The sequence below is a fragment of the Pagrus major genome, chromosome 8, assembly GCF_040436345.1.
Source record: "Pagrus major chromosome 8, Pma_NU_1.0".
Taxonomy (NCBI): Eukaryota; Metazoa; Chordata; class Actinopteri; order Spariformes; family Sparidae; genus Pagrus; species Pagrus major.
In genome coordinates, this window is record NC_133222.1 from 25,382,330 (window position 1) to 25,508,024 (window position 125,695).

The window sequence follows — 125,695 nt, forward strand, 5'->3', positions numbered from 1 at the left end:
CCTTGCTGAAGCACAATACGAACAAGCTGCTTTATGTTTTCATTATAAATTTTTTTTTTTTTTTTACCTCCAACTCTCACCCATTTTCTTTCCTTCTTCCATTTTTTTTGCTGCAAATCAGCACACCAACTTAGGCTGCTTGTTTCTTATGTCACTTCTTGAGTATTTTCATGGCAAAATGACGTTTGGAGACCAGCTGATTCGTTGGGGATTCCCTCTGGTGAAAAATCTTGTAATGTGTGACCCCATCATTGATCAGTCATGTAGTGTGCAAACCACAACAACTTTAAGATTTCCAATTACAAGACAGAAAGTTATGAACAGTGCAGTGATCTGAGAACTTTGAAAGTCATGTTATGTCAAGTGTGACCAAGGTATTATTCTTTACAAAAGGATCTGAGCACTTATGTATCATTTATTTCCCCTCTCAATAAACTAGCTGACATGTAATGTATCAGTGTGGTTGATTGTTGTAAAAGTTACATCATTCTTGTGTTGAAAGGGCCCTGAGGAGTTACATTGTAAACCAAACATGTTTAGATTCAGTGTCACTCAATAAACCCATGTGTATAACTGAGGTCTAACAAACATGTTGAGTGCATTTCCTTCTTCACAAAACATTTGCAAAGTAAATTTTTTAAGTATTACAAATCTGTCATTGTTTACATCCTTGTATATAAGCTTGTAGTTTTCTTCTTCTCTGTCTTTGTTGGTGTATTTCAGCTTATCTTGGCCTGTTACTGTGGCTCGGTGGAATAGTGTGACACCATTGACAGGATTTTGGAGGACCGCTCATACGTGCATGTGCATCCTTGTGATAAGCAGTTTTACCTCCTCTCATTTTTTCAAACAAAAATGGATACAACTGATCTACAGCAACCTGACCATGACCACGCTCTCCAACCCCCCACTTGTCCCTCCCTCCTTCTCTACTCAGCCCCTGTCTCAGTTCTCCACTTCGTCTCCAATGGAACTGTCTGACATCATGGTGGGAATGAGATGCTCCACCTGTACTCTGGATCCCATCCCATCCACCCTTGCCAAAGACTGTTTCCCAGCCATTTCCTCACTCATCACAAAAATCATCAACTCCTCCTTCAGCTCTGGCTCAGTCCCCCTAACACTCAAACTGGCTGCGGTCAACCCCATCCTCAAGAAACCTGGACTCAACCTGGTAATCATGAGCAATTCCAGACCCATCTCCAATCTGCCCTTTCTGTCAATAACACTGGAACGCGCGTCGCCTCCCAACTCAAAGCCCACCTCACCTCAAATGACCTGTATGAATCATTTCAATCCGGCTTTCTGCTCACAGCACAGTACAGAAACACCCCTCCTTAAAGTCACCAACAACCTCCTCCTCTCTTCAGACTGTGGTCACCTCAACATCCCGTGACCACATCACCCCTGTCCTCCAGAACCTCCACTGGCTCCCTGTCCCACAACGGATCAATTTCGAAGTCCTTCTCCTCACTCACCCCCCATAAACAGGCCCCCTCCTGCCTCACCAACTACCACCACACGCCCTCCCGCAGCCTCCGCTCCTCTGTTGTCAACCTTCTTTCCCCACCATGCACGCCCAAGCGCCGGACCTGGGGCGATAGAACCTTCTCCAAAGCTGCCCCCATCCTCCACCCAAGTCTCTCCCCATACCCCTCTGAGACTGCATTGATCTGCTCAAGTTCAAATCTCAAACTCATTTTTCAGAACTGCTTTTAATGTGTGATTACTGTTGTATGATGTATGTTTCTTTAGATTTGTTTGTAGTGTATTGCTTTGATGTTCACATGTAAAGTATCCGAGTCTCATGAAAAGCACTATACTAACAAAATGTGAGAGACAGCGAGATCCTCCCAGTGGCATTGGCAGGTAGTGGCACCGCAGTGGCAGTCTGCGGCAACCTGTGGCATGTCCATGCCATCTCCTGGCACCAACCTGTGGCATGTCCGTGGCATCTCCTGGCACCAACCTGTGGCATGTCCGTGGCATCTCCTGTGGCTTGTCCATGGCATCTCCTGGCAACCACTCGGCAGTTCAGAAATGCCTCCCTTGACTCGCTGACAATAAGGGCGGGGCCACATTTCCTGGGAAAACCCACTGGTCCATGTTGTTGTTACGACAGTCACTCTGCTTTCAGGTGATTGTTTAGCAGTATGTTCTACTTTTTAGTGCTATTTCTATTTACTTAACCACTTCCACCATGGAGTCTGTAATTAACGCAATTAAATTACAAAAATGTGAATGGGCTCATTGCTCATTACTTTTGTCCTTTGTGATCTGACGTCCCCTGACCTTACTGTGGGATAACACAGGCCAGGTTATGTGGACTTGTCTGTAATGTTTCTAATAAAAACCGAAAGAAACTGGATTAATCAAACATAATCAAGATGTTTTAATCTCACTTTTGGGGAGCTGTCATGTCATCCATCTTTAATATTCAGCCAGTGGTCTTATTCTAACACATTCTACTGTCTTACCAAGACAATATGACATGTAGTGTCACTACGGTGATATGAGTACAGTGATGGATAAAATTTGATAATAGTCTTCTCCATTAATGAATTGTGGGCTCAACTAGAACGCCCTGCCTTGTCTGGCTCTGTAAGGGAAATCCCTTTTGGGCCACAGGGGAATGTTTTGCTGCAATACTGCAAGGGGCCACTGAGCAAAACTGAAAGCAAAGCTGAGCGGTACAGATACATCCAGTTCTAAATAACACATTCATCGTTCTAATTCTGAGGTAAGTCTGGAGAAAAATAGTCCACAACCAAAACAATCCCCTCTTCTGCCAGACCTCCAGGAACCACTGTTTAACACAGACGTGAATTTTATTAGCGAGCATTTTGCCATCCAGTTAACAAGTACAACTTTGAAACCCACCAATAAAATGTATTAGCTTGGTTTCTGTCAGATATGGAACAGAGAACAAGTTAAACTTGTTTTGCATCCTTCAGGCTCCCCAAGGCCAAGGTGGAGCTGTGAGAAATCTGATGTGCAGATCGATGTGCTGAACAGAACAGCTGGCTCTCCGAGGGACCCATCCCATAGAACCACTGGCTAAACCTGGAACTGCTCTACACTGCAGGTTTGATCAATGAGAGCTCTTGTCACATGGAAAGTGGATATTACATTGTTACTGCAATAAAGCAAAACTACTATTAAAACATCATATTCAATCAACAGACTACATCCATTTAGTTCTTTTTTATTATGTATTCTCTGCAGGTAAAAATATGTTTTCAAAGTGCATTTGAACAATGTTGAGTTGGCATACAACAGGTGTCTTCTCTGTCAATTTTTGACAATCTGCACACCAGCAAACACAAATCAGCAACTCACACGTGTTGTTTACCTTAAACAGCTCAGCTCACAATTATTGACGTCAGATGCTCTAACTTACAGCTAGAAAATCATGAAGTCTCCACTGACGTAATGGACACAGTGACATCAACCAGGACTTGGAGGGGGATTTGATACAGTGTTAACTACACTCTAATGTACACTCACAGCATTTTCTGTCATCATTGTAGACATTAAGTCTTCTAAATCTTATAGAATAACCCAAATGGTTTTCTCTTGGTAATTACTGAACAATGCCTAAGAATTCAATATGGAAACCACAGATGGAAAGATATATTTAATTGTATTGATCCTGCATGAGAAATAGTTAGAAACCTTCCCTAACCATCTTTAACTAGACATAAGTCAGCAATTAATTAGTGTCTGAATCTTGAATGTTTTATTCTAGCGATTTGAAGATTGTTTGGGTTATGCTAATATCATTAAAATGTGTCTTGTGATGAATAAATATTATAAATTAGTTAGCGAACATGAACTTTGGAAGCTCAGTGCAAATTACTCTTTTTTTTATGGCTTTGTTAGATGAGACAGTTTAGAGTGATGACAGGAAACAGAATGAGAGAGAGGAGGATGACATGCAGCAAGACGCCTCAGTCCAGATTCGAACTCTGGGCCGCTGCAGCGAGGTCTCTGTGCACGCTGTACCAACTGAGCCAATGGGGCACACCTTAATACACACCTTACTCATTTTATTTTGTGATCATTGATTAAATATCTCAAGATAACATTGTTGGTTTTTCATGATCTAAGTTTGACTTTGTTTTTAATTGTAACTTCCTGAAGGTTATGTCTTATTTTCTTAAGTAAATAGTGGAAAACAATTCTTAATGAGTAACCAAAAGTTTACATTGGTCGAGACAAGAAAAATATTTTGTCTTATAGGTCCCATATTTCACGTTCATACTTTTATTTTGGGTGTCTACGAGAAAATGTTTATGAACTTTAATTTTCAAAAAACACATTATTTTTCTCATACTGTCCACTGCTGCAGCACCTCTATTCCACCTCTGTCTGAATGCTCTGTTTTAGTGCCCGTCTCTTTAAGACCCCCCTCTTCAAAAGCCCGGTCTGTTCTAATTGGTCAGCTCTCACAAGCTTGAGCAGGCACCCCCCACTGTGTTTCCGCATTATATTTGCCAGCGTTTTCGCAAACAAGGCTATGCTATTGGCATTTGCTGAGGGTGGTGACTGTGTGACATCATTGTGACATCACAAACTTACAGAAGACCTAACAGTTTGTTTTGAAGGCCCAGTTTCTGATTATGGGCTGTTTGCATTTCCCTGTGGATTGAGGGTTTTGATACTTTCAGAGGATTTTTATAGCACCCAGACCTGCTTTGTAATCAAAAAAGACATGGAAGTCTTACCTTGCACAACATGGGACCTTTAAAGTAACTGTCTAAATATCTTGTTTTCTTTAAGTGAATGAATAAATGTAAATTTCTCATGAGAAAACAAATCAAATCATCAAAGATCTACTGATATAGCGAGTTAAAGCTCTTGTTTTCTCAGAACTATGGTATAAAGTTCAATTTTCATTAGAAAACAAAAGGTTGTTTTCTTGAGATATTGGGATTAAGGCCATGCTCTTGATATGAGATAAAAATCTCTAAACATCACATTAAACACTGAGATAACACAAAAATGATTGCAAACAAAGCTGCTCTATGCTTCTGCACTGAAGGCCTCTTATGCCCTTGTAAACAAATTTGAATGGCTCAGCCTTTTTAAAATCAGACATTTTTTCAAATACTGTTTTAGAGTATTAACAAGAGACAAAAAAACTTTTTTGAGGAAACAAATCAGTCACGGTTTTTCATCACATTCGAAAATATTAATATAAAAAAATGAACACAAAAATGGCAGGTCCAATACAAAACAGATTAGGGTCAAACCAACAGGTCAAAATCCAATGCTTTTTATATACTGCAGATGTACACAGTTACACAAACATTATTATTTTTTTTATTTGATAACATCTGCAGCTGTGCAAGCTTTCAGATCCACTCATAATTCTTCCTCTCATGTTGTGGAGGACAGTTCATGTCATTCTTTCAGTCAGTCTCATATTGATGATGGCTTTATGATTCCCTTGGCTTTATCATATAATAATGTGCTTCAGTGAATATTTGGCGATTGTCCATCAACCATGAACCTCTCAGAAGTAAAAAAGCTAATACAAACTGGGGCTAGGGGAACATCTGTCCTTGATATCATACATTGTTCATGCAACAGATGGAACACATAACAAGTCTTTTAGACAATTGTTATCTGTGCATTCATATTACATTTACAACTTCCACAGTTCTGAATTGTGACTCATAATTATGAGAGCTTAAAAAATATTGTTCTCCCAGCAGTCTCTCATAAGCTACAGTATTTCACCTGTCATTATGGCGTAGTATTGGTTTCTTTATCTCATTATGGGAAGTCCTACAACTACAACACATAGTATAATAATGAAGAAAACATCACAAAATATCATATGGAAGTCATAACTCTGAGAAAACTCGGAATGAATGCCATTTTTCCAGGAGAGATGAGGCTTCTCCAAAATGTATTAAAAATAAATGGATAAATGGCTTAAGATTCATGACATGAGAAAATGGACAGTGAGGCACATTTTACCTATATGAAGGATGGATTATGGAATGGAACTAGAATTATGGACTGAAAGAAAAAAAAAGATATAAAATCTAATATATTCAAAAATAGCTGAGCATTCAAAATTTCATATGCTGTGAGCAAAAATATAAAATATATTAAAATAAACAATCTAGTATGCCTATGCTCCCATGATTCACAAAAGTCAGCACTGAAAAACAGCTGAAATGTTAATGAAAGCAAACGAAAGCTTAAACAATCCAGTATTTGAGAAATAGTTTTATTTGCTGTTAACCAATTACCAAACCTGGTTTCTGTAACATCTAGAAATCATCTAAATGTCACTTGAGGTCTCCGTATCTGAGGTTTAACTTGAGTGTGCAAGTTCTGTTTAGCTGAACCAGTTCTATATTGTGGCTGAAATAGTCAGATGCTAGATGATACAGCATCAGCCCTTGGGGCTAGCCAGGCAACCGTATGCTGAATCTAAAAAAAAAACAGCCTGTCCAAAAGACTGACCATACAGGGCAACAGTGAACGCAGGTTATTACGACCAATATTTACATTTATCATCAGGTAGTGACCTCTAGTAGCCATAGTAATTATTATGGCATTCAAATGAGAATAAAGAGCACAAAAGTCCACTTGGGAAGGAGGATGGTGTGGATGGTTGCATCAAACAAGTACAGGACTTTGACCCCGCAAACCATTCAGCTATGTAATTAGATAAGCTAAAATTATCCATGTAAAAGATTAACTGCATAGCATTTTCAAATGCACTTAACTGGGTTTCACAGCAAATAAAACATTTCCCAAAATATTTGACTGTGTCTGTGATGAAATGAAAGGCATTAAACAAACAGAAACAGCAGCAACAACCAAAATGCTATTACAGCAACATATAAAGGTCTGCACATACCATCATTGTCAGTCAGGTTCCACATGGTTATACTAAAGTTAATTTGAATTAGCCTGTTGTCTTAACAACATCTCCAGACCTTTCCTCACTATTTGGATTGTATTGAAATGTTTTCTTAAGAAAGCTTCAGTGAAAAAGTGATGTATGATTATTTCCACCAGTACAAACAATCCAAGGTGCAACATGAATTGATTCAGGGTGGGTACAGCTGATTTTGTAATGGGAAGAATGAAGACCTCACTGCTGTTCTGCCTGATGTGATATCTTTGAAATTGTTGATCAAGTTCCTGAAAAGGAATAGTGTGTAATAGGGATGGTTCTTATTACTTCTCAGTGTGAATTGAATGAGGCAGTTTGTTTTAATGTCTGACCTTCTTCTTTAACATCATCACCAAGCAAAGAGGTTGCCATCCAGACAAACAGATTGAATGAACAAGGCCTCTGCTGCCCATAATGTGCACATAGCAGAAAAACACTGAGCTAACATTAACAGACTGACTGATGATGAAAAAATCATCAACTTCATGATTTGACAAAACTGCATAGTAGTACTCTGGCCCTGACCGGGAGCATCAACATACCAGGCCACAGCTGGGGAACTGAAGAGCAATGGAAATACATCTTTCACTCTGTTCAGCTGGCAGGAGCACCTATGTAAAATTCTAATGTGTTTCGGAGATAACGGTTTCCACATAGTTATTTACTTTTGATTTAAGAATGGAATGGAAGAATGGAATTTATGCTTTAAGCCACTGAGGTCAGATCTTTTTCATGGCACACTACTGCAATTGGTTGGGATGGTATTTCACCAGACAGCTGCAGTTTAGGGTTATTCAACTGCAATTTATGTATTGCATATAACACAACAGGGTCATGTATTCATTAAACAATACAAGTGAGAGTTGCTAAAATTTTCCACGTGTGACTGTTTCATGATACACGTCTGGGTTCATTACCTCCGCCGTGTCCATTTCTGTGTTGGCTGTTTTTTATTAGTTAGATTACACAAAAACTGAGTGAATTTCAACAAAACTTGGATGGAGGAAGGGTCTCGGCCGAGAATAGACCCCATTAACTTTTGGCACGGATCCAGGCATTTTCTTTTCACTTTCTTTCTCTCACTTTCACAGTTATGGAGCTATGGGTGGTTTAAGGTGGTTTACAGTTATACAGGGCTATTGAGTTTGATATTGGATAAGGTTTGACCGCTCTACGCTCTAAGTCATTAATCGATTACTAGAAAATGAAAGCAACATCTCAGACATAGTATACACAAATATGCTTTGGTCCTTAAAAGGGCTGTGACTTTTATTTGAAATTTGAATGTTCATTCGACCCTAAGAAAAAGTGCATTAAGTTATACAGGTTGTGTAACATTAACCTGAAAGAATTACCTGTTTGACTTATTGAAATAGTGACAACACTAGTTTTAAATGAGCACTAGACCTGTGTGTGACTACATTCATCTGCAAAGGGACAATAACTGAAATAATCAGATTTTTACATTTTTCAGCCTGAGATTATAAAGGAAAAACAAACAAAACTTAAACCTCAATTAACTAGGCCATCTGTTGAGCTTTCTACCACCTCAGACACATCCCGATTGGTCCAGCTACCCTAGAACCAACTGTAGCTGGACTGACGAGTAGTGTGAAGGAGATTCTGTTGTGGCCCACTTGTAAACCCCGTTAGAGGCCTATGCAAGTACTCATAAAATTGGAGTTACATCCAGGTAACCTCTGTTTATGTTGCTCAACATTTGGAAAAAATGTGAAAAGCCAAACTTTTCACATTCAAACTATCAAAGAAAAATGCAGGAAAGACAAGAGCACTAAGTGGAACAGTTATGATAGAAACAGATCAGTGACTGCTTCAGAGTCAGTTCAGTGAGCTATCGGGCAGTTTAGTCCATTTCTGCTTCTCTCTGAACTGTCGAACAGCAGCACTGATCACCTTGTGAATTCACAGCACCACTGTGATACTATCCAGTCGACCTTCTATTCTACAGTCTGACTCCAAGTGCAAAAACTATTTCCACCAGTTGTGCTTATCCCCTCACACCCCAGAGTCTGTGTACATGCCATTAATCAGGTAGTCCACCTGGGTGTAGTCCTTCCTCCTGTAGCTCTCGTAGGCCTGTGTGATGAACACAGCCACAGTGACCAAGAAGAAGAGCAGGCCAAAGAGCAGGACAGCGAGTAAAGATGCTGTATCCACCAGCTGCCTAGTCAGAGCAGCCCCCGCTACTTCTACCACTGCAACCCTTGTACCCGAGGCAACAGGCTTATTGTGATTGGTAGGATGAGCTATGGTACTGGTAACAGTTATGGTAGCAGACCCTGTGGGTAAAGAGGTGGTCTGAATTGGTGGCACCCCAGTACTTGGGGCATTTGGCTGTTGCGTAGCAGCTGATGATGACGGTGGAGGTGACTTCATTTTATCTGTAGTTGTGGTGATTGCAACAGTTGTAAGTGTAACTGTTGCTTTTACGGTTGTTGCAGGGTGTTGTGGTGCTGCTGCTGTAGATGTTGTTGTTTTGGTTGTTGTAGTAGCAGACACTGGTGTTGTTGTGGTTTTAGTAGTCGGTGGTGTGGTTGTGGTTGTTGTAGTAGTCGGTGGTGTGGTAGTGGTTGTTGTAGTAGACGCTGGTGTGGTTGTGGTTGTTAAAGTAGACGCTGGTGTGGTTGTGGTTGTTAAAGTAGGTGCTGGTGTGGTTGTGGTTGTAGAGTTTACCAGTACAGGGGTTGTGTGTACATCCCCAACAGGCTCTGCAGTTGTGGATGTAATAGTACCAGTGCTGGTAATGGATCCAATATGAGCAGCATGTGTGGGCAAGCCTGTGGCCTGTGTGGTCTCTGGTGATTGAAGCTGATGGCCTAGTGATACTGGCTGCTGATTGGATGGTGAGGCTATGGATGACTGGTTTCCTCCTGCAGATGGGATGGGCTGATTTAGGGATGCTGCAGTGTCATTTAATCTGTGACTGAATGAGTCCAAGTTCTTCTGTGTTGGTAATTGTGCCCCTTGAGTGGCACTGGTCTGTGAGGAATCCTTAACTGCTGCATTTTCACTACTACCATCATCACCTGAGGAAGAAAAAGTTCCATTAATGACTTCACTCAATCAATTATAAAACATGATAAAACAAAGTAAACAAAAATAAATAAACATTCTTATTTACATACTTGCATGTATAAATGTCCTTCTTTAATGGAACAATTAAGCATAATAAATTAAGTCTTATCATTGACTTTGTATGTAATCTAGTCGCACAAATAATTTGTGTTGCGTTTGGTCTGAACACAGCATTAGTCCCTCCCACCGAGGATTCGTGGAGACGCAAGTGCACCATGGGAGGAGAGAGGAGATAAGGAAATATCCAAATCGCATACTTTTTCTTTTTACTTTTAGTATGTACTGCAGCTGCCTTTACAAAGTACATACTGTTGTCTGCAGTATGCATACAATTGGGACCTTCTACTTTGTCATGACAGTGTGCCATAAATTTTGACCCTCTTGCTCCTACATCCAGTACAGTACAAAGAATGTAGTACTGACACTTAAATGTGCTTTCATCAGTCATTGCGGTGTAAGGGAACACTTCAATCACACATCAGATCTTGATGAACGAATGATTCAAGTTGAAAATCTTTACTGATGTACATTGTACAATTTGTTGAAAAAAATTTGAAATAACAACGGACAGTGGAAACCAAAATCATCAACCGATTAAGGGGCTGGATTCAAAAATCACACCAAAAATCTAAGTAAAAAATTGAAATCACAGGCTGATCCAACAACTCATAATGAGACTCAGTAGTGTGTATGGCCCCCACGTGCCTGTATGCACTCCCTACAACATCTGGGCAAGCTCCTGATGTCTCGATGAATGATGTCCTGGGCATCAGTGAGCTCCTGTACAGTCTGTGGCGGTACTTGGCAGCGTCGGATGCACCGATACATAATGTCCCATAGGCGCTCAATTGGATTAGGTCAGGGGAACAAGAGGGCCAGTCAATGGCATCAGTGCCTTCGTCATCCAGGAACTGTCTACAGACCCTGGCCATATGAGGCTGGATATTGTCTTGCACCAGGAGGAACCCAGGGCCAACTGCACCAGCCTAAGGTCTGACAATCACTCTGAGGACTTCATCCCAGTACCTAACAGCAGTCAGGGTACCGTTGGCTATGGTCTGTGCAACCCTCCAAGGATATGCCTCCCCACACCATCAATGACCCACCCACAAAGCGGTCATGCTGGATGATGTTAGAGGCAGCATAACGTTCACCACATAGTCTCCAGACTGTTCCAAGTGTTCAGTGTGAACCTGCTCTCATCTGTGAAGAGAACAGGGTGCCAATGGAAGACCTGCCAATTCTGGTGATGTCTCGCAAATGCCAATCAAGCTGCACGGTGCTGGGCTGTGAGCACCGATCCCACTAGAGCACATCGGGCCCTCATGCCACCCTCATGGAGTCTGTTTCTGACAGTTTGGTCAGTGATCCTCCTGTTCCTCCTCGCACAAAGGAGTAGATACCGGTCTTGCTGCTGGGTTGATGCCCTTCTACTGCCCTGTCCAGCTCTCCTCATGTAACGGCCGGTCTCCTGATATCTCCTCCATGCTCTTGAGACTGTGCTGGGAGACACAGCAAACCCTGCGACCGCACATATGGATGTGCCATCCTGGAGAAGCTGGACTACTTGTGCAACCTGATTGGGCTGCAGGTACTGCCTCATGCTACCAGTAGTGAAAGGAGACTAGCAGATAACAAAACAAGAGAAGAATCAGTCGGGAAGGATAAGGAGAGAGCAATTGTCTGTGGCCACCACATGCAAAACCGTTCCCTTTTGGGGGGTTGTCTTGCTTTTGTCTCTCCATTGCACCTGTTGTCACTTTCATTTGCACCAAAACAGCTGAAACTGATTCACAATAACTTGTACTTCCTAAATGGACAGATTGATATCCCTTAAGTTTAACTGACTTGGTGTTATACTGTGACAATTAAGTGTTCCCTTAATTTTTTTGAGCAGTGTATTTGCGTGACACACCCTGACATATGTAATGGATCTTCCACTGCACAGAGGTTTGTGCAGAAAAGCATGCTGGCTTGCATAATGCAAAATGCCGGATGACTGGATGTAGTAGGACATCCTGATATTTTTGGCATGCTGCTTTTTCCATACTTCATATTTAGACATACCAAATCTTTTTCTGGCATACTAAATAGTATGGTGGCATTAGTATTGGAACACGGGGTACGTTAGGGCCCGAGCACTGCCCCCGAGATCGTATATTTGGCAGCCTGAACATACCCCAAAACTCACCAAACTCGGAACATACATCACATGTGGTGAAAAATTTGATAATTTGACATAATTGGGGGTGGGGGTGGCCAGGGGACTCCATAGCGCCACCTAACGTTGTTTTGTGCATGCAAAAACATTCTCGGATCGTCATGAAATTTACAGGACTCATGGGTGTCAAGGATTTGGCCAGGAATTATTTTTGTCAGAATTTTTGCCGCAACAGGAAGTCAGCCATCTTGAATGGCATGCAGCGATTTTCATTTTTCTGGCACTGTTTTTGGGACTTTAGGATGATCGCAGACTCACCAAATAGCTCAGTAGCACCCCCTAATGCCCCCCTTATGGCTTTTCCCATTTTGTACGTACCCATTTCCTGCCTCGTACTTTCACTAACTCCTCCTACAGATTTAACACCACAGACTTCACATTCAGTAAGTATCATCCTCAGACCTTGAAGATGAAAAGTTATCAAAAGCTTTCGCCTCCGATATACCTGGTGGGTGTGGCGGTGCGGTCAATTTCGCTGCTTTGCCATTGTAAACAGGCATCTCCATGTATGGTGTGGGTTGGACACAAATTGTCCACTAGGTGGCTCTGTTGCATTTTGTGTGACACGCATCCCATTTAGGTAGGAACCTTTCCACAGGTAACGGACAAGCACACATCTGGCCGCATGCCCTCCGACGGCGCAACGGCCTGACGTACGTGGGTTGAGGGCCCGCTCATTGCTGCTTGCAGCTTTAATTCTATTTACTTTCTTTAGAGAGAAAATATCCAGATCCACTGGCAGCAAAACAGCCCCACAGCATAATACTACCAGCACCATGCTTGACAGTAGGTATGGTGTTCTTGGGGTTTAAGGCCTCACCTTCTCTCCTCCAAAAAAATTGCTGCTTATTGTGGCCAAACAACAACACAGAGTGGTCCTGGTCCTCCAGGGGTTTTTTTCTTTGTCCATGTGATCAGCAGCAAACTTCAGTCGAGCATTAAGTTGCTGTGTCTGGAGCAAGGGCTTCCTTCTTGCATGGCAGCCTCTCAGCTCATGTTGGTGTAAAATACACTTGACTGTGGACACTGACACCTGTCTTCCAGCAGCTTCTAATTCATTGCAGACTTGCTTTTTGGTGGTTTTTGGTTGACTCTTGACCGTCCTAACCAGTTTTCTCTCAGCAGCAGGTGATAGTTTGTGTTTTCTTCCTGATGGTGGCAGTGACACAACTGTGCCATGCACTTTATACTTACAAAAAGTAGGTTGTACAGTTGATCTTGGGACCTGTAACTGCTTTGAAATGGCTCCAAGTGACTTTCCTGACTTGTTCAAATAAATAATGTGCTCTCTCAGATCAATGCTGAGCACCTTAGACTTGCCCATTATAGTATTTGTGGCTGAGTCTAATGGGTGTATCAAACCAGCCCTATTAAAATTGGCCCAGAGAAGTCAGTAGCGGTTATCAATCAGAATCACTGCTGTATACATATTTTTGAGCCAGCATATTTTTGACCTAGCATATTTTTGACCTATAATAAATACATTAATAAACCAAACTTCATGAATGTTTTTTGTGACAAAGTAGTATGTGTTCCTCTCGTTCCATCACAGAAAAATGAGAGCTGTAGAAATCATAGAAACTCAAGACTGCCATGATATACATGTTCTTTACAAATGGATGTAAACTTTTGACCACGACTGTGATCTGTGCATCACTACCGTGTTAAAAGCAAACACAAGTATTATAGTGTTTAAAGTGTAATCAGTTAAGCCATTTACGTGATTAAAGTTATAGTGAACATAGTTTAGGTCTACACTTGGAAATTAGACGGTGATGATTTATGGATGGGTTAAAATAAAGATATGATTTCTTTTGCAGTTATCCAGTTATGACTCTGCATAATTTCTCCTGCTGTCTGTCCCCTAGAATATAACCAATCCAGTCCTTTTTACACGTTTAAATATCTTTAAAGCAGACGGCAAACACTTTTGTGGTTTTGATCACTTTTTTTTTCTAAGGCTGCTCTCTGGAGAAACTAACAGCTGGATCTGCATCTGCTTTGCTGTGATTTGATTTTGCAGTTTGTGTGAGTTCAGTTCCTGTTTCATTCTCACAGTTTTATCACACATTAGACATGTCGGATGTGATGTACTGCTGATATCCTGATTATTAATTTTCATGCAAACAAAGCTTCTGTTAAACACAATAAACTTCTTCTGGAATTTTTTGTGAACCCACAACCTTAAAGTTCAAACTGTGCCAGTGATTTTCTGTCTATTACCTGTTTAACAAACAGCTGCACATGAAGAACAAGCTGCAGTCTGTATTCATACTGTGTACTGTGTCTGCTCAGAGGCACAGGAACCATTTAAATGTTTATATGCTTTTGTATATTGATTCATTATTTGCCTCTGTATTCAGTGATACTCTGATTGTGAAATCATCATTTAATAATGCAGAATGTGATTATGGTGTCTTTTGAACACTGGAAACTATGTTTAAACTAAATGTTTCAGGGAAAATTGATGTAACATATCCAACCCGACGCTCAAGAACGTTCAGCCTCACATGTTCAAAACAGACCATGAAAAGAAAAATGTTTCTCATAAATGAAGAAAGTCATTTGTGGTCCTTTTGTTCACCTACAGCCTCCAAAGTTAGAAATTCCAGTATCGTGACAACACTAACAGGTAGCCTACTCATAACCCTCCCCAATGTTGCAGATGTCGTATGATATTACACCAAGTCGACATCCAACTTTCTTTTCCCATTTGGAATCCTGAGCCAGCCAGGCATTATATTTGGGATTGGCAAGCCAAACCCTGGGAAAACATGCATTTACCCATTATGGTCATTCAGTTCACACTACTACACAGAAAGTTAGACAATGTTTCACTGTCAAACAATTCTGCCCAAGGAGGGAGTAAACTAAGTGGTGCTACCTTTACTCAAATTATTTGCTAACTGGCTGTTCGTCTCTCTGCTCTGTGTGTGAGTGTGTGTGTGGTTTAGCCCTGACCTTGGTCACACAGACACACAGACCTGCAGCTCTTTTTACATAACAGACTAAGAGCAGAGAAGACAGATGGAGATAGACCTAGAACCTGTTGCTACGTTTTTATGTCCTGACCTCACATCCTGCGTATTGTTATAAGCTGGAGGCTACACACCAAGTGCCCCAAAACAGACACCTACAAACATCCCCACACAGCAAAATACTGAGAAAATAAGAAAATACAGACAGAGGGAAGGGTGTCTGTAGATAAACACCACCACAGTGGGTCTTTACTGATAATAGAGAAAGATTATTTTTGTATGAGTCTATACACATTTTTTTATGAAAATCCTAATATTTGGTTATTTGTGATCATATGCATGTATGCAATTTAAATAAATTGCCTCATATTCTTTCAAACAAATTTGGTTGCAGATGTCTGGGTTTGGAACGGTTTTAAGGCACTTGGGTCAGAGCTGTTTTAAGGCAGAAGTGTGTGTTCAGTCACATGCCATACTTCTTGCCTTGCTTTCGACAACGTCTAGAACACTCTGACTCATGCTCTCTCACACAGTGATGAACATTTTGGCTGCGCTGGCTGCCTGCTCCAAATAACATGAATAACACTCTCCTTGTATGACCAATTAACATTTAGAAATTCTGAAGTTTATATTTTAGAAAACAGAATAGGGGCAATAGTCTGGGAACAAATATTTTCCATTCCTATAAATTACTAAAATAAAAAATTGCATAGTTTTTCAGACTGCATCAGAACCATGACTCTCCATCCACACCGACACATATATCTACAGCACATACACTCTGTGCCCATTTACAGTTCCAATACAGGAATAATAGGGAGCTCAAAGTCTGTGTGTGGGTGGATGTGAGCAGGGCTGTACACTATTTTTGTGCTTGTTTTCTTGTGCCCGTGTGGTACAATTTGGGATTCCAATTGAGCTGTCCATACTAAGTAAGTGATTCTCTATAAAACTGTCTGGTAGAATAGTAACATTAGTTTTTGTTGTTGTTTGAATGAGCAGCCACCTGATTATTAATAATCTCTGGCATGTTGTCCTTGCCAGGGTTACAAACGAGCATCTGTCTTCCTCATATTAACACATGGTTGCTGGCATCATACTTGTATGTAACCCTGAAGGTTGTCTTCATATGTGTTATACCTGTTTAGTTAAGCCTTCTGATGGCAGCTGGTGAAACTATCAGTGTATTTACATGAACTCAAGAAACCAGTGTGTTTGTGTGTGTGTGTGTGTGTGTGTGTGTGTGTGTGTGTGTGTGTGTGTGTGTGTGTGTGTGTAAGAGACTTGATGATCACATAAGTCATTCCTTTGGCTCCATCTAGTGGCCAATACAAAGAACTCTTATATCCACTCAGGTAAGGATGTTAAGAGTACGATACATTTCCAGCAGTGCCCCACTATGTAGAGTCTTACAGATCAGTTGTTTCCATATGGCATATTCTTTCTCAGTTGAATCAAGGGTCTAAGGACAGAGGATGTCGTTCACTGTACAGATTGTGAAGCCTACTGAGTCAATGTGATTTATTTATTTTGGGCTATATAAATAAAATTGATTTGACTGATTTTAAATGGCACATTAATTAAAGGTACGGGATGATAGAGGAAACCAATGGAACACGAAAGTGATTATAACTAGATAATGTTTTAATCACTCAGGTAAGAACCTTCCAAAGGCAAAGGGTTAACCAAGTAGTGGTTAGGGTAAGTCACCAGAAAATTAATGTAAGTATATGTCATTTCCCTAAAAGCAGCCTCAGTAAGTTTGTGCACGTGTGTGTGTGTGTGTGTGTGTGTGTGTGTGTGTGTGTGTGTTGTTGTTGTTGATCTGTAAAAATACTTATTGCTCTTCATTACTTGTCACTTTATTGTAAACTCTTTTGTCCATGTCTGGATCTGGTAGGAATTCTGGCTCATTTTTTTCAGTGATCTGATTGGTCAGTAAAGAGATTTTGGCAGGTATCTATGCTCTCTTGATTTCTGATCCTCTCAGAAATCCGTTTGTGGTGTCTGATGACACAAAAGTAGTTTTTTGTTTTTTTTAAAACAGAAGGAGTAACAGATTAGGAGAAAAAACATGTTACAGCGTGATCACATATGATACACTCCTTAGTGGAGGCGTCTCAAACCACCGGCCCGCGGGCCATTTCTGGCTCACCCTCCCCCTCCATCCAGCTGGCAACCTGATGTCAAAAATATAATGTAATCCGGCCTGCGGATTAAATAATTTTTTTAACTTAATAATATTTTTTTAGTTGTCTCACACCAATTTAAACAACTCCTTCATATGCACTTGAAATAAAAAACACAACTGTATTTTTAAAAATGAATTTCATGTGACCCAAAATACATAATTGCAAAGGTCACAGGTGACGCACATGTCGGTGCAGCTTTTGATGAGAAGAGAGCCGGCTCAGAGTCGTACTTGTTTGGCTGTGAAAACCAAAGGTGTCTCTTTTCTTCCTGATATGTAAGAAAAAACTCTAAAGTGTTCTAAAGGAATATAATCTCAAGCGTCATTACTCGACTAAACCTAGAGAACAATATGAGAAGTACCAGGGAGAGGAGAGGAAACAACGAGCCACGCTGCTACATAGAGGACTTTTGTCTCAACAAGGTCTTTGCCATAAAGCGAAGAAGGACGCTGATGCTGAATTTGGTGTATGGGGAAAATATGTAAATACATAAAAATGCATAGAAACTGCTGTTTGCATTTTTTTTGTTACATATGAAGAAAATATGAGCAGAAATGCAAATGTGATGAAGTACAAATGTATTCAGGGATGGCATATTTGAGTTCAGTGCAAGGTTTACTTTAAAAAGTTATTTATATGGACAAAAATTTTGAACTAACTGTTAAAAAATAGTATAATATATATACTTATATTAGCATTATTCTGTTAATGATAAAAATAATACAAAAATTTTAGAAATATTGTGCTTTCTTGAAGTACCGGAACACTGAAGTGGCCCTCCTACGAGATAACAATACCAGCAGTGGCACCCAGCTCTATGAGTTTGAGACCCCTGGTGTAGTGTGATGTGAACTGGTGAAACCCCATGCTTAACTGTCAATCAAACACTGCACCTGCACCATGGGTATCTATGGTGGGCCTCCTTACCCTTTGAGTCAAATAAAAATATGGCTTAGATCCTAAATATAACTAGTTTCAAAAAACAGTAGTCTGTCAGTAGTTAATAGCCTTTTTTGCAGGCTTCCCACACTTTTCTTGAGATGATTTTCAAGGACTTTTCCAGGACATTTTCAGTGACGTTCAGTGAGTATATATACTAATATGTAATGTAAATATACTACTATGTTCCTCTCTGGGAAAGTCCAATTTAAAAGATTACAATAAATCATTAAAACCAACTACTAACTGTTTTCCTTTAAAGAAAAATGTACGGTTTTATTATACTTATTACACTACTAATACTATACTGTATAGCAGCCATTCCCAAACTTCAGAACACCAAGGCCCACTTTGAAATGTGAAAAATCTCTGGGGCCCACCCAAACCTTTAATCACAACTGTAATTAACATAAAATAATAATAATAATAATAATACAAGATAGAATCAGTCACCAAACATTTATTCACAACTGTGATCAACATACAATCATAATAATAATAATAATACAAGACTAGAATCAGTCACCAAACCTTTAATCACAACTGTGATCAGCATACAGGACCAGAATCAAACTGTGATCAGCATACAGGACCAGAATCAAACTGTGATCAGCATACAGGACTAAAATTAATCACCAAACCTTTTATCACAACTGTAATCAACATACAGGACTCAATCACCAGTCAGGTACAACTCACCTAGTGGGAGGGGTGATGTTGCTGCATAGCAGCTGTCAGTTTGTGGATGTCTGGCTGAATGGATGTCAGCTTCAGACGGAGATCGGACTGAACATCCAACTTATTCCTGTATTTAGTCTTTATAGCCACAAGTGCTGAAAATCCAGTTTCACACAGATATGTTGTCGCAAAGGGCATAAGAAACATCAATGCCTTCTTAGACAGAGCAGTATATTCTGAGTACACATGCATCCAGAATTGTCCCAGGTGCTTCTGTGTGAAAATCAGTTTCAAAGCAGTATCACAAGACAACTCCACAAGGCTGTCCTGCTCCTTGGAACTCAGACCTGCAACAGCGTCCTCATTATGGGTGACAAAGGGGTTCTGGATCCAGCTGTGCTCCGCGCTCAGCGCAGGGAAGTAGGCTCGGAGCTGCGTTCTCAGGATTTGCAGGTGCGCTCTGATGACACCTGCCACGGTGATCGGGATCTCCCTCTTCTCTGTGTTGAGAAATTCACACAGGTTGTCAAAGGACTCGTAGTTGTTCTGAGCCACTCTTTTGTCCCACAGCGCGAGCTTCTTTATGGTGGCCTCTATTTTGCCGTGGACATGAAACATGGTCACTGCTTTTCCTTGGAGCGATAGATTCAATCCATTTAAGTAGCTGAAAATGTCGGCCAAATACGCTAACTTACACAGCCACTCAAAGTCACAGAATCGGTCTGACAGTTCAAACCGGGAGTCCACAAAAAACGTCCGGACTTCATCACGCAGTTCATAGAGTCGAGTGAGCACTTTGCCGCGTGAAAGCCACCTCACCTCAGTGTGCAGGAGAAGCTGCCGGTGGTCGCTCCCCATCTCCGCACATAATATGGCAAACAAGCGTGACTGTAGTGGGCGACTTTTGATGAAATTTACTGTCCTCACTGCATCATCCAAAACTGTCTTTAAATCTGCCGGCATCGTTTTGGTGGCCAGTGCCTCTCTGTGGATACAGCAGTGGACAGCTGTAACCAGCGGTGCCACGTCTTTTACCCATTTCACGACTCCGGAGAGTTTTCCCACCATGGCCCGAGCTCCGTCGGTGCTGAGTCCTACACACTTTGTCCAGTCTATTTCATTTGAAACCATAAATTCATTCAAAGTTTCAAATATTTTCTCCGCTGTGCACTGTGAAGGTAAAGGTTTGCAAAACAGAAACTCTTCATGTATTTCTCCTTCACGTTGATATCTCACACAAGCAAGCAAATTGGACAAGCTTGCGATGTCTGTGGACTCGTCGATCTGGAGAGCATAACAGCTGCTCACTAGCTGCTTCAACGTGCCTTCGGCCATGTCGTCAATACGCCGTTTCACCGTGTTGTCTGACAAAGAAACTGCATTCAGTTGTTTAGCTGCTTTCTCACCGATCACCACGCCAACCATCTCTTTGGCAGCAGGCAAAATTAAATCTTCCCCAATGGTGTGTGGCTTCCCATTTTTTGCTATCAGTTTTGCAACTCGGTATGACGCCTCCACTGCTTTCATGTTTTCACTCCCAGTGACACAGGTTGATTCAGTTGATTTCCTTCGGCTCAGATACTCTCTTAGTTTGATCTCAAAAAATTCTCGAGGCTTGGATGAATATTGTCCATGTTTAGTTTCCAGATGGCGGCGCAGCTTACACGGTTTCAGGGCCTCGTTTGATAGCACCTCGGAGCATAACACACAGACAGGTTGAGGGTTGTCCTCTGGTCCAACACTTGTGAATCCAAACGATAGGTACTCACTTGAATATTTTCTACGACACCTTTTTTTTGTTTTGGCAGATTCGTTTTGATTATCGGTGTGGGTTTCATTTGCCGCTTCATTTTCTGTTTTCCTTTTGACACCTGTGCCTGTGAGCCACTGCTCCATCTTGCCCGCCACAACACAAGATGAAGTGTTCCACAATTATGATCCCCTGATGACGAGAGATAACGTTCCGATATTAATGTGACGGCGGGTGAACAAAAAAGTGACACCTGTCATATGACAGTAGAATAACACTCAATCGGTTTGTTTTACTACTTCTAAATATTTTTTAAAAATCATGTCATACATATTTTACAGTAATTAAAAACATATTTACAAAATCAAGGATTTAACATATTTATTTGTTTATTTTGAATGACCTCTCGCGGCCCACCTGCAGTACCACCGGGGCCCACCAGGGGGCCGCGGCCCACACTTTGGGAATCACTATCATGCATACAAGCGCTTATTATATACCTATACACTCTGCAGTCTCAATGTCCCACCCACAGCACTAACTGATTGGTGACACTTCACGAGTAATAGCCAATCAACACTGAAGGCTATGTCACAGACAGGCAGGCGGCTCCAATCAGTGAAGAACATTGCTGAACTTACAATAAACATCACAATCTCATGATCTACTTCTGTGATGGAATGTAGGTCTGGTCTCCCAGTAACACCACTGGAAATACCCAGAGTCCTAACCTACAGGATTCCACTCAATGAAGGCGAGAGTGTGTTTTTAAATCAGTCGCTCCGTGTCACACAGTGTTGAGTAAAACCCAGAGTGTATCCATCTCGTCTTTTCACTGCAGCTCTGCATCCACATTTAGGGAATTAATAAAATAAAAGTAACAGAGATAGTTAAACTGTATTTTACCACATGATGGTTAAAAAACTGAAGTTAGACTCTAAAGTCTGAGTCGAGTTTGCTCAGAGTATTAACTGCCACTGACTGTCAGTTTATCAATGCATACAAAAATTGCTGCATCTTTTGTTATGGCTATGATTTTTGTGATGTTGATATGTTTTCTTAGCAGTGAATCCGCTATGGCATGATGTAACCCTAACCCTAACCCTACTGGAACCTAAAGGTGATTGGCTCTTTCATTATGCCAAGCACACTCATAATGGAAGTATTGACACAGATGTTAATTTACATATTTGTAAAGGCATTTTTGATATCAGCTGTAGCATGTAACCACAGCTCCTTTTTAAATGAATCCTGTTCATAATGACATGCAGTGGGGCAGTTAGCTTATGTTGTTCTGAGCTGTGTTAGGGTGCCGGCTGTACCTGGGTCCTTTCTGGGTACTGAGGCGGAGGAGTCAGTGAAGAGCAGCAGCAGGCAGAGGAGGTAAAGACATACCGACGGACTCGGCTGGAGCTTCTTGGGATACAGAGACATGTTGGGCTGGTGGGGCCACACACACACACACACACACACACACACACACACACACACACACACACACACACAAACCTTAAAAAGGACACACTCACATAGGCCAGGATACAATTTACACACACATCAGATGCAGTCAGGGGCACACACACGGAGTTGATGATAAGATGAAATGTGAGACCAGGAGGAAGTGAAGGAAGTATCCAATTCTTGGACCTACACAAGACATAAACACAAACATAAGCAGTTGTCAACGGCAGCCATTAGAGATACTGTTATGTTTTAGATTTACCTGACAGACAGCTAGTGGTTTAATTACATTTTATTGCGTGAAGAAAATCTACTTGAGCGATGTGACCAATGCTTATGACAGATGCATTAAATCAACATATACCCCTTCCACACTGGACGAAAAACCAATTTATACACGCTTACACTGGGCTTTTGACTTAACTGTGAATGTGTACAATTGGCATTTACTCCTGCATCAATTGACTCTGCAGTAGTCCCTGGTGTTTATCGGCTCCGGCTTCAATCAGCTGTGATGAACACCCAGGTGAACACACTAATATTTGCCACTCTTCAGATGCGATGTTATGACATCAGCTGAAGATGTAGTCTGATGATGTATATGATCTGCTGCTTTCTACTGTACCCTGCTCTTCTAGCACATTTGTAATGATGAACGGAAAGAAAATGGAAGGGGAAAACTCATCTCCTAGCAATGTGAAAAAGTCAAAAACCTTTTTTTTTAAAGCAAATTTACCCCATTGATCTTACGAGGGATCCAGAGACAGGGGTGGAGACTAACTTCCGGGTTAGCACCCGTCTCACTTCAATAGGGATAGAACTACTCAATTGTGCCACTGTTCTAAACTCTCTAAATTTTATTGGACCAAATGGCTTAAATTATGACTGCGAAACGAGTCATTTCGTAGGGGTTGCGAAGCTCAATAAAAGTATCCACCATTGTATAGCCGCTTCTTTCACAATGTAAAGGAAAAAAGTCCTTTTGGGCCACAGTACATCATTTGACGCTGTAATTACACAGTTTGGCCACTACGAACATTGTCTTTCAATTTGGTTCTGGGGGCTTGGTTTATCCGCATTTAAAAAACCTGCATATACACCATTTTGGTGTAAAATTTGTAATACAGTCACATTTACTGTTGTGTTAAAGTTATGTTATCATGTATTTATTCATTTAAAAATGCATTAACAAGAGTTGAGCAACCTTTGAAAAAGGCTAGGTCTGGAGTTTTTATACTTTTTTGTTAATATCAAAAACTTGAGGATGTTAGTCCATCTCTCAATACTTTCTAACTTCATTGGTGTGTCTGTGGAATACAGCTCCAAGCCCACTGATCCCTAAAGAAGACAGAAAACTTTTAGAAACACCTCACAAATACGTAGTTTGATAAAAAAAAAAATAAAAAAAATCAGTAATTTCCTTGGTTCACTGAATAAATTATTCCAATCCTTAAAACTGTGTGAAAATGATGTGATAGAAAGTAGGGCTGCACAATGTATAATTTCAGTATCAACACACCAATGTGTGCAAGTGCAATAGTCATGTTGCAAAGACGTGCAATGTCAAGTAAGGCAAATAATGGAGAGGATGGAGAGGGATGAGGACAGGGAAACAGACAGTTGACCCATGGTGTTTGCTCTCAGTTCATATCAATTAATGCTGTGTGCTTTACCTCTGTAAACTACCATTTCATGTTAACATGTTAATTATTGAGTATGTTCTGTTGCTTTTTACCTGCAGACATAGAATGTGCTTTCATTTGTGAACCCCCACCAACCCCCTATGCCACCCTGCCAAAACTGCTTGATCCACCAATTTTCCAGATCCACCACTGACACACACAAAAGTCAAAGTCAGCTTTTGATGGTACAAACCATGTAGACCTGAATTTAACAAAACAAAAACATGAAATGATGCATTTCATATGAAAAGTCACTGGGCTCTTATAATTAGACGATGAGGAATGGTTTCATTCAGCCTCAGAACAACTTTGCATGGCGGCCTGCCCTAAATGTAAACAGACAGTACTCAAAGGTCGGTACACCTGCCTACGTGGAGAGAAGTATGGTAGACACTCTGCCTGAGTCAGCACTCAAGTTTCCATTAAACCGAGAAAGCCTCAAAGAGAAAGCCAAATTTCATTAAAAAGCGAGCACCATGTGGAACCTGTAACGGTCCAGAAACTACGAATGTATTAAGCTAAATAGTGTAGTGGTTCGAGGCGGGCTAACATGACACTGAGCAGAATACCCAAATCTCAGCTGTGAACCAGTCCAACCCAACTGGGCAATGTGTGTGCTGTCTCAATAGGCTAACGAATAACAACAATAGAACACGAAATTATTAATTACTGGCGCTAACGTTGGGCTAAGTAAAAGCTTGCAACTATTGAAGTCCTTAACGCCAACTTACGTTGAGATGGGTAAAACTGTTATCGAAAGTCCCAAAGACCATATTCGACTAATACTAACACAAACATGTAGCCAAACAGCTCAACCTCAAACTGCTAAGATAACACCTTGACCTGCTCAATTAACGGTGAGTGAAACATGTATAAAGTGCCGCAGGTGTCCAGTGTACAGGATGAGGTTAAAGAAGTTAGCTTAACGTTAAATGATGAACATATATCCCCCTAAACAGAGAGAGGCAGTTAGCTAACATCCAAAATGTAACGGTAGGCTAATCAAGCTTTAACAAGCCATTTTCTTATCTGGATAATCAAATGTAACCGTTAACATGCCAACTACAATTGTGATTTCGGAGACTTACCGGCGATATGTTGTAACTTATTTATTAAACAGAACAAGCACACACAAGTGCCCAGTCTGAACTCAACACTTCCTGCTAGCGTGAGGTAAGACTTCGTCTTCTTCTTCTTCTTTTGGTGTTTTATGGCGGTTGGCAAACAACTTTTAGGTGTGCATTACCGCCACCTTCTGAACTGGAGTGTGGATCAGAATGGTATACTACGACTACTGGTAGAGGATCAATAAAAATAAATAAATAAATAATAATAATAATAATAATAATAATAATGAATAAATGAATAAATAACAAGGAAAATAATAATAATAACAATAATAATAATAATAATACCTATATTCTTTTAATAAGTCCAGTCTTTTCTAATAAAATAAATATTGCCTTGTCCCCCACGTGCCCTGTAATATTTCTGTAATACTAAATTTGATTTGCTCCCTACTGAGTCTGTCTTTTAGAATCCTCCTTTGCCACTGATACTTAGGACAATTCATAATTACATGCTCAACTGTTTCTTGATACACATACCAGTTTCATGTTTCCCAATTACTTTCATCGTACTGTTTAGTCCAGTGTGCCCAAATCTCATTTTTGAAATTATATCTTCTTCTTTTTTACTATTACTATTTTCTCTCATCCTTCCTACCTCCCTTTGGATACTGTAGAACACTCTACCTTTATTTTCCTTGTTCCAACCCTCCTGCCACTTCTTTTTCATTTCTACTTTGATTATGCCTTTAACTTCCGCCTTACTATAGTCACATTTACTTCTACTTTTTTTGTTTTTTTTGCTATTTGTCTGCCATTTCATTTCCATCTACACCTATATGGGCTGGAATCCAAGTGAACTTCACATTTACTCCTGCTTTGGTAATTCTATGCACAGTTTGAGCTATTTCCACCAGAATATCCTGTCTTGTTTCTGATTGCATGTTTTTGAGACTGGTTAATGCACTGCTTGAATCTGATCCTATTAGTACTTTGTTTGGTTTATTTCTTTCCACCCACTCAAGTGCTAAAATAATAGCTACCATTTCTCCTGTAAATCAAAAAACCTGATCCAATGCTCAAAAAGGTAAGACTTCTTCTTCTTCTTTCTTGCAGCGTTGACTTATCATTTGCCAATTTCTGCCATCTGCAGCTCAACAAAAGCGATAAACAAAAGCCTGCAGTTTAATAAAAACAACAACAATAATATAAATATTATTATTAAAAATTATTAATAATGATCTTATAACGACTATAGTCAGCAGCTATGGCTAACAATAGACCCTTTTTTTGAATTGTCAAAGGAGGAAAAGCACAGGTGGAATCTATTCCATTAAAGATGGCTGAAGTCGATTAAGATGAGACAGCTCCAGGGCTATGGTGATGTGCATGCTCACTCACCGACACGTCTTACTGGGACACTTAAGAGAATGGAGCCACCATTAACGTTGCTGGTCACACCTGTGCTTTTCCTGCTTTGACAAGTAAAAATGTCTGCCGTGTAAAGGGTCTATTGTCTATTTCAGAATAGATTTTGTAAGGTTATATTACATCACAAACAACTTCATTGTCATTTCAGAGCACAAGTGGCCTACTGTGACAATGAAATGCAGTTTAGCATCTAACCAGAAGGGCCAAAGCAGTAGATTGCAGAGTAATGTACAAATGGTAAAAGCAGTAAGGGATAGATATACATGCAAATATATATTCAGGATTTTTTTTTAGATTACAGACCTGTAAAATGAGGCATTGAAGAAAATGAGGGGGACATGCATAATGAGTAGCTATTTTTATTTATGATACTATAATTACACTTTGATGGTAATATTTATGAAATTTACGCAAGTAAAATGTTGAATGTAGCATCTTGTAATGAATAGTTTTGCTTTGTGGTATATCTACAGTATATTTGATGATGTGTTTTCTTCCAAAAACAAATAGTCTATATAGTAGGGATGTAACCATATACTGAATGTCGCAATGAAAAACTTTTGCAATACTTGCTGTGAGACTGTGATGGCATCTACCATCATATCATGTGGTTATTTTGCTCGTAAAATTCATGGATCTAACAAGGGAAATCAGTATAAATGCATTCTACTATTGCTCCTTGTCATTGCATTGTTCTATTTGAACAGCAGAGGGCGCGATCATACTGCTCAAAAAGACAGACTCTTCTCATAAGACAGCCCTACTCCATCTCTGATTGGTTGGCTTCGCTGGTTGCATTCTCTATGCTTGACTCAAACTTTTAACTTACAAAGTAGCTCAGGTAATGTCTGCTTTCGGTAGAGTTTGAGCTGTAAGTTTTGCGGAGAAACACTCCGACCTCTTCAGCCTCTCCCACCGGTCTTCTGCTGCTCCTGTCAGGGTCACTCATCCTCTGGAGAGAGGAGTGTCTCTGGGCTCATTAGGTGGAGCAGACAGGCCGGTTGTCTGCAGGGCAGGCTGCCTCAGGGATGCTCTACTGCTGCTGCTCCGCCACCTGGCCGGCTTCACCTAACAATCCCGGAGACAACAGTTGCGACAGCCAAAGTGAAGGTGTGTTTACCAGCAGTGAAACTACAGCTCACAATCCACTGCATCAGCTCCACCGCGGGCTGTTTATTTTTCCAACATCAACCCATTAACACCAGACAACCACTGAACATACTGTTAGGAAATAATAATGTGTCAGTTATGCTAACACAGATTTTTGTGGCCCTGGCAGTCTGCGGGACAACAAGAGGGAGGGAGATCGGTGGGATCAGTGGCCAAGTGTGTGTTCTTAGCTGTCCTCCCATGTCACACCACCGTGGGTGCCCTGGTAGTCCCGCTGCACAACCAGAGGGAGGACCAGATTGCTACTGGCTACTGGCTGGTAGCTGATAGTCCAATCGTTGCTACTTTTTGTATGCTTAGGTCATGGCAGGCTACTTGGAAACCCTTCAGAATATGACAGACATTTTGTAATTTAACTCTGAATGTCTTTCAAATATGATTCATTTTAATATTAGGAGGTAAGGCCTCTGGAGAGTTAAGGAGCAGCTGGGTTTCAAACTCAACGTCCCTCATTTTATTGCTGACATTCACTGCCTAAACCTGGAACAAGAAATTAGATATGACATGCAGTTTTGGCATATTTAGAGGATAAAATCAGCATTAACAATTTACAATTTAAGTCTTCTCAGTATCGTAATCCTACCAGCATCAGAAGAGGCTTAGCATCGTCCTCATCAAAATCCTCTAGTTCAAAACTCAAAAAAGGCTTAAAACAGATGAAAAACAGAAACCTTATCTTTCCTGGTCTTCTAGTTTTGGACAGTCTGTATGTCTCAGCAACTCACCTTACTCTCAGTGTACTTTTGCTCTCCTCCAAAATGAAGTTGATCATGTCTTCTCAGGAACTCCATCACCACTGCAATCTAAAAAGCACAAAGGATGTAAGTCATCTTTAAGCATGACAGGTCACTGTTTATATTTTTGCAGAGCTGCAGAGCCCGATCATATTTAGGTGTATCAAACAACACCTTTGTGAGAAATGAGAAAATGTTACTTTCAGTTTTCGTCAGGTTTTCAAAATACATCCAAAAATGTATTGAAACACAACTGAAGCCATGTTTGCCATAATATTGGTTGGAAACTTGCTGGAAATTTACTTGACTGTGCAAAAAGACGCTTATGTCGCTCAGGGAAGCTCAAAGTGGCCTTAAGTTAGTTTTGACCAAAAATTAATTGAAACACAATTGAAACCATGTTTGCCATAATATTTATCCAACTTCAAACATTGCATTTCAGTGAAAAAAAGTTTTTCAAGCAGATTTCCTTCCAAGGAATGTTTAAAATTGGATAAATATTATGGCAAACATGGTTTAAACCAAGTTCCACTTCATGCTTTGTGTAGAAGACAATCATGTCAATTTTAAGCATCGCTCAGCGAAATACGCATCTTTTTGCACAGTATACTACATCAGGCTATATTTCAGTGAAAATAGTTTTTCAAGAAAGTTTCCTTCCACGGAATGTTTAAAGTTGGATAAATATTATGGCAAAAGGCTCTCTCTCCTCCCGAGGTTTACTCACGTCTCTCCCCGAATCTTAGGTGGGCGGAACTAAGGACTCGGAGAGAGACGCATGGATCCATGGAGGTTGCAGGTGATCACAGCTGGATCAGCTGTCACTCTGCTTTAACAGCTGTAGAGACTTCAGATGAATTGATGCCAAAAATGCCATTATCTATATTTAAATTATAACACAGAACTAAAACTTGTCGAGAGATTGGAATAATCAAAGGTAGTCATGATAACCTGATAATAAGTAAAACTGATGTGCCGCGTACGTAATTGTGCACAGCTCTGCTAATGGAGAGACACACTTGTATAGTTTCTTATAGTGCACGTAATGTGATGTTTTCCTCATTAATGAGATGTATTATTTCACCCACCGGCAGCCCACCTGATATTAATCACAGTGTTTAGTTTTATGACCTGGACCACCCAATCCACAGATTTCCCGCACTGTCCATGGATACAGGCCTACCTGTGATCCGTGCATCCTCACCGTGAAAAAATCAAATGTGTGTCTGCAGTTAAAGTGTAATCAGTTCAGACATTTACATGATTAAAGTTATAGTGAACGTAGTTAAGACACTTGGAAATTAGACTGTGATGACCTTGATTCACGGATGTCTTAAAATAAAGATATTATTTATTTTGCAATGGGTACTCTGCATTATTTCAGCCGCTGTCTGTGTCCTATATTATAACCAATCCTGTCCTTTGTACCTGTTTAAATATCTATGAAGCGGACGGCAAACAATTTGGCTGGATGATCACTTTACTTTTTCAAAGGCTGATCTCTAGAAACTCTAACAGCTGGATCTGCATCTGCTTTGCTGTCTGGTTCAACCTTAAAGTTCAAACTGCACCTGTGATTTTCTGTTTTTTACCTGTTTAACAAACAGCTGTACATGAAGAACAAGCTGCAGCCTGTATTCATACTGTGTTCTGTGTATTTATACAGTGTATTCATACTGTGTTCTGTGTATTCATACTGTGTTCTGTGTATTTATACCGTGTTCTGTGTATTCATACCGTGTTCTGTGTATTCATACTGTGTTCTGTGTATTCATACCGTGTTCTGTGTATTCATACTGTGTTCTGTGTATTTATACAGTGTATTCATACTGTGTTCTGTGTATTTATACAGTGTATTCACACTGTGTTCTGTGTTATCATACTGTGTTCTGTGTATTCATACTGTGTTCTGTGAATTCATACTGTGTTCTGTGTATTTATACCGTGTTCTGTGTATTCATACCGTGTTCTGTGTATTCATACTGTGTTCTGTGTATTCATACCGTGTTCTGTGTATTCATACTGTGTTCTGTGTATTTATACAGTGTATTCATACTGTGTTCTGTGTATTTATACAGTGTATTCATACTGTGTTCTGTGTTATCATACTGTGTTCTGTGTATTCATACTGTGATCTGTGTATTCATACTGTGTTCTGTGTATTTATACTGTGTGTTCATACTGTGTTCTGTGTATTCATACTGTGTTCTGTGTATTCATACTGTGTCCTGTATATTTATACAGTGTATTCATACTGTGTTCTGTGTATTTATACAGTGTATTCATACTGTGTTCTGTGTATTCATACTGTGTTCTGTGTATTTATACAGTGTATTCATACTGTGTTCTGTGTATTTATATTGTGTTCTGTGTACTTATACAGTGTATTCATACTGTGATCTGTATATTCATACTGTGTTCTGTGTATTTATAGTGTATTCATACTGTGTTCTGTGTATTTATATTGTGTTCTGTGTATTTATACGGTGTATTCATACTGTGTTCTGTGTATTTATACTGTGTATTCATACTGTGTTCTGTGTATTTATACTGTGTATTCATACTGTGTTCTGTGTATTTATATTGTGTTCTGTGTATTTATACAGTGTATTCATACTGTGATCTGTGTATTCATACTGTGTTCTGTGTATTCATGCAGTGTATTCATACTGTGATCTGTGTATTCATACTGTGTTCTGTGTATTCATGCAGTGTATTCATACTGTGATCTGTGTATTCATACTGTGTTCTGTGTATTCATACTGTTTTCTGTGTATTTATATTGTGTTCTGTGTACTTATACAGTGTATTCATACTGTGATCTGTGTATTCATACTGTGTTCTGTGTATTTAGAGTATTCATACTGCGTCCTGTATATTTATACAGTGTATTCATACTGTGTTCTGTGTATTTATACAGTGTATTCATACTGTGTTCTGCGTATTCATACTGTGTTCTGTGTATTTATATTGTGTTCTGTGTACTTATACAGTGTATTCATACTGTGATCTGTGTATTCATACTGTGTTCTGTGTATTTATAGTGTATTCATACTGTGTTCTGTGTATTTATATTGTGTTCTGTGTATTTATACTGTGTATTCATACTGTGTTCTGTGTATTCATACTGTGTATTCATACTGTGTTCTGTGTATTTATATTGTGTTCTGTGTATTTATACAGTGTATTCATACTGTGATCTGTGTATTCATACTGTGTTCTGTGTATTCATACAGTGTATTCATACTGTGATCTGTGTATTCATACTGTGTTCTGTGTATTCATACTGTTTTCTGTGTATTTATATTGTGTTCTGTGTACTTATACAGTGTATTCATACTGTGATCTGTGTATTCATACTGTGTTCTGTGTATTTATAGTGTATTCATACTGTGTTCTGTGTATTTATACGGTGTATTCATACTGTGTTCTGTGTATTTATACTGTGTATTCATACTGTGTTCTGTGTATTCATACTGTGTTCTGTGTATTCACACTGTTCTGTGTATTTATACAGTGTATTCATACTGTGATCTGTGTATTTATATTGTGTTCTGTGTATTTATGCAGTGTATTCATACTGTGATCTGTGTATTCACACTGTTCTGTGTATTTATACAGTGTATTCATACTGTGATCTGTGTATTTATATTGTGTTCTGTGTATTTATGCAGTGTATTCATACTGTGATCTGTGTATTCATATTGTGTTCTGTGTATTTATACTGTGTATTCATACTGTGTTCTGTGTATTCATACTGTGTTCTGTATATTTATACAGTGTATTCATACTGTGTTCTGTGTATTTATAGTGTATTCATACTGTGTTCTGTGTATTTATAGTGTATTCATACTGTGTTCTGTGTATTTATAGTGTATTCATACTGTGTTCTGTGTATTTATAGTGTATTCATACTGTGTTCTGTGTATTTATATTGGGTTCTGTGTATTTATACAGTGTATTCATACTGTGATCTGTGTATTCATACTGTGTTCAGTGTATTTATACTGTATTCTGTGTATTTATACTGTGTACCGTGTATTTATACTGTGTACCGTGTATTCATACTGTGTACCATGTATTCATACTGTGTACCGTGTATTTCTACTGTGTCCCGTGTATTTCTACTGTGTACCGTGTATTCATACTGTGTTCCGCGTATTCATACTGTGTACCGCATATTCATACTGTGTACCGCGTATTCATACTGTGTACTGTGTATTCATACTGTGTACCGCATATTCATACTGTGTACCGCGTATTTCTACTGTGTACCGCGTATTTCTACTGTATACCGCGTATTCATACTGTGTACCGTGTATTTCTACTGTGTACCGTGTATTCATACTGTGTTCCGCGTATTCATACTGTGTACCGCGTATTCATACTGTGTACCACGTATTTATACTGTGTACCGTGTATTTTTACTGTGAAACGTGTATTCATACTGTGTTCCGCGTATTCATACTGTGTACCGTGTATTCATACTGTGTACCGCGTATTTATACTGTATACCGCGTATTTATACTGTGTACCGCGTATTCATACTGTGTATTCATATGGTGAAAAAGTTAAATTAAAGCTTTTATTTTAAACAATAATCAAAATAATCAATGTAAACAGATAGGGGTTGGAACTGCTGAGGGGGAAAGAAAGGGTTAATGAGCAAATTAAAAACTCTTAAAATCAGTAAGGCGAATGAAATTACTTTATTACAATTATCTTTTAAAAAGGCCTCAATATGAAATTTTAAAAAGAATCGGTGTACTTCTATTAAAATTCAGTCCAACCACAACTATAAAAAAAGTAAAACTAAGCTGAGGCCATATGTGGAGAGGCAGACTACACAGAGGCAGTGACCAGGGGTGCTACCACTACTCACCTTCAGTGCAGCACAGCAATCCTCACAGCAAATGGTGCAGTCAATAGTGTATACCTGTGTGTTTACTCACATACAAAAGTCAAGGGACCTCGCCACGGGTGCCAAGCCTCCCAACAATATGGCACTCTGCTTAGGAAAATAACTAAACAAATGGTCAGAAAAACAACAAGAAATCAAATAAACAAGGTTACAAAATAACAAAAGTAAGGTAACCCAGTTGGTTTTAACAAATTCAACCCCACAGATAACTAAGGAAAATTGACCTAAACAAAGGAAAACAATTCAAACAAACTACAACACTAATGAATTAAAGGGACGGGCAAAATAAATCAAAACTACCATTACTGACAAAACAATTGCAGAATGCAAACTAAAGGCAAAACACAAAACTAAAGTCAAAACAGTGGGCAAAACAGCAGTGTTATTGTGCAGGTGAACCTGAAAAAGGGGAAACTAGAATTAGCTAGGCTCACTGCATGTTAAAATAAACATAGCACAAAAAGTGAGGAAAATTGTGTTTGGTAGATCATTTGCTGTAACAATGTTTCTTGGCAATAAATCTTATACCATAACATGCATTGTGGGATGAGCAGCAGAGCTGAGTATGTGGGTTGCGTCCATGAAAAATTTGCCAAATCTTCTCTGTCAAACAGCTTATTCTGTTATTGACTCTTGTTTGGTGTTTGGTGGATTGGCAATTTAATAATGTATTAATTTAACAAACAGGAGCCTCAGTAGCGTGTGGAAGAACCATACACCAGCCTGGTCACACACTGCTGTGTGATGGATTCCCATTCTTCAACCAGCATTTGTCGCAAGTCAGCCAACGTGGTTGTGTTGGTCACTCTGGCACGAACAGCATGTCCAAGCTGATCCCACCATCCCAAGTGTTCAATGGGGTCGAGGTCAGGACTGCTGGCAGGCCATTCCATCCTCTCCACTCACACATTCTGGAGGTAGTCTCTGAGAAACCCCTCTCTGTATGTGTAATAAATTGTTAAATAATAACATTCCACTGCTTGATAGTAATAGGACTCCTATTACTATCTTAGTGTCTAGATTTGGTAAACCTCAAACCCAATCAGTTTACACATGGTGTGGTTTGATTTCTCAACTGAGGTCTACGTGGCCTTGTTAGCTTTACTGGGATGTTTCACTTAACATCTTATATAGAAGGTAAAATGGTGCAGTTTTTGATAGTAAGATAATACTCTCTAGTTTCATCAAAACTATACTTCTTTCATGGTTCATTAAATTGTTGTTAATATGTTGTTGTCTTTTATTACTCTCAATGCTAGGGGGTTAAGAAATAATGTTAACTATTTAACACTGTTTCAAGAGTCACACCTGGTTACTGATGATGTAAGATTATGGAGATCCCAGTGGGGTTACGATCTATGGCTGGTTCATGGATCCGAACATTCTACCATATCCACAAAGCCAAATTTAGCCACTCGAAACCTCTATTTATAGTTTTTGCAATGGAAAACAAGCAGAACATTGAAACCATTTATGATTTAGAAAATAAGAAAGCTGCAAAAACGTTTTATTTGTGCTTCTTTTTAAAATATATTTATTTGAGAACTCCCCCTGGCTCTGTTCTTAACTTGTCCTCATTTGTATTAATGGCTTTGTTTTGTGTACTAATGACTTTGTATGTTTTGCTTCGTTCAATAAAGAATGGAAAAGAAAAAAAAACCGTCAGCCAATCCCATGATCCCGGGGGCCAATGCGCGGTGACGTCTAATTTCAGCGCCATTTTGAGCTGTTTTGAGCGTGGAGCTATCTGTCCGTAGCATAACCAGCGCTGAGTCTCAAGTCCAGTCTTGATCATATTAACAACAAGTGCTGTATGGGGAAACCCTCCATGGCCGTACAGTAAGTTGTTTGTGTGAGAGGGAGATGACTTCAGCGATCATCGCAGCGATAAATATCCTCACGAAACCCCTTCGCGGTAAGTGGATAGTTAACAGACAGAGGATAACGTTGGCGGTTAAAGGGAACATTAGATTTAATAAGGAGGAGGTGCTGTTTTATAGCAGTTTTCGGTAGCTATAATCTAAACTTTTCGTCACAGGCCACCTATTAAAAGCTTAGAGTAACAACTGTGCACCAGTTTGCGACAAAATCCGTATTGGAATACTGTTATTAAACAGATGACGAGGGTGAACAGTTGGTAATAAGTGCTTGGTGGTCATCTTATCAGTTTCAGGTTGTAAAGTCAGGAGCACGTTTGTTTTAGTCATTGTTTGTGACTAAAACTATTCGCAGGCCCTGCTGAAGCTTCGTGAGCACTTTCACGTGTTTTTATTATTTTCGTCTGTTATGGTAACTATACATTTGTCGGTATCCCTGCTTGATAAGCTGTTAGGTGACAATTTTACTAAACAGGAAGTGTGATACAACTAGTTGTCAGTACCGGAGAACATACACTACATACAATCAACAACTCTGTACAAAATTAGTCATACACGTCCCACAAATCAATGTTCTGTGTGTTATTGACTGCAGAGTCGTCGGTGCATGATGCTCCGTCCTCACACCAAAAGGCTCTCTGTGCAGCGCTGCGAGCCAACAGAGCCTTTCTCCTGGAGCAGCTACAGAGTGAGCCAAGCTTTGAGGAGGTGAGAAGGCTGAGGGAGGAGGTGATGGAGGCAGCAGACTGGTTCTCTAGTAGCACAGATGACGCCGCATGGGACTTTGCCCAGGAGTGTCTCCTACTTCTTCTCACCTTAGTGCGACACCTTTCTGCTGAACTTAAAGTATTCCATCAGACCCCAGCTGCCTCTGCACCTAAATATCGCACCCCTGAGATTGCTCCACCTTTACCCCCTGATGTCCTCAGTGTCACCCAGCAGAAGATGCTCGGAGCTGCTCTTCAATTTGTGGTTTCTCTGGGGCTCTGCCCCTACTTAGCCCCTGGAGTGGGTGTTCCACTCAGTCACAGGTCAGCATTTGGAGCAATGGTGGAAAACCTTGTCTGTGGTGGGGCAGTGCCAGCAGTGGGATGCCGCCTTCTCAACACCACCAATGTCCTGTTGCAGTTGACAGAACTGTCTTCTCTGGCCACATTGGTGTTCACACAGCATCTGGGTGATGTGATGGCTGCACTGTGCCAGCTTGGCTACCAGCCACACCGGGAAGAGAGAAGTGGCACAAAGGAGCAGAAGGTAACACATCTGGCTATACCTGATTGATCACATTTAAAATCTTCTTAAACTGAGCCTGCACTTTCTTTAAGAATGCTTTTGGTGGAGTTACAGTTAGAGTGCCTACTTTAAAGGCCAGGAGGCCTTGTATAAGTATAATCTTTTGCGGTTTTGTGAGAATATTGTTTTTGTCAAAGAGTATTTTGATGTATGCAAAAATAGGCATCTGTGTATGTTTTTCTTCTTGCTAACTTTTTAGATGCAGGAGCTCAGTGCTGAGGAACGTCAAACTTGCAGGGAGGCCCTCGAAAGCCTTGTTGGAAAAGTCTACCAGCCAATTGTTATCAAGGAGCTGCTGATTCTTCAAGGTGGACCCAAACAGGTGAGCATGTCAGCGGCTCAAATTGCAGTGAGCTGGAAAGAGCTAGCAACACGAACATTGGCACAGTAATTGGAAATGATGTGCAAATGCTTCTCAACATATAATGAGCTAAATCTGGCACAAGGTGGTGCTATAATTAACCAAACAAAATTTGATTATGGAAACATTTGCCAAAGAAACACAGCCAGTCCAATTGACTTAAAATTTGACACACAAGTCTGTGTGATACTACTCTACAAAAAATCCCATTGGAGCAAATCAGTCCGCCGTATTGTATTTTTGCTCATTAGCATAAACTACAAAAAAGTGAAGTGATATCTATTTTTGAAAATTTGACAAGCACAAATTGAGCATACAACATTGTGACAAGTCTGTGCTATCATACTCCGCAGGACACAGCCTCGCACGCACACACACTCATTGAGAGCATGTGGAGGAGGGACTGATTCAGATAGGCATGTATATTTTTCTCTATCATCATGCTCACATTGTTATGAAACAAAGGCTAAAATGCACACTTCAATCATCACAACTTATTAATCTAAAGTATTTATTGGAATCAGCAATTAATACAAGCATTAAAAAGAAGCCAAGTGGACTTAATTGAGCAGTCAGCTGTTTGGCCGACAGCCGGCACTTGTGGAAAGCTAGCTAGAAAGCAAGTTAATTTGCTGTTGTTTTTTTCTGGTTTGATTATGGTAAGCTTACATTTTCTTTATCACGTCATGCAAAAAATGTGACCACTTTACATAAACCAAAATGAAAGGGAAATTCAGTCACACTTTTGTTTTTCATTCAGATTCCCCAGTTTAGGTGATTGTGAGGCTCACTGTAAGACCTTGTTTAATATGTACTGTCCCTCCTTCCAGTCTGGTGCACTGAGCAGCTCCAGTGGTTCCAACAGCAGGGCAGCTCTGGGATCAGCTCCGGCCTGGCTGAGCCGTCTGTGTGGTCAGCTGCTGTCTAAGCGCCTGATGCAACCTAATGGTGTCCAGGCTGTAGTCAGAGCCATACTCGGTGGAGGAACAGGTGAGTTAGAGGGTAGGTTAGGATGGAAGAATGGAGGAAAGAAAAGTCGTGAGAATAACAGTGTGACTGAAAAAAGTAGAGACAAATATCCTCTAATCCTCAGTCCTCAAATATGTAATGCATATTACCCTTTTAAGTTGAACAGTAACAGATCAGGAGCAAGACATCAGTGTTTCATTAGTTTCACTGATTTATCTGTCTACATCACAGTATGCTTGCCTCTATGTCTCATTTGCTTAATGTCTTTTTATAGAGTGGAGCTTGTATTTGATGTATTTAAACCTAACTGAAACACTGTTTGTGTCCTCTAGGGCACGAGTCAGACTGGAGGAAATGTGAAGGTGTGGCCAGGATCCTGGTGACCTGCCCTCAACAGTCTACCTCAAGAGACAGTTACTACAGAGATGTCTGTCCTCAGGTGTTCTGAAAACACACACGCATACACACACACACGTAAACACACACATACACTGTGCCAATTGGGGCATCTAAGCACGAAGGCTAATATGGTATATATAATAGTTTTAACTAATAGTAGTTTATTTATTTATTTTAGTTAACTAAAATAGCATCTACCCACCAGTGAAAGAGACAGAGTCTTTCCTTAGTGCCAGTTAGCTTTCAGACACCAGGTCACCTCAACCTGCCCTCTCCAACATCGACACTCAAGCCCCATTCATACTGCCTTTTCAAGCCGAGAATATTGCTCCGAAATTTCAAATCGCTGTCTGTGTGAAAGTTATAGAGGTGGAACAGGGGGACAGTTTCGTTCCACCAGCGAAGCCACAACAAAAGCTAGACGGCATCTGTGTGTAAGGGTGGGACAGGGGTGTGACGTTCTGATGCTGTTCACAGTCTGACAACTAAACAGATCCTGCACTCATCAAACTAAAGAGAAATGTCCCACACTTCAACCCACAAAGCAAAGTTACCAGACCAAACAGCAGTAATGTGGTGGCAGGTAGTGTCTGGCAACATATATGAGAAAAAAATACAGAATTTTTACATGGCAAAGTCGCTGCCATCCTGTCTGTCCTACCGTCTCTTTGTCACACTTCAGACTGAAAAAGCATCTGTCCCTGGCAGCGAGAGCCAGGCGGCTCCTGCAGTTGACTGACAGTGACTATGTGAGGTGATTTTGAGCAAAAAACTTTAACTCACAATATCTTTGTTGCCTTCGACTGTTGTGTTGTTGTAGTTGCTGTCTTTGGCAACTTATATCCAAAAATATGTTTGCCTGTCAGGCCTCCCTACCGAGTCTTCAGTGAACTTCCCCACGGAAAAGTATCACTCTCTGCAAGTGAGAGCTAGACAGGGTCTGCTATTTACCGATTATGCGATGTAATTTAGAGCATTTTTGTCATTTTGCATGATGGGTCAAGATTTCACTTGCAACTTATAACATTATAACAGCATCCACGTGATTATAAACAGTTGGCAGATACATGTTTAGATTAACAGCGGGAAACTGGGTTGAAACGTCTTAAAAACCACACACATCTCAACATTAGGATGTGAACCGCCAAGCCTCTTTTGGTTTCACAACACCGGCATGCTATATAAAATGACACACTGGAGTGGCATTATGTCGGTGCTGCTTGATTCAGTGTGAAAATACAAAGGTGGTGTAGAGCCGAGCCTGCGTTGCTGTGTTATTGCGGAAACTCTGTCTGAAAAGGGCTTCAGTGGTTATACAGTACAAGGCGAGCACGGCTGGATGGAACAGGGGAAACACAGTTCTGCAACCTGTTACAGGAGAATACAGATGTGTACACCTCCACATTGCATCGTACAAACATACTGACACATCAAAATCTTATTTGCAAAGAACTCTGTGTCTCCCTAGCAAAACTCAAGGTGACGACGGAGCAAGTGGAGGAAATGCAGACAGCTGACATCATCAAACCCTCATCTTCTGCTCGGGTTTCTCCAGTTTGCCTCATCCCTTAAGTGTCACAGTTTGCATGCCCAATTTCTGGTTCAACTTTGACCTTTTGTACTTACAGATGTTGTTTTCACACAGTTTTCCTGTGCAATGAGGGATTAATCAATGCTCCAAACAAATTTTCATACTGGTTGCACTGGTGTGGCTGACGTTTTCATTTAGGTGCACCAGCACATAATTTAGGAGCACCCAAAAATACTCGCCTGCACACTTACTTAAAATCCATGCCCATATTTATACATTGTGCACACCAAAAGGCAAACCAGCTCTATTGTGGCAGGTGAAAACACATTTTTCTTCATATAAATCACAGCACACACAACAAGAAATTACAATATTAATTGTTTAAAAAATAAACTGAATTTAAGGTGCAACCGATGAAAATGTTTAGAAGCACTTGACAGATTTTTGGGCGCATGCAAACCAAAATGTCACACTCTGGAGCCCTGATTATTAATGACATTTGTTTGACACATTTGGAAAATTTGGTTAAACAGTTGGCTCTTTTCCAATTCAAATTTCTTGTTTTTGTTGCTCTTTCAGATTTTCTAGTGACAATGTCACCATTTACTTAAATCTCAGCAATTACTTTGAGTACTGTATGATGTCATCATAAGTGATGGCTAAAACTCCAAAAAATGCAATCCAAGCTTTATTAAAATGGAATTGTGCATATCATCTGGGGACCCTTAATGGGTGGATGAGTTGAACTGCATTAGAATGCTTTTTTGAATTTGAAGTGTATATGGTTTATTTTTTTAGATACTCGACCTCCTGCACTTTAAAGACAAGTTGACAGCCCAACAGTTTCAGCGTGTGGCCACCAGGGCGGTGCTTTTGGTGGTGCAGGAGAGGCCCAGCTTTGCCCAGCAGTACCTGCTCACTCCTCTGCTCTCACCTCTGCACCGCTGCACCACTGCTTCAAGTCAGTAACATGGTCATCTTGTATGGTCACCCATATGAGTTTGATTGATAAATTCAATTCAGTTGCAAATCTGGAGCTGTAACAACATCAACAAGATTATAGTCTTTATTTATTACAAGCAGTAATTTAATGAAGAAAATGGAGTCAGTCTGCATCAAAGACATCAATAATTCCAGTTGAAAGGCTGTCAAGCTTACGTGCTATACATGTTATGTTATGCTCAAGATGTGCAGGTCGTGTTTATATGAATTTTCTACCAGGGAAACACACAAGTCATTGTTGTTCCATTTGTCTAGCTATCATCACCTTGTCACAAAAGTAGCAGATCTGCAGTCAAAGGATGATTAATCTGGCTGAACACAGTGGTGTATATGTGTGTTTTCTAGGCAAGGGCCATTCCTCAGCTGCTGTGGAGGAATGGGAGCTGACACGTTGTCTAGAGGACGTGTACAAGGTGAGGACACTGAAAGCATTCACTCAATACTTTAATGATGCACCTCAGATTCAACGTAATGATCGTAGCTCATCCCTTGCTAAGGTCATAAGATGGATCGAAGAGAATGTATCCATGGTGTCTCAGTTTTTTTGACATGGCTTTACGTATGGTTGTAGGTAGGCATGTGGCAGCAGGAACATTTCATGTTGGGATTTTCCGAAAGAAAATAATTGCATTTTACGATATTATTCCGATTATCAACAAAATATGCTTAAAAGTCTTAAAATGGTACTCGCCTTACTTTTTTAAGATTAAAACATTCTATTGTGTCTCAGCTAGGACACACAGTGAACAATCCTTTTAGTGAAGAGCAATAATCAAATCTTAATAACACAGTCATAGTCATCCTCATCTTCCCTGTCCTTCTTTAGTTTGGAATCTGTAGTATTTGCACACATCTGATTTAACTTTATTTAATGTGGGATACAATGGGCAAAGATGCAGGCTCCTTTCCAGCCTTTTCAAGTCACTCGTATTCAGGATTATCCCAATAATGGAAATACACCACGATTAACTTGCTGAGTGTTTTTATCCTGATCCGTGATAAAATCTCATGTCCTGCCATCCCTAGTTCAAGGACAATATTCATGATGATAATACAAAGAAACTATTAGTAAGGTACAGAGTGACATATAGTGATATTAGCTCAAATATGCAAGAATCTGATATATGCTCATTTCACTGTATATTACTATCATAAATATAAAATTGCAAATCTGAAATAGATTTGTGTAGATGATATTCACAGAATTCTGTAAAAATTAAGTAAGATGACCATAATTACTTGGTATTATCACTCTCTTAAATAGAGTAAATGATAATTATTGTCTACCCTTGAGGGTTTTGGTAAAGAAGACCGACACAAAATCAGAACTCCTCTGAATAATGAAGGTTATATTGATGTTAGTGCTATTAGGGTTTGTGTTGGAGCCCAATGTTAGGGAGTGAAATATTCTGGTATCAATATATCAGCTGATATACACACATTTAGCATTGAAATGTAGTTATCAAACATGTGTGATAAAGATATGTAACAAAGGAAGGATATTTTACAGTTTAACGCTTGGGGTTCTGTAAACTCTGAAATGACAGCAGTGCACTGAAACAGTAACCAGTAACCGCTGAGAATTTAATAATTATAAACTACCCTATGCATCTTTCCATACTGTGTTCTGCTGATATCGACAACATATAAGCAGATCCCAATATATCTGTGATATGCCAATATCGCATTTTTTGCTGTCTCTCATCCTTATCATGCCTCTCATGGTATTTTTTTCCTTTGCTCCTTGTGTCTTTTGCTGTTAGATCTGTGTGGTTGGAAACAGTCCATCAGCTACTTTCCTCAAAGCCCTAGAACAAGTTCTTCCTATTATCTTCACACTCTTCTGTTTCACCAAGCAGAACGTCTCCCACCTACGGTAATGTTTTCTCTGTTAACCATTTTGTACAATTTGTAGATTGATTTTTCAACTTTCAGATAGTCACTCATATTAATTTATTTCAGTACAGTGTGACAATTAATTAAAATCCAACTGAAATGAAATTGCTTCCGTTAGTCCTTTGAGAAAATAATCTGAAACGAAAAGGTAGAAATTAATGATCTTTATTTTTTGGTTTCATCATGATGCATTAATTAGACTGAATATTGTTCCATTATCCATCTGTGTGAATGGAGACCTTATTTCAATACCGCCAATCTAATCTTCCTCAAAGCAGTAAAAGTAACATTCACAAGCAGTCCCACTGAGCCAGACAATAGCCAGCTACACAACACCAGAGCCACACACAAACACAAAACGTTGCAGTCAAATGTAATGTAATGTACAGTAATGCATTACTTTGTAACATGTTACCCCCAACACTAGTTGCCAATAATACACATATAGAGTAATGGGCAGCTGAAGTTGTCTTTTCATGTTTGAGAGATAGTTCAAACTGCATTACCACATGTCACAAAGAAAAAGAAAACAGACAAGATTTTTACTATTTTACTTTACTCCAATTTTATTATGAATGATAACCTTTGTTGGGCAAGAAAGGGCTGCAGGCAGAAAAATCATTTTGAAAATGTGTACTGGGAAAAGCAGTCAACAGAAGTATGAAATATACATGAATCATAGTTAATCAGATCCAAAGTAGATGAGCTGTACAGTATATTTGTGCTTTGTGCTCCACAGTGCCCCCTGTCAGGAGATCTTGCTGTGGTACCTGAGGTGCACTGAAAAGTGTGCAGCCCTGTCAGCACTGAGGCAGCTTTCAGGCCTGCAGGGAGAGAGCAACAAGGTGGCAGCAGTCCTCTGCTTCAGCCCGGGCAGTGATGGAGGAGCCAGACCCCGCTCCAGGGAGAGCTGCAGGTGAAAGAGCACTCTCTTTTCTGTGTGTTGTTAAGATTATCATGACAAAAACATGATGCACAGCAGAAGATCTTTTACTGATCTTATTCCACCTTTGTTTCCGAGCTGATGAGCTCTCGTCATTTCTATGTATCTCTGTCATGTCCCTGTTCTTGTGTCCCAGTGATGAGGATGATGCTCTGTATGAGAAGCTGTCAGATGAGCAGTGGAGGCTGGAGTGTCTGATGCAGCTGCTAGCTGAACTCAAAGACAGTGATCTGCCGGGAGACTTCTTCCTGGACCTGCTGCAGGTAAGGAACACACACACACACACACACACACACACAATCTGTTGTAATTTGAGGCTGATGGTCCATCACTTCCTCTCCTGCAGGAGCTGACCAGCTGGGCTGCTGCAGAGGATGAAGATAAGGAGGATGAACAGCAGTTGGACGTGTCGGCCATGACACTCCTTGAAGTGGAGCATCAGCTGCTGGGTCGAGCTGCAAGGCAAGGCCAGAGACTCGCTTTGCTTCAGGTGTTGGCTGTGATGGTGGAGTCTCTGCATCATACTATGCTGCTGAGGAAAAGCACACAGGTGAGTGGAGAGATGTGCAGCCAACAGAAGGAGTTGTTGTTTGTTTAGTTTTGTGGTTTGTTTTTGTTTTTGCAGCAGTCCGTCTCCAATCAGTTTGGAGCCTTGGAGCAGCTCACAGTTCAGAAGAATGTTAAGACTTTGCCAGGTTAGAGTTAGAGTCGACAGATACTTGATTTTTAGGGTTGAAGCGAATGCAGAGAGTAAACAATGTCCAATATTGATTTATCACCTTATATTCTGACATACATATACACTAAATATGCATATAAACACACATTTTTTTGCAATGATCTCTCTAATCCAGTTACTGAAATGTTGTGACAAAAGCCCCTTTTAGTTTGAAAATGCGCCACATTTGCAGCCAGGTAAAGGCTGCAATCTGCCGGCAACATGCAGAATCCTGTAGCTGTACTCCAAATACTTTTTAAGTTATGGATTTTTTAAAGTTTTTTTGAAATTTGTCCTGAACATCCAAGACACCCTAAGGATCATTTACAACATTTATAATTTAAATAGTTGTTGCTGAATGGTTACAGTAATCAAATTAATAACAGGAAGTCATTTTCTTTAAATACCAGAATGAAGAATCTGTCATTTTCAAAAATTCATATCTCCACTAGTTTTCACTTTCTTTTAACCAAATCTTAGTTCTGTGAAGAATTAATGTAGTTCTGTCACATCTACAAGTTATTTGATCCTGCATAAGAAACACTGAGTGCTACAGATGTTGTTAAATATAGCTTCAGAGCTGAAAACCCCAAGTTTGGGTTATTTTGAGTGTAGATTTTCCCACAAAAGATCATTTTAATTTCCTTGAAATTTTAGTATGTCAAAGTGTTGATATTCATTGCGTATATAAAATAAACGGCTGCAACTAACGATTATTTTTTTATTGATTAATCTATCGATTATTTTTTTGATTAATCTATTATTTTTGTATTACTCAATTAATCTAACAATGACCAAAATAACATTTTAAAACTTTTCATTTATATTTCAATATTTTATTTAATCATCTTCAATCATCAACAAACAAATATGACAAAGCATGAACTACTGGGCATTATTCCCCAACAAAAAATAGCCCAGTCTTTACTGGTAATCTGTGTAATCCTAATATACACTGCTCAAAAAAATTGAGGGAACACTTAATTGTCACAGTATAACACCAAGTCAGTTAAACTTCAGGGATATCAATCTGTCCATTTTGGAAGCACACGTGATTGTGAATCAGTTTCACCTGCTTTGGTGCAAATGAAAGTGACAGCAATGATCCGCCTCATCCTGGTTGTTAACTGTTATTTTTAATCTGTCAATGAGGACAAACAATCACTAGCAGGACCAGCATGCCATGTCTTTTGGCAAACTAGTCAGCAGGGGTCCCCAACACATTACACACACACACGGACCATGGAGTGACAGAAATTAGTTCAGAGAACCAGGGCCCAATGAAAAACAGGCTCAGTAGGTATCAGACAAATAGAAAACCTTGAAGTTAACACTACAAATATCTACTAATGAAATAAAACCACTGCATGTAACATTACAGGCAGTGAAAATTAAAAAACAGCTCATTTAAAAAAGTCATAAACAATGAAGGAGTAATATAACATCTTTAAATCTTTTTATATATATGCACTGAATATCGACACTTTCACCAACTAAAGTTCCAAGGATATTGAAGTAATCCTTCTTGGGGAAATCTACAGTCAAAATAATTCAAAAAGTGGGTTTTTCAGATCTGAAGCTATATTTAACAACGGCCGGTGGCACTCAATTTTTTATGCAGGACCAAATAACTTCTAGACGTCATAGGACTAAATCAATACTACACAGAACCAACATTTGGTTACAAGAAAAATAAAACTAGTGGAGATATGAATTTTTGAAAATGATAAAATGAGTCTTCATTCTGGTAAAAAATGATTTCCTGTTAATAATTTGATAACTACCCATTCAGCAACAACTATTAAAAATGAATGAATCTTGCCAAGTTTCCGTAGGGTCTCTTGGATGTTCAGGACAAATTTCAACTCAATCCAGTGAAAAATAAGCGATTGGTGAGATTTAGAATACACATACAAGGAATCACAAAGATGCTGCAATTTAGCTCATAGGGCCAAACTTCATAACTTAAATTTGAAATAAACAAAAAGTATTTGAAGTACAGCCATAGAATTTTGTACGGTTGCATGAACTTAACAGACCTTTCAACATGGGAAAAGTTCTGGAATTTAGGTGAATTTGAATGGAATGACCCATAATAGAGGCAGTGTATTTTATAGTTTAAACGTTACTGTCAAAAATGACATCAGAGCACTGAAACTTTTTCTACTGTATGTTAGAAAGAACAATCGTTTTTATACCAGCGCATATTAGACAACATATACGGTGATGCCAATATAACTGTGGTAATCCAAAATCAGCCAATGATATCGGTTTCCCGATTTATCCATCAGGCTCTAGTTAAAATTCACAAAACCTTTGATACCAACCTACCCCGATCGCCACAGCTGATAACAATAAATATAGGACCTAAAGGAGATACATACCAGACGAGGCCTGATATACCTTGAAGGGGCTTTTATTGAACCCCCACTCTACACTTCCACTGCCACCAGCATGCATGCCCTCTATGTTCATCATTTAACCCTTTGGGAAATATATACACTTAGACACTTAGAAATCGGATGCAGTAGCTGTCTTTTATAATACAATATAATACAAGCAGCTGAGGAACCTTAATTGTGTTGGAGCCTTGTTTCCTTTTCTGAGATGTTTTTCAGCTGAGTTTGTACTCTGCCTCCTACCCAGCATGTCCTTTTTTTGGATATAGCCAATCAAATCATTTTAAGGAAAGATATTTGCATAAATCAATTATTGACTTAACAGCCACGCAGCAGCCTGCTGTACAACCCAAGATCCACAAGCCCCATTCACACTGCCCTTTCAAGGTGGGAATCATGCGCAGATAATCTGCCTTGCCGTCTGTTTGAAAGTTATAGATGCGGAGAGAGGGGACAGTTTCGATCCGCCTCTGATCCGCCTCCTGAGGTAGTATCAGAGCAGAGGTAAGACGGCGTCTGTGTGAATCGAAAAGCCGGTAACATGGAACAGGGGTGTGTCGGCCCTATGGCATTCGCATTCTGACAACTAAACAGATCCTTCACTCATCAAATAAAAGAGAAATGTCCCAAACTTCAACCCACAAAGCAACTTATATGAGGAAAAAAATACTGCATCCATACGTGGAAAAGTGTTTGTCATCCTGTCTGTCCTACCGACTCTTCGTAACATTTCTGTCCGAAAAACAGTGTCTGTCCCCGGTAGAGAGAGCCAGGCAGCTCCCGCAGTTGAATGGCAGTGATAATGTGACGTGATTTAGAGCAAAAAACTCACCATGTCTTTGTCACCTTCCATTATTGTGTTGTTGTAGTAACTGTCTCTGGTAACTTGAATTAAAAAAAATCACCGCGATGTTCAGCCCTCCCGACCAAGACTTGAGTGAACTCTCCCCCAGAACACAGTATCCCTTCCCGTGAGTGAGAGCCAGACAGAATCCACTGTTTACTGATGGCGATTATGTAATTTAGAGCGAAAAACGTTACTTTGTCACTTTCCACAATGCATGGTGGGTCAAGATCGCAAGCCATTTCAAAGCAGTTACAGGTCCCAAGATCACCTGTTCAAACAATTATCTGTAAGTATAAAGTGCATGGCACAGTTGTGTTACTACCACGATCAGGAAGAAAACACAAACTATCACCTGCTGCTGAGAGAAAACTGGTCAGGATGAAAGATCAAGAGTCAACCAAATACCACCAAAAAGCAAGTCTGCAATGAATTAGAAGCTGCTGGAAGACAGGTGTCATTGTCCACAGTCAAGCATGTTTCATCGCCATAGGCTAAGAGGCTGTGGTGCCAGAAAGCAACCCTTGCTCCAGATGCAGCACCTTAAAGCTCAACAGTTTGCTGCTGATTACATGAACAAAGAAAAAAACTTGTGGAGTAATGTTCTGTGGTCAGATGAAACAAAAATGTAGTTCTTTTGACGACAATGAGCAGCAATATGTTTGGAGGCTGAAAGGTGAGGCCTTTAACCCCAAGAACACCATACCTACTGTCAAGTATAGTGGTGGTAGTATCATGCTGTGGGGCTGTTTTGCTGCCAGTGGATCTGGTGCTCAAAAGAAAGTAAATGGAATAATGAAGAAGGATGTTTATCTCCAAATTCTTCAGAAAAACTTAAAATCAGGTTTCAAAGAAGATTGAGTTTTGGGCGCAGTCAGTTGTTCAAACAGGAAAATGATCCCACACACATACGTGGTAAAGGAAAGGCTAAATCAGCCTAGAATTTAAGTTTTGGAATGGCCTTCCCAAAGAGAGGACTTGAACCCCATCGAGAGCATGTGGACTGTTCTGAAGAAACAAGTCCGTGCCATGAAGCCAACAAATTTAGTTGAACTTAACAGATTATGGCAAGAGGATCCAGTAGCTCAGTTGGTATGAATGTTTTTGACCCAGCAGATTTGGTCACATTTTCAGAAGACTCATAATAAACTCATATTTGAACCAAACTTCATGAATGTTTTTTGTGACAAAGTAGTATGTGTTCTAAGTGCTGTATCATAGGCAACTGGCCTTGGGTCAGTTTCTTGAAGACGTTTCACCTCTCATCCAAGAGGCCTCTTCAGTTCTGAAGGGTTAGTCCAGTTGCCTACGATACAGCACTTAGAATTTAGAACCACTTAGAACCTTCATCAACAAGTAGTATGTGTTCCACTAATTTCATCACAGAAAAAGGAGAGTTGTAGAAATCATTGAAACTCAAGACTGCCATGATATACATGTTCTTTCCAAGTGTATGTAAACTTTTGACCACGACTGTATAGACACCTGGCAAATTACTTAAAACTGCTTCTGTGTTGGCTCCCACTAAATTACGTGTCTACAGGACCACAATGTATCATGATAACATACAAACAGACTCATAAAGTGAAGACATTACCAGCCAACGCCATCGTGGTGGGGCGGGTAGTGTTGGCTGGCTGCTGCTAGGGCCAGAAACCATTTTTTCACAGATGAAGAAAGCTCTGTGATAAACTTGATAATGTCTTATTTTTAGATGTATCGCTTTTGATGTGTTTATGAGGACTAGATGTTCACTGAGAATTTCCCAAAAAGGTCGAAAAAATGTCTAGTTACTTATTTGTAACTTTATATTTAACATATAAGAGGCTTTAAATCTCTTTCTGGTAAAGATTTGTTTACATGACTTGGTTTGTCCTTTCTCCAGGTGGTGGACTTCATGGTGTCCCTGCTTCAGAGGGCCTGTGTGGGTCTGGATCAGGCCACTGGGCCAAGTCTTGGGAACCCAGTAGAGAGTCAGATGCTGAGCATGGGGATGGGCCTAGTGGCCACTATGCTGTCTGGACCTCAGGTACTGAAATCTGTATTCTCAACATATCAATATCATCTAGTATGCAACTAACTAAACCATTACAAGCTGTTGCTAGCAAATTTCCTGTACTCAATGAAAAATGGGCTCAATAGGTATCAAAAAGGTAGAGCTCTGAAGTTATATATTTAGCAAAACCTCTAGGACTCAATTTTTTGTACAGGACCAAATAACTTCTAGATGTGATAGAACTACATTAATACTCCGCAGAAGTGGGGGAGGGGGGGGGGGGGGGGGGGGGGGGGGGGGTTTGAAAAGCTAATGTCAAACTGAATTGGTGGCTTTAACATATTCGAAGTGGTGTCTGAATAGTATGAGAGCATGAAGAGTCATAAAAGTGGGGTGAGAATGAAGGATTCAAATATACTATAAGCTGTGAGCCAAACTGCAATGCTGACTTGAATTTGTGTTGCGAAGCTGCTGATGGATAAGACGTGTCACGATTTCGATTTTAAATCGAAATCGATCGAAATTAATTCACAATCTCGAACTTCGAATTAAAAAATAGAATCGTCGATGCTGCCACGCCCCCATGTCACGTCCGGTCGGCTTGCCAAGGGGAAAAAAACACACACGTGTTGAAGTGCTGCAAGTCAACCTCCTCTAACTTAACTACTAGCTAAGCCAGTAGCTATTAGCTACAGCCAGTCAAACGATAGCATGGTGTTACACCATTCCTGTTCGGCTCCCGGACCGTGGTCAGGAAGCACAGGGGAGATGATTTCCTCCAGGGCCGAAGTTTATGTTTACCTTCGGGGTGAGCCCCCTTTCATGTGTTAAGCTGGTCGGGAAATAATACCAGGGAGCTTTGCTGTATCTTGAGGAGCCGTCGCCTTTATTCAGCCAAACTGCAGCCTATATTGTGCACTTTATTGCTGTCGCTACTACTGCTACTCCTTTCGCTTCTCCTTCCTCTCCCATTCATTCACTGTCCGCACGTACGCACGCTCCCTCACTCTCGCTCGCCCACTCACACCTTACGCACCTTGTGTTCAACTGTTCGGAAATAGTTTGTTAGGACACTTAATTGTTCAGAGAAGACTATGGACATGGCTGTTTTATTTTTTTGTTTGTTTCGTTGTGAACTTGAATGTCATCTTCTGTGAAGAAGACTGCAGTTACAAAAGAGAAACTAGATGGCAGGTTATTTAGTTTAAGTTTCAAATTGACTGAAGATATAAGTTATTGTTACATTATGTTGTTAATAAATGTTTTAAATTTGACAATGTAGTGTGGTATACATTGCGAACAAAGGTCAGATATTACATTACATAAAAGTCTAGTCTAAAAATGGCATAGCAACCTGTGCTTTAAAAAAAATATATGTAAAAATCGAGAATCAAATCAAACCGTGGCCTTAGAATCGAAATTGAATCGAATCAAAGATTTGGAGAATCGTGACACCCCTACTGATGGAGTATGAAGAGATGTTACAGCGAGAATGAGTCAAATATATGGGACTGAAAAATTAAATAAATCTCATCTACTGAGCACACTATGAAATCTTTGTGTGTTTATTATCAAAAATGTGGCTAGTGGAGCAGTTAAGAAAAACTGATGTGTTTGCCTGCCTTTAGATATTTTTCCTCTCAGCTAAATGGAAGGCAGTGCATCCGTTGGTTGGCACTCCTGTCACTGCCCAGCCCACAAAGCCAAAAGTGTTGGTCCGATTGCTTCCAGAGCCACATGGATGCGACCAACACAAATTTTCTAGCTGATGCTTGCTTTAAAATATGTAGGTGGAATGAATTTTGTGGGAATGGGAGTGTAGACAAGGTTTTTGGAATCTCACTCTTTCAGTTGAGTCCTACTCTGGCTGTCAACATTCTGTCCCATACACACCAATGTAAAAATCAGAAAATAGTTAAAAATTATAAAGTTTTAAACTGTGACTGCATAAAAAGTATGAATGTTTAATGGGATTTGGAAGATAAATAATACCTTACATGTAAACCTCATGTGGAATATTTTAAAGTTTGAATGGAGTTTCTAGCTGAAAGCATGAATGAGAAGTTAAGGTTTTAAAATGCTTGAAAAAGTGGGAAACATTTTTTATTTTTTTTTGTTTTTTCATTTTTAAATGGGGAAATTTTTTGCAGAAAATGTTGAATATTTTGAAAGTTTCTGAATAAATAAATAAAAATAAATTTCTAAATAATGGTACGAATGTCCTAATTAAGCTGAATATTCAGAAGAAGTTTCTACATTGAAAAATGTGGATGGAATTAGGTGCCAAAGACAGTGGCTGAAAAAAATTGTAGAAGAGATATCGTGAATGCTGACGCAGCATTCACAACCAATGAATATAGTGCCTATAAAAAGTATTCACCCCCTTGGATGTTTTCCCCTTTTTATTACTTTTATAAATGAAATCATGGTCAATATAATAAGCTTTTTTGACAAAAAACAAAAATCCTCTTAAATGTTAAAGTAATAATCTTGAAGATTTTCATACAAATAAAAATCTGTTAAGTCACTATCTATCGCTGAATGAGGCAACACAATGATGATTGAGCCTATGGCCCACTGATGAAAGCCCTTCCATTTGATGTAATACCAAAGATGTACACTGGGTGTTGGTGGTGACTTTCCCGGAAAATATCACAAGTGGAGCACAGTTAGTGATGCGCTCACCCAGCAGTGGTTGGTCGGCCAGAGAGAGTAGGTGGTTCGCACGCAACATAATACTTTTGTTTGTCCTGGTCTCTGCTAGTGTTGGGAGTAAATGGTTGACGTTACTGTTAACTGTTATGGCTGAACAAACAAAGAAAAGACAGGTGACGGCAGACGATGAAACTTTTCGCTTTCATGTGGTGTTGACACAAATGACTACTCTGGAGTTAAAAACTTCAGCAGCTGAGATGGGAGAGACTCTGCATTCAAAAACCTTTGCCCGGGTTCTTCACCAGTCAAAGCTTTATGGGAGAGTTGGAAAGCTCATTAAATCTTGACTAGAGTGCACCCAAAGGCATGTGGGAGACTCCAGGGTCGACTTGAAGAAGATTCTTTGATCTGATGAGACCAAACTGGAGCTTTTTGGCCATCAGACTAGATGCTATGTTTGGCAGACACCAAACACTGCACATCACCACAAACACACCATCCCCACCGTGAAGCATGGTGGTGGCAGCATCATGCTGTGGGGTTGCTTCTTGGCAGCAGGCCCTGGAAGGCTTGTAAAGGTAGAGGGTAAAATGAATGCAGTGAAATACAGGGAAATCCTGGAGGACAGCCTGATTCAGTCTGCAAGAGAACTACGACTTAGAATATTTTATTTTCCAGCAAGACAATGACTCGAAGCATACAGCAACAACTACACAGAAATGGTTTAAAGAGCCCAGACCTCAATCCAATAGAGAATTTATGGCTGGACTTGGAAAGGGCTGTTCACGCCTGATCCCCACACAACCTGACAGAGCTTGAGCAGTTTTTGCAAAGAGGAATGGATTAAAATTGCAGTGTCCAGATGTGCAAGCCTCATTGAGACGTATCCACACACACTCAGTGCTGTGATTTCGAAGGTGCATCTACTAAATACTGATTTTGAAGGGGGTGAATACTTATGCAGTCACTTATTTTACATTATATATTTTTAATTAATTGACATTACTTTGTAGAAATCTTTTTTTTTTGTTTGTTTTTTTTTGTGTGAAAAAAGCCAAATTATATTGACCGCGATTCCAATTATAAAAGCATCAAAAGGGGAAACATCCAAGGGGGTGAATACTTTTTATAGGCACTGTCCATGTTGCAAATGATCCTTAAGGTTTCTTAGATGTTCAGGACAAATTTCAACCCAATCCACTGAAAAATAAGCAATTGGTGAGGCTTAGAATACACATACAAAGAATCACAAAAATGATCAGATTTAGATCTGAAGGCCAAACTTAAAAGATTCAGAACTAAAAAAAGAATTTTGAGTACAGCTGTAGGATTTTGCAAGGACCCATTCATTTAATACAAGTTTTACATGATCTTTTTCAAGAAAATCCATGACATAAACTGCCGCCCATTTAAAACACTAATGTCCCATCGGGCAGGCACAGTGGTAAGTGCTGGCTATCTGAAAGCATCTTAGCAGGAAGTTTATCAGAGAAGGTGGTAAGCACACACAGCTCTCTTTGAATCATCTTCTTCCCTTTTTCGGGGCAGCAGTAGCTCAGTCTGTTGGGACTTGGTTTGGGAACTGGAGGGTGGCCGGTTCAAGTCCAGTAGGATCACAGTTCACTGCAATGCTGAGGTGCTCTTGAGCAAGGCACCAAACCCCTGACTGCTCTGGGGGTGTGTGTATGGGTCCTGTGTGCCCATGTCTATATTTCAGGCACTGTGAAATGGAGTGAAAAAAATGATTTTGAGGATTCATAAAGTAATTATTTTTCTTCTTCTTCTCCTAATATTATAGCTGAGCTCAGAGGACTACTCTTCTATGTCACGGCTGCTCCTACCACTAGAGAAACTGTCTCAGTTACACTCTGAGGTAGTCATCCAGGAGCTGGCGTCCAATCTCAGAGCTGTCATTGCCACTCACGCTGCTTACCGGCCTGAAAACCTCGGCACTGCTGCTCACCCCTCCAGAATCCCTCCTATTATGAAAAAGCAAAAGATGCCAACTGAAGCAGACAACACAAAGAGCAGTCCTCATTCACCTCCCCTGGACAGTAATTCACAGAGCAACACCCAAACTGGTCAGCCAGTGTCCTCTAAAAGGTCTGCAACTGGAGTAGGTCCAAAAGATGGAGGGAGGAACTCTGGCACTAGTGACCCTTGCCCCCCCACCAAGGCCTTTTCTGATTTGCTGTTGGAGGCGTGTGACCCAGACCTCCCAACCAGAGCGGTCGCCCTGAGAATCTTGACCCAGATGGTGAAAAATGGAAATCCAGAGGCAGTCCAGGCCCAGGAAAAAGTTCTCATGGTGGGTTGCTTGGTTATGTACTTCAGGTTATGGTCAGTTCTGATGCTCTGAAAATATTGATAAAGAAGTTGTATTATTATTTTTCTGAGAAGTGGTGACCTTTTTAAAATATGGTACTCAGGTGATACACCTGTTTTTTTTTTCTTCAGACCTAAGCTCAGAATAATTCGTACACCTTAAATAACATGCCAAGGTAAAAGATAATTTATTCATTATTGCACAACACAGGGTTGCAAAATGAAATGAAAGTTTGTCAACTGCTTTATGCTACACAAATTACAGAACTTATTTACAGTTATTTATATAAAATATACATAAACATATAGTGCATCTTATGAATAGTGTCAGGCTGTATGTAAATGAGCACACCTTATGGCCATGCTCTGACTGACAGCAACAACTGAAAACTGCAGCCTCTTCATCATGTCATACTGTACACTTTTTTGGGGGGGCATTTTTTTTTTGCGTTTATTGGATAGTTGCAGGTAAAAAAGTGACAGGAAATGGGGGGTACATTGATGTATGAATTGATGTCAGTTGGGACTCAGACAATTAATTGTATGTATGTCATTATCTCATTGTTTCCTGAAGCTTGTGATTTTCAATGCAGGACTGTTCTTGGTCTGCATGCTTGCCAACTATGCGTATTGACTTCATATTCTGAGATAGTTAAGATTTTCCTGTTTGTTCCTACATCAAAGTTAGCATTATTCGATGAGCTGGGTCAAGAATCGACATTGCCTTCATCACTTAGCCATGGTGGATGTTGCTTTGTTGAAGCCTATGTTGGCTCAACCACATCTAAGACAATGTGCTGATGTTGCCTGCACTCTATGTGTGGATCAGTAATGTGTAGGTGGTGGTTTGATTAGTGTCTCCTGGGACATTCCGGGCAAACATTTATACTGAAAGAGGTGGTTGAACCTCATCCCCAGGGGAGCCAGAGTGGATAATGGGGCACTCTAGGGACTTGTTTAGGTGGTATGGGCTAGAAACAATAACAGCTCATTTGTTATTCTCTGTAGTCAGAAGCCCCATAATGTGTGCACCTTAGATATACTTCACAGGAGAAACCCCCTTTAATGATTTTTCTCCCTTTTGTGTCATGGTCGGGTTGAGTTCTCCAATATTGTATTGGCCACCTCCATACTTCACCTGAAACTTGGGCCCATTCTGTCCAGCTTGTCTGAGAAACACTCCAAAACTTCTCCTTCACCCTATCAAACCTGTGTCTTCAATTATCAGGGGGTAATGTTTGGATTATTGCCTTTGATGGTTAGTTGCTTTGTTTTCAATGTATTCAGTGCTGTGCCTGTATTGATTATCTTTGGTTCTACTGGCAAGATTCATATTGGTGATGGTTTTGATGTTTTTTACAAATAAATTGCAGAATATTCCCAGTAAGGGGCTTTTATAACTGCACAGCAGTCTTTGTGATCAATCGTGCTGATGCTGTCCTTTTCAGCTCTTCTTAGAAAACTTGGAGCATGAAGATTCATTCGTCTACCTGTCAGCCATTCAAGGTAATATTAATGGTATTGCTCGACAAAATGTGATGATAGCATTGATTTTTAAGATTACTGATTTACAGAAATAGTCTGTTTAACCTAATATTAACTGCCTAGCTGAAATAGTTGTCAGTTACTTTTGAAAGCTGATGCACTGAGTATAAACTGTCTTTAGGTCTGGCTACATTGGCTGATTCCTACCCTGAGAGGATCCTGGAAAAGCTCCTAGAAGAGTTTCAACATGGTCCCTCCCTCCCTACATCCAACAAGGAGCACTCCCTGGAGGCCCGGCTCAAAGTCGGAGAAGTCCTGATGAGGACAAGCAGAGCTATGGGTAAGAATCATTTGCAGTTTGTTCAGATAAATGTTTACTCCACTTGATACATATTTGACTACTGTAAGCAGGGGGAAAAGCAAACCAGGATTTGTCCAAATATAAATTTAAGATAAAAAGCTTCTTGTTTGTTTAATCAGGAATGTAATGGCCCATATACTCTGGATCTGACTGTAATGTGTTCCACCTACCAGAGACCATACGCTGCCATTTTAGCCAGTGTTTATCCAGCGGGTCAGTGCACAGAGCGTCTCACTCAGCACAGAGCATTTTTCCCGGCTCCGCTATATTTACATGCAGGGTCTATTTTTGCTGGAGCAGCTTATGTCTCTGAAGCATGAAATTCACTTGTCAAAGTATGTAAGTGCTTTCATTTATTGGCAATTGACTGAAATGAATGTTTTATATTGCATTACATTTTTTCTGACTTTGTTTACTCACTCACAGAAGAACTAATTTTTGTGTTTGTGTATAAAGATAGAAGGAGAAAGGGAAGCCCAAACCTACTTCTGTCTCCTCATGCTTTCTTTGTTTTGCTCTCCCTTTTGGTATGAGAGTAACAAACTGATAGCAGTAGCAAAGTGTAGTGGGGAGTATCATTTGACTATGTCCTGAATGTAGGCTGGCCCTGAGCTATTCACACCACAATAGACAAGTACCAGTGCAAGGTGCAAAGGAGGGGAATAGATGGCCTGAACTTGGGTAGGTTGAAGACCAGTCAGGATACTGCAATCTGGATGAGCTGCAGAGGTCAGATGACACAGGCACACCAGCCAGGGGTGAGAGAGAGATGACAAGGACCTGGACAAGAATCTGTGCCACCTCCTGGGTAGAGGTGTCTTTTTTCCTCCCCAAATCTAATACCTGCAGTAACTTGCATATTGGCAGTATCGGTGCTTTACAAAATATATATCTCTCTATAGCTTGTTTTTTTGTGTTGATTGTTTGTTTAATGTCATTGCGCATGTAAGATTATAATTATAGCTCAAAATATTGATATTAATATGGTGCTAATAAAGGTTATTATTCATGCTACTGTTAGTCTCTCAACACAGTGAAACCTCTTGCTGATCAGTTAAGAGTGGGTCTATTAACACGCATATTAATTCAGGGGAAATAATTATTAGTAATTTAAGTAAAGCATTAGCAAAATCAGAATGCCTTCAGTGACCGAACTGTAAAATGTACAGAAACCACAAAAAACGACTTTATAATCAAACATTTATTTGCTAATCTAAAGACAAAGGCATGACAACAACAAAACACAAACTAGACTATGGCAACAAGACATAACACAAAGACAAAGAGGTTCAGGGGTTGGACCAGGTGTAAATGGAGCCTTGTTCAGCAACACAATAGAATGGAAAGGAGGAACCTTAAACAGACTGTGCTTGCATCGTTCAAAGCTGAGAGTACTGAGAGTAACCGAAAAGAACTTGTAAACCATCAACAATATTATTCAATCCTTGTAAAGTTTGGTATACCTGACGAGACTGCAGGGGAAGGAGGAGACATGAATCATCCTTTGATGAGGATGAAGATGGAGTAGGTGGTGCGGCAATCATCCAGTTGGCCTTTGCTGACGTGGGGTCCAGCAGTTGTCTCTCTCTCCGTTTCAGGCACACTTTGGAAAGTTGTCAAGGCAGTCTTTAGTTTCTTGATTCCTGACATTGTGGAGTCAGGAATCAAGAAACGGAGAGACAGAGACAGAAGAGTGTAGCAGGCTGCTGGCGCACTATGCATGCTTTTGTTGCCAGCATACAGCCGAGGTCATTACACACATTGATGTATTGATACATGATATCTTTGAACAGGCACACTGAAATGAAACAGAGAAATAGAATTAGCACTCTGTTGTCCAAGCATCGTTCACACACACATAGGTCAAGCAGGTCTTCCTAGCTCCAGCCAGTCAGCTGGTTGTCTTCTCTTTGTGTAGGCTTCTGGCTTTCCTCCCTGCTGCTTGGCAGGAGCAGCTGTAGTCAGCAGTTGGCTCTGTTCTTTGCATGTGTGCCTGTGTAACAGTGTCACCCACACATAGCTTGTAAAACAGAGGAATCCTACACTGTAAGCAACGTTATTAGTCTGTGTCGAGATGTGAATTTAAATGGCTGGATTAATTTTTAAGCTCCTTGCCTAATATCTGCGCTGCTGTCAGAAATCTTTTTTTCTCCCTACAACAACAACAACCCACCCCACCCCAACACACACTCTCACACGCACGCACACACTATGGTTGGGAGGTAATACGGTATCCTGGGGTAAGGGTTTAAAAATTTAGCTGCACATTGTGTGCATGTATATAATAAATGCCTTTTGTGTTTGTCCAGCAGCACGGCTGTCTGTGTGAAGATGCTATAAAAGTTATGACTCTGAATAATGCAATTTGCCAAATAAAGAACCTGTCAAAAAAGACTATGTAGAAGCACTCATGCTTGTGCATTACATGACAGCCTCTCCACAGAATGGAGAATTTCTGGCTTGTCTGCTTGGCGGCAGTGAGGGCATGTGACATGTAGTTTCCCAAGTGAACACAACGCCCCCTGCGACTGTTGCAGTCCGTCCTGACCAGCCAGCTGCTGCTCTTCTTGGGTTATACTTCTCCTCCGGAGCCACTTTTCACTGCCTCTGGGCTGGAGAGAGCAGACAGGCTAGATGTCCAAAGGCAAACGTCGCCTTGCCAAAACTGAGTCATTCTAGCTTGGTGTGTATGGAGGGCAGTGTCAGCTAGGGTGCCACAGAGCTGACATCACACTTGTTCAATCTGATAAATAATTACTTTGAATGCATCTTAGATGTATGACATGGGAACTAACCGGCTGCCTGTTCTTCCTCCCCTCTCCTTTTCCTCCAGGGGAACTTGCACCTCACCTCGGCCGTCCTTTGGTTGCCGTCTTCTTGCAAGGAACCAGGGACTCAGACCAAAGCGTCCGGGCCAGCAGTCTGTCCAACCTGGGGGAGCTCTGTCAGAGACTGGACTATGCCCTAGGACCACTGGCTCAAGAAGTGAGGTGTTGCAGGAACCTTCCATGCTGCTGCAGTGGTCAGAGGCTCAAATAAAAGCCATGACTAAGCGTCAATGTCAGCTGGAGGAACAGGGACACTTATTCATGAACCTGCTCACTTTTACATTTTCACTCCAAACGTTTGTGTGTGTTTATGTTAGAGAGTCAACAGAGTTAACCATTCGATCCAGTGTAGTTTTGGCATTGACATCAGCAGTGTAGGCAGCTGATCTGTGTTTTTGTGACAAATATGTCATGTAGAATCCAGCACAGCTGCAGATCATGCTGTATTTATTACCAAGAGATGATCACTAACTGTATATGAAGCTTTTTACTATTTCCTCATATTTATACCACTGTAAATTAATGTAAAAATGAATGTTTGTGTTTGTGTGTGTGCAGCTTAGCTCCTGTCTGACTGCTCTGATAAAGACAGAGAAAGAGGCAGAGGTGAGGAGAGCTGCTGTCCATGTTATCACCCTGCTGCTCCGAGGCCTCAGCAACAGAACTACCCAGGTACACAAACATACACTTACAACTCAGTATGCATGAAATGTACACAGTGGCCAGGGGCCTCATTTTATAAGACTGTGCGTAGGATTCAAGTCAAATGGACGTGTGGACGAAACACAGAAGGTGCTTACGTACAAAAATGTTCTGATTTATAACATAGTGTGTATGCACATCCTATGCCAGTTACCCTTTATAAATCCCAATCAACTGGAAATGTGGCGTGACTTTTGCAAGCATCATATAACGCCCAAAGTTGCCTATAAATAGTCATGAAGATGATCATGGAAACACAGAGAGAACGGGTAAAAAAGGAATTTTCACACAGTGTTAAATCAAAAGTCCTGCTGTGGAGGTTAAGACAAGGCAAAAAAATTGTTGAATTGCAACATGTGACGGATGCTGCTGGCTCAGAAATTTAAAAAAGAAGTTGTCTGACATAAAAGTGAATACCAAAAGCGCATAGCCAAGGTGCGGGAGAACGAGGACATGCAGCCCACCTACCTTGATAAGAAACTGGCAGGTATTAGCAGGGGTGGAGCACAACACAGTAATGAAAGACACACCATGACTCAGGTAGCGTCATTAGTATTCCCTTGTTCTGAATGACTTATGACCAATAGGAGAGTTTCTATTATGTTAAGTTGCCCCGTGTTGGTGCTGCAGCTGAACACACGAGCTGAGTGCATCCAGCCCCACACCTCTGCCACACTACAACGGGTTAGCAGGTTAAAGTTAAAAGAAATAAGACTTGTTTTATGTGACTTAAACTGTACACTGAAAGATAATAAAATTAAAATTACCCTGATTGCAACTGACAGTAAATGGACCACTATCTCACCGACAGTTCTGCGCAATGAACAGGTGATATAAATATAAGAAACAATAAACTTGTATCTGACTGGGGGGGCAACATCGACTGAAACAAAATTTCTCCTATTGTGCACATTGATATTTATAAGAATAAATTACATAACATTAAGGTATTAATTAATTATTAAAGAACAATTTAAGGGGTTATTATACTTCAAAATATATCTTAGTTTGTATTTATAATCCTAAATCATTATTGTTATTTTTGTTTGTGTGTGTGCAATCCAGGGAGTATCAAACATGTGTTTGTTTATTTGTTTTCAGGATAGGTGGATAAGGTTTTTATTCTCTCCTCACATATAATAGGTTAGAGGAATTTTTTTTGGATTTATTTTACACAAAGGTACCAAATTCAGTTGCAGTTTCTGGTGTTATATCCTTCTGCCATCAAAGTCACAGTTTCTCATTTCTCCAGTTTATGTGCGTACGCATGGGTCAGAGTTTCTGTGGCAGGAACACACACAACTCACAATTTTGTGCATATGCAATCTTTATAAATGAGGCCCCTAAACTTGAGTGAATGAAGGCGTCAGTAATTTTCCCTTTGACCTGCAGGTCCAGTACAATCAGTCACTCACTAAGTATTCAAAGTGTTTGTTCTCACAAATATCCACTCCCCCTCTTGTTCAATAACAGGAAATAACTGGTGATTCTGAAAGTTTGATAGCTGATAATGTTCATTCAGGACACATCTGTCCTGTCCATGTCTTTAGGTCGTTACAGGATTCTAGCGTTAATATATAATATATGTATATTCACCGATCAGCCACAACATTAAAACCACTGACAGGTGACATGAATAACATTGATCATCTCATCACAATGCGATGTTCTGCTGGGAAACCTTGGGTGCTGGCATTCATGTGAATGCCACTTGACATGCACCACCCATCCAAACACTGTTGTGGACCAAGTACACCCCCTCATCACAACAACACTACCCGATGGCAGTGGCCCCCCAGCAGGACAGTGTGCCCTGACACACCACAAACACAGCTCAGGAACAGCTCGAGGAACACAATAAAGGGCCCAAGGTGTTGACCGGGCCTCCAAATTCCCCAGATCTCAATCTGATCGCGCATCTGTAAGACGTGCTGGAGCAGGTCTGATCCATGGAGGCCCCACCCCCCAACATACAGGACCCAGAGGATCCACTATAAAACGCCCTGGTGCCAGACACCACAGGACACCCTCAGAGGTCTGAAGTCCATGTCTTGACAGGTCAGAGCTGTTTTGGCTGCACAAGGGGAACCTTCACAATATTAGGCAGGTGGTCATAATGTTATGCCTGATCAGTGTATATAATAAAGTTAATATTCCATCCTTGATTGGGGGTAAAACTGCCTTTAAAAATTGCAGAGAAAAGGTACTTGGTGCTCAGATGGCAATTCATATTAATGAACACAAGAAAACTGCAGATGTTTTTTATTCGGACATTATGTCCAGTATTTGGTGCACTAAGAAGAGCTAAACTTTTCTCAAAGACAACTTTACAGTGTTTTTGGCCATGCTAGCAGTATCCTTGGATACCGAACTCGTTACTTAAAGGAAGCAACTGAGTGCTAAATATGGGTATTTTCTGCCCCACTTCCGGCGCCCATCTTCGAAGCTCGGCCTTTACTTTGATTTAAACTTCACACCTGTAAAGCTGTGTGACAGCATCTTGCACACCTGTGACACTATTGCCTGTCCACAGACAGACAGACAGACAGACAAGGTGAAAACCATACCAGCTGTACTAGAGTGGACAGAAGTGATTTTAACTGGGTTACAGTGATCTTCAACTCTGGCACCTTTATACATATAAACACCTGGCATAATGCTCAAAATTTCTTCTGTGTTAGTTAGTTAGTTACACACACACACACACACACACACACACACACACACACACACACACACACAGCTTATGCTGTCACGTATGGTAAAGACACAGGGTCATAAGGTCAGAGTAGTCAGTGAGGTCACCATGGGGCCCCACAACTGAAAACAGTCAAGTTTTACAATGAAAACTAGTCCCAATTTCCCTGTGGTCATTTGGAGACTAAATGTCGCCAAGCACAAGAAGAAGACTCAGTTCAAAAAACGTGTGCCAGTTCTCTCTCTCACTTTTTCATGTTCTTAGTCTGTGCTTACTGCTGGCTTCAACTGGACAATAAATTTTTGTTTTGACGTTGTTCCCATGCTTTGAATTGTGGGCAGACATTAGGCTAACGTTATTTATGTAGGAGGTATGTCTGAGGGAGCCAGAGATCATTTGCAGAGATCATCTGCGAGTGAAAAAATTGATTTTTTTTAAAACGGACATCTTGGGCACATGTCGGATTTTATGATCTTGCTAGGAAGCACAAACTGGGGCTGAACGTGACTTCTGCCTCACAGCAATTACTAAAGTGAGCCCAGGTAATCAGCCAAGATCTGAGGAGGCGCTGTCAACTGTCAACTCCAACTCTGAGAGAGATGGAGATCCAGATCAGATCCAGTCTAAAATCTCCCAAACTCCCAAACTTATTGGGGCCACCCTGATAATATCAAACATGTTTGATATTTAGTAGTGATATAAATGTGGATTGAACAGTCAACGTTCTAGCCCTTGAAGCTAATGTTAGTTAGCATACTACTGTTGATAGATAATAAAACTGAAATAAAATCTCATCTCCAGTTCTTGCTGAAGAATAGGCAACCCACGTTGACTGCGTCTCCCCAAACATTTTTTCATCAACTGCAAAGTCGTTGCACCACGTCAGTCTCCCTTTTGCATACTATCCCGTAGTGTGTGATGCACCATTATTTTCAAATCTTGTGCGTGCATGTTTGAGATTAGATGCTGCTATCTGTGAAGATTCACCTCATGCAGCCTGATTTCAAAATTGGTTAGGATTTTAAAACTCCTGCAGTCTGAGCCCGACTTTCCTTGCCACTTGTCACTGTCATTTAAGAAGGAAGATGCTGTCACTAACTCACCAACAGCAGCTCAGCTGCTTCCCCATGACAGGTTTCAGTGTTGGATAAGATCTGATCCATTGATAGCTCAAGATCCAGTTAAGAAAATTAAGTCTCAACATAACCAAGCTAGCAGCAGCTGTCTGATATCAAGACACAAAATCTGAAAAAGTGTGATTTAGTGGATTACATTATTGGAATCTGTTCTATTTACAATGGACGATGGGCTATTCTGTGGCTGAACTTGCCAGGATTACTGTTGCTTTTCCCATTACATTGTTAAATGGCACTCTTACAAACCATTAATGTCTGTGCATATTCCAGGGGTAAGGTGACTTCAATGCCACACTTGTCAGCTTTGCTGTAAAATCAGCAGTTCCAATGTTTACCGTTACTCCAGGACCGCAAAGATTTAATGTTGCCCATATTTTCTAACCCTATCGCCAGAGTAATGCACAGAAGGTATTTCATGGAGTGGAGAATTACTTTATGAAAAAAAATATCTCTGATGTATGTTAGTCTCTCTTAGGCTGCATTGAAAAATGTGACAAAAGTATGTATGGCTGCTGCATATCTAATGTTAACATACAGCAGTTACCAAAGTCTGTGTCAGTTTGTTTGATTTACATTATCAGGAGTCAATCACACGCACACAGATATTTTCAGCAGTGGCCCTCAAATGATGATGATTAACTCAGCGTATCCTCCATGCAAAATGGTGATGTACTCGATGGTCGGTGGAGCCTGTGCAGCCATCGACAACTATTGGAGCCAAGTTCAGCTGATAAAAATAGTTTTTAAAAGGTCCTACTCACAGCTATTAAAACAACACTGTAACTGTTGGAGCAATTCTGAAGAAAGACTGATGATTGTTGACTCATATCCCCAGGTCATCAAATACCAATGCTTTGGGGTGGGTCTTGGGTCAGAGCTATCAACCCAAAATGTTGACGACTTGAGAATGAGGCTCAACAATCAATTATCTTATTTCAGAATTGCTTTAAGTGTTACATAGTGTTGTTTTAATGTTACAGTAAAGCTATATATCGACTGCAGCCTGGCAAAAGTATGACTTCTTTTATGTCTTTTTAACATTTTTGTGGAAGACAATGAAGGTAGCATATTGATCATACTATGGATACACAGACGGTACTTAAAAGGATTAGTTCACTGTTAATTGCTTTAATTGGGTTTACAGATGTTTAAAAATACATTTGCATCACGTCCAGACCCCAGGTTAAATCACTGTAGTGTTATATCAATCAGCAAAGAGTTGTCATCAGTGTATTCTGGAAGAAAACCAAATGAATACAGTCTCATCTCTCATCTAGCTGCCAAACTTTATTTGATGAAAAAGGTGAAGAGGAACAAGCTCTTATGAACATCCATCATACAGACCAGACTAAAGTGTTGTTTCAACAGTGTAACGTCCATCTTTCTCCACTATCTCCTATGACTTCTCCAGGTTCTCTGTGATGTTTTGTTGGACCTGTACCGAGCTCTGAAGTGGGTTGTTCGTTCAGACCCAGATGAAGTTGCAGTGCTCCATGCCCAGCTGGCTCTGGAGGAGCTTGATGATGTGATGAAGAGGTTCATCTTCCCTGAGCAGAAGCTGGAGAAGAAGATTGTTGTCCTGCCATAGAGCTCAAAGTTTATTTCTGTGGGCTCTTAATGACCCCTTTATAGTTTGGACTCATAGAGGACTTCATTTTTATATGCTGTGATTACAGTCAATACTACTTTTGCCTTTTATGTGATGTGTTACTCACCTTAAAGTTCCCATGAAAGGGCTAATGGAGTGCTATTTGTTGTCTATGCTGCCTGTCCCCGGACTGGCATCTTCCATTGAACATGGCCGAACTGGGACATAACACAGCCTCCAAGAGGATGGAGGTCAGTTTAATGACAGGAAATACAGTACCCAGGTTGTTGTCGAATAGGGCCGCATACCTAGCTGACCAGCTAATGGCAGCTAACCTTACATTTAGCAGCAGTTAGCGCTTACTTTATCAACAAAGCTACTGGTATCTGTCAACCTGGCTCCATAAATCACTTCTGTACTGAAACTGGCGTCCGTCATTGTTCACGGAGGATGCATGCGGCCCCGGTCTTTGGCTATTCATTGAGAATCTGCTGGTTATCAGTACATTTGTTAGCGGTTATAAACTCATAAAGTTGTGTTTTTGTACAAGTTATAAAGTTGTAGAGTATTCCATGAGGTCTGGTCCCGAGCAACACACTCCTCTTGCTGCAGTCCTCCTTTTTAAACATCCAAGTCAGCATCATTAAAAAAAAGAGATGAAAAATTAATATACGACCCGAGTGCAGGATGAATCATCAACATTTTTAATGATTTTCTAGGAAGTTACAAACTCTAAAATACCATTGAGATACCTACAAAATGGCTGTTTTTGGCTACTGGTGGACATGGAGCAAGTCATGTGAAAAAAACATCTAAACAGTGATTTTGACTTCATGGGAACTTCAAAAAAAGAAAAGCAGTGATGCTCCACCATCATGTTCACTGTACCACCAACAATACACGTTCAAAGTAAAGTTTTAACCACTTATCCTGATGAATTTTTATTATAGAGTATACAAAATATGGAGGTAATCTACTTTTTATACCGACACTGCCACTATCATTTTTCAGGATGTATTGCCAAATTCAGCTCAGTAGTGCTCACATGTCAGACAAAGGCCTTGACTGGAGGAAAACAATGGAGGGCAATATTGTCATAATTAAATAATTGCTAATAATTTCAAAGAATCATTTTATTTTGTCAGGATTTTGAGATTAAAAGGATACTATATGGATTTCACATGTGAAGTGGACTACTTAGCCTGTAGACACAGTTAAATAAAACGGGTAAGATAAAATATTCTGTCCTTCTAAAGGAGCTTTGTCCTGATAGTACATTATGGGAAATGTAGCTTCCAGCAGTTTTAGAGCTTGACATGAGGCCAAAAGTTAGAAAAACTCTGCATTTGCTAATTTAATTTGGACCTTTTTTTGCCCCCAGTCTGTCTCTAGTGATTCCCCAAACCTTTTTTGCATTGCAGGATGTTCCTGAGTAGTGGGCAGCATAAGACTCTCCCGTAGCTGTTAGATATAGAATTCCATAGCAACTATACTGAACTTTTTAAGTTGTCATGATAAAATACTCAATACCCATTAAATTAAAAAATAGATAAATAAAGCTGTCACTCCCCACAGGCAAATCAGAGACGGTTTTGAGATCACAGTGATTTGGTAAACCATGGATCCATTTAGCAAGAGATGGAAAACTCATAACTATTTTTGTTAAACGCATAGTATGTTATTTCTGCTGCTCTCAATCAAAACATGGCATGGGGTAATGGGATGCTGATGAAAATCTATACACGACTCAGGCACAAATGTTCATGGACGAGGTAATATATACAAGTTTATTTGTTACTATTGTTCGTTTCGTTCACTGATTTCCTGCACTCTTTTGGAAGTTATAGCTACAGGCCACCAAATGAAACGCACCGAATTATCTTGAATAAAATGAGGGTTTCTCTGGGTTTGAACATTGTTTGAAACATTCAGGATAATGTAAGTACACCACTCAACAAAATATACAACAAAGGGCTAGTTTTTTGACATTTTAATGTGAAAATGTCATATTATGTTTGTAAGTGCCACTCAATAACACATCTCAGTGAGAATTTACTGTGTTCTCACCTTGTGTCAGAGGAAGGTTTTGGGGTTGAAGTTGGTAAAAAGTTATTTTGTTTTCTAAACCAACTTGACTTAAGGAGTTGTGCTTGCATTTTTACATCTCTAAAACAATGCTGGCAATCATTTGATGATATTTTTTTCTTTTCTGGCACATCTTAACACTGACTTAAAGTGGATGCTGGACAGTAGCTGGTACAGTGCCCTTTTATTGATTTTATAATGGAATTATGGTCAATATAATTTGGGCTTTTTTTTTTAGCAAAAAATTACAAAAAACCCCTTTAATGTCAAAGTGAAAACAGATTTCAACAAAATAATGTCATTTACTAGCTTTTACAATTACTGGCTACAATTTCCCCATGAATACAAAAGAAGACTCCAAGCAACTCTGTGAAAAGGTCATTAAAAATCAATCCACACAAACTCAAGGGACACACAGGCAACGTGTCCACCAGATGGCAATGTTATCATTTACTGTGACTGGGTCGGACATCTCTGCATTGCACATCATGACAGGAGATGGGTTGTTACCAAAATACTGTAAATCCACTTTAACTTAATAACCATTGGCAATTGTTTTCAGGTAAACTCTAACATTCAAGATTTACTTTATGATTACTTACTTTACCAGAAGATTTCTTGTCCTGATGTCTACCCCCATGTTTTGATGGTCAAGTATTACCATGATACCATATAAGACATGATAAATTGTTCAAGTAAAGAGTTAATGGTGAATTCAGGTACATTGTGATAACGAAGCCAGGTAATTCAGATAATGTCTCAAAAACCTTTACTTCTTCAAAGAAGTATGAAACTTGGTACAGTTGTACAGTCTGGGGCCCTGAACAGATATTTTCAGATATGGGGCCATTGCAAAAATGTCATCTTGCAGCCATGGTGGCCATTTTACTTCAACTACTACTCCGCCATAACTGAATTTTGTTTTTTGCATCCTATCTGCTGAATCCAACATGATAACAGGAAAGGGTGATGTCTACCCCTATATGTTGATGGTCAAGGATTACAATGATTCCAATCCAGCATTAACTGTTCAGATGAACAGTTAATGCTGGATTCAGTGACATTATGAGAAGGAAATGACAGTATCTGAGAACCTGGGTGAGAATTAATATCACGTCAGTTGCATGCATGTTGTGAAGATTTAAAGAGTAGAACAATATTCAATATATAAATATATATATATATATACATATATATATATATATATATATATATATATATGTATGTATGTATGTATGTATGTAACCTTAATTTATTTAGGGCAGTTTCACTGAGAGCAATGCTCTCTTTTTCAGGAACACCCTGATTACATTCACACAGTTACCCATTCACACCTGGAAGCTCCTCAGTACAACCACAGTCTGATCTGTCGGCCACTGGAGCAGTTGGGGTGAAGGGCCTTGCTCAAGGACACCTCAGTGGTGGTAATGACGGAGCAAGCGCTGCTGGTCCGTGGATTAGGCTACCACTGCCCCCAAATATGACCTTAGCTACTTGCGTGTGGAAGGTGTGTTGTTGAGATATAAATAAGGTTAGGTAAAACAGGAGACTGCTGTGACGTGAATGGTGCAGTGGAACAGATGACATTAGAGAAGTGATTTTAGTGAAACAAGTGAACGATACCAGGTTTAATGTTGTACATTCCTTGTTCTGCTGTGATCTCATCACAAGATGGTTTCTAGGTGTTTGTGAGTTGCAGGATTTGAAAGGATTCTCAACCTCTCCTGAATCTGCCCTCTTCCTCCTGGTGATGTATGCGATCAGGAATGTTGATTACTTCAGCTTTCTCAACAAAATTACTATTACCAATCAACCCAATCTGTTCGCTGCAGGCTTATATGTAACAAATATTAACAGTAAGTTAAATCAAAATTTGTTTTTCTATTATCATTTTAACAACATCATTGATTGGTGGAGTCTGCGGGCAGTACCTGGACACTGGTTCTACTGTTGAGCCCCCCAAAGATGTCATGGGCCTAAATCAAAGAGACATTGAGGGAGGAAGTGCCCATTTAAAAACGTAAAATAGTAATAATGATTACTGACTACTCGTGTGATAATGTAATAATGATTACTGAGTACTCGTGATAATGTAGTAATGATTACTGAGTACTTGTGTGATAATGATGGCTGAGTACTCATTGGTCACCATTTTAATGGACACCACGGCTGGTGTGTTCCTACTCCACGATGGTCTCTAGTTTACTTCTCACAATGTAACAGAATTCAGCATTAACTGTTCACCTGAACAGTTTATGATGTTGCATATGGTATCATTGTAATCCTTGACCATCAAAATATAGATACAGACATCCCCCTTTCTGTGTTTTCATGTTGGATTCAGGAGTTATGATGCAAAATACATAATTCAGTTATGGCGGAAAGTAAAATGGCCGCCATGGCTGCCAGATGACATTTTTGCAATGGGTCCATAACTGAAAATGTTCAGGGCCTCAGACTGTACAACTGTACCAAGTTTCATGCTTCTATGAAGAAGTAAAGGTTTTTTGACATATCACCCGGACTATCTAGTTTCGTTATCACAACAAACCTGAATGCACCATTAACTCTTAATCTGATCAATTAGTGAAGTAGTATATGGTATCACTGTGTCAGAAGTGACACACACACAGCCACTCCATACACACATTGTTCATCCATAAGTTCTTGGCTAGCTACAGTGAACGTCTGTCTCTATTTGTGAACACTTAACATGGACTGCAAAAACAGTTCAGCAAAGTTCATGTGAAAATTTGGTTTGTGTTCTGTCTCAACATACCTTAAGGCATAGGTTCTGATTTTTAAAAGTCAATAGAAATACAATGCTCACATGGCAAATGGACACTGAAAGAGTTTTTGTTTGCTGTAATCATTTCTCCTATCTGTACTGGCTGTGAAGTGATATCTTTAATACATCTAAATTTGTAAGCAATGGTGCACAAAAAGTTCCTCTTCTGTGTTGGAATGCATTCTAAAGTTCAGACAGATAATATGAAAAGTGTTACTTTTACACATAGAGAGAAAAAACTTTACAAGAAGGCCCAAATAATTAAGAATTTGTCATAGACAGTGTTTCACAAAGCTTATAATGTTTCTCCTAACTCAACATCTTTATTAAGCGAGTTTTTAAGGGAGTCTGGGGACTTCTCGACAGGCAACAGTGGGTGGGTCCTGTTGTTACTAGTTCAATGGTTAGAATCGTTGAAACAGACAGTGTGAAGACAGTGTCTTGGCAAGTTAAAGAGCCCAAAAATTTAATTTATGTTAAGTAGGCGTTACTTCACACTACTAAAAGGATGTGGTCCCATGTGGCCCAGACCACTTCTGAATGTGGTCTGAGTGATCAGATCTCAAATGTGTCCTTAATGTATCTTGAGGGGCATTCACACCTTTACTTAGAACTGTCCTTCAGGACGCATGTTGTTACCAGGTCTGAACAGAGTCTAAGAGGCTTCCGCAGATTGAGGGTATTTGCCATTATGGAAAAAGTCCCTCTTTGCATATGCATTTTGTGAGTAAAAGCAACAGGACACTTCTGGTGATGCTTTGGCTTCCATCCAGTGTGGCCCCATTAGGGAGGTATAACTACACTGAACAAAAATATAAACGCAACACTTTTGTTTTTGCTCCCATTTTTCATGAGCTGAACTCAAAGATCTAAAACATTTTCTATATACACAAAAGACCATTTCTGTCAAATATTGTTCACAAATCTATCTAAATCTGTGTTAGTGAGCACTTCTCCTTTGCCGAGATAATCCATCCCACCTCACAGGTCTGGCATATCAAGATGCTGATTAGACAGCATGAATATTGCACAGGTGTGCCTTAGGCTGGCCACAATAAAAGGCCACTCTGAAATGTGCAGTTTTGCTTTATTGGGGGGGTCTGGGGGGGTCAGAAAACCAGTCAGTATCTGGTGTGACCACCATTTGCCCACCAGAGCTGTTGCCCGTGAATTGAATGTTCATTTCTCTACCATAAGCCGTCTCCAAAGGTGTTTCAGACAATTTGGCAGTACATCCAACCGGTCTCACAACCGCAGACCATGTGTAACCACACCAGCCCAGGACCTCCACATCCAGCATGTTCACCTCCAAGATCGTCTGAGACCAGCCACCCAGACAGCTGCTGCAACAATCAGTTTGCATAACCAAAGAATTTCTGCACAAACTGTCAGAAACCGTCTCAGGGAAGCTCATCTGCATGCTCGTCGTCCTCATCGGGGTCTCGACCTGACTGCAGTTCGTCGTCGTAACCGACTTGAGTGGACAAATGCTCACATTCGATGGCGTCTGGCACGTTGGAGAGGTGTTCTCTTCACGGATGAATCCCGGTTTTCACTGTTCAGGGCAGATGGCAGACAGCGTGTGTGGCGTCGTGTGGGTGAGCGGTTTGCTGATGTCAACGTTGTGGATCAAGTGGCCCATGGTGGCGGTGGGGTTATGGTATGGGCAGGCGTATGTTATGGACAACGAACACAGGTGAATTTTATTGATGGCATTGTGAATGCACAGAGATACCGTGACGAGATCCTGAGGCCCATTGTTGTGCCGTTCATCCACGACCATCGCCTCATGTTGCAGCGTGGTAATGCACGGCCCCATGTTGCAAGGATCTGTACACAATTCCTGGAAGCTGAAAACATCCCAGTTCTTGCATGGCCAGCATACTCACCGGACATGTCATCCATTGAGCATGTTTGGGATGCTCTGGATTGGCGTATACGACAGCGTGTTCCAGTTCCTGCCAATATCCAGCAACTTCGCACAGCCATTGAAGAGGAGTGGACCAACATTCCACAGGCCACAATCAACAACCTGATCAACTCTATGCGGCAAATGGTGGTCACACCAGATACTGACTGGTTTTCTGACCCCCCCAGACCCCCCCAATAAAGCAAAACTGCACATTTCAGAGTGGCCTTGTATTGTGGCCAGTACGGAAGAGGATTAGGGCCACATGTGAAATTTTTTTTTGAGTTCTGACTTTAAAGTCAGAATTCTGAGATTAAAGTCAGAATTCTGAGAATAAAGTCAGAATTCTGAGATTAAAGTCAGAATTCTGACTTTAAAAGTCAGAATTCTGAGAAAAAAGTCAGAATTCTGAGATTAAAGACAGAATTCTGAGAAAAAAGTCAGAATTCTGAGAAAAAAGTCAGAATTCTGACTTTAATCTCAGAATTCTGAGATTAAAGTCAGAATTCTGAGAAAAAAGTCAGAATTCTGACTTTAATCTCAGAATTCTGAGAAAAAAGTCAGAATTCTGAGAATAAAGTCAGAATTCTGAGATTAAAGTCAGAATTCTGAGAAAAAAGTCAGAATTCTGAGAATAAAGTCAGAATTCTGAGATTAAAGTCAGAATTCTGAGAAAAAAGTCAGAATTCTGAGAATAAAGTCAGAATTCTGAGATTAAAGTCAGAATTCTGAGAATAAAGTCAGAATTCTGAGAAAAAAGTCAGAATTCTGACTTTAATCTCAGAATTCTGAGATTAAAGTCAGAATTCTGAGAATAAAGTCAGAATTCTGAGATTAAAGTCAGAATTCTGAGAATAAAGTCAGAATTCTGAGAAAAAAGTCAGAATGAAGTGAGAATTATGGGTAAACACCTGTAAGGAACCAACTTCAGTGACAGTGATTGTCATTACATGCAGGAGGGGAGACACATCAAGAAACGGAAGATGTCGGATTTGTTGGAGTTTCTGCGTGTTCGAGGGGTCCCAGAGGAAGCCATTGCAGTAATGGAAGAGCAAAAGGTGAGTGAAAAAGAAATATATGTTGGTTTGGTGCCTGGCGTTTGAAAAAACAAAGAAAGGCTACGCATATGAAGGATGTGAAATCCAAACAGGGGTTAGCTAGTAGCGTTAGCACGTTTGTTAGTTATTAGCTATTACTTGGGCGGTATCAAGGTATTACGGTAGACCAGGGTATTTATTAATTCCGAAGGTATGACTATTAATGCCGTTAAAAATACAGAGGCTCCTCTCTCTGTTTAAACTGATACGGACGGAGACGCTGTATTGAGGCGATGTATTGTAGTACACAGCATGCGCCAACAGAGGTCAGTCTTCGGTCAGAGCTGCCACACAGTCAGAAACACAGCCCCTGATTGGTCGACAGACTCAACCCAAGGCATCATGGGATTGCTAGTAGACGGCTAACAACAACAATAACTGTTTTCAATCCGGAAAGCTTGATAATTAATCACAGAAGACATTCAGTGTTGGATTTATCATCATGGATTTATTTTACAAAGTCTCCAAAAACACACTGTAGTTCAAGGCCAAGGCAATTTGTTGTTTGACCCATAAACAGAACAGGGTGGGTGAAAGATATATTTTAAATGATTTAGCCATTTAGCGCCATTGACCCACATTCTCTCAGGTGTGGCAGGTAATTAACACAGAGGCTCAGCCTACTTTGAAAGGGTCTGGAATATCAGTTATGATTTGCAGGCAACATCCATTTACTCATAAACACGTGAGTGAGTGTGAAGTCTCACAGTGAGAGGGTGTAACACTCCCGGGCTTTTTTTTTAACCAGGAGAAGGTGGTCCAGTTATTGAAAAGCTATGCAGAATCATGTAAATAAAAAGTGTGATTTTTGTTTTTAGTTCCATTATATATTTATTTGTTTGTTTATTTGAGAGGGACAGTGCACAGCTTCTTGGCTGTACCAGACTATAAGAATTTTCATCTGTAGTCCCTGGGCAGGAGACAGAGAATTACATCTCTGTTAAGAAAATTAACACTGTAGTATAAAAACACAGTAAAAAAACACAACATCATTGGCAGCAACAACAGCAAAGACAAAAAAAAACACACTTACAAGACAGTAACATGACACAACAACATCAGCAGCAACAACAAAGACATAAAAAACACACTTATAGGACAGTAACATGACACAACAACAACAAGATTTCACAGCGTTAAGACACCACAACAATAAAAACCAGGTTTTACAACATTTAGAGACATCATGTGTTGGCGTTTACGTTTGATGGGTACATAATTGGGTTGAGTTGTACTGACCCCTACTTACAAAGCTTTCCTGCGAATTTAGATCAGTATTTCCCTACTGACACTCATACTGACTTAAGGGGCTTAACCTTAACATTATTCATGCAATGTGCACTTTGAAGAAAATTAATGTCTTTAATTTTCTTTCTTCTTCTGTGCAGATTGACAGCGACGTCATCGTGCTGATGGATGATGCAACTCTGGCAAATTACATCCCTTCCTACGGAGACCGAATTGCCCTCTTCAATTTCTGCAAAAGTAAAAAGTCCCTCCCAAAGCGAAAACAAGGACTTTTAGAAAAACTTCGTGAGAAAATGAAAGTCAGAAAGGAAAGCACGAAGGAAAACACACCACATGCAGACACAAGAACAACACAGAATAAGAAGCTAAAAACAACCCGAAATGTAGAGATAGGATGGATTCACAGTGACGGTAACACAGCCAAACAGGTGAGGGCAAAGCAGGGAGGTGGCACCAGAAAAGTTCAACTGGCAAATAATGCTGGATTCAAAGACATCCTTCAAGAAGGAAAGAAACTTTTCTTTCCTGATGGAATATCTCCTAAAGGATCTGAATCAGATTTTGAGTTCGAGGTGTGGGACTTCAAACAGAACTGCCTTACTGATGACACTTGCCTATCCATTGGCACTATGTACGAGACTGCGAGGCTGTCAATGTTACGCTTTTACATTGCGACCAAGCCAAAAGAACTTGAAGATAATACTAGCGAGACATCTGAAGTGATCCTTGTCTCGGCACACAGTGGCAATGAAATCACTACAGCAGAACTACAGCTGGGAGATGTCATGGGTGATTTTGATGGAGTCCAGCCTGATTTAGAAATGTCTGTAATCTCTGAAATAACCTTTGGTCCCTTTCTCGGCGTTGAAGAAGACACAGAGGACACATTGATCTATGAGGGTTTTCTTATGCCCACCAGTCCAGCTCATCCAGATGATGTGATAACCATCACTCTACATCATGCTAACACTTTCCTTGACATGATTACTGCTTTCTCTGATGCAGGGATTTTGAATAAAGCACTGAATGTGAGACGCATACTTCCAGACAACAAAGAAGAAGCAGGCAGCGGATCTGGGGTACTGAGAGATGTTCTTAGCTGCTTCTGGCATGAATTCTACGAGCGATGCACACTCGGTACAACAGTTAAAGTACCCTTCCTTCGCCATGATTTTCCTGCTGCAACATGGAAGGCAATTGGCAGAATCCTTCTGAAGGGTTACCAAGATTGTCAATATTTGCCAAACAAACTTGCACTCCCCTTCCTTGAACAGGTGCTTTTCGACAATGTGTACAGTGATCTTAAAGCACATTTTCTGCAGTTTGTGAGCAGCCAAGAACGTGAGGTTTTGATGCAAGCGATGAGTGATTTCGCCACAGTTGACTCCGATGATCTTGTGGAAGTTCTCGACAGCTATGGCTGTAGAAGGAGAATCACCGCTGAGACTTTTCCTACAATACTTGATGAAATAGCGCACAAAGAACTTGTCCAAACACCGAAGTTTGTGATTGACTGCTGGAGGGAGATCACCAATTATCGTCTCTCCCTCAGTCCAGAGGCACTGACCAAGTTGTTCTATGACCTGCAACCAACCACAAAAAAGGTCTGTAAACTGCTGAAATTTCCCCTTGATTTGACTCCAAAACAAAAGGAAGTGGGAAATCATCTGAAAAGATTCATCAGAGAGCTTGATGAAAGTAAACTTCAGAAATTTCTGCGGTTCTGCACCGGATCTGATCTTGTTGTTACAGACAGCATCTACGTGGAATTTGAAGAAATGACAGAGTTCACAAGAAGACCGATTGGGCACACGTGTGGGAAGATTCTGCAGCTAGCTGACAGCTTTGAGAACTTCCCGGATTTCCGTTCAGAATTTAATGCAGTTCTTGAAAGCAATGTCTGGGTAATGGACATTGTTTAGATTCCCACAACCATTACTACAACAATCCACTGTTAAGAGTTTTTCACGTTTTAACTAATTATGCAGAATTGCAAAGGATGGTGAGGAATAGATATTAGGACATATAATAAGCACTTCAGCATGGCCCTTAATAGTTAGAGAGAACTTACTCCAGCTGTGCAGAAGGAAGCCCAGCTTTGGCTACAAAAACTCCAGTTTCTACCATCATCCCTGGTTTCATGTGCTAGGGTGGTGCATTCACAAACCACAACAAACTTGCATACTGTCCATTACCAAAGTCAGATCCATCTCCACCAGATCCAAGTTATCCAGCTGCACAACACAAACCTTCTGGCTGGACAGAAATGTGTTTTGTTCATGTAATTAAAGGCCTTTTCATGCTGCTAAGAAGGTTGAGGGCTAAGATTCCAACAGCAGCAACAACAGTGGCATGCTTCATCATTGCTGTGTTCACAAAGCTAGAATGTAATGAAAATGTATTGTTCTCCTTTTTGCTTTTTTGTAAGTTGCAAAATGATATACCACCCAGGTGAAAGATTTGTGTAAACCACCATTAAATTGCATGAAAGGGTAGCCAACCCGCACCTCTCCATTGACTGGAATCTTATGTTGGACAAAAGCAAGGGCTTTGTCCAAGTCAGACTAGTTCATCCAGACCATTTTTTCTACTAAGGTCTGAACTAAGTAGATTATTGGCATAATCTAAAAGTAATGCTGGCAGTTACTTGCCCAGTAATCTGCCCAATTGTACCCATAACTTATGCATTACTCACACTTAATGTTGCTTTATATGCCATTGCAGTCTTTAAAGTTTGGATACTTGTTGATGACTAAGGCTGAAATACCACTTCCTAGTTAGTGAAAGCAAGTCTGAAGTGTAGCTTTTAGTAAATACTGAAGCTATTCTGATGTTTTCTCAGGGGTCATATTGTCCTTAATACCACATCTTGTTAATCACACAGTTTGATGATGCATCTTATAGTATCTTGTGACACCAAAAATCCCAGTTGAATTGCATGAGCCAACAGTAACTCTACATCTTGGTTGTGATCTCATACTGACTGAGCACTTTGTTCAAGTCAGACTAGTTCTGCCTTCTGAACAGACCAGGTCTTCTAAAAATTCTCTTTAATGTTGGGACACTTATTACTATCTGATTGTGATGCAGTGTGTGAGCAGCAAAACTGATGTAATCTCTTTTAATTCTGGACACTTTTTACTGACTGTTGTTTCACAGGCACTATAAAATGCAGTCTGAAAATTTTGAGTTCTTACATTACACACCTTGTGGATCAACCAATTTGATAATAGCAATGCTAAAGGGCTGTAATTGTTCAGTCATCCTTGTGGCAAATTCTCATGTTCTCAGGTGTCATGTTAATCTTAATTCAACACCAGAAAGTATTTCCTTGTTACTAAAAGCAAGTGTGGAGTATAGCTTTAGTATAGCTGTATGCACGTCTTCTTAAGTATTTACACTAGCCTTAATGCTACACCATGTTTATGGATGTCTCTTGAGGTATTTGTTATACCACAGACCCTGGTTGAATAGCCAATGTTGCCTGTTAAATGTTCATTATCTTTTACATTTGGACACTGATGTAGAGGGTATGTTATGATAAAGATGTTATATGAGACTATCTAAGGCTAAACATATTTTACTTTTCATCATCAAATTTAAATTGTATGCTTCATGTACTGTATGCATTATGTAGAATTTTTCATGCAGGGACCACCTTTAGCTCATGAGCATCGCTTTAGTTGAGATCTCTTGTAAAGCCTCTTTAACAGTAAAATGTTAAATGTTAAATTGAGCCATTCTGGTTATATGCTCTTTACAGAACAGACTATCTGGTTATGAGATTTCACCATGTTATTATTGTTATTACCAAGAAAATGTTTTTTATATAAAGTTTTTATGTGAATAAAATGTTACTTCTTTCACCACATTTGTATTCAGGTCTTCAGTTGAATGTTGAATTAATGTTGATTAAGCTCCCTATCCATATGTGTAAAAAGTAAGTAAAGTAAGTTTTAAAACACAGTTGTTCGAGAATGTTATGAAGCATTTTATAGTCATTCACAATTTACACAATTGAAAAGCACACTGCATTGCATTGACATTCTGAGAATAGGGCTCTGAAATTACCAATAACAATAGACTCATTTAAAGGTGCAGTAAAGTACTTCACCAGTACCAAGTGCAAACTATCCACCATTAAACAGAGCTAGGGATTTACCTAGGAAGAGCATATAATAGTGTTCAGGACAAATATGAAACCTGAAAAAGTAACACAAAAACTTGTTCTTGAAAGAGAACATGAAATACAACATGAAAATGATGTTGCTGAAGGTCAAAAATTTCTCTGGAATACATGGAATATCAAGGCCTACAATTTTTATCAATACATTTTTGACAAATAAAATAACTTATAACCATATATATACATTTAAATATATATACATATGTGTATATATATATATATATATATATATATATATATATATATATATATATATATATATATATATATATATATATATATATAGATATATATATATGTGTGTGTATATATACATATATATATATACATATACACATATATATATATATACATATACATATATATATATATAGAGAGAGAGTACTTAATACATTAATTTCTCCCCTTTTTTTGCAGCAGCAGAATGTTAAAAACAAACCATTTCACTGATTACCTTTTATTAAAATGTAGCTAGGGGTCTTGAGTTGCAGTTTTCTTCTTTCAAACTTTACCTCCACTTTTCCTTATTAGCTTGGCTGGAACCACACCAGATTTCTGTGTTGTTTTAATACTCATGAATAATCACACTTATGAATAGCAAACTATAGATTTACACTTCTGTCTCTGAAGATTTATTTAGAGTTACTGGTCTTGATGTCCTTAATGTCCTTAGATGCCTTGATGTCCTTAGAAGTATCACAAGTATCCAACTGTTGAAAAAATACAACCAACTAACAGCAATGCTGAATTGTTTGGTTGGGACAAGGGAAGCACATACAGTTCAGGCCACCCCAACTGTCTTGCCATGGCTTTGGACATGGCCCTTAGGTCCCTGAGGATCAAGTTGGAGTAACTGGTCCTCACTTTCTGGATGTCTTTTGTGATCCAAAACGTGTAGGTTGAAAGGAAAGGTGATGACAAGTGGAGAGTGGGGAGAAAAGAGGAGAGCCAATACCTTAGAGAAAAACAGATCCAGATATTTTAAAAATCTACCACATAAAACATGAGTTTAGTAACTTGTTATTATCCAGAAAGACTAGGAATAAAGGTGACTACAAAAAACACAGTTAACAGAGAGTTAGTCAAATTATGCTGAAAAATATATGGACATGTATGTATCTCATACCCTGTGCCATGGTATTTTGAGTTTTGCAGTACTGCATTGTCATAAGTACCTGCACACATTTCAATTCCTATTTAATTTGTAAAGTCCAAACAAGGACTTTACAAATTCCAAAGGGTTATCTTTGCCTGATGAAGACATACTCATGTTTCATATTCACTACATAGAAGGTAGATGGCAACTCACCTGAATACACCTGTGACCTTAACTCAGGGAATGTCATATCCTAAAAAGCAGACAGACATACAGTACATACACAGAGTACAGAACAGTTAGATGGTCCTTACAAAGATGATTCAGTACTTAAATAAGATTAATAATATAATTAATGTGATTCCATATATTTTGGGACAAACCTTTTTTTTTTTTCTTTATTGGGCTCTATACTGGTTATGTTCTCTGATTATGTTCTGTCAGGCACCAGAGGTTCCATGGCGCTGCCCTGGTCCAGACCTCCTCCTGTTCATGCTCCGCACTGGCCAGGGACCAGTTGCTCAGCTTATCCATATGTTCCAAGTTAGTTAGTGCCTGCAATTCACAACAGCCAATTTAAACAACCAGGGTTATTTTAAAATCCATTTTGGTATAATTTTCCCTCAAATGACACTTTATTTGGTAGCAAATCGTACCTACTTGCGATCACTCCATCCAGCAGTGGACATGGTTGATGGTCAGTCATCTCTGTGGCTGGCCCTATACAACTCCCAACTGTTATCTGCGACATCATCACAGGACTCATGCCGGCATCGCAGTGATTGGTGTCTACAGCACGACCACAGGTGCCATGGTGCTACCATAGCCTGAAGTGTAGTTGGGTCCCTCGGCATCTGTAGTGTGCAGCGAGAGTGTTCCTGTCCATAGTGTAGCTCTTGTCCTTGTAGCTGATGCTGATCTGCCACAGCTTCTCATCAGTCTACACCCGCTCCAACCTCAGCTGCTTCACCTTCAGTAGAGCACGGAGACAGCAATCACCGTTAAATGCACACGCACACACACAGGCACACACAGACATATAAATATATACCTCACAGCATCTCACACTCCTGCAGTTCCATCACCTCCCATCCCCCCAAAATTTGGATAGAGGAAACCTGATTCTAGTTCAGGACACCAATTCGGTGACACTTTTATGAAAATGAGCCCAGGGAAACCCCACAAGTTACAATGTCAAGGAAATAATAAACTCGTAAAAGGAATGGAGTTGGAGGGTGGTGACGTCTTTGATGGGACCATTCAAACATTTCCACCTACCTCTGTATAAATCTGAATGTGCTGCTCTCCTCATCCATTTCAATGGCTGTGTTTTCTGGCCAGCTGAATGTTGCTGCAGTGGCTCCCAATGGCAAGGCCCATCAGGTCCTTCTTGACTGTGAGCTCTTCTTGGAAGTCTGGGGCCAGTTTCTTTGTACTCTGAAAAGTGTTGCATCATTTTGATTAAGTATACTTTAATTTTATTTGTCGTAAAGGTTTGTTCAAAACATGAAAACACACTTTAAGTTCTTCGAGTCAAGGTCTAAAACAAAATATAAAAGCTTTTGAAATGTCTGGACAATGAAGGCCTTCTAGTAGGGCCGCACTGACTTTTTCTTCATGATACAATCATAACACAATATTCAGCTTCATCATGTCACTGCTTTTGCTTCAAATGCTGCATTTTTTAAATTCGTTTATAATGTACATACATTTTTTGTAATAAAAATGGGTGATATAAAATATGTAAAGTAAGCCTAGTGCTTAATAACAATCTAACTGAAATAATGTTGCATAAGTATCAACTTCAACTGTGAAAATGAATGGGCGGCATACTCAATTACACAGAACTGTGAAACATGACCAAATAAATAGAGTTGGCATTTTGTTTGCTTGCACCCAAAATGCATTAATCTGGAACAGTTGTCTTACTTTACATTCTTACATAAGCTGCAGCACAGCAACACTTTCATAGAGTACTTACAAGAAAAGCCAACTACTATCGAATTATGTGACTGGGGTAAACTTTATGTTTTCATTTATATTTAGTAAAAATTGGATTTGTACCATTGATCAAATATTTTGCTGTATTTCCTCTCTTAACATGATGTACAGATCAGCTGCAGCAAGTGGATCTGCTGGAGCATCCCATCCATTCTCCTCCATCAGTAGACAACACAGTTCAAAAACAGTTTCATCACATGGAAACTGGCCTTTGGGAGTACACTCTTCCTCACACAAAGTGACCTCCTCCATGGCAATAGGTTTGAGTCTATCCTCAGCACTGTGCAACTCTGGGAATGAGTACATCACAACTGGCCGACCCGACACCGTGTCATCACTTGATCTTGGTCTGATTTTGTGTGAATTCCATGTGTGAACAACCTCGTCAAGTTCATCCTGCATAAAAAGAAGCACAGTAAATACAGAGTACAAACTTGTGAAATAGGCCCTGTACTACGTAACTGCTGCCTGTCTAAATTGAGGCCTAGGTTACTGCGTTATCATCGTATGCCCCCATCAGCTAAGTCAATAGTGAACAGACAAAGCACACATTTTTCGTTAACGTCAACAATAATCAATGTAAAACTATTGGCTTGTAGAGCATCTTGAGATTTTTTATGTAAAACAAAAAGCACTATAGAAAAATGTAAAAAGAATATTTTAATATTATTATTATTATTATTATTATTAACAACACTATTGTATTATTAGGGTAAATGTCCCTATTAAGCCCAGGCACCATATAAGCCCACTTGCAACTACGGAGCCAACTTACAAAAAAAAAATACATCATCATTTTTTTCTCTGTGATGTTTCTTCCAATGAAGCGGCTTCATATATAAATTACACTTTTTATTGTTAGCCAATCAGATTTGTCGATATTAAGTTATCGAAGCAAATCTGCGACATGTGCCTGCTGAACCCAGAAGTTGCAAAAACAATTTGGTGACTTTGGTACCTTCAGAAGATGAGATTTTTTTCATATTTCTACCCTGTTTTTGATAAATATTCATTTGTTATCAAAATGTAAGTGATTAGTGTTTTGAATAAAACATGTTAGAATATTACTTGAATTAGAAATAACGTTTCTTTTGAAATGAAAATATGGGTTTTGGCATGCAAGCAAGCAGACCACATGCTGCATTAATACAGTAGCTGCATACTATGGCTCATTACAGTGACATTAAGCATGATAAGCATATATAGTTTACATTTTTGGATCCAGTTTATATTATTTTACTGTTACATAGACAATAAATGTGTATGTTTATCTTTATTTATTTTTTAATTATCATTTTTACCACCTGGGCTTAAAAGGGACGTAAGCAAAACAAAATCCCACTGTCTGGGGTGGATGTAAATGACTATAGTTAGTTACTTCTCTGCATGATCAATTTATACTTTTCATGTTATATTAGTACACCATCTATAGATTAAAAAATTATAGTTTTTTTTTAATGTCATGTGCGTAGAATAAAATATTCTGACTTTTAACCATAAATTCACTGATGTTCCCTTTAAGCCCACTTGACAGTGTTTCAATTGGGATTTTCTCCTTTTTCACCTTCGAACCATTTTCTTCCCTAATTTTGACCCCAGCTGATGAATCAGCTCCACATTTCAGATAATTAATACCCATATTTCAATATCAGTGATATTGCATTGGTCAATTCATTCTGGATAGGCCTATATTCTATCCTAACATTAGCAATATTTTTTTAATCTTTACTTTTCAGATGAGTTTTAATTTGAGATGACTAAAACACGAAAAGAACTACAGTTCATGCCCACGCATGATAGAAACATGTCTGTACAGGGAGGGAACAATGCAAAATCTCTCATTTCTGGCAAAAAGTTGGATGGATGGAGTAGATAGGAAAATGTGATGAACATTTAAAAAGCAATTAAAGTTATTGTTCAACTGTAAATCCTGAAATTGACTCATTTACTATCCTTAGAACATTAGTATTGAACCTTCAAACTATTTTTCTTTCAGTCGGTCAGTCTTCAGAAACATCTGCACTTTAAATCAGCTGGCTAGACCAGACATTTTGGCCAATTTCAAATGCCAACAGCACACCATAGGATAGAGATACAGACAAAATGACAATACATATTGAAAGATTAAGTATTGAAGAGTAATTTCCACTATAGTTTTGATTTTGTTCGTAAATAGTTTTTTGGCTACATTCCAAAGAAGACATGTTGTAAATTTAGCTTTTTCTGCGTTGACAACACAGCAAAACCTCTGGTCATGGCTATTTCAAATGCCATTTACAAGCTGTAGGATAGGAGTGGAGACAAAATGAAAATAGCTATTGTGAGCTAAGAGATTACAGATTTGAATAGAAAAGTTTGTATTGTTTTTTAAAGATTTTTTAAATATATATATATTTATTTATCAACAAATCATGAAGTGGGCTTATTTGGAACACCCATGGCCTTAAAGGGAACGTTAGGTACCCATTAAAGCCATGCAAGACTTTTGACATATTTTGACCAATAAAAACTAAATAATAAAAACATTAGAAACTGGTATAAATGATTATTGACACTTCAAATGAGAGATTAAACTTTCATTTGAACTAAAATGTTCTCACTTAAATTGGGGCAGTATATATTAAAAATGTCTGAAAAGCTGATTTGGTGGGCTTAATAGGGACATTTTCCCTATTACTTATACTACTTTTATTACTAACTCATTTCAGAAGGCAAGGAAAGATTTTTACCTGAACAAGATTAAGGAAACAGAACTGGATAAGACTTTTGTCCAAAAAGTCTCCTGTGTAGTGCCCATCATCCTGGAAAGTTTGAAATAAGTTCATCCAGAACTGTGCACTCTGTTTGCGGAGGATACCCCACCATCCCTCAATGCGCTGGTTTGCTGTGCTTCTTCCATAAAGGAAACTTCTCTCCCCTGCAAAACTGTCTGGGTGGTTTCTCCGCAGAAACATCTGCATTTCTTCTACACAACCATTTTCCGTGCCCCTGTCTGCACGAATCCTTTCTGGACATCCACCTATGCCTGAAACTGTTTTGATAAAGTAGCTTGCGACTACTTTAGGATCACTGTTCGTGGTATAGGCCTCCATCCATAACACATAGCGGCTAAAACCATCTATACAGCCATTGATGGCAATGCCATAGGGCTTTAACTTATCATAGCCGTCCATGTGCCAAAGCGCATTTGGCCCTCTGCAGCTGTACTGACGTCTTCTCAAGCGTCGTGCTCGTCTTAACTCCACACCTTGTGGATCAACCAACTTGATGATGCGTCTTATGGTATCTTGTGACACAACAAATCCTCGTTGAACTGCACGAAGATGTAGCCAACGGTAACCCTGCATCTGTCCATTTGTCATGATCTCATGTTGGACAAAAGCCAGCACTTCGGCCATGTCCGACTGGTTCTTCCTTCTGAACAGACCAAGTCTTCTACAAATTCTCTTTAAAGTACGGACACTTATTACTATCTGATTGTTATGTGCTAAAATTGCAAGTATTTCTTTGTTACTGAAAGAAATTCTGAAGTAGAGTTTGATTAAGTTGTCCAAATCCGGCATTGCAGGCATTGTTGTGAGCAGCAAAGTTGATGTTATCTATTTAATCATTTTGAGAGGACACTTTTGCAGAAATTGAAGAGGGCAATTCGGTCTCTGTAGGAAGGGATGTAATTTGCCAGAGTTGCATCATCCATCAGCACGATGACGTCGCTGTCAATCTGCACAGAAGAAGAAAGAAAATTAAAGACATTAATTTTCTTCAAAGTGCACATTGCATGAATAATGTTAAGGTTAAGCCCCTTAAGTCAGTACGAGTGTCAGTAGGGAAATACTGATCTAAATGTTTATGAGTAAATGGATGTTGCCTGCAAATCATAACTGATATTCCGGACCCTTTCAAAGTAAGCAGAGCCTCTGTGTTAATTACCTGCCACACCTGAGAGAATGTGGGTCAATGGCGCTAAATGGCTAAATCATTTAAAATATATCTTTCACCCACCCTGTTCTGTTTATGGGTCAAACAACAAATTGCCTTGGCCTTGAACTACAGTGTGTTTTTGGAGACTTTGTAAAATAAATCCATGATGATAAATCCAACACTGAATGTCTTCTGTGATTAATTATCAAGCTTTCCGGATTGAAAACAGTTATTGTTGTTGTTAGCCGTCTACTAGCAATCCCATGATGCCTTGGGTTGAGTCTGTCGACCAATCAGGGGCTGTGTTTCTGACTGTGTGGCAGCTCTGACCGAAGACTGACCTCTGTTGGCGCATGCTGTGTACTACAATACATCGCCTCAATACAGCGTCTCCGTCCGTATCAGTTTAAACAGAGAGAGGAGCCTCTGTATTTTTAACGGCATTAATAGTCATACCTTCGGAATTAATAAATACCCTGGTCTACCGTAATACCTTGATACCGCCCAAGTAATAGCTAATAACTAACAAACGTGCTAACGCTACTAGCTAACCCCTGTTTGGATTTCACATCCTTCATATGCGTAGCCTTTCTTTGTTTTTTCAAACGCCAGGCACCAAACCAACATATATTTCTTTTTCACTCACCTTTTGCTCTTCCATTACTGCAATGGCTTCCTCTGGGACCCCTCGAACACGCAGAAACTCCAACAAATCCGACATCTTCCGTTTCTTGATGTGTCTCCCCTCCTGCATGTAATGACAATCACTGTCACTGAAGTTGGTTCCTTACAGGTGTTTACCCATAATTCTCACTTCATTCTGACTTTTTTCTCAGAATTCTGACTTTATTCTCAGAATTCTGACTTTAATCTCAGAATTCTGACTTTAAAGTCAGAATTCTGACTTTATTCTCAGAATTCTGAGATTAAAGTCAGAATTCTGATTTTTTTCTCAGAATTCTGACTTTATTCTCAGAATTCTGACTTTTTTCTCAGAATTCTGACTTTATTCTCAGAATTCTGACTTTAATCTCAGAATTCTGACTTTTTTCTCAGAATTCTGACTTTATTCTCAGAATTCTGAGATTAAAGTCAGAATTCTGACTTTTTTCTCAGAATTCTGACTTTAATCTCAGAATTCTGACTTTTTTCTCAGAATTCTGACTTTTTTCTCAGAATTCTGACTTTAATCTCAGAATTCTGACTTTAATCTCAGAATTCTGACTTTTAAAGTCAGAATTCTGACTTTATTCTCAGAATTCTGACTTTAATCTCAGAATTCTGACTTTATTCTCAGAATTCTGACTTTAATCTCAGAATTCTGACTTTAAAGTCAGAACTCAAAAAAAATTTTCACATGTGGCCCTAATCCTCTTCCGTAGGCCAGCCTAAGGCACACCTGTGCAATATTCATGCTGTCTAATCAGCATCTTGATATGCCAGACCTGTGAGGTGGGATGGATTATCTCGGCAAAGGAGAAGTGCTCACTAACACAGATTTAGACAGATTTGTGAACAATATTTGACAGAAATGGTCTTTTGTGTATATAGAAAATGTTTTAGATCTTTGAGTTCAGCTCATGAAAAATGGGAGCAAAAACAAAAGTGTTGCGTTTATATTTTTGTTCAGTGTACGTAGCCAGTATGGACAGAAGGAACAATTACAGCAACCTAAAACTTTTTTGGTGCACATATAGGGATCTTAACTTATCCTATAAACGTGTTCATATTATGACTAGAGACTGCTGCTGAAAGTTACCAATATTCAGGAAATGCAGAGAATATGAGAAGTTGTCTTGTCACACTTGCAATTGGGTGTAATGGTGTGGATGTCTTCAGGTCAGAGACTGAGACAGCTCTGAGACCAGCCGTCATGTACTCTCATCAGCCATGAACAGCACACTGTATGTTGTGGAGCAGCTATAATTTATGAGAACAGACAATCATTTCTGAACATGAAATACAGCAAGATATTTGGTGCTTTTGAGCAGTAACTTATTATTGTACGTTGCGGTCCAATTCTGAGTTTACAGTCAGCATTGGGTCATAGCTTCAATTAGTGCACCAGAGATTTTTATATGGCCACTTTTATATATTGTAAAGGTGCCAAATTATGTCTGTGTAACAGTAAAGTTTTACTACTGGATGCTATTTTCTTAACTTTTGGACATTTGACCTTTGTTTATTCATTGCATCAATAACAATGTGAAGACTGAAGACCAAAGACATTTCTTCTGAAGTGAGAGACTCAAGAGCTTTGCTTTCACTCTTGTTTTTTCATGTTTTTAAATTTCATATGAGTTAAGATGAGACAGATTCAGTTCAGTTCCATTTGTCAAGTGTGAACACCATCATACTGTATGTGTGCCTACACTGACAGCTGTCTGTTTGGTTTTCACATTTCCTCTTTGTGCCATATACATTCAATTAATGTTTTTTTTTTTATTTTGAGCAGACTGTAAAGGTTTAAACTTGAAAGTGGAGAGGACATATACATTAAAAGGAGGTTATGTTTATGGAATTGGCTGGCCTTTCTAAGGGTTAACCAGAGATGCAAATAGTTTCGTTTCGTTTCTCCATCTTCTGCAGCTTCCATCTCTGAATCACAGGATATTGGAATTTTCCTAAGTCATTAAAAATGTTTCCTGTTTAGGTCACAGTCCCCCCATTCATATGAAAGAGAATGTCTCTATGATTATATTTTTGTTCACTGTATTGTGTGTTCACGTAAAAATAGATATACAGTACATTTTCAAGAACGAATTGGACTAGAGAATCAGTGCTTTAACATTAAAGGTCTCAATTACTTCTTTCTCAGCACAAAAACAGGTTGTAGCGATCAACCTTCTTTTGTTTTCTCCATTGTGTCAGAGTGGGAGGTAAACAGGTAAATGAGATCTCTGTCGCTGGGATTCTGCAGCTTCAGCTTTAAGGCCATGCGTTTGATGAACAGAAATTACACAGCAGGGAGGGTACAGTCCAAAGCCCTTTTGAAGGAAGATTTGAAAAATGTGCATAAAAACGAATTTATTGAATCTTTTCATCTCTTGTTTATCAAATGAAAATATATTGAGGGTATTTCAAAGTTCACAAATTATTCGACATTATGGTCACAAAATGTCATATCGGATGATCTGGACCTCCTGGTAAAAAAATAATAAAAATACATAATATGTCCACAGGCATTATCGTATGAGTGCTGCATAGGACATACTAAAATCTTCCAAATATGTGACATCCAGTCGAGCGTTATGCTTTGAAACATTTTGTCCCAAAACTGGCTGTCGGCAAACCTCATCCAGGAAAACATGTAATCTGAAGTCATTTTATGGGGCATTTTATTTTGACATGCCATCAGGCAGGATGTTACACAATCACAAAGATACTGAAGGAGCCCTAAACAAAGGTAAAAGCTAAGTAAAAAGTCTGGTTTGAGATGAACTGCACCTTGGCTGGAAAGTGGACGAGATCAGGCGGCAGCAGCAGGGGGCAGAGCTGAAAAACTGCGATCAAGTCGGACAGTTTTCGACAGCCTTCAGTCTGTACAGGAAGTCACAGAAACACTCACATCCTGTTAGATCTGATTCTGATTGATTTAAATGTTGTCAGACACATGACCAGTTTGTACACAGTCTTCAGTGATTATTAATTATGACTCCGCAGCCTATCAAAACTCTACACATCATATTGGCATCGGCTAATCATCATTAGTTTGCTGCTGTTTAGAAATCATGTGAGCAGACCTGTCTGTCTGAAACTACATTAATAAATGGAATACATTAATAGTCAAACACAAAGGAAAAAAATACAAGACAATAGTTTTTATTATTGATCTGTCAGATATTTATACTGTCGGGACTTCACATCTGAATCCTCACATCCCACTTACCACAAGTTTTTGTGTTGTTAAATAAACCTTCCAAATCAGACAAATAAGATAAAAATCTCTCCAATTGAACCCTGGTTCTGTGGGAGCCCTGCCTCAGCAAACCTGGTTCAAATGAATGGGGCTATGGGGCTTGATGCCTTGAGACTTTTTTGCCAACAGAGCCAGTGTATCACTGGCCACATCCATGAACATGCCATTTTTACCAGCTGCGACTAGGTAACTAGTAATGTTTTCACCTTGGGGGTCTGTGTGTGTGGCGATGATGGCAAAATGTGGTCCTGGAGACACATTGTATTGCAGGAACTAACACAGAAGCCATTTTGAGTACTTTGCCAGGTGTTTAAATGCCTGTTTGTGGACAGATTTTTGTCTGTACAATAGCATTGCAACCAGCCAAGATGCAGTCACAAAACTTTACAGGTGTCTAGTTGAGATGAAAGATTCTAAGATAGTGTGGTTCGACCTATGAATATATATATTAATGTAATAATGACTACTGAGTACTCTTGGGTCGGAATTTCAACCTATTGACGGGTGTCGCAGCTGGTGTGATCCCATCACAAGATGGTCTCTAGTTTGATCTAAATGAGAACTACTTTACAGGAATCAATGAAAAGCTTAATTATTTCACTGTATCTACTGTATTTCATTCCAAATCAGTATGTAGAGTGAATACAGATGAAGTGCAAAAGCAAGACAACCCCAAAAAAGGAATGATTCTTCTCCAGTTTTGTGTTGTGCTAGTGTCCTTGTCACTACTGATAGCATGAGGCAGAACCTGCAGCCCAATCAGGTTTCACAGGTAGTCCTGAATAAATCTAAAGAATATTTTGCTACATCAGCAGAAAATACAATGGTTGAATGTGTATTGAAAATGAACACATTTTATAAACCCAGCTCATTACCCAGCTCCAAACTGCACCTGCCACATGCACGTTATTTTCCATTCTGTGCCACCTTTCCTCTAAACTTCAGTTCCTGATTCAAACCTTGGGTCTGTCCTAATACCCACACTTGTGCTATTTGTGAGCAGTGAGGTGCCTACTTCTGTGACATATTTCTGTTAGCTGCTTTCTCTCTCGTGATATTTTTAAGAAAGGAAAATATTTTTCTAAATCTCTGATAAAAAGGGGTGCATTTATCTAAACATTGTCACGTATGCACTACGTGACAATGACTACGTGTCATTCTTATCAGCCCAATCAAGAGGAACCAATCAACCACCTGTGTAGGTTTAGCCATGACATTGTAGTGTTTGGGCATGAATAATAATATAGCATATAGCAATAATCCAGCATGTGATAAACATAATTATATATTGTCATGTTTGCTTATTTTTCTTTGATCTACAACAAGCTGCTTGAGAGTGGTATGAGGAGTGTGCATCCAGTGAGGGTTAGGTGGATTGTGTGTTGTTACTGTGTGTATTACCTCTGATGTGTGAATGCGCACTTTAATGCTAGTGACAGCAAGTGCAGTTATTAATATCAGACAGACCCCTTATATGAGGGAAATAATGATTAATTGTTGATTATTTCTTCAATCTAACTGACATGTATTGAATTAAATTATGAGAAGAGCTAGTTAGTGAAGTAGAGATGTATGTGATGGGTAGGCAGAGAGCAGGTACACCGACATCACATGACAACTCTTCATCACAGTTTACCTGAAAACAATTGCCAATGGTTAATAAGTTAAAGTGGATTTACAGTATTTATGAACAACCCACCTCCTGTCATGATGTGCAATGCAGAGGAGCTATCCCACCCAGTCACTAAATAAAAACGTTGCCATCTGGTGCCCGTGTGTCCCTTGAGTTCTTGTGGATTGAAACTCCAACATTCTTTAATTTTCTTTCCACAGAAATTTCATCCAGGATGTAATTCTTGTCACCGTGCAAAAGCCTTTAAAACAGCAGCTAGTCCATCACAGGGCTTTAAATGTTTTCTGTGCAGCATTAGTTCATAATAACGAGGAGCCTCAAAATCTTGTTTGGATCAGTTCAAGTTAAAGGTTGACAGAATTGATCAATTTGAGGTGGAGTATTGATCAGTTATACAACAAATGTATAATCAAACTGCATCTTATCACAGTTGGATGACACTAACTGAGGTGCATTCAGTTAAAAAGAAAATCAAGTTCAGTACAGGTTACATGTCTCAGTTTATCATCACACAATGTCTTTACACCTTCTTGGGTACATTTGTGATGATAGGTTTGGGACGCGTCTTAAAGATCAGCTTCCGTTTGATGATGGCAGACACAGAGTAAGAGGTGGCGGTGGGTCCTTGCTGATTCGTTTCCATGGATACCTGTGTGACATCATCCCTGTTATTGATGTCGTCATGGCTGCTCAGGCTATCCTGCGAATGGCAAGAGTGCTTGGTGAGGACAGCGAAGGGTTTCTCCAGTTTGACCTGCTTCCCATACAGAATGTGATGTCCTACAATCAGCACTGGCACCCCCTGGTGGTGGAAAGAAGAACAGCTGAGTCAACACAAGTGTCTTGAGCCACAGAATGGCAAGGACGGTCTTGGAATTGTAATGGCTGCACAGTAAGTTAAAGGAGAAATTCACCATGTTTTATGTGGATATTCCAATCAGATCAGTGTCGATGGTAAATGTAGTTAATTAAGACAATAAAATCCTTAGTTGTGGTGTCTTGACAGAGAAAATAGGGTTATTCGAGTTTTCCTGCTTCCACAGCCTGCCTACATGTACCAGGATGCCTTGCATGCAACTTTCTGACACTCCACCCCCTAATACTTCCTAAACCTGCCCAGCACGCGGAGGTGGGCGTTTCAAACGAGGCCGTGTACAAAAAGGCATCTGAAATTAAGTTTACTATGTCATTGCCAGTAAAGGGGAAGAAGAAGTTATATACATATTTGATCTTTGTCTATTCCTGCAGGTAGAATAGTCATAGATGCATGTAGCCTATTTAGAAAAATATGGAGATACGCTGTACAACTTTGAATGAATACAGCAGAAACAATGATATGGCTGAACATCCAAGACACTCTGAGGATAATTCACTACATGTATTCATTAAAATAATTGTTGCAAGATGTTTACAGTAAACAAAGCATTAATAATATTTCAAGATTAATATCTCAACTAGTTTTCACTTTGTTGCAACCAAATTTGGATTATGTGTAGTATTATGTGTAGCTTCTTCTCCCAGGCCATACGGCTCCTCAACGCTAAGGGACTGATCTGATCACCTCTGTTACCCTGTTGTATGCTGTCCTGCGTCGCTGTTTTGTATGTCTGATGCACTATTGCACCTCATGTAAATAATTAAATAATCATACAGTCACTTTACAAATATTTTTGCACTACACTAGCAGTTACATGTAGCATGTGGTATTGTTGTTGTTGTTTGTTTGCACTGAAGCTTCTTGGTAACCGTTATTTCATTGCACTGTGTACTGTGTATATGGCTGGAATGACAATAAACCCTCTTGAATCTTGAATCTATTAATATAGCTCTATAGTTCTAGAGTCTTAAACACCCACTCTTTTAAAAAACATATTTTGACTATATTTTCCCTGAAGGATTACTTTATTTTCCTTGACACATTTTTTATGTGTAAGTATTACATTTTCATTGCATATACATGTAAACATACAATTAAAACATGGAATGTTTTAACAGCAATTTTTTCATACTTTTTCACTGGCTGTAATATTACATTCATTGGTTTTATTTCATAGGTAGATATTTGAACTGTGTTGACTTCAAGGTTTTCTATCTTTGTGCGATTCCTGTTGAGTCTGTTTTTCATTGGGTTTTGGAAATTTAATGATTATAATGTTGTAACGGCTTGAGTTGTCCCGTGTCTTGACAAAATATTATTCGTAATTATCCTGAGGGTTTCTTGGATTTCAGGACAAATTTCAACCTAATCCAATGGAAAAAAGCAGTTGGTGAGGATTAACATAGACCTACAAAGAATCCCAAAACGATGAAATTTAGCTTAGATGGCTGAACTTCAAAAATTCAGAACTAAAAAGCTATTTGGACTACAGCTGTAAGATTTTCCAAGGTCCCATTAATTTTCAAGAAAATCCACATCATGAACTGGGGGGAGTTGGCCTGAAATGACCCTATAGCAAATACTCTGCAAGGCACATGGAAAAACAAAATGGGAATATTAATGGACCAAAACGAAGGCCAACTATCCATGTGCTACTACTCTTCTTCACTCTTTTAATGTCATGTCCTGCTCCTGACAGACACCAGACTACCTTTCACATTGTAGTTTGCATGTACATCATTTTTTACAAATGTACTGAATTGGTTCCATCAGAAAACTAAATTTGCCATTTTGACCACAAAGTATACCTAAAACTTAGTTTGCACTTGAAAACCACCAGTGTGCCTTTTATTCCCGTGTTTACCTCTTTAGTGTAGAGCAGGTCGCCCATCACATTTCCTGCCAGGCCAGAGTTGTGTCTGGAAACCATCTCTCCCTGCAGCTCCAGCAGCAGCCATTCTGGAGCACTGCTGCCATCCACACTGCCTCTACAGGAATAAATACACACCAGTATCAACTAAAGACAACTCGAAAAGCTTCACTGTAAAAGTCACTAATATTAAACTGTCAAAACTGTAGGAGATGGAGCCAACAGTGTCATACCAAACTCCACTCAAACACTGGCACCCGAACTGTACACACCACTGTCGGTGTTGAAAGTAGACAGTACTTTCAATATAACCGTTTAATAATCACTATGAACAACTTTTAAGTTCGGCGTGTATTAATTTCTTTTTTTTAAATTTTACATCCGATTCCCGAAGTCCTCCCATAAACTAATCCCATCAATGCAGCTTGTTGTCCCTGTGAATTCTAGCCAACGTTGCCTTCATTATTCGTCCTCCAGACAATATAAACTTTAACCAACGTTAGCCCGTCTTTAACCCGTAATATGATACTAATACTAATTCACAAGACAGGAGATGGTAAAACCTTTTCATTCTTACCGTATGACTATTTGAACCATTGTCCTGACAGATAGTTAACATTAATAAAACATTACATAAAATGGCTCCCAGGACGGTAGCTTTGATAACCAACACCGTTCAGTCCGTGCTCATAACACGGTAGTATTTCCCGCCAGCTGTGCGTGCTGTGAGTGTGATGACGTATTTCCGTTTCTCTAGCCTGTTTGGGACTTTCATTACCGGTTCAAACGTCCCCAACGTGGCTCCTGCTGTTTTCCAGCGTGTGGACTGAATAGCAACGGAAGTTTAGTAACCGTGGAGGACAAACAACAGGTAAATTATGGCTTATAATGATTGTAAACTTGTTGTTAACTTGTTGAAGTTAAACGAATAGATGAACACATAGTCTGCCTCCCGTGTGTTTAACCTGCGAGGCTCTTGTTTTTGCTAACGGGCAGCAGGTTTACAGGTTGCCTTTGCTGTCGCCTGTCTAGCTCAAATAACCTGCCTGTTTGCGTTTCTTAATAGTGAAAATGGGCGAGTTCAAGGTGCACCGTGTTCGGTTCTTCGACTACATGCCCAGTGCTATCAGAGCCATGGCGTTTAACAGTCTCACGGAGCGACTGGCTCTGGTCCGGGCTGATGGAGCTCTGGAGATCTTCAACTTCGCTGACCACTACTTCCAAGAAAAGGTAACAACTCAGAGGAAGAACAGAAAACCTTCACACGCTGTCCACTCGTGTCTGGCGCTCTACAATTATCTTCTCATTTCGGCACTTTGTGTAAACAACTGAATAGCACTTTGTTCAGTGAAGTTCCATGTGTTAGGTGTCTTCTTCATTGGGTGTTTTGGGTGATGAAAACTGTGTTAATGAGAGTCTAAGGAACAGTAAGATAACTGTAGTGTGTACACTGAGTGCCCGTCAGTGCTACTTTAAAAACCACAAGCCACATTCTCCTTTCACATGCACTTTTAGAGAACCACTACACTGTTCAATCAGTCATTGGGGTGACAGTGTATTTGATTAAGAGCTGGGTTTTGGGCTGGAAGTCAGATATTTGGATTTGGATGTAAGATGAGCAGGGCTAACCTCCAGACTTGTTTTGATGTCGATGCACAGGTCATCCCAGGACAGGGCGGCAGCGCTGTGGAGGCTCTATGTTGGGTGGGTCAGCGTCTGTTCAGTGCTGGGTTGAATGGAGAGATCACAGAGTATGACCTGGAGAAGCTGAGGCCCAGGTACACTGTGGAGGCCTATGGAGGACCAATCTGGACAATCAGTAGCAATAAACAGGGAACACTGCTAACGGTCAGTCAACACCTGGTGGATATGATAATCACTCAACACCTCATGTTAAAAGTCTTCCACTCAGGCTAATGGTTCCTGGGTTAGAATTGAAATGACAAGCCTTGTCTAACCTTCAGTTCTGATTGTTTATTAAATAATTGATTTGAATTTTTTTTTTTTCAGGTTGGTTGTGAGGATGGGACAGTAAAGATGTTTGAAATATTGAAGGAGAGGATTCAGTTTCAAAGAAACCTGGATAGGCAGAAAGGTAAGCTGAGTCAAAGGTGTTGTTACTTTTCACCTGGCAGTTTTATTCATAATTACAAATCTGTGCTTACTTTCAGTTATTTACAGTGACTATAAAATGTATTAACCCCCTTAATTGTTTTCCCCTTTTATTGCTTTTATAAATGGAAGGTTTTTACAAAGTAATATCAAAACACTTAATGAGCTTTCTTCAACAGTAGCTTTGTCTTTGCCACTCTCCCATAAAGCTTTGACTGGTGAAGAACCCAGGTAACAGTTGTTGTATGCAGAGTCTCTCCCATCTCAGCTGCTGAAGCTTTTAGATCCTTGAGAGCAGAGCTGGTCTTGGTGGCCACCCTTGCTAGTCTCCTTCTTGCACAGTCACTCAGTTTGTGAGGACGGACTGCTCTAGGCAGATTTACACATGTGCCATATTCCTTCCATTTCTTAATGATGGATTTAACTGAACTCCGGGGGATGTTCAGTGACTTGGAAATGTTTTTGTATCCATCCCCTGACTTATACTTTTTAATAACCTTTTCACAGAGTTGCTTGGAGTGTTCTTTTGTCCTTATTGTGAATACTGACTAGACCTTTAGACATAGGTATCTTTATACTGCAATCACTTGAGACACATTCACTGCACTCAGGTGATCTCTATTTCACTAATTGTGAGACTACTAGCACCAATTTGCTGGACCTCTGTTGAATAAGTCAGTCACTTTAAGGGGGATGAATACTTATGCAATCACTTATTTTACATTATATAATTTTAATTAAGTGACTTTTTTTTGTAAAAAATCTGTTTTCACTTGGACATTAAAGGTTTTTTTTTGTAAATTGTTTGTCAAAAAGCTAAATTATATTGACCATGATTTGATTTATAAAAGGGGAAAACAATTAAGGAGGTGAATACTTTTTATACGCACTATGTGACTATGTGAGGCATTTATGTGATCTTCTAGGTCGTATCATATCTCTGTCTTGGCATCCCTCTGGTACGCTGATTGCTGCTGGCATGATGGACATGATCAGAATCTTTAATGCTGAAACAGGTAAGGAGATTTAACCACATCCTGAAACAGTTATCACAGAACAGAGCCTACCATCAGTTGAAATATTTAAAATTGGCATCAGCAAGCTTTATACAAAGTCTTGAAATAAGTGCTTAATTTTCACCATTATGTTTTCAAGGTTAGGAATATGCGCGAATTTGAATAAACTCCTCGAAAGATGTTTGATTGGTTTCAACATAATCTGGTGTTTTATCTACACAATCACTCACGTAAACCGAAAATATTATTATATTAACATATTAAAATAGAAAAAAATGTAAAGTCTTTATTTGTTTATTTGTCTCCTCGTGTCTAAGTAAATAATCAAAGTTTGCTGTGGTTATAAAGGAATTCAGTAAACTGATTTTTGTGGTTTAGCTGTCTTAAAAGTGCTTGTACCTTACTCGTAAAAAGCTTCACGAACCCTGCATCAGATGATTCATTTGGTGGTAGTTAAAACTGCATGAATTCCTTAAATATCTCCAAATGATGTAATTGTGACCTTTTTGAGTTTGTGTTTTTCTTTGCTGACTTCAGGCCATGCCACGCACAGAATGCTGGTGGAGAGAGGTGTTGGGGCATCCAAGAGCAGAGAGGTTGTAGTTTGGAGCATCGTGTTCCTGTCTGACCACACAATCATCAGCGGTGATTCTGCAGGAAAGGTCCAAATCTGGGATGGACTCACAGGAACTCTGGTCAGAACTCACCTGGTCACCAAATGGGATGTCCTTGCTCTGTGTGTTTCACAGGTAAGTGTGTAATCAACAATTGTGACACATTACACAACTTTTAAAGGCAACGTTTCAGGTGCACCTCCCTAAACTTTCTAAATATCTAACAGGATGAGAGCAGTCTGATAGCTGGGACATCAGAAGGCACTGTTGTCCAGTTTCAGTTCATCAGCTCCACTGTGGACCAGCAGGAGAAGGAGTGGGTCAGAACGAGGACCTTTAAAAACCACTCACATGATGTGAGGGCACTCGCACACACTGAGACTGCTGTGGTCTCTGGAGGTCAGTGTTGGTGTTGGATCAATGTCTTTTTCGTGATCATTTATTAAACTGAAATTCCATCTCGACAGTAAACGAGTGAAGTTACAATTTGATGAAGCCACGTAGGAAGGAAACTAAGTTAGTGATCCCTTAAATCATTTTAATCAAATCTATTTTATATATTTTCTATATCTGCTGCTATATTGCTGTGTTCTACTGGCCGTGAAAACAAATCAATCTCGGGTAAAATGAATCTCAATCTGATCTAATGGCCAGTTCTAATTTAAGAAGTGACAAAATTAAATTGGGACATATTACAATTTTTAGCCATTCAAGCAGGATGGCAGTGCTGGTCAGATTGCCCAGTCTGCAGAGGATGAAATCTAATGACTTTAATGAAATCTGTCATTAACCTTTTCTCTCACCATCAGGCAGACCATGGCAGTTTGTCCAATACTTTGGTTTATTACCAAAACTAATTATACACACTAATGACAGTCCCATGAGCCTGAGCCGCTCTCTCTGTGAAAGTGCTAATTGGCAAACATTTGCACGTTACAATGCTGAACTGACATGGTGAACATGGTGAACATTACACCTACAGCATGTTAGCATTGTCATCGTGAACATACTGCATATATTGCTAATATGGGTGTCTTGGTATACCACGACTGACTAACTGTGAAATAGAAAAAAAGTTGAATACTGCGTTAATATTGCACATAATATTGTGTAAATCATTTCCATTCTTGCATTGTCATAGTAGTTGGCGATAATGAATGTCAAGGCGCCACCATAAAAACAGAGAAGATGCAGTTACAAGCTAACGAGTGACTACCAGTGTTTGGCTACCACTGCCACACAAAATCATGTCGTAGGAGATGGCGGATGTGTGAGAGACACAATATTGTTATTGTGAATTATTTTGGCCACAATAATCATGTAGTGAAAATGTGATGTTGTGACAGCCCTAATTGCTATAAAAGTGTTGAGAGCTGATAGCAAGGCTGGAGACTCTTTAATACAGAGTCGTGTTCATAATATTTTTTGCATTCAGATGCTAAAACCATTGATGACATCGATTAATTGATTTATAGAAAAAAATAACAGCTTAAAAAATAACGCAGATTAATTACACTCTGACACCCGTTGACCTTATATTACTGAACCTGTTCCACAGCAGCTTTGTAAGCATGATAGAGGCGATGACTAAATTCTGCTGAGCATACTGACTGGGAAAAGTCCCACTTCAGCCAGAGTTTCTATCTGTCAAACAGTTAACATTCTTTCTCAAACTGAGAATGGGCTGTGGTTAAAAGTCAGACGTTTAATCATCGCTACCAGACGCTGTCTTATTAGCATGATTAACATCATTACATCATTAGGATATTATCAGGGATACAAATAGCATGAATATTAGCAGGGATAGTAACCTGTACTGTGCATTTACTGACGCTAGACAACCTCTCTACTAAACTTCCCGTCTTCTCCGGTTTTTAGATCATTTAAAGACCATAAAAATACCAAAAGACACTGAAGTAGGGCTTCAAAAAAATGCCCAGATGGAACTGTTGACAGGAGCACATTTTTCTGCAACTAATGCAGCCAGGAATTTTCTGACCAGAGTACTTAGAAGCTTAAAATTTCACCTCCTTTTAAGTTTAGAATGTCCATTCATTTATTCACTCATCTACCAAAATACATTTGCATTGAAATATTTTTAAATGCTTATGGCAGATATTGGCATATGCAATTTATTTCGATAAATTAATCACAAAGCTTGTAATTAATAAGGTTTTTTTATTTTTATTCGCTTGACAGCCCTTATTGTAATGCATAGCCAGTATTATCAGTATTGTACCATATACCCATGATGTTGGTAATCATGTCAGGTATGGACACCCAGCTGGTGGTGCGACCCCTGCTGGACAAGGTGGAGAAGAACACCCAGGAGTCAGCGATACGCAAAATAGCTTTACCACATGTGAGTACATATTTATTAGAAGATAAATCTCTCATGGCCTGTCCCATGATGACATGCTTACCTTTATCCGTCTTCCATGCAGAGAAGCTTGGTTTGTTGTGCAAAGAAGGCAGGACTGCTGCTCTTCCAGTTCCCTGATCATTTAGAGCTGTGGAGAGTAGGAGAGAGTGATGGACATGGTGAGGAAAACGCGCACGCACACACACACACACACACACACACATTCATTATGCATAGTTGTGCAGGAAATGGCAGGCAGTAATAGTGATGGTAAAAACTAAAGGAAATTTATGAAGTGAAACGGCAGTAGCGAAAATTCATCTTCATCTGATTCAGCAGTTGTATAGTGTAAGAATTATGCCTGTTTATAATGCATCCTGACAGGAAAGCCTGGTGACAGTCTGCCTGTGAAGAGAAAACCAGAGAAACTGATCCAGCTGAAGGGGAAGGTATGTACTGATACTGTGTGTATCATTGATTTCTATGGCCCACTGGAAGCTTAATCTGCTGTAACTATCTGTGTCAGATAGGTAAAAAGGTCAAAAAGTTTGACCATTATTTTTGGTTTTCTTCTGAGTGGCAAAGATATACTGTAGATCTCATCTTTTTTTGTGACATATCACAATAAGTGACAATAAGCTAAACCGCCATGCCTCAATCACGACATCTGCTTACTAACACCAGTGTTTCTCATTAATAAACAAGACTCAGGCAAATATGGTGCAGCAAATATGGTCATATTGCGCACCCTGTGTTCAATATGCAGGTGGGTAAGTTGTCACATAATCAGTGTGAGCAAGTTAGTAGTCACATAATTAGGCAGTTAAAATCAAAAGACAAAGCACATTCGAGTCTGTAAACCACATATGAGAGATTGCAATTTATAAGGTATTTTATTTTATACTTACTACCTTATTTTATGTCCATAAAGTAGCTGGTGTTAGTCATATAAACCACAATGACTGAAATTGCAACCATTGTGGTAATATGACATACTGACATGCAGTATGCACACAATAGGTACATACTACTTCATCATGACAGTGTGCCCTGGACTATGATCCTCTTGCTCTTCACAAGTTTGTCACTGAGAGTAGGTTCTCTTCTAAAACTAATAGTGAAGGAAATCTGGAAGAGCTTTTCTAAGAAAACTGTCACTTTTCAATATGTCCCAGTTTCCTTTAATTATTTTTTATTTTTTTATTTGCTTCACTACCATCTTGTGTCACAAAGTACACCTGATCTGAGCTTGGTTGTGGCTTCTGTTTTTGATACAGTAACTGTTCTCTAGAGAGACTTTTTGCTTTTATTGTAAGCTATGGATATAGTGTTTAGTTTATATCTCCTCTTCTTAAAACTTTGACTCATGCCTTGAGCAGTTTTTTCAAGATCTTCCTCGCTTCGATTTGCAAATCTGTTTAAGTCTCTGAAACTGGTCTCAGGGTATGTTATTTATCAGCCAACCTGCCCCAACATATAATCTTATCTAAGTAGATAGATTTAGGCTAGAATAGTTAGGTGCAAAACAAGCTTCCATTGCTGTACCCTTTTTCTGTTTTTATAGTGTTTCTGAAACAAAAATACAATATTCAAAGTCTATTCTGCAAGATGGAAGTGGTAGGAGGCATCTGCTTAGGTTGTCCCTCTTTCTAAGTAATGTGATAAAGCCTCTAACCCCTCTTTGTGACCAATGTTAGTATATAGTGATTCCACATCCATTGTCACTAAAAATGATGATCTAGTGTTCTTTATTGCTTTATTCAACATTCAATAACATTCTGAACACTTTTTTGTAAAAAGTGTTCAGAATGTGATTAAATGTGTGCATGAAAGTAGACTTGGGCTTGAATGGTGTTGATGTATCCTGCTGAGCATGGGTTCGTGAGGCTGCTTGACCGGTGGTGTTATGCCAAACTTTGAGCTGGAGGTTGCGATAGAACTTAGAGAAATCTACTTTTACTACTGGTTGTACTTGTGGGGGCAAAAGTAAGACCTTTAAAAAGAACTGAGACATGGCTGGTTGAGAGTGGGATGTTTCAACTTTTTTTCATATGAGAGATGTTGTTCTTTAAATCTTGTAGAAATCTACTCTTTTAAAGTGTGGCTTTTCATTCTGAGTTTGGCATTTCTGCTTCTTGGCTTCCTCATTAAGTAGTAGCATCATAAGATCTAGGGAGCATTGTTCAAGATGGCTTCCCATTCATTTTGAAACTCAGTATCTTCAGTGTCAAAAGAGGGACATTTTTGTATTCTTAGTCCTCTTGGTATCATTTTCTGTCTGCAGTAGTCTGATAGTGTTGTCATGCTGTAATTTCTTTCATTCATAAGCTTGGCATACATAGTCTGTGCAGGGCTTTGGTCAAACAAAGTGTCTGAGACTATAGTGCTCCTCCCTATTTCTCTTGAGTATGAAAAATATCCTGTTGCCATTTTGAGTGATGAGAAGGTGAACCCATGGAGCTGCTCCAACTTAGGACGACCCCTTGGAGTCCTGACATGTTCACTTGGAACGGAGGTAGCAGGGATGGAAAGGTGTGCCATCTTTGTTGAGGTTTGGGACCACTGTGTGAGTTGAATGCAGGCGCGTGATGGGATGATGTATTTTGGTTTGGTTCTTTGCAGGGTGCTCATGTTAGCCGCAGTGTACAGCACTATTTTCTTACAGTGCTTACATATTGTTCATGTCTTGTCTCTCACTCTGTCGCTGTTTAATGTTTCTACTGGGTACCCAAAATGATGAGACTTAAAAGTGGAGGGGGCATCTTCTTTGCTTTTTAGTTCAACTTCCTACTGGTTGCTGCTCTGCGTCTGTTATGTACTGATGTTGCAAACAGCTTTTCACCTTGACAAGAAATATAATTTTTACATCACAAGATCTTCTGGCATGAGATCTGGTCACACCCCTACTAACAAGTAGCAGTTGAACATACTGGAGCATTTAGCAGCTAAAGAGACTAAACCAGAGCTTAAATAGTGATATTGGGTTTTGCTAAAACATTCTTTCTAACATCTTTACAAGACAATGAAAATGTCAATATTTTGTTGTCAGCTTGATTTCTGACAAGTGACGTGTCTATAATTTTTGAAGCTTTAACCAAACCTATTTTCATTAACACAATCTTCTGTAGACATAATTTGCAGACATCCAGTGCTCCAGGAAGTCCATATTATCTGCCAGCTGACCTCACATCACTGCACAAGCTGTTTTGTGCCTGTTTATTTCATCTTTGAGCTTGAAGGATAAAAACTAACAGTGTGTGCTGACTCTTGCAGGGGGACGATCATATCTACAGCAGTGCTTTGTCTCCATGTGGAGAATGGCTGGCATACTCTACTGTCTCCAGTGTCCGTCTCTACAGGTTACAGTACAACAACATCAGCATTACCAAGGTGGGCTGCTCAACACTGACAGTGCTGCCCCTATTCTCTGTATCAGTCATTGTTCACACAGCCCTGTCCATCAACATAATTAAATGTATGAGATCTTTAGTAAAGTGCCTGGAGGTAATCCTTCTTCAGGGAAACAGTCAAACCTCACCAGCTCACTCATTCCAAGTCTGTTAAGAGCATGAGCTAAATGTAAATTCAGTTCTGTGAACATTTAGTATGTGTTTGAGGATTTTTTGAGTGTTTGTAGGTAAAGAGGACCATGATGAAGCTCATCCCTCTGTCTCCTTCCTCTTCCTCCCTCCAGGTGTCCAAACTACCCAAAGCCCTTTCCTTGGGCCACCAGCTCTGCTTCGCCTCAGACTCCACCAAACTCTTTGCTTCCTCCAGCCATTCATCTGTCATTGTTGTTGCCCTCAACCAGCTGGAGTGTAAATACCTTCACACTCTCAAACCTAAGTCAGGTGAGTCTTAATCCAGGGTCTGATTGCTCACTTTTCTGGAATATTGTACTTACTGGAACATTGTTACTGTGAGCGTCACATTCCATAGAGTCAAGAAATGTGATCATTTCTGTGGAAAATGAGGTATTTACAGTAATGTACCAAGATCCACATGCAACTTATTTTATAAATGCTGCAAGTCTTTTTTTTTTAATTAGTTAATTATAAGTATTATTAACTTAATTATTTGTACAGCCACTTTATTAAGCCATCATTGATCCTTGTCTCTGTGCATTATGTTCATTGCAACAGTAGTAATACAGTGCATTCAGAAAGTATTCGGACCCCTAATTTTTTTCACATTTTGTTATGTTGCAGCCTTTTAAATTAATTATTCGTTCATTGTTTGAAGAGAAAAAATGTATTCAGTCTACACTCAATACACCATAACAACAAAGCGGAAACAACATTTTAGAAATGTTTGCAAATTTATTAAAAAGGAAAAACTGGAATATCACATTGACATAATTATTCAGACCCTTTACTATGACACTTGAAATGTAGTTCAGGTGCCTCCCATTTCTCTTGATTATCTTTGAGGTGTTTCTCCACCTTGACTGGAGTCCACCTGTGGTAAATTCAATTGACTATGACTATTGACTATATGTGTCCAATAGACACATATGTTGACACTTTTATTTTTCCCAATGAAGTCATGGAATATAACTTGGTTTTCCTTAGAAATTATGTCCTTGTGCTATTTATCCAGTAGAGCGCGCCCCAACTCCATTCTTACTCAGGAGAGTCTCTTAGTCACACTCACCGCCACTGTCTCCTACGGTGGGGACCGCTCCGCAAACTCTTCTCAGCACTCCACTGAGAAGAGTTTGCCTCCACAGTAAGTTTATAACTAGTTTGTGAAACAATGACTCCATAAGTTTCCTGTTTCAGTTCAACCCACTAGTCCATGAGTCATTACATGCTTAGTTGTGTCGGTCATGCTTATGTTTGTCATGTTAGCGAGGTGGAGTTAGGCTAACCTAGCTTACCATTAGTGCAGGCCAGCGGGGGCGAGGGGAGGGGGGACAGTTGTGCTTAGTGTAATGCATTGCTGGCCGGGAAGTAAATGAATAACATAACGTTAACGTCCCCATCATGTGCAACAACCGTCATGTCTCTCTTATTGATCATGATTTCACTTACGTTACGTTGAGAGTTCCCCTGCAACCAAGAGCAGAGGCACTGATCAGCTCTGGACTGTTTGTGACCATTACACACTAAAAAATAAATTTTGCAAAAGATGACATGTTTTGATAATGTTAAGCAAGAGAAGGCGTTTCTGGTCGCCTTCTGGAGTTTGGTTTATAATGACTTAATGATTCAAAATGATAGAGTGGAGAAAAAGTGATTAATGTTTAAAAGGGCATCAGAGGTGCATTTCAAATAATGATTTGACAGTTACTTATTATGTTGCTTATACACCTACCTATTACCTAAATATAAAGATAATAATAAACTCATTGCTTGTAAATACAAGCGAAAGTTAATGCCTTGCAGTAAGAAAAATGCTTAATGTCTGAGTTTCAAAATGCCCCTTGTAACTTTAGACATATTTGTCATAATAATTATCGTTATTATAAAAATGATAAAGAAAAGTTCCTGCACTAATTTTGACTATAAAAAGTATTCTAAAACAGTAAAATGTTCTGCCTTCAATTCATATATGTCACACGTGTTTGAACTATATTTAAGGGATCAAAAAAGACGTTTTTTTGTTGGAAAAAATGTAAAGATTTAATCAGCTGATATATTGGTTGCAGAATATGGGTCAGGCCCTAGTGCAAAGCGTGTCGCGCCATACCAAGAAGACTCGATGCTATAATCACTGCCAAAGGTGCTTCAACTAAGTACTGAGTAAAGGGTCTGAATACTTATGTCAATGTGATAGTTTTTCCTTTTTAATACATTTGCAAACATTTCTAAAATTCTGTTTCAGCTTCAAGTGTTTGGAGTGTTGATTGATGAGGAAAATAACTCATTTCAACGATTTTAGCATGAGGCTGCAACATATCAAAATGTGAAAAACGTGAAGGAGTCTGAATACTTTCTGAATGCACGGTACATCTTTTTCGAGAGAAAGTCCAGTAATTCTGTCCTTCAGGCCAAAATAAAAACCTAAATTTGTAACATAAGCTTCCCAGACTAGCCTGGCTCTAAACCACTGTCTGTGAAGGTATGAGGAGCAGCTAAAGGGAGTCACTGTTTTCCATGTCAGCCAGTAAACCAGTGCTTTGGGTTCTACAAGTGAAATTTACATAGTCACATTATAGTTCACAGAAGTTAGAGTTCTGTAAATTCATATGTAAATCTAAGCATTAAAGGTACAGTGTGTAATATATTGTGTATTTAGTGGCATCTGTTGGTGAGGTTCTAGATTGCGACACTCCCTCGCTCACACCTCCCTTTCCAAAGACACTGGAGAAGCTCCAGCACCTATGGTTGCCCTCAGACTTATTTTCTAAATATGGACTTATCCACAACAGCATTGAGTATTTCTACTAATTCGAGTGATGTGGTAACAATTTATTTTGTTAGGATCATACAAATAAATTATGTAGGACCTTGACCCTGTCAGAAACCAAAAACTACGGAGGAATGGCTAGAGAATAATGACAGAGCGTAAGGTGTCGACCTGGCCTCCAAATTCACCAGATCCCAATTCAGTCAAACATCTATGGTATGTGCTGAGACAACCCACAGGACAATAAATTGATTGATTGATTGATTAAAAGAATCTGCTGTCAACGGCCTGGTGCCAGACACTACAGGATGCCCCTGAAGTCTTATGTCCATGCCTTGGATTGGGATCTGGGGAATCTGGAGGACAGGTTGACATCTTGATCTCTTTGTTTCGTCACACTTATTTTGGGCCATTCCAGAGCAGTTTTTGTGGTGTGGCAGGGCGCATTGTTCTGCTGGGGGGTCACTGCCATCATGGAGCGCTGTAGCCATGACAGGGTGTACTTGATCTGCAGTGGTGGCTGGTGTGTGTGTCAAGTGGCATCCATATGAATGCCAGTACTCAATGTTTCCCAGCAAAACCTTGCATATGGAGATGATCAATGTTATTGTCTTCAACTGTCAGTGGTTTGGTGAACAGTTTTGTGTGTGATTACACAAAAGTCACAGAACAATAAAGGTCCTGACATTTTACTTTTAAGAAGAAATGCATCTTTGTTCAATCAGCTTCTGCACTGTATTTGAGAGGGGGGAAATCCAAAGAGGCACTGTAGCAACAATATGGAGAAATATAGAGTTGGGGGTCAATGTGCAACTGTGAGGGTGCGTGGAGCATCCATTATTTGAGTTGGTGAAGGTGGCATGTTTAATTCAAATAAGGATTTTAAGTTGTTCCAGAAGAAACGAAATTTTCCTTGAATGCAACCACCTACCCTCCTGTAGCTTCCTGTTCTTCAGTATATAAACCATCCTTGTGTGTGATGTCCAGGATCCAGACAGCCAGTGCACCTGTTGTGTACCAGTGAGGATGGCAAATGGCTCGCTACAGCTAATACAGACTGTGAGATCCACGTGTACGACCTTCACAAGCATAAGGTGAGTTGACACTTTTTCTCCTCTTGTGTATTTTCTTGCTAGATAAACTTTAAATTGTACACAGTAACTCTTTATGGCTCTTTGTTTGCAGCTGCATTGTACAGTTCCAATGTACAGCTCCTGTCCCACAGCCATCGCCATCCACCCAACAACCAGCAACCTAGTCGTGGTGCATGCTGACCAGCAGGTGAACACTGCACCACAAGTTGTCTAAACTGCTCATCACCTGTTCAGCCTACCAATAACTCTGTGTGTGTGTGTGTGTGTGTGTGTGTGTGTGTGTGTGGCAGATCTTCGAGTACTCTCTGGCGCAGAAAGAGTACACAGAGTGGAGTCGGAAGCTGCAGAAACAAGGACTGCACTCTCTATGGTTGGAGAGAGACACACCTGTCACCCATGTCACCTTCAGTCCTAAAAACCCAGCTCACATCTTTCTGCACGACATGTTCATGTTCTGCATCATTGACCAAAGTCTGGTATGTGAGCACACATTTAAAGTGTCTGCCATGTGGATTCAGAATCTTAAAACAAGTCATGCTCATTGCTTCATCGGAGCCATGTGTGTTTGTCTTCTTGCTCAGTGAAGTAGGATGGTGATGGTGATTTAATACTACTCCAGCTATATTTCTGTCTTTGTTTTCACACGCAGCCCCTCCCTGAATCAAAGACTTTGCTCTACAATCAGATGACACTGAGGAGCCTCCCTGAGCAAGAAAGGATCAGACACAGCCATGCCTTTAAGATATGCAAGAATTTCAAGGTAACATCATCATAGTTGTAGTTTATTTGTGTCGATATTTCATGCCGATATCTGGCCCATCCCATATTGGATAACTAGACACCATAGCATTTCAAAACATACATCATCTTCCAGTAATACATATAACAGCAAAAATACATAATATAACTTGCCACATAATGTGTTTCTGTGTTTTAAAAACAAGGGTTTAAAAAATGAAATGATGTTTGCATCCCTAAGTCCTGCTACATCTACACTGCTCATCTAAAAAATTAAGGGAACACTTTAATAACACATCAGACCTTGATGAACAAATTATTTAAGCTGAAAATGTTACTGATGTACATTGTATAACTTGTTGTGAACAGAATTATGAAACAACAGTCAATGGAAACCAAAATCATCAACCCATTAGCCCCATTCACACTGCCCTTACAGTGTGGGAATCATGCACCAACACTCCGCCTCGCCATCTGTGTGAAAGTTACAGATGCAGAGAGGCGGGACAGATGGAGATCCTCTTGCAGTCTCCACCACTCACACACTTCCATTTCAGATATCGATAAGTAAATTGTGCTTCAGTAGAAGGGTGCAGGGAGGTGAGAAAAACTAAAAATGTAGCAAAGATTGAAGGAACTACTGGCTGCTGCATCTGCATGCGCCACCGCTGTGGTCATAGCATGCTATGGTGAAGAAATGCGTCATCAAACCCGTAGCAGTAGAACAATGTAAAAACATCTCTTGACTGAGGGCCAGTCATTTTTTTATCCCATATGCAACTTTTCTAAATGCAAATTTAGACCAAGAGGAGCTGTGCATTGAACCAGCGCAGCAGTCTCTGCTGTGTAGGGTTCTAATGAGACATCAGTGAAATATAAGGAAGTCCAATTTGATTTAGTGAGAAATAAGGGTAAATGCTTATAGACTCCAAAACACACACAGCACTGCTGTTTATAATACTCTCAGACAGAATTTTATCATGGTGGCCAATATAGTTTCAGCTTGGAGACGTAAAAGTGGCAAGTTTGCTTCTTAGTCTAATTCTCTTGCTTCTAAGTCAACAAAATAAACTCTCAAAATGTCAAAAAAGGAAATATTTTTTCACCCATTTTCCTTACTAAACAGGAAAATACAACCAGAGACCTTCAGAATTCAGTTTTCTCTTTTACTGAACTAAGATGAGGTTAATTGCCTTGTTAACTCATCGTAAAACACACTAAATTCAAACTCGACATGAATAAAATAAAACTCGCCTCAATTCAGTCTTGGTTTGTCTTTCTTACAATGACCTCTGGTTTGGTGCAAATTAATCCTCAATTTACTTAGACAGATATGAAAATACACCAGCTTGTGTCATTTTCGCCTGCTGTTGATGCCCGAATCTCTCTTCTCTGCCGCATTATGCCTCTCCTGTCCCCGCCTGCTGTGTTTTTTGTTCCTGGAGACATAGTCCTGATCAAAGCCACTGTAAATTACCTCTGTGCTATATCCGCTGTCTCCAAACTGGCCTCGGTCAGTCTGAGAGTCTTTGTTCAGTCCCACCTTGGTGTACAGTCATGTTCACGAAGTGGCATGGTCTGGTAAAGCTGAGCCCCATTTATTGCTGTCATCCGAGATTGTGGTGCAGGCGGGCTTCTGTCAGCCAGTGGGTGCACTTAGCTCCATGGCTTACAGAGCTTCTAGCTGACTGCTAATAGCTACAACAGAGAGTATAGTGAGCAGCTGTTTGTGGTTATGCTGCCCCCTATAGTTTTGGAGCTACCTTTTGAAATCTGGTCAATTTTCCAGATGACATCTTTAAATTTTAAACTCAATAAAAAAAATGTATTAGGGCTGTCAAGCAATTAAAAAATTATCTAGTTATAATAACAAGCTGTGTGATTAATTAATCAAATTTAAAAGTATTTAAATGCAAATGTGTTTTGGTAGATGAGTGAATCAATGAATAAATGGTCATCCACCAAGCTTGGCTTTGGCTCTGGTGTCCTACGAGTGCCGTGGCTTTAACAACAAGGCTGTTTGTAGTGAGCAACGGTCTGTGGCCAACCTCAGAGGATGAGAAGACAGAAGGTTGTCTAGTGGCAGTAAATTTACAGTTTGACCATGAATAAACTCTGCAACTCCTTGCTACACAAGACCTCATGTCTGAGTAACAGCTATCACCATCCCATACCAGCGTCTGGTAGCTACGGTATAACGTCCCATTAACCACAGCCCATTCTCAGTTTGAGAAAGAATGTCAACCGTTTGATAGTTAGAAACTGGCTGCAGTGAGTCTTTTCCATAACCATTATAATCAAACTGATGTTTTCTGTTCTGATGTTTGGGTCCAACAGCACGTGATGTGTGTGAGTTTACTGGAGGACCATTCACTGGTTGTGGTGGAGCGCCCGCTGCTCGACATGATGTCTCAGCTGCCTGCTCCTGTCCGTCAAAAGAAGTTTGCCACATAAATGAAGTGAAGCAGGTTTCCTGGAGGTGTTCCAGAGGTTCATGTCCGAGGAAAGGATTACTTCATTGTATTCATTTACTGTAACTCCCATATCTTAAATCATTTTCAACAATGTTCCACCACTCTTTGTAAAGAAATTATTTGATTAAGTAATAAACGGAACTATTTACTTTCATTCTTGTTTGACTGAAAAGTTTATTGAGTTTATTGATATAATTAACACTTAACTGTTTGCTCTGTTTTCTGCTCTCAGGCCAAAGAATAGAACTTGGTTACATAAACTAGCTTCCAGCTCTGAAAGTGTTTGAAGAGCAGAGTTCTGTTGTTCAAATGAGGCATGACTAATTCAGGCTAACATGCTGTTACCAGACTGAAATAATGTTTATCCTCATCCAGATAATTTGGTTCCTTGAAAGCTGTTTAATGGTTGATTTGTTTATCCTGGATGAAGTTACCTTGAATAAAGCTGGATCCAAATGTCAGAACTTCACCGCTCTTGCAGACTCAAAGACTTTGCGGTTGTGTTCACGGGAAGTCTGCGAGTGCTGAGTGCTGTCCATGCCTGCAATTTATCCTGTCCACAGTGATCCCAAGGCAGACTTTATGCAGACTTCCAGAGAGTCTTCTTTGGGTGCAAACTTGACTGGACTTTACCGATTAAATTGCCAACAATTGATTGCAATACGGATGTGGCTTTGTTAAAGGCGTTAGAACTTACTATAAATGTGAAAAACAATTAGGTAACTTGGCTATTAAAACATTACTTCAATCATGTAGGCTCGAAATAACTTTTAACCACATCATGATACTGAAATATGTAGAAGCGTACACTGTGGAGCTAAACAGAATGCATTTTAATATTGTATTAAAATTTTGTGTTATGGCTGCGAGAGCAAGAGAGTCAAAAAAGCACTGTCATGATGAAGTAAGATGTCCCAATTGTGTGCATATTGCATGCAACAGTATACACACAGGCCAGCTGGAGTATGTACTGAAAGTAAAAAGAAGTATCGGATTTGGAACGCACCCAAAGATTCAACATAAGTGATGGAAAAAGTGTGATCATTTCACAAACTGAAAATCATCTGGTCCCCCTTGATCCCGGTCAACAGCTGCTGTGTCTGACTTATCTGCTGTTTCATGTCATCTGTGGTACAGCTGCTGTTCAGAAGGCAGAGGGCACTGTTGAGCTACTTTCAAACTAATGAATCAGCTGCTAGAGCTTTCATTTAGTCTGCAGGTGGTGGTGTTGAATTGTAAAACTTTAGTTAGAATATTCTTAAATATTTTTTTTTATTATACTTAATGTCCATGTTCTCTCCACTTTTTGTCATCAGCAGCTTTCCCAAGCTTTTCACTGTCTGATCTCTTAACCTGTTATAAAGAGTACACTGGACATAATATGAAAACAAAATATTTGAGTTTTGTGAATATGACCATTACACTCCATTCAAATGTCCTCGAAAAAGATCTAATGAATGAGACATAATGAATGCCAGTGCTACCATACAAGGTACAGGATATCATTGAATGATTTGATGGTAATGAAAATGAGGTGAATCATATACGACAGCCATTACCCTCACTAGGTTTCAGCCACACTCAACACCTTTTTTTTGGAGTGTCAGGCAGTGCTCTCCAACCCTCCAGCCCCCATAGGCCCTACAGCCTCCACCTGCTGTGCATTGTTGTATGTACTCTTTCAGTTCAAGTTCACATCAGCACACAGTGCACATAGAAAAATACACTTGGCAGTATCAGTATCTGCCCAAAGACCCAAACACCAACCAGTACACCTGAGCTGGAGCAATACAAGGCGCTAAGGTTCCTGTGTCTCAGACATTATTGACTTTTAATAATAAGGTGGAGCAGGCACAGAAACAAAGTTCTTGTCAACTTTTACAGAGGAGCAAACAGAAACAGAGCAGATTCTTTCCTGTGGTTCTGAGACCCTTGCTCATCCTCAATACTCCAACTAGTTCTTCATGTGAGAGACTAAAAACTTGCATTTTGTTGTAAAGCCTTGTGTTGTAGTGTGACAAATAAATGAACCTTGAAGAAAATGAAAGAAAGACGGTGACAGAGCCACAGCATATTCTACCAGCAGCCTTTATTAACCTGCTCTTATTGATATTGAACTTCAGTGGTGCAAATTATTTAACAAATGTGCAGTTAATCTCTTCAAAAGGGTTCACAGGTTGCAGGTCCAAATTAATTTCAATATACAGTGCATTCAGAAAGTATTCAGACCCCTTCACTTTTTTCACATTTTGTCATGTTGCAGCCTCATGCTAAAATCATTTAATTTTTTTCCTCATCAATCTACACTCAGGACACCACAATGACAAAGAAGAAACAGAATTTTATAATTTTTGTAAATGTATTAAAAAGGAAAAACTGAGATATCACATTAACGTAAGTATTCAGACCATTTACTCAGTACTTAGTTGAAGCACCTTTGGCAGCAGTTACTGCATCAAGTCTCCTTGGGTATTGGTGTGTTGGCTTTTGCTCTGATATGCATTGTCAGCTGTGAGACCTTATATAGACAGGTGTGTGCCATAACCAGTCAATTGAATTTACCACAGGTGGACTCCAGGCAAGGTGGAGAAACATCTCAAAGATGATCAAGAGAAATGGGAGGCACCTGAACTACATTTCAAGTGTCATAGTAAAGGGTCTGAATACTTACGTCAATGTGATATTTCAGTTTTTCCTTTTTAATAAATTTGCAAACATTTCTAAAATTCTGTTTCTGCTTTGTCATTATGTAAATAGATGTAAGTAGATTGATGAGGAAAAAAAGTATTAATGTATAAATGTACGATTTTAGCATGAGGCTGCAACATAGCAAATGTGAAAAAAATGAAGGGGTCTGCATACTTTCTGAATGCACTACACACCAGTTAGGAACATTGGTAACACTCATATCCTCATCATCATGAATAAATAATAGTTAATAGTATATAGTTAAACATTTAAACAGTTAATAAGTTATTTGACTGTAACAATTACTTTATAAATAATTTGCTAAACAAACATCAGCTGCACCTTTATAATGACCTAGATGAACTTCACAGTATTTATTAAACATTTAGTATTATAAATGACAACTTTACAAGAAACAGTTGCTTAGGTGGTGGTTATATAAAGCATTTCATTGTTTTTTAAAAGTGAAATAACTATTGACTAAATTTGAATTAACTGTTAATTTACCAGTTATTAATGATGGCAATTAGTAAGTGTTGTGTACAGTGTGTCTTACCAGTTGTGGATGTAAGATAATAAATATAGACACAATTTAATTTGGGGGTCAAATCATAGCTAATGGGAAGTTTTTTCTTAATATGGATTTTTGACTTAGTGATTTTATTGATGACAACATAGGATGATGTTGCCTAGTTACCTACTCTTGCATCTTTCGTGCAGGTCAACAACCAAAACAGAAATAAGTTATTATGTTATCCATTATCTTATCAGTGTGTGTTTTGATGTCCTTATTTAATTGTCAAATACTAAAACTTAACTGTTTTATTTCTGTATAATTTTCAGACCACACACACTCACACTCAGTACACCTACATACAAGGCTTCTGGACTGTACAACTATAAGTAGAACATAAAGATCCTGAATAAATATATTGAAAGGAATACATGACAACTGTGTCCCAACACCACAGAGAAAGTCATGCTTCCTACCAAGCTAAACAGATTTTATCAAATTACAAAACCCCGCTGACATCAGTGAACCTGGAATCCTTGGACCTCTATCTTTGAATACTGAAACACACAGAGAATTTGTTTTCTTTAAAATCCATCATTTTTCTTTATTTTGCTTCAAAGAAGCTGAGCTTTTTTCAGTCTTTATCAGACTTATAAAGTCCCACTGGGACAAACCTTCCAGATATCCAACACAATGAATATAAAGTCTTCACTCATGAGCATTCTACAGCCTTAAGATGCTCATGTGTAAAACAAATCAAATAAATAGATCATTATTAAAATATTATTAGCAGTTAAATTATTCATTTACAAAACTATACAATAGCTATTATTTTAGGAAATACCCATTTACATTAGCTACAGTATGCAGAGCTGTAAACAAGTCATACTAAACAGCAAACAAGGCCCATAAAGACCTACACACAATGATAAAACACTTAACACACATTATAGATTAATCAATTGTGATGTCATCATTGCGACAATAAATAGGCCTATAAAAATAGGTTGATGTGACTTTGACTTTTGAAGCCTCATAAATAATTCCAGGGGTGTTGGCCAACAGTCATACTGTTGACTCAACATCCCTGAGTTAGATTTCCAGAGAACTTGGTGCATTTTAAAACAAACGCAACGATATGCCATTGTCGGATAGACCCCCTCTAGGAGGAGGTCTTGACTCTGGCACAGGTACAGCCAACAACTACTTCCAGAGTAACAGGCTTCAAATGGTACTTCATTCCATCACTGCAGAGCTCCTTCTTGAGAAACACCCTAGTCTGTTTTATGGGGACTGAGTTGTAGTCGTAGCTCTCCACTGGCAGCGGTCTCTTGTCTTGGCCTGGGTTGTCCTGGATGACGATGCATCCTGAACACAGGCACTGAGCCTCGGCGTAGGTAGTAGGAAAGTGATCCTCCTTTGTTACAGTTCTGGAAAGGAACAAGATGACGAGGTGAGCAGCTTATCAAAAACAGTGAGGGGATGTGACTGATGTGATATCCAATAAAATGATGCTTTCCTGGAAATGCAAAATCCTTCTATTTTTTACACCAGTAAATAGATAAAACTATTAGGTAAATCAAACTATAATGTGGAGATTTAGGGTTTTCACAACTGCACCTTGTCTGGTTGAACATACATAAAACCTGCACATTAAAGTGTATTTAAAGGTCTTGGGGAGTACTACTGCTTATATGGAAAAGGTAGTATGAAGCTTTTTGTGGCTCCAGAAGAAGCTGCATGTAATCTGATGAAGTGCTCAATGGCATTAATTGGTTTTTAAAAGCAGCAAAGCATTGCATCCCCATAACACTGTTGGACTCATTCTGGACAGTTTAAAACAAATGGTCAAAATCCATACAGTGTAACCAGAGATATGACTGTTTTATTCCAAGCATTCTTCTTCCTCTTCAACAACACCACATTGTAAGACTCATGGCAGTATTGTGAGTACTGAAGGGCACTTTTCATCATGATCTGAGTGCATGTTGGAGCGTGTTAAGGCTGAATAAGAGGTTTTCTCACTGAAGAACCCCAAAAGCTACTTTGTATAATTACTGAGACTTTAACAGATTAGGACGATTTACAGTAATCAGGAAAATACCTCCCCTATCACGGACAAAATGAACTGCAACAGATTAGAGATAGCACATCTGACTTTAAGAAGTCATCACGTCACTCCCACAGGTTCTGTGCCAACAAAGCTGAGCTCACCGGCTGCAGGGGGACTTCCCTCTCTGAGCGGGTGCGGCACACCAACACGTCACCAGCGTTCAGAGCCAGGTGCCAGGTGAACGACAGCTGAACCACACTAACGATTAATATGAAGGAGAGAAGTCTGACGCATTTACGCAACTGCGGCGTTTGAGGACTGTGATGATACTACTGATATCATTTCAGTGTAATGGTGCTGAGTGTTGCCGGATGTTTATGGCTACACCAGCCCATCATTTGCAAACACTCAGGATGACTAATTTCAACCTGACATATTTGGTATCATTGACAAATGTCGGATTTAATAGAGTTTTTAATGATTGTCCATAACAGCAGATTAACCAGATATCATCTAAACTGTGTGACAATAAAAATGAAATGATCTAAATCTAAAACATATCGACTGTCTCACACATCTGTGATAGTCTTTCCCATGTCGGTCTTAAACCGGGTCCCCTCGTGAAATCCAGTCCGAAGTGGAAGGTGATCCAAACGTGCCGAGATCACAGAGGGGGTCAGCATCCGAGCTAGAAGGTTCCCCGAGCTCAGGACTGACATTGTATCAGTCGCTGCGACTTTTATCAACACCTGTGGCTCTGTGTATCCTGCGTTTTGAACAGGTGTAGGATCATGTGAAGAGATGGAATGACGCTTTTTAACCCTTCAGATACGCTCACTCCATTCATATGATGTTGAAAGGTGAAACTACAGGACGCGCAGCTCTGTACTCACATGTATCTCCAGGGGGACAGGGACCGGCCGCTCAGCTGCTCAGCCGCCTCCTGCTGGTACAGCGCCACGGGGCAGGAGGCGGGTGAGTCACGTGCCGCCGCAGGTGAAGGGTCCGGGGGCTGCGGGTAATGGCTCCTCAGCTTCCTGTCCACGGCCTCGCTCAGCTCGTGGTCCTCATAGCACCGGTGCATCTTGCACGTCCACACGGGCACGAGAAAAAGTCCAAAGATGAGAATCTGTGGAGGGGCAGACAGAGAGCAGTGATGGAGGAGGCAGAGCCTGTCAGAGCAACCGCCCTGTCCTGTCTGTCCTGTCTGTCCTGTCCTCTGTGTCACTCACCTGCTTCATGTCCATCCTGTCCGTCTGTCTCCTTTCCTCACTGACCGACTAACGAGGGGCTCTGCTGTGCTTTGACTCGCCTCCATGCTCGGTCGTCTATTTATCGGTACACCTGGGAAAAACCGGAGCATGAGGAAATGGAAACGCTATTTAGCTCCTCGACTTCCTCTTCCCCGGGTGAAAGTTGCCCACAGCGTGTAGGTGTGAGGGATACTCCTGTGTTGTAAGAATGCTTTAGACCAGGAACTTTCATCACACGCACGCAAGCACACGCGGGCTACTTGAGTAGGCGCTGAGCACACACACACTCACTATGTCAAACATAAACAGTGTGATGTCATGACAGTCCCAGTGCCAACCTGGCCCCTGAGCCAACATGAGGCAATAACCACGAACAATGCCTGACTGCCGTCAGAGCCTTGGTTGCCTTCATTGGCACATTATTTGGTGGAAGAGTATCATATGATATTATATGTAGCTGTCATGTTTGTAGATAGCTCGCCTATTTAGTTGTATATACATTCTGTGTAAGACGACTATCACTGTTATTTCATTACCTTATTTCATTATTTTATTTATGCACGTGTGTGTGTGTGTGTGTGTGTGCGTGTGTGTGTGTGTGTGTGTGTGTATTATTCACGTGGACACAGTCACATCGTGGGAACCCATCTTCCTTATAGGGCAAAGTCCCCATAATGTAAATCATTAAACTTTAGGCAGAGGACTTGGTTTAGGATATGGTTAGGTTTATGGTAAGGGTGTGTGTGTGTGTGTGTGTGTGTGTGTGTGTGTGTGTGTGTGTGTGTGTGTGTTGTACAGTTATCTTTGGAAGAACCAATTTGAGACCTTAGACCTTAAGAGTGAGGACCTTTTTGGAAAGTGGGGACAGTTTTTAGACAGACCTTCAAAGGGTGGTTTAAGGGTTCAGAATTGGTTTTACGGTTTAGGTTAGAGTTGGGGTTGGGTTTAGGCATTTAGTTGTTAGGGTAAGGGGTCGTGGTACAAACATGTGTGCAGTGTTGTAAAAAGTATCCAAAACTCATACTAGAGTAAAAGTAACAATATCATATTTAAATATTACCTTGGCAAAACAGTACTTGAGTAACTGTTTTCAAGGATCCACTTTAAATGTACTTATGTATCACAAGTACAAGTAAAAGTATTACAGTACATAGATTTACATGTATGTACAGTCCCAGCCAAAAGTTTACATGCACTTGTAAAGAACATGTACTGTACATCATGGCAGTCTTCAGCTCCAGTGATTTCTACAGCTCTCATTTTTCTGTGATGTAATGAGAGGAACACAAACTACTTTGTCACAAAAACATTCATGAAGTTTGGTTCAGTGATGAATTTATTATAGGTCTTCTGAAAATATGACCAAATCTGCTGAATCAAAAATATACACACAGTTATTCTAATATGTGGTTATATTCGGCCATTTTCACTTTGATAGCCATCCACAAGCTTCTGGTCGTCCTTTGGCTGAATGTTTAACCACTCCTCTTAACAGAATCGGTGAAGTTTGTTGGCTTCCTGGCACGGACTTATTTCTTCAGCACAGTCCACATGTTCTGGTGGGGTTCAAGTCAGGACTTTGTGAAGGCTCAATTCTAGCCTGATTGATCCATTCCTTTAACACTTTTGATGTGTGTTTGGGATCATTGTCCTGTTGGAACACCCAACTGCACCCAAGACCCAATCTTCTGACTGAGTTTAGGTTTTCCTGAAGAATTTGGAGATAATCCTCCTTCTTCATTATTACATTTACTTTCATTAGAGCAGCAGATCCACTGGCAGCAAAACAGCCCCACAGCATGATACTACCAGCACCATGCTTGACAGTAGGTCTGGTGTTCTTGTCCATGACTGTATACTGTATAATATGAGTTGCGATTATCTGCCTGGCTGATTATCAGATCTGATATTCAGCATTTTTCTGATCCCTGGAATCAGTTTAATCCATGGGTCTACAGTAGCCCAAGAACGGACAAACCAAACACTGGCTCTAGAGAGGGCACTTTCTGTTTGTAGCAGCCACTGAAGGAGAGGGTGAGATGAGGGGGTTCAGTTGGTTGCGATGTGCAAACTCACCACTAGATGCTACTAAACTCTAAAAACTTTATTTATACATTTGTTTAGATGCTTCACCCAGATACAACAAACAGTGCAAAGGTTTGTTTGTCTTTTTTAGCATTTATTTATTTATTTATCCATTCATTCAAAATGTTGTCGAAGGTTCTCAGTCATCCAGGTGATGGTAATTCTAATGTTCTAGCGTTAGAACTGAAGAAGCCTCTTGGATGAGACATGAAATTACACAATCAACTAAACATAAACTTAAAGAGAGGATTGAAATACATCTGAGTAAAAAGCAAAAAGACTGCAGCTTTTTGATCTTTTTAAGGCTCACATTTCAATAAGAACATAAAGGCTCTTTTTCATGTACACTGTTTTTAAGATCCTTTTGAGATCAAATTCCAAGTTGGTGGGGTTGTGCCAGACTACGTCACTTCTGATGAGGTAACACAACATGTTTGAATACATCATTATAAATATCCGGGGCTGAGATCCCAAAATAGCAGGATTTGTTATTATTGATCCTCCTTGGTGTTTTTGCCAGGAGAATTTCCAGAAGAGGTTTGTATTGCTGGCCCAGGACAATGCCAAGTGTCCTGTGGGAGAGATAAGGTGGCAGCTATTATTAGCAAACCTTTTTGGCTCCAGTTGAATGGTGCTGAGGCTTAAGAAAGTTTTCATTGTCGTCTTTGTATAACTTCGGCTGTAATGATACATGATTATTGTTTGACTGTCTCCTATGTGACAGCAACACACTTTCTCTCTCGCTCACTCACACTATCTGGTTCCAGGTCCACTTGATTTAATACAAATTCAACATCAGTTCTTCTTTCCAGCCATTAAGGCTAAAGTGCATTTTTTCAGTACAGAATCAATACCCCCAAGCAGGGACAAGTGTGCTTGTGTGTGTGTTAGGGACAACAGCGAGGCTGAAAAACAGGTGTGGAGATCAGAAACAGTCAATTTATATGCAACTGAAATAGGAATTAAAGCTGATATATTTATAATGGAAACACTGACAATGTATAATATGAAAGCTTTTGCTAGTAGTGATGAAGCCACAGAGAATTATCACCCAACTCTGCAGTTCCAATTATTTCCCCAGAGCTTTTTATCATCTTACAGCTCATTGTTTTGGCCATAGAGCACCCAGTTTTATACTTTTGATTTGATATATAAAGCTCAGTAAACCTACCAGACCAAAACAGAACTTAAAGCCCTTAGGAGGGCCAACTCCTCAGGTCAAGACTCTGCTGTCCACGTACATCTGAAGGAAAATAATCATTCCTTTGAGGACAACAATGTAAACATTTGTCCAGAGAAGACAGGTGGTTTGAAAGAGGTGTAAAAGAATCCATCTATGTCAAACTGGAACGACCGTCTTTGAACAGAGGAGGTGGCCTAAGACATTACTTATCACCCACCTACAATGCAGTACTGAGTTCCCTCCCCAGACAGCTTAACAACCATTCACATCTGGGCTCACCTAGCCTTAGAAACCCACATGAAGTCCGGTTGGGTCAATGACCCACAAGTGGCCCTAACGACTCTGAAACTCAGAGCTCACGTGTCCTTAATGACTCTGTAAGGACACTCCCACACAGAGTTTAAAAGTCTGCAGCTCCCCTCCAGTTAGTTAGAACTGAAGAAGCCTCTTGGATGAGAGGTGAAACGTCTTCAAGAAACTGAAACAAGTCCAGTTGCCTACGATACAGCACTTAGAAACACTGGATATGTTTTATACAGTATACGAACTACACACACTTTCTATATACTATATATGCACACCATATACTGTATTTATATAATGTATACCATGACATATAAACTGTTCAACTGGTTCATATATAATATATGTACATACACACACACACACACACACACACACACACACACACACACACACACATATATGTATATATATATATATACACTGATCAGGCATAACATAATGACCACCTGCCTAATATTGTGAAGGTTCCTCTTGTGCAGCCAAAACAGCTCTGACCTGTCAAGACATGGACTTCAGACCTCTGAGGGTGTCCTGTGGTGTCTGGCACCAGGGCGTTTTATAGTGGATCCTCTGGGTCCTGTATGTTGGGGGGTGGGGCCTCCATGGATCAGACCTGCTCCAGCACGTCTTACAGATGCTCGATCAGATTGAGATCTGGGGAATTTGGAGGCCCGGTCAACACCTTGGGCCCTTTTTATTGTGTTCCTCAAGCTGTTCCTGAGCTGTGTTTGCGGTGTGTCAGGGCACACTGTCCTGCTGGGGGGCCACTGCCATCGGGTAGTGTTGTTGTGATGAGGGGGTGTACTTGGTCCACAACAGTGTTTGGATGGGTGGTGCATGTCAAGTGGCATTCACATGAATGGCAGCACCCAAGGTTTCCCAGCAGAACATCACATTGTGATGAGATGATCAATGTTATTCATGTCACCTGTCAGTGGTTTTAATGATTGGTGTATATATATATAGACCTACTTTATATAAATGACAGTAATTATGAATATTGTGTCAGTGTACATATGTATTACATTATTATATAATGTAACATGTACATATGTATTACATTATTATATAATGTAACATGTACATATGTATTACATTATTATATAATGTAACATGTACATATGTATTACATTATTATATAATGTAACATGTACATATGTATTACATTATTATATAATGTAACATGTACATATGTATTACATTATTATATAATGTAACATGTACATATATATTATGAGTAAAATACAGTATGGTATGTATGATGTAAATATGAATGAAATGCATATATACCGTGAGATAAATTGTGCAAAACAGAAGCTTTAATTTTGTAAAATGGTACATTTTGACAGAAACAACGTGTGTGTTGTGTCGTATGGAAAGGTCTGATCGCTGTCTGAACAAAGGACCTGTTGTAGCGCTGCAGTGAGTGTAACAATCTGTTGCTGAAGAAGCTGCTTAAGGCCCCCACAGTCTCACTGCTAATGCAGGAAATAGGTTGTTCGCTAACATGCTTGCCAAAGCAATTTTACAGACTAGAATCAAATTGGCACTCAGTAGAGTGCATAGGCCAGGGCCCAACAGTCCACTTTTGTACTCACGTATAGATATCAGCCACTTAAATACGGCAGATTTTTTTCATCAAGATCCATGTATCATTCCCTGAGAAATTAACAAAAATGGTAAAAAATGTAAGATAGTGACAAAAAATTCCGGGATCTGTCCCTTTATTTGGATCGACACCAAAAGTTGATGGGGTATATTCTGAGCTGAGAACCATCCAAGTTTCTGTGGAAATCTGTTCAGTAATTTTTTGTGTAATCCAACAGACATGTATGCAAATATAACTTCCTTGGTGGAGGTGATAAAATATGGTAGTGTGGTCAGGGCAACTAAAACAGAACGAGGTGGTCATGGATGTCAGATCTGTGACAGGACACCAACTCCAGTCTCCAGCATGAAAGTCAGTTTTGCACACACCCATCCACCACTCCAACATTACTATATTTTAATGTAACCTTGCTACATTAAGGCCCCAATACTTCCTGCACTGGTACTGAATGCTGCCATTGGATGTGAACATAGTTCTTGGCGATACTTTGCTGTGTTAAACCCAGAGCAGAGTTAATATCAACTGCCTCCGTGTTCCTTGCTATGACTTTCTCAGTTATCTCAATATTAATCATCCTTTTATGGTTTGACCAGGTATAAAATAACTAAAAGGGTCTATTGCAGAAACTCTTGTTGCTTTTACTACTGGACTAGATTTACAGATAATTAGAATGTATCTGTACAGGATTATTTTCACAATGAACACATTTCCCATTTTATCTTTTAGCTCCTCAGACAGCTTTAGAGGATTAATAGCCTTATCACTTGTTTTTTAAAATGTTTTTATTGTAACTGGGAGATTAGGATTATGGCCATGGTTGAAAGCAACATTGTCTGCAGGTACGAAACAGGAAGCCCACATTTGTGTCACACCAAACACCTCAACTTCCTCCTGTGGACTTTGGCTGTATAATTTTGTCATAGTACTTCCCCCTTTGCTTGTGATGGCCAAACACAGACCCTTTGTCACTTAAACATGAAAAGATATGTAATTTGGGGCATGTGCTGAAGGGCAGATGCTTTCCTTTCCCTGAGAGGTCAGTCTCTTTCATTCTCTGATCTATCTTTTTCACATATTCTGAGATTCTTTTACTGCCCTTTCCTCCATTGCCTTTTAGACAGAGAGGTGGACTCTAGACTGAAGACAAAGTTAGGCTGATTGAAAGAAGTTTCTTAGTTTCTCCATTTCACAAGGGATGTACAACAGATAAATAAATCCGTTTTATAAGATACTAAAAAGAAAATGAAAAGGAAAGTTAAAAGAGTTTGGACTTCTGTCTGAAGAAAGCGCCCTGCTCACTTTACGTACAACACAACAACAATCAGACTACGGCAGACTTAGTAACCTCTCAATATCATTTTCAACAGGACAGAATTCTGAACTGAGTGTTGTCAGATTAACATAAATGCTACAGAAGCACAAGGTTAAACATGCACAGAGAGAGATCTTAAATGCATGTCTTGTTCTGCAACTGATCTATTATCTCAATCATCATCTCGTATGCACAAGAAAGTTTAATCACTTCAATAAACCATGAAACATTGTCAAAGAGCCAGTTTAAAGTTGTTGAGGAGGTTCTTCTCAGATCATCAGTCTATAAAAAATATTTTTGCCTTCATGGTGTGTCCAGGGCAGAGGAGGTTGAAAGGAAAATCTTTGCACATTCACAGCGATAATCTGAGCAGCCTCTATATTGTCACTTTGCATGCAGGTCAAATGCATTGATAAATACACGAGTAACTCAAAAACATAGTTGTGAATTAGTTGTTCGAGGGGCAGGGGTGAAAAAATGAAAAGGGCACCAGCTGCAATCAGTGGGGCACAAGCCCATTTATAGTGACATACTTGTCCAATGTAGGGCAGCTTATATGGTGCTGCATTGGGTTTTGTTCTAAAGCTCCCTACAGGCCGCTTTATCATGTTTTCCCTTGTCCTCTAAACATGGAGGGCACTTAATCATTTTTTGTCAACCATAGGGGCATGCAAGAGGCACTTTTGCTGCTTTTTTAAAAAACAATTGAACCAAGGGGTAACAGGAATTAAAGCTAACAGGACTTGAAGGGGAGCCCAGACTGTCAGATATTCCAAAACAGGCAGCAGAGTTAAACCTAACTTGAAAATGAACCTAATTTAAAAAATGTATTTGTATATTTACTGTTAGAGGTGGGGGCAAGCAATCCCCATGTGACTATCCTATTGTACACACATTCGGCCCCTTCCACCTAATACCTGTATGAGTATGAGGTGTTTTCACCTGGTGATGTTTGGTCATTGGAAACTTACGTCACTGATCCACTAAAGAAAAAAAGGTACAATTCCTAATTAATGCAGACATGTAAAATGTGTGTTACTCAATTTAGAAGTCTTTAAATTCATTAAAAAGTATGCACTGTAAGTAAATTGATTGTGCTTGTAGGGTGACTAACTGTGCTACAACAAAAGCACCAACTCTACGGCCGTCACAGTGTGTGGCAATGTGTGTGTGTCTGTCTGAGTGAGTGTGTGGATACGCGCAAGCGTGGGCAAAGGGACACTGTCAATATGAAGATCCATCTATCAAGAGAGGGGAATGTCCTCTTATCAGTGTGTGTGTTTCAGGTGCATTCACAGTTAACTTTCCACTGGTCAGTCCCTTCAACAGTGTAAAGCCTCTGCAGGCATAAACACCAGTGTCTTTATGCCGGGATTACTGGGAAACTGTAGGTGGGTTAGTGTATGAGCCAGTGGTACATTACTGGTCAGAAGTAAGTAAACGAGCACAAATAAAACCGTTTGCTGGACAGTATGTTCAAGTTATGTGGCTACAGCGTAGGACTGCTGGCTGGATGGAGACTGTGTAAACAGCAATTTCTTAAAAGCCCAAGTTATCTTAAATAAACACATTAAAGCTGCTGGATGTATTCAGGGTCATTTTTTCACATTTTTGTTATCAGAAAAATATATTATATATTTTGCTTCTATTAACTAATAAAAGGTTCTTCAATCATCTCTCCTCATTGGATGACTGAAATGTGTCTTTCTACTTCTACTCGTTTTGAAAGAATGAATATATATATTTTTTATAGACATCACAAAACCCCCAAATTTGAATTTGATCCATTCAGTCCCAATAAATGTTGTAAAATGGCCAAAATGATGACCCAGACAGGTACAACAACAGTACCTCCCAATCACACTGTGACCCTCTGCTAGGACCATGGTGAGACATAACCTGAGTAGCCTCTTGAACTTGGAATACTGTTAGAATCAGACAGCAGAAAAACATTGCTAGTGGGGATGCTGTGACATCTGGATTATCTAATCCAGAGTGTCCACTCACCACCATCTTGAGCTGTAAAATGTAAAAATATCAGGGTCCATAGGTG

At 39.7% G+C, this 125,695-nt stretch overlaps 5 protein-coding genes across 7 annotated transcripts; 2 read left to right on the forward strand and 3 right to left on the reverse strand.

The window, feature by feature from the left end:
* Positions 1-3,189: 3,189 nt before the first annotated feature.
* c8h11orf24 (chromosome 8 C11orf24 homolog) lies at positions 3,190-25,074 on the reverse strand. Of its 3 annotated transcripts, XM_073472201.1 has the most exons (4): positions 25,008-25,074; positions 22,358-22,423; positions 22,099-22,216; positions 3,190-9,969 (listed from the first exon to the last, which is right to left on the reverse strand). In XM_073472201.1, exons 3-4 carry the CDS (start codon positions 22,208-22,210, stop codon positions 8,939-8,941), a joined length of 1,143 nt encoding a protein of 380 aa, XP_073328302.1. In that variant the 5' UTR covers positions 22,211-22,216; positions 22,358-22,423; positions 25,008-25,074; the 3' UTR covers positions 3,190-8,938. The 3 variants fall into 3 exon arrangements, with proteins under 3 accessions (XP_073328302.1, XP_073328301.1, XP_073328300.1); XM_073472200.1 differs by having other exon boundaries at positions 22,099-22,423; XM_073472199.1 differs by lacking the exons at positions 3,190-9,969; positions 22,358-22,423; positions 25,008-25,074 and adding an exon at positions 18,871-20,968 and having other exon boundaries at positions 22,099-22,164.
* Positions 25,075-34,970: 9,896 nt separating this feature from the next.
* Positions 34,971-65,404, forward strand: tango6 (transport and golgi organization 6 homolog (Drosophila)). The gene is made up of 18 exons (XM_073472320.1): positions 34,971-35,157; positions 35,715-36,373; positions 36,612-36,734; positions 37,604-37,763; positions 38,075-38,181; positions 40,471-40,633; positions 41,020-41,087; positions 42,438-42,550; positions 43,310-43,486; positions 43,650-43,776; positions 43,860-44,063; positions 49,360-49,503; positions 53,924-54,433; positions 55,899-55,956; positions 56,117-56,275; positions 59,130-59,281; positions 59,683-59,796; positions 65,072-65,404. Exons 1-18 carry the CDS (start codon positions 35,106-35,108, stop codon positions 65,246-65,248), a joined length of 3,267 nt encoding a protein of 1,088 aa, XP_073328421.1. The 5' UTR covers positions 34,971-35,105; the 3' UTR covers positions 65,249-65,404.
* A 26,208-nt stretch (positions 65,405-91,612) lies between these two features.
* chtf8 (CTF8, chromosome transmission fidelity factor 8 homolog (S. cerevisiae)) lies at positions 91,613-94,569 on the reverse strand. Its single transcript, XM_073472228.1, has 3 exons — positions 94,456-94,569; positions 93,873-93,996; positions 91,613-91,933 (listed from the first exon to the last, which is right to left on the reverse strand). The coding sequence occupies exons 1-3, from the start codon at positions 94,473-94,475 to the stop codon at positions 91,652-91,654; spliced, it is 426 nt and encodes a 141-aa protein (XP_073328329.1). The 5' UTR covers positions 94,476-94,569; the 3' UTR covers positions 91,613-91,651.
* A 90-nt stretch (positions 94,570-94,659) lies between these two features.
* utp4 (UTP4 small subunit processome component) lies at positions 94,660-110,793 on the forward strand. Its single transcript, XM_073472227.1, has 17 exons — positions 94,660-94,749; positions 94,945-95,108; positions 95,538-95,726; positions 95,889-95,973; positions 96,917-97,006; positions 97,544-97,755; positions 97,848-98,019; positions 99,891-99,982; positions 100,065-100,161; positions 100,367-100,431; positions 103,256-103,372; positions 103,677-103,833; positions 107,321-107,427; positions 107,519-107,614; positions 107,718-107,903; positions 108,077-108,187; positions 110,503-110,793. Exons 2-17 carry the CDS (start codon positions 94,950-94,952, stop codon positions 110,617-110,619), a joined length of 2,052 nt encoding a protein of 683 aa, XP_073328328.1. The 5' UTR covers positions 94,660-94,749; positions 94,945-94,949; the 3' UTR covers positions 110,620-110,793.
* Positions 110,794-115,003: 4,210 nt separating this feature from the next.
* il17c (interleukin 17c) lies at positions 115,004-117,212 on the reverse strand. Its single transcript, XM_073472916.1, is given in 4 exon segments — positions 115,004-115,271; positions 116,788-117,023; positions 117,127-117,176; positions 117,179-117,212. Coding segments are annotated over 4 exon segments (588 nt in total).
* Between the last annotated feature and the right edge of the window lie 8,483 nt (positions 117,213-125,695).

Coding starts and splice junctions, on each gene's coding strand:
- c8h11orf24 (XM_073472199.1), bottom strand. CDS start 20,922: ATGGAGCAGTGGCTCACAGGCACAGGTGTCAAAAGGAAAACAGAAAAT.
- tango6 (XM_073472320.1), top strand. CDS start 35,106: ATGACTTCAGCGATCATCGCAGCGATAAATATCCTCACGAAACCCCTT. Junction 41,088..42,437: donor GTCTAGAGGACGTGTACAAG/GTGAGGACACTG, acceptor TTTTGCTGTTAG/ATCTGTGTGGTTGGAAACAG. Junction 59,797..65,071: donor TCAGCAACAGAACTACCCAG/GTACACAAACAT, acceptor TGACTTCTCCAG/GTTCTCTGTGATGTTTTGTT.
- chtf8 (XM_073472228.1), bottom strand. CDS start 94,475: ATGGTTCAAATAGTCATACG. Junction 93,997..94,455: donor ATGGTTCAAATAGTCATACG/GTAAGAATGAAA, acceptor TTATTCCTGTAG/AGGCAGTGTGGATGGCAGCA. Junction 91,934..93,872: donor ACCTGCTCTACACTAAAGAG/GTAAACACGGGA, acceptor TTCCACCACCAG/GGGGTGCCAGTGCTGATTGT.
- utp4 (XM_073472227.1), top strand. CDS start 94,950: ATGGGCGAGTTCAAGGTGCACCGTGTTCGGTTCTTCGACTACATGCCC. Junction 100,162..100,366: donor AGGAGAGAGTGATGGACATG/GTGAGGAAAACG, acceptor GCATCCTGACAG/GAAAGCCTGGTGACAGTCTG. Junction 103,373..103,676: donor ACAACATCAGCATTACCAAG/GTGGGCTGCTCA, acceptor TCCTCCCTCCAG/GTGTCCAAACTACCCAAAGC.